This window comes from Thunnus maccoyii, chromosome 2, assembly GCF_910596095.1.
Source record: "Thunnus maccoyii chromosome 2, fThuMac1.1, whole genome shotgun sequence".
NCBI lineage: Eukaryota > Metazoa > Chordata > Actinopteri > Scombriformes > Scombridae > Thunnus > Thunnus maccoyii.
The window spans coordinates 23342761-23444575 of NC_056534.1; the positions used below are offsets into that span (position 1 = coordinate 23342761).

General features: G+C 39.6%; 2 protein-coding genes and 1 pseudogene across 4 annotated transcripts; 1 reads left to right on the forward strand and 2 right to left on the reverse strand.

The window, feature by feature from the left end:
- The first annotated feature begins 21740 nt into the window (after nucleotides 1-21740).
- Nucleotides 21741-70914, forward strand: LOC121908555 (neuronal membrane glycoprotein M6-a-like). 2 transcript variants are annotated; one of them, XM_042428677.1, is made up of 9 exons: nucleotides 21741-21889; nucleotides 23566-23612; nucleotides 26597-26728; nucleotides 56029-56221; nucleotides 57078-57234; nucleotides 58745-58898; nucleotides 61364-61440; nucleotides 61574-61639; nucleotides 64570-70914. In XM_042428677.1, exons 4-9 carry the CDS (start codon nucleotides 56103-56105, stop codon nucleotides 64720-64722), a joined length of 726 nt encoding a protein of 241 aa, XP_042284611.1. In that variant the 5' UTR covers nucleotides 21741-21889; nucleotides 23566-23612; nucleotides 26597-26728; nucleotides 56029-56102; the 3' UTR covers nucleotides 64723-70914. The 2 variants fall into 2 exon arrangements, with proteins under 2 accessions (XP_042284611.1, XP_042284618.1); XM_042428684.1 differs by lacking the exon at nucleotides 21741-21889 and adding an exon at nucleotides 21991-22440.
- Nucleotides 29515-32521, reverse strand: LOC121887290 (annotated as a pseudogene).
- A 2677-nt stretch (nucleotides 70915-73591) lies between the features above and the next one.
- On the reverse strand, nucleotides 73592-87577 carry dok1a (docking protein 1a). Of its 2 annotated transcripts, none has more exons than XM_042388108.1 (7): nucleotides 87423-87577; nucleotides 86336-86414; nucleotides 78529-78668; nucleotides 78325-78435; nucleotides 77935-78004; nucleotides 76503-76675; nucleotides 73592-76330 (listed from the first exon to the last, which is right to left on the reverse strand). In XM_042388108.1, the coding sequence occupies exons 1-7, from the start codon at nucleotides 87477-87479 to the stop codon at nucleotides 75401-75403; spliced, it is 1560 nt and encodes a 519-aa protein (XP_042244042.1). In that variant the 5' UTR covers nucleotides 87480-87577; the 3' UTR covers nucleotides 73592-75400. The 2 variants fall into 2 exon arrangements, with proteins under 2 accessions (XP_042244042.1, XP_042244050.1); XM_042388116.1 differs by lacking the exon at nucleotides 87423-87577 and adding an exon at nucleotides 87299-87330.
- Between the last annotated feature and the right edge of the window lie 14238 nt (nucleotides 87578-101815).

Genomic DNA, 101815 nt, shown 5'->3' on the forward strand with positions numbered 1-101815 from the left:
AGGGCCGGGCGGAGAAACTGTACTGTGCATATTCAGTACAAACTGAACGTGGAAGCAAACCCAGAAGCTAGAAACTTGTCTTGGTGTATGTGCCTGACAAGCAATTCCTATAGGACTGAATGGGCACCATTTTTAATCCAGTAACCAGCTCTTATAATACATCCATGCTTCAGGTGAAATTGAAGCTGTCATGTCACTTAAAAGGCCATATTATACCCCTTTTCCACAAGTTAACACAGTTCCCTGGAGGTTTAAATCAAATGTATCTGACATACTTTGGTCAAAATACCACAAGGATCAAGCGCCACAGCAGCCTTCTCATCCTCTCTAAACAGCTCTGTTAAGAACAGCCAGTTTGAGTGTAAATAAACGTTTAAGATTTTGCTGTGATTTAATCGCAATAAGCAGATTGAAAGGATGCCAAAATAACTACATCATGTCGATTTGTAAAAAGTCTGAATTCACCCTTTGACAGGTGTATACGCAAGACAAGCAAACAACTGCTAAAATGCTTTTTTGTATGGAGCTCAGATTGACATCAGAGCTATGCTAACATTGTAGCTGCTCCATCCACACTCGAAATAATGTCATGTAAAGGCATAAATACTGCAGGAATCTTATTGTTTATACACATCGATATCTACATACTTAGTAACATTAGAATTATATAAACTCACCAGCATTTAAGATGTTTATTATTGATGACAGCAGCTGAGGTGGTGTGCGACTCCAGTATTAGCTCAGGTTAGGTTAAGAAGTGAGATTGAAGATAAATCCACTTAATCCCAAAAGTTGAAAAAACAAACTTCTCCTGCCGGTAAACTGTTCCGGATCGGAGAAGGATTGGGTGTTTATTCCTCTAGAAGATGAGACAGCAACAGCAGCGATGCAGGACTCTTCAGTTCTGCTCCCCAGTTGCCTTTCTCCTGCAGAACAAGAGTAATGATTAGAGCCAGGAACAAAACAAAGCCGTGTCCACCTTCAGTTGGGCACCTGACTATTGTTTTAGGACAGGAGACTTGAAAAAGTGTGAAGCTTTCCTTTAAAAAAAACTGTCAAAACACGGTGCTTTCCCACAGTCAATGATCAGGCCAAGTTGAAAAGTGCCTTGACTGAAATAGTCTTTGCTCTTGTCATTGAATGAGGGTATTTGTGTGATGTGGCTGACATTGTTAAGAGCAGGTGAGGATACGGCAGCTGCACATTAGCTGGATGACATGTTACTTTGAGAGAGCAAAATGTTAAAAACGAGTTTGATGGCAAAGACATGATGAGTTGAGGTAAAAAGCAACTACTCAAGCTGGGGGACCCTCGGTGCCGGAATATGCATCGACAGTACTGGGGTAGAGAGCATATCATGTTCAGTCTCTACTCCTGACACATGTTATGGCTGCCCTCCATTAATACCCACCAGCACTAGCCAACACAATCACCGTAGGACGCAAGGCACCAGCTTGAGCGGCTACTAACAGATCAAAAGGTTCCGGCGCTATTTATATGTGTCCGACCTGATGCCGGGCTCACCCATGGTGCTTCCTCTTGTACTTGGGCTGTTTCCGTGTCAAAAAGTCGCAGCTTCTCCTATACTCCCGTCTAAAAATAGTTTCACATTTAAAATTACTTGAATTTTTTCATTATTGGCTTTTATTTGACAGATAATGCCCCTTGGAACTATGGGTAAGTAAGAATTGACCAATGATTGCGCAGAAGGTGTTTATCAACAAATCTGATGACATATCCATCAAATATGGACTTTTATCACTTCTATGCTGATTCCTCAGGTCAACTATGAGCCAAATAATCCTCCTCATCTTTCCAAAGCTGTCATTGTAGCAGTCTTTTCATGTTTTGTCCGTTTCAAACAAGAGCCGCTAGATAATGTGAAGCACCTGTCATGTCTCACGTCACCCTTGACCAGCAGAATCGAACGTTCAGCATCACCGCGGCAACGGCGCGAGGGAAATGAGCTGCAATACTATTTTTAGCCACAGCGCAAAGTCAATGGGCTGGTGGTGCTGTTTTGAGATTTAGGCTGCCGTCATCGACACAGTGCAGCACCTGTCCAAGGTGTGAGCACATCCACGCGGGCGGATTTCGTTTTCATTGACATCACATAACTCATGAATTACAAAAAGAAAAAAACAAAACAAACAAAACAAAACAAAAAAAAAACAACAACCAAAAGCCTGAGTTCATCAACAGCTTCCATTCAATCATTCAATTATTAAGCACAATCTAGTATCCCACAACACACTTGTAAACAGGCTGCTGAGTAAATGACGTGAGATCTTCAATTGTGGGTTTTTTTTTCCCACGCTGAAGCTTATTTTTCATCTCCTGGAAAGTTATTGGCCGCCTTTTCAACTCTTTACACATTGAGTGAGAAAATCGGCCTCATACAGGAAGACCTCTGCTTTTCTACATTCCAAGAACCACGTTGTTAATTGGGATAATAATGATAATAATGACAATAATAATAATGATGATGATGATGATGATGATGATGATAATGATGATGATGATGATGATGATGATGATGATGATGATGATAATAATAATAATAATAATAATAATAACAATAACAACAACAACAACAACAACAATAATAATAATATAATGATAAAAAATAATATAGAAATGATAATTGATTTTTTCTATTGACCAGCTAGGTTGGCCAAACTACCATAATATGGCATTGTCTGCTGTGTGCTTTAGGAGATGGACCTGCATTTATCTGAGTAGCAGTATCCCACAATCACCTGGCCTTTGGAGTAAGCCTGTCTGCTTGTGTGTTTGCACATGGAAACATCATATCCTGCTTTCACAATTCCTGGAGAAGCTCTTATCCCTGTTTGCAGCATCCAAGCAAGTCTCAACCACTTTTCAGGGCAGACTTATGGAAACTCTTGTTTTTAAACCATCTGAAACCTCACCAGCGGGATGCACTTTTACATGGAAATGTGGCTGTGATCTGATGAAATCTGACAATCAATCAATCAATCCCTCATCAACAGGATTATTTCTCTCTCAATCCTAGAAAAGATGAAAAGTCAAAGCTTTCTTGTCCTGGCTGAGCGTTTTGTCTCATTTGCACTGGCCTCATCCCCACTTCTGTAAAACATTACAAGTGGAGCCACTTGAGCTGACATGAGACACAGGGGAAACTTATTGTGCCCACCTCTGCTCCAGGTCACAGCGCTGGGCTGCCTGCCTGCCGTCCACAGGCCCGCTTACAGCGGCCGTGCCAACCTGGGCTCCTCTCTGTGCATCAGCTGCGGCATCGGGGTCAAAGACGCTGAAGGACGACAGGATATCCGCCTTATGGTCCAGGGACACCCCCGCTCTGGAGGACTCAGGCTCAGGCAGCACAATCTCCTCACCACTGTGTCTCAGGCATTGACTTTCAAGGGCTCAAGTCTCATATTATCTTCAAATCAACTTTCAAAGACTTTTTTCTACACAAGGAGCCTTGTGCATTTTGGCCCCCATCACTTACACTCTAAGTGCCTTATGAAGGGATCTTCTCATGCTCAGTATGAACAGGAGGAATGATTAGAGCCAGGAACAAAACAAAGCCGTGTCCACCTTCAGTCGGGCACCTGACTATTGTTTTAGGACAGGAGACTTGAAAAAGTGTGAAGCTTTCCTTTAAAAAAAAACTGTCAAAACACGGTGCTTTCCCACAGTCAATGATCAGGCCAAGTTGAAAAGTGCCTTGACTGAAATAGTCTTTGCTCTTGTCATTGAATGAGGGTATTTGTGTGATGTGGCGGACATTGTTAAGAGCAGGTGAGGATACGGCAGCTGCACATTAGCTGGATGACATGATACTTTGAGAGAGCAAAATGTTAAAAACGAGTTTAATGGCAAAGACATGATGAGTTGAGGTAAAAAGCAACTACTCAAGCTGGGGGACCCTCGGTGCCGGAATATGCATCGACAGTACTGGGGTAGAGGGCATATCATGTTCAGTCTCTACTCCTGACACATGTTATGGCTGCCCTCCATTAATACCCACCAGCACTAGCCAACACAATCACCGTAGGACGCAAGGCATCAGCTTGAGCGGCTACTAACAGATCAAAAGGTTCCGGCGCTATTTATAGGTGTCCGACCTGATGCCGGGCTCACCCATGGTGCTTCCTCTTGTACTTGGGCTGTTTCCGTGTCAAAAAGTCGCAGCTTCTCCTATACTCCCGTCTAAAAATAGTTTCACATTTAAAATTACTTGAATTTTTTCATTATTGGCTTTTATTTGACAGATAATGCCCCTTGGAACTATGGGTAAGTAAGAATTGACCAATGATTGCGCAGAAGGTGTTTATCAACAAATCTGATGACATATCCATCAAATATGGACTTTTATCACTTCTATGCTGATTGCTCAGGTCAACTATGAGCCAAATAATCCTCCTCATCTTTCCAAAGCTGTCATTGTAGCAGTCTTTTCATGTTTTGTCCGTTTCAAACAAGAGCCGCTAGATAATGTGAAGCACCTGTCATGTCTCACGTCACCCTTGACCAGCAGAATCGAACGTTCAGCATCACCGCGGCAACGGCGCGAGGGAAATGAGCTGCAATACTATTTTTAGCCACAGCGCAAAGTCAATGGGCTGGTGGTGCTGTTTTGAGATTTAGGCTGCCGTCATCGACACAGTGCAGCACCTGTCCAAGGTGTGAGCACATCCACGCGGGCGGATTTCGTTTTCATTGACATCACATAACTCATGAATTACAAAAAGAAAAAAACAAAACAAACAAAACAAAGCAAAAAAAAAAACAACAACCAAAAGCCTGAGTTCATCAACAGCTTCCATTCAATCATTCAATTATTAAGCACAATCTAGTATCCCACAACACACTTGTAAACAGGCTGCTGAGTAAATGACGTGAGATCTTCAATTGTGGGTTTTTTTTTCCCACGCTGAAGCTTATTTTTCATCTCCTGGAAAGTTATTGGCCGCCTTTTCAACTCTTTACACATTGAGTGAGAAAATCGGCCTCATACAGGAAGACCTCTGCTTTTCTACATTCCAAGAACCACGTTGTTAATTGGGATAATAATGATAATAATGACAATAATAATAATAATAATAATAATAATAATGATGATGATGATGATGATGATGATGATATGATGATGATGATGATGATGATGATAATAATAATAATAATAATAATAATAACAATAACAACAACAACAACAACAATAATAATAATAATAATAATAATAATAATAATAATAATAATAATAATAATAATAATAATAATATAATGATAAAAAATAATATAGAAATGATAATTGATTTTTTCTATTGACCAGCTAGGTTGGCCAAACTACCATAATATGGCATTGTCTGCTGTGTGCTTTAGGAGATGGACCTGCATTTATCTGAGTAGCAGTATCCCACAATCACCTGGCCTTTGGAGTAAGCCTGTCTGCTTGTGTGTTTGCACATGGAAACATCATATCCTGCTTTCACAATTCCTGGAGAAGCTCTTATCCCTGTTTGCAGCATCCAAGCAAGTCTCAACCACTTTTCAGGGCAGACTTATGGAAACTCTTGTTTTTAAACCATCTGAAACCTCACCAGCGGGATGCACTTTTACATGGAAATGTGGCTGTGATCTGATGAAATCTGACAATCAATCAATCAATCCCTCATCAACAGGATTATTTCTCTCTCAATCCTAGAAAAGATGAAAAGTCAAAGCTTTCTTGTCCTGGCTGAGCGTTTTGTCTCATTTGCACTGGCCTCATCCCCACTTCTGTAAAACATTACAAGTGGGCTCCACTTGAGCTGACTTGAGACACAGGGGAAACTTATTGTGCCCACCTCTGCTCCAGGTCACAGCGCTGGGCTGCCTGCCTGCCGTCCACAGGCCCGCTTACAGCGGCCGTGCCAACCTGGGCTCCTCTCTGTGCATCAGCTGCGGCATCGGGGTCAAAGACGCTGAGGGACGACAGGATATCCGCCTTATGGTCCAGGGACACCCCCGCTCTGGAGGACTCAGGCTCAGGCAGCACAATCTCCTCACCACTGTGTCTCAGGCATTGACTTTCAAGGGCTCAAGTCTCATATTATCTTCAAATCAACTTTCAAAGACTTTTTTCTACACAAGGAGCCTTGTGCATTTTGGCCCCCATCACTTACACTCTAAGTGCCTTATGAAGGGATCTTCTCATGCTCAGTATGAACAGGAGGAATGATTAGAGCCAGGAACAAAACAAAGCCGTGTCCACCTTCAGTCGGGCACCTGACTATTGTTTTAGGACAGGAGACTTGAAAAAGTGTGAAGCTTTCCTTTAAAAAAAAACTGTCAAAACACGGTGCTTTCCCACAGTCAATGATCAGGCCAAGTTGAAAAGTGCCTTGACTGAAATAGTCTTTGCTCTTGTCATTGAATGAGGGTATTTGTGTGATGTGGCTGACATTGTTAAGAGCAGGTGAGGATACGGCAGCTGCACATTAGCTGGATGACATGATACTTTGAGAGAGCAAAATGTTAAAAACGAGTTTAATGGCAAAGACATGATGAGTTGAGGTAAAAAGCAACTACTCAAGCTGGGGGACCCTCGGTGCCGGAATATGCATCGACAGTACTGGGGTAGAGGGCATATCATGTTCAGTCTCTACTCCTGACACATGTTATGGCTGCCCTCCATTAATACCCACCAGCACTAGCCAACACAATCACCGTAGGACGCAAGGCATCAGCTTGAGCGGCTACTAACAGATCAAAAGGTTCCGGCGCTATTTATAGGTGTCCGACCTGATGCCGGGCTCACCCATGGTGCTTCCTCTTGTACTTGGGCTGTTTCCGTGTCAAAAAGTCGCAGCTTCTCCTATACTCCCGTCTAAAAATAGTTTCACATTTAAAATTACTTGAATTTTTTCATTATTGGCTTTTATTTGACAGATAATGCCCCTTGGAACTATGGGTAAGTAAGAATTGACCAATGATTGCGCAGAAGGTGTTTATCAACAAATCTGATGACATATCCATCAAATATGGACTTTTATCACTTCTATGCTGATTGCTCAGGTCAACTATGAGCCAAATAATCCTCCTCATCTTTCCAAAGCTGTCATTGTAGCAGTCTTTTCATGTTTTGTCCGTTTCAAACAAGAGCCGCTAGATAATGTGAAGCACCTGTCATGTCTCACGTCACCCTTGACCAGCAGAATCGAACGTTCAGCATCACCGCGGCAACGGCGCGAGGGAAATGAGCTGCAATACTATTTTTAGCCACAGCGCAAAGTCAATGGGCTGGTGGTGCTGTTTTGAGATTTAGGCTGCCGTCATCGACACAGTGCAGCACCTGTCCAAGGTGTGAGCACATCCACGCGGGCGGATTTCGTTTTCATTGACATCACATAACTCATGAATTACAAAAAGAAAAAAACAAAACAAACAAAACAAAACAAAAAAAAAACAACAACCAAAAGCCTGAGTTCATCAACAGCTTCCATTCAATCATTCAATTATTAAGCACAATCTAGTATCCCACAACACACTTGTAAACAGGCTGCTGAGTAAATGACGTGAGATCTTCAATTGTGGGTTTTTTTTTCCCACGCTGAAGCTTATTTTTCATCTCCTGGAAAGTTATTGGCCGCCTTTTCAACTCTTTACACATTGAGTGAGAAAATCGGCCTCATACAGGAAGACCTCTGCTTTTCTACATTCCAAGAACCACGTTGTTAATTGGGATAATAATGATAATAATGACAATAATAATAATAATAATAATAATAATAATAATGATGATGATGATGATGATGATGATGATGATGATGATGATGATGATGATGATGATAATAATAATAATAATAATAATAATAACAATAACAACAACAACAACAACAACAATAATAATAATATAATGATAAAAAATAATATAGAAATGATAATTGATTTTTTCTATTGACCAGCTAGGTTGGCCAAACTACCATAATATGGCATTGTCTGCTGTGTGCTTTAGGAGATGGACCTGCATTTATCTGAGTAGCAGTATCCCACAATCACCTGGCCTTTGGAGTAAGCCTGTCTGCTTGTGTGTTTGCACATGGAAACATCATATCCTGCTTTCACAATTCCTGGAGAAGCTCTTATCCCTGTTTGCAGCATCCAAGCAAGTCTCAACCACTTTTCAGGGCAGACTTATGGAAACTCTTGTTTTTAAACCATCTGAAACCTCACCAGCGGGATGCACTTTTACATGGAAATGTGGCTGTGATCTGATGAAATCTGACAATCAATCAATCAATCCCTCATCAACAGGATTATTTCTCTCTCAATCCTAGAAAAGATGAAAAGTCAAAGCTTTCTTGTCCTGGCTGAGCGTTTTGTCTCATTTGCACTGGCCTCATCCCCACTTCTGTAAAACATTACAAGTGGAGCCACTTGAGCTGACATGAGACACAGGGGAAACTTATTGTGCCCACCTCTGCTCCAGGTCACAGCGCTGGGCTGCCTGCCTGCCGTCCACAGGCCCGCTTACAGCGGCCGTGCCAACCTGGGCTCCTCTCTGTGCATCAGCTGCGGCATCGGGGTCAAAGACGCTGAAGGACGACAGGATATCCGCCTTATGGTCCAGGGACACCCCCGCTCTGGAGGACTCAGGCTCAGGCAGCACAATCTCCTCACCACTGTGTCTCAGGCATTGACTTTCAAGGGCTCAAGTCTCATATTATCTTCAAATCAACTTTCAAAGACTTTTTTCTACACAAGGAGCCTTGTGCATTTTGGCCCCCATCACTTACACTCTAAGTGCCTTATGAAGGGATCTTCTCATGCTCAGTATGAACAGGAGGAATGATTAGAGCCAGGAACAAAACAAAGCCGTGTCCACCTTCAGTCGGGCACCTGACTATTGTTTTAGGACAGGAGACTTGAAAAAGTGTGAAGCTTTCCTTTAAAAAAAAACTGTCAAAACACGGTGCTTTCCCACAGTCAATGATCAGGCCAAGTTGAAAAGTGCCTTGACTGAAATAGTCTTTGCTCTTGTCATTGAATGAGGGTATTTGTGTGATGTGGCGGACATTGTTAAGAGCAGGTGAGGATACGGCAGCTGCACATTAGCTGGATGACATGATACTTTGAGAGAGCAAAATGTTAAAAACGAGTTTAATGGCAAAGACATGATGAGTTGAGGTAAAAAGCAACTACTCAAGCTGGGGGACCCTCGGTGCCGGAATATGCATCGACAGTACTGGGGTAGAGGGCATATCATGTTCAGTCTCTACTCCTGACACATGTTATGGCTGCCCTCCATTAATACCCACCAGCACTAGCCAACACAATCACCGTAGGACGCAAGGCATCAGCTTGAGCGGCTACTAACAGATCAAAAGGTTCCGGCGCTATTTATAGGTGTCCGACCTGATGCCGGGCTCACCCATGGTGCTTCCTCTTGTACTTGGGCTGTTTCCGTGTCAAAAAGTCGCAGCTTCTCCTATACTCCCGTCTAAAAATAGTTTCACATTTAAAATTACTTGAATTTTTTCATTATTGGCTTTTATTTGACAGATAATGCCCCTTGGAACTATGGGTAAGTAAGAATTGACCAATGATTGCGCAGAAGGTGTTTATCAACAAATCTGATGACATATCCATCAAATATGGACTTTTATCACTTCTATGCTGATTGCTCAGGTCAACTATGAGCCAAATAATCCTCCTCATCTTTCCAAAGCTGTCATTGTAGCAGTCTTTTCATGTTTTGTCCGTTTCAAACAAGAGCCGCTAGATAATGTGAAGCACCTGTCATGTCTCACGTCACCCTTGACCAGCAGAATCGAATGTTCAGCATCACCGCGGCAACGGCGCGAGGGAAATGAGCTGCAATACTATTTTTAGCCACAGCGCAAAGTCAATGGGCTGGTGGTGCTGTTTTGAGATTTAGGCTGCCGTCATCGACACAGTGCAGCACCTGTCCAAGGTGTGAGCACATCCACGCGGGCGGATTTCGTTTTCATTGACATCACATAACTCATGAATTACAAAAAGAAAAAAACAAAACAAACAAAACAAAGCAAAAAAAAAACAACAACCAAAAGCCTGAGTTCATCAACAGCTTCCATTCAATCATTCAATTATTAAGCACAATCTAGTATCCCACAACACACTTGTAAACAGGCTGCTGAGTAAATGACGTGAGATCTTCAATTGTGGGTTTTTTTTTCCCACGCTGAAGCTTATTTTTCATCTCCTGGAAAGTTATTGGCCGCCTTTTCAACTCTTTACACATTGAGTGAGAAAATCGGCCTCATACAGGAAGACCTCTGCTTTTCTACATTCCAAGAACCACGTTGTTAATTGGGATAATAATGATAATAATGACAATAATAATAATAATAATAATAATAATAATAATGATGATGATGATGATGATGATGATGATGATGATGATGATGATAATAATAATAATGATGATGATGATGATGATGATGATGATGATATGATGATGATGATGATAATAATAATAATAATAATAATAATAATAATAATAATAATAACAACAACAACAACAATAATAATAATAATAATAATAATAATAATAATAATAATAATAATAATATAATGATAAAAAATAATATAGAAATGATAATTGATTTTTTCTATTGACCAGCTAGGTTGGCCAAACTACCATAATATGGCATTGTCTGCTGTGTGCTTTAGGAGATGGACCTGCATTTATCTGAGTAGCAGTATCCCACAATCACCTGGCCTTTGGAGTAAGCCTGTCTGCTTGTGTGTTTGCACATGGAAACATCATATCCTGCTTTCACAATTCCTGGAGAAGCTCTTATCCCTGTTTGCAGCATCCAAGCAAGTCTCAACCACTTTTCAGGGCAGACTTATGGAAACTCTTGTTTTTAAACCATCTGAAACCTCACCAGCGGGATGCACTTTTACATGGAAATGTGGCTGTGATCTGATGAAATCTGACAATCAATCAATCAATCCCTCATCAACAGGATTATTTCTCTCTCAATCCTAGAAAAGATGAAAAGTCAAAGCTTTCTTGTCCTGGCTGAGCGTTTTGTCTCATTTGCACTGGCCTCATCCCCACTTCTGTAAAACATTACAAGTGGAGCCACTTGAGCTGACATGAGACACAGGGGAAACTTATTGTGCCCACCTCTGCTCCAGGTCACAGCGCTGGGCTGCCTGCCTGCCGTCCACAGGCCCGCTTACAGCGGCCGTGCCAACCTGGGCTCCTCTCTGTGCATCAGCTGCGGCATCGGGGTCAAAGACGCTGAGGGACGACAGGATATCCGCCTTATGGTCCAGGGACACCCCCGCTCTGGAGGACTCAGGCTCAGGCAGCACAATCTCCTCACCACTGTGTCTCAGGCATTGACTTTCAAGGGCTCAAGTCTCATATTATCTTCAAATCAACTTTCAAAGACTTTTTTCTACACAAGGAGCCTTGTGCATTTTGGCCCCCATCACTTACACTCTAAGTGCCTTATGAAGGGATCTTCTCATGCTCAGTATGAACAGGAGGAATGATTAGAGCCAGGAACAAAACAAAGCCGTGTCCACCTTCAGTCGGGCACCTGACTATTGTTTTAGGACAGGAGACTTGAAAAAGTGTGAAGCTTTCCTTTAAAAAAAAACTGTCAAAACACGGTGCTTTCCCACAGTCAATGATCAGGCCAAGTTGAAAAGTGCCTTGACTGAAATAGTCTTTGCTCTTGTCATTGAATGAGGGTATTTGTGTGATGTGGCGGACATTGTTAAGAGCAGGTGAGGATACGGCAGCTGCACATTAGCTGGATGACATGATACTTTGAGAGAGCAAAATGTTAAAAACGAGTTTAATGGCAAAGACATGATGAGTTGAGGTAAAAAGCAACTACTCAAGCTGGGGGACCCTCGGTGCCGGAATATGCATCGACAGTACTGGGGTAGAGGGCATATCATGTTCAGTCTCTACTCCTGACACATGTTATGGCTGCCCTCCATTAATACCCACCAGCACTAGCCAACACAATCACCGTAGGACGCAAGGCATCAGCTTGAGCGGCTACTAACAGATCAAAAGGTTCCGGCGCTATTTATAGGTGTCCGACCTGATGCCGGGCTCACCCATGGTGCTTCCTCTTGTACTTGGGCTGTTTCCGTGTCAAAAAGTCGCAGCTTCTCCTATACTCCCGTCTAAAAATAGTTTCACATTTAAAATTACTTGAATTTTTTCATTATTGGCTTTTATTTGACAGATAATGCCCCTTGGAACTATGGGTAAGTAAGAATTGACCAATGATTGCGCAGAAGGTGTTTATCAACAAATCTGATGACATATCCATCAAATATGGACTTTTATCACTTCTATGCTGATTGCTCAGGTCAACTATGAGCCAAATAATCCTCCTCATCTTTCCAAAGCTGTCATTGTAGCAGTCTTTTCATGTTTTGTCCGTTTCAAACAAGAGCCGCTAGATAATGTGAAGCACCTGTCATGTCTCACGTCACCCTTGACCAGCAGAATCGAATGTTCAGCATCACCGCGGCAACGGCGCGAGGGAAATGAGCTGCAATACTATTTTTAGCCACAGCGCAAAGTCAATGGGCTGGTGGTGCTGTTTTGAGATTTAGGCTGCCGTCATCGACACAGTGCAGCACCTGTCCAAGGTGTGAGCACATCCACGCGGGCGGATTTCGTTTTCATTGACATCACATAACTCATGAATTACAAAAAGAAAAAAACAAAACAAACAAAACAAAGCAAAAAAAAAACAACAACCAAAAGCCTGAGTTCATCAACAGCTTCCATTCAATCATTCAATTATTAAGCACAATCTAGTATCCCACAACACACTTGTAAACAGGCTGCTGAGTAAATGACGTGAGATCTTCAATTGTGGGTTTTTTTTTCCCACGCTGAAGCTTATTTTTCATCTCCTGGAAAGTTATTGGCCGCCTTTTCAACTCTTTACACATTGAGTGAGAAAATCGGCCTCATACAGGAAGACCTCTGCTTTTCTACATTCCAAGAACCACGTTGTTAATTGGGATAATAATGATAATAATGACAATAATAATAATAATAATAATAATAATAATAATGATGATGATGATGATGATGATGATGATGATGATGATGATGATGATAATAATAATAATGATGATGATGATGATGATGATGATGATGATATGATGATGATGATGATAATAATAATAATAATAATAATAATAATAATAATAATAATAACAACAACAACAACAATAATAATAATAATAATAATAATAATAATAATAATAATAATAATATAATGATAAAAAATAATATAGAAATGATAATTGATTTTTTCTATTGACCAGCTAGGTTGGCCAAACTACCATAATATGGCATTGTCTGCTGTGTGCTTTAGGAGATGGACCTGCATTTATCTGAGTAGCAGTATCCCACAATCACCTGGCCTTTGGAGTAAGCCTGTCTGCTTGTGTGTTTGCACATGGAAACATCATATCCTGCTTTCACAATTCCTGGAGAAGCTCTTATCCCTGTTTGCAGCATCCAAGCAAGTCTCAACCACTTTTCAGGGCAGACTTATGGAAACTCTTGTTTTTAAACCATCTGAAACCTCACCAGCGGGATGCACTTTTACATGGAAATGTGGCTGTGATCTGATGAAATCTGACAATCAATCAATCAATCCCTCATCAACAGGATTATTTCTCTCTCAATCCTAGAAAAGATGAAAAGTCAAAGCTTTCTTGTCCTGGCTGAGCGTTTTGTCTCATTTGCACTGGCCTCATCCCCACTTCTGTAAAACATTACAAGTGGGCTCCACTTGAGCTGACTTGAGACACAGGGGAAACTTATTGTGCCCACCTCTGCTCCAGGTCACAGCGCTGGGCTGCCTGCCTGCCGTCCACAGGCCCGCTTACAGCGGCCGTGCCAACCTGGGCTCCTCTCTGTGCATCAGCTGCGGCATCGGGGTCAAAGACGCTGAGGGACGACAGGATATCCGCCTTATGGTCCAGGGACACCCCCGCTCTGGAGGACTCAGGCTCAGGCAGCACAATCTCCTCACCACTGTGTCTCAGGCATTGACTTTCAAGGGCTCAAGTCTCATATTATCTTCAAATCAACTTTCAAAGACTTTTTTCTACACAAGGAGCCTTGTGCATTTTGGCCCCCATCACTTACACTCTAAGTGCCTTATGAAGGGATCTTCTCATGCTCAGTATGAACAGGAGGAATGATTAGAGCCAGGAACAAAACAAAGCCGTGTCCACCTTCAGTCGGGCACCTGACTATTGTTTTAGGACAGGAGACTTGAAAAAGTGTGAAGCTTTCCTTTAAAAAAAAACTGTCAAAACACGGTGCTTTCCCACAGTCAATGATCAGGCCAAGTTGAAAAGTGCCTTGACTGAAATAGTCTTTGCTCTTGTCATTGAATGAGGGTATTTGTGTGATGTGGCGGACATTGTTAAGAGCAGGTGAGGATACGGCAGCTGCACATTAGCTGGATGACATGATACTTTGAGAGAGCAAAATGTTAAAAACGAGTTTAATGGCAAAGACATGATGAGTTGAGGTAAAAAGCAACTACTCAAGCTGGGGGACCCTCGGTGCCGGAATATGCATCGACAGTACTGGGGTAGAGGGCATATCATGTTCAGTCTCTACTCCTGACACATGTTATGGCTGCCCTCCATTAATACCCACCAGCACTAGCCAACACAATCACCGTAGGACGCAAGGCATCAGCTTGAGCGGCTACTAACAGATCAAAAGGTTCCGGCGCTATTTATAGGTGTCCGACCTGATGCCGGGCTCACCCATGGTGCTTCCTCTTGTACTTGGGCTGTTTCCGTGTCAAAAAGTCGCAGCTTCTCCTATACTCCCGTCTAAAAATAGTTTCACATTTAAAATTACTTGAATTTTTTCATTATTGGCTTTTATTTGACAGATAATGCCCCTTGGAACTATGGGTAAGTAAGAATTGACCAATGATTGCGCAGAAGGTGTTTATCAACAAATCTGATGACATATCCATCAAATATGGACTTTTATCACTTCTATGCTGATTGCTCAGGTCAACTATGAGCCAAATAATCCTCCTCATCTTTCCAAAGCTGTCATTGTAGCAGTCTTTTCATGTTTTGTCCGTTTCAAACAAGAGCCGCTAGATAATGTGAAGCACCTGTCATGTCTCACGTCACCCTTGACCAGCAGAATCGAATGTTCAGCATCACCGCGGCAACGGCGCGAGGGAAATGAGCTGCAATACTATTTTTAGCCACAGCGCAAAGTCAATGGGCTGGTGGTGCTGTTTTGAGATTTAGGCTGCCGTCATCGACACAGTGCAGCACCTGTCCAAGGTGTGAGCACATCCACGCGGGCGGATTTCGTTTTCATTGACATCACATAACTCATGAATTACAAAAAGAAAAAAACAAAACAAACAAAACAAAGCAAAAAAAAAACAACAACCAAAAGCCTGAGTTCATCAACAGCTTCCATTCAATCATTCAATTATTAAGCACAATCTAGTATCCCACAACACACTTGTAAACAGGCTGCTGAGTAAATGACGTGAGATCTTCAATTGTGGGTTTTTTTTTCCCACGCTGAAGCTTATTTTTCATCTCCTGGAAAGTTATTGGCCGCCTTTTCAACTCTTTACACATTGAGTGAGAAAATCGGCCTCATACAGGAAGACCTCTGCTTTTCTACATTCCAAGAACCACGTTGTTAATTGGGATAATAATGATAATAATGACAATAATAATAATAATAATAATAATAATAATAATGATGATGATGATGATGATGATGATGATGATGATGATGATGATAATAATAATAATGATGATGATGATGATGATGATGATGATGATATGATGATGATGATGATAATAATAATAATAATAATAATAATAATAATAATAATAATAACAACAACAACAACAACAATAATAATAATAATAATAATAATAATAATAATAATAATAATAATATAATGATAAAAAATAATATAGAAATGATAATTGATTTTTTCTATTGACCAGCTAGGTTGGCCAAACTACCATAATATGGCATTGTCTGCTGTGTGCTTTAGGAGATGGACCTGCATTTATCTGAGTAGCAGTATCCCACAATCACCTGGCCTTTGGAGTAAGCCTGTCTGCTTGTGTGTTTGCACATGGAAACATCATATCCTGCTTTCACAATTCCTGGAGAAGCTCTTATCCCTGTTTGCAGCATCCAAGCAAGTCTCAACCACTTTTCAGGGCAGACTTATGGAAACTCTTGTTTTTAAACCATCTGAAACCTCACCAGCGGGATGCACTTTTACATGGAAATGTGGCTGTGATCTGATGAAATCTGACAATCAATCAATCAATCCCTCATCAACAGGATTATTTCTCTCTCAATCCTAGAAAAGATGAAAAGTCAAAGCTTTCTTGTCCTGGCTGAGCGTTTTGTCTCATTTGCACTGGCCTCATCCCCACTTCTGTAAAACATTACAAGTGGGCTCCACTTGAGCTGACTTGAGACACAGGGGAAACTTATTGTGCCCACCTCTGCTCCAGGTCACAGCGCTGGGCTGCCTGCCTGCCGTCCACAGGCCCGCTTACAGCGGCCGTGCCAACCTGGGCTCCTCTCTGTGCATCAGCTGCGGCATCGGGGTCAAAGACGCTGAGGGACGACAGGATATCCGCCTTATGGTCCAGGGACACCCCCGCTCTGGAGGACTCAGGCTCAGGCAGCACAATCTCCTCACCACTGTGTCTCAGGCATTGACTTTCAAGGGCTCAAGTCTCATATTATCTTCAAATCAACTTTCAAAGACTTTTTTCTACACAAGGAGCCTTGTGCATTTTGGCCCCCATCACTTACACTCTAAGTGCCTTATGAAGGGATCTTCTCATGCTCAGTATGAACAGGAGGAATGATTAGAGCCAGGAACAAAACAAAGCCGTGTCCACCTTCAGTCGGGCACCTGACTATTGTTTTAGGACAGGAGACTTGAAAAAGTGTGAAGCTTTCCTTTAAAAAAAAACTGTCAAAACACGGTGCTTTCCCACAGTCAATGATCAGGCCAAGTTGAAAAGTGCCTTGACTGAAATAGTCTTTGCTCTTGTCATTGAATGAGGGTATTTGTGTGATGTGGCGGACATTGTTAAGAGCAGGTGAGGATACGGCAGCTGCACATTAGCTGGATGACATGATACTTTGAGAGAGCAAAATGTTAAAAACGAGTTTAATGGCAAAGACATGATGAGTTGAGGTAAAAAGCAACTACTCAAGCTGGGGGACCCTCGGTGCCGGAATATGCATCGACAGTACTGGGGTAGAGGGCATATCATGTTCAGTCTCTACTCCTGACACATGTTATGGCTGCCCTCCATTAATACCCACCAGCACTAGCCAACACAATCACCGTAGGACGCAAGGCATCAGCTTGAGCGGCTACTAACAGATCAAAAGGTTCCGGCGCTATTTATAGGTGTCCGACCTGATGCCGGGCTCACCCATGGTGCTTCCTCTTGTACTTGGGCTGTTTCCGTGTCAAAAAGTCGCAGCTTCTCCTATACTCCCGTCTAAAAATAGTTTCACATTTAAAATTACTTGAATTTTTTCATTATTGGCTTTTATTTGACAGATAATGCCCCTTGGAACTATGGGTGAGTAAGAATTGACCAATGATTGCGCAGAAGGTGTTTATCAACAAATCTGATGACATATCCATCAAATATGGACTTTTATCACTTCTATGCTGATTGCTCAGGTCAACTATGAGCCAAATAATCCTCCTCATCTTTCCAAAGCTGTCATTGTAGCAGTCTTTTCATGTTTTGTCCGTTTCAAACAAGAGCCGCTAGATAATGTGAAGCACCTGTCATGTCTCACGTCACCCTTGACCAGCAGAATCGAATGTTCAGCATCACCGCGGCAACGGCGCGAGGGAAATGAGCTGCAATACTATTTTTAGCCACAGCGCAAAGTCAATGGGCTGGTGGTGCTGTTTTGAGATTTAGGCTGCCGTCATCGACACAGTGCAGCACCTGTCCAAGGTGTGAGCACATCCACGCGGGCGGATTTCGTTTTCATTGACATCACATAACTCATGAATTACAAAAAGAAAAAAACAAAACAAACAAAACAAAGCAAAAAAAAAACAACAACCAAAAGCCTGAGTTCATCAACAGCTTCCATTCAATCATTCAATTATTAAGCACAATCTAGTATCCCACAACACACTTGTAAACAGGCTGCTGAGTAAATGACGTGAGATCTTCAATTGTGGGTTTTTTTTTCCCACGCTGAAGCTTATTTTTCATCTCCTGGAAAGTTATTGGCCGCCTTTTCAACTCTTTACACATTGAGTGAGAAAATCGGCCTCATACAGGAAGACCTCTGCTTTTCTACATTCCAAGAACCACGTTGTTAATTGGGATAATAATGATAATAATGACAATAATAATAATAATAATAATAATAATAATAATGATGATGATGATGATGATGATGATGATGATGATGATGATGATAATAATAATAATGATGATGATGATGATGATGATAATAATAATAATGATGATGATGATGATGATGATGATGATGATGATGATGATGATAATAATAATAATAATAATAATAATAATAATAATAATAACAACAACAACAACAACAATAATAATAATAATAATAATAATAATAATAATAATATAATGATAAAAAATAATATAGAAATGATAATTGATTTTTTCTATTGACCAGCTAGGTTGGCCAAACTACCATAATATGGCATTGTCTGCTGTGTGCTTTAGGAGATGGACCTGCATTTATCTGAGTAGCAGTATCCCACAATCACCTGGCCTTTGGAGTAAGCCTGTCTGCTTGTGTGTTTGCACATGGAAACATCATATCCTGCTTTCACAATTCCTGGAGAAGCTCTTATCCCTGTTTGCAGCATCCAAGCAAGTCTCAACCATTTTTCAGGGCAGACTTATGGAAACTCTTGTTTTTAAACCATCTGAAACCTCACCAGCGGGATGCACTTTTACATGGAAATGTGGCTGTGATCTGATGAAATCTGACAATCAATCAATCAATCCCTCATCAACAGGATTATTTCTCTCTCAATCCTAGAAAAGATGAAAAGTCAAAGCTTTCTTGTCCTGGCTGAGCGTTTTGTCTCATTTGCACTGGCCTCATCCCCACTTCTGTAAAACATTACAAGTGGAGCCACTTGAGCTGACATGAGACACAGGGGAAACTTATTGTGCCCACCTCTGCTCCAGGTCACAGCGCTGGGCTGCCTGCCTGCCGTCCACAGGCCCGCTTACAGCGGCCGTGCCAACCTGGGCTCCTCTCTGTGCATCAGCTGCGGCATCGGGGTCAAAGACGCTGAAGGACGACAGGATATCCGCCTTATGGTCCAGGGACACCCCCGCTCTGGAGGACTCAGGCTCAGGCAGCACAATCTCCTCACCACTGTGTCTCAGGCATTGACTTTCAAGGGCTCAAGTCTCATATTATCTTCAAATCAACTTTCAAAGACTTTTTTCTACACAAGGAGCCTTGTGCATTTTGGCCCCCATCACTTACACTCTAAGTGCCTTATGAAGGGATCTTCTCATGCTCAGTATGAACAGGAGGAATGATTAGAGCCAGGAACAAAACAAAGCCGTGTCCACCTTCAGTCGGGCACCTGACTATTGTTTTAGGACAGGAGACTTGAAAAAGTGTGAAGCTTTCCTTTAAAAAAAAACTGTCAAAACACGGTGCTTTCCCACAGTCAATGATCAGGCCAAGTTGAAAAGTGCCTTGACTGAAATAGTCTTTGCTCTTGTCATTGAATGAGGGTATTTGTGTGATGTGGCGGACATTGTTAAGAGCAGGTGAGGATACGGCAGCTGCACATTAGCTGGATGACATGATACTTTGAGAGAGCAAAATGTTAAAAACGAGTTTGATGGCAAAGACATGATGAGTTGAGGTAAAAAGCAACTACTCAAGCTGGGGGACCCTTGGTGCCGGAATATGCATCGACAGCACTGGGGGAGAGGGCATGTCATGTTCAGTCTCTACTCCTGACACATGTTATAGCTGCCCTCGATCGAGACCCGCCAGTACTAGCCAACGCAATCACCGTAGGACGCAAGGCATCAGCTTGAGCGGCTACTAACAGATCAAAAGGTTCCGGCGCTATTTATAGGTGTCCGACCTGATGCCGGGCTCACCCATGGTGCTTCCTCTTGTACTTGGGCTGTTTCCGTGTCAAAAAGTCGCAGCTTCTCCTATACTCCCGTCTAAAAATAGTTTCACATTTAAAATTACTTGAATTTTTTCATTATTGGCTTTTATTTGACAGATAATGCCCCTTGGAACTATGGGTGAGTAAGAATTGACCAATGATTGCGCAGAAGGTGTTTATCAACAAATCTGATGACATATCCATCAAATATGGACTTTTATCACTTCTATGCTGATTGCTCAGGTCAACTATGAGCCAAATAATCCTCCTCATCTTTCCAAAGCTGTCATTGTAGCAGTCTTTTCATGTTTTGTCCGTTTCAAACAAGAGCCGCTAGATAATGTGAAGCACCTGTCATGTCTCACGTCACCCTTGACCAGCAGAATCGAACGTTCAGCATCACCGCGGCAACGGCGCGAGGGAAATGAGCTGCAATACTATTTTTAGCCACAGCGCAAAGTCAATGGGCTGGTGGTGCTGTTTTGAGATTTAGGCTGCCGTCATCGACACAGTGCAGCACCTGTCCAAGGTGTGAGCACATCCACGTGGGCGGATTTCGTTTTCATTGACATCACATAACTTATGAATTACAAAAAAAACCAAAACAACAACAACAATAATAAAAAAAACAATATTATTGTTGTTGTTGTTTTTGTTGTGGTTGTTGCCATTGTTTGTGTTATTATTTGTCATCATTATTGTTATCATTATTATCCCAATTAACAACGTGGTTCTTTAAATGTAGAAAAGCAGAGGTCTTCCTGTATGAGGCCGATTTTCTCACTGAATTTGTAAAGAGTTGAAAAGGCGACCAATAACTTTCAGTACAGACTTGAAAAAGTGTGAGGCTTTCCTTTAAAAACAGTTAAAACACTGTGCTTTCCCACAAGTCAGTTATCAGGCCAAGTTGAACAGTGACTTGACTGAAATAATCTTTGGTCTTGTCATTGAATGATGGCATTTGTGTGATGTGGCTGACATTGTTTAGAGGAGGTGTGGATATGGCAGCTGCAGATTAGCTGGATGAGATGATGCTTTGATAGAGCAAAGTGTTAAAAATGAGTTCGCTGGCAAAGACATGATGAGTTGAGATTATGGATGTATAATAGGAGCTGGATAGGGTGCCGCCGCTCTGCTTTGCAGCCAATTTTTCCCAGTGGCCACTCGCAGTATTGCAGTGAAAAATTCCCCTGCGGCCCTAAAAGGATTTTCCCCATTGACCACCATTGTAAACGAGACGCCTGTAAAACTGTTGATAGGACCCCTCGAACTGCAAATAACGTCAATTATGACTCTTTCTATTATGAACTTTTGATCCATGGAGGTTCTATGTTCGTAAAACTTTCCTCGAGCCGAGAAAAGCGATTTAAATATCCGTGACGTCATCACTATCTATTGGCCGAGCGGGAGCTCGTGGGCGAGGCCAGCGGGGGAATTACTAATGCGCATACTCAGTGGGCCGCACAACGCGGAAGCAAACCCGGAAGGTAGAAACTTTTTTTTGGCGTATGCGCCAGGCGAGCAATTCCTGTAGGACTGAATGGGCGCCATTTTTAGTCCGGTATCCAGCTCTTAAAATACATCCGTGGTTGAGATAAAAAAGCAACTACCCAAGCTGGGGGACCCTTGGTACCGGAATATGCATCGACAGCACTGAGGTAGAGGGCATGTCATATATATAGGCTGTCTGTGAAGTCGTGAGTTGATTGGTTTAGCGAAAGAATAACGTCACATGATCTCAATTGTATAGTGTCACTGAGTCAGTCCGGGCGCCAAAGTAACTTAATTCATTGCAGTCGGTTTGGGATTTAAGAGCTTTTTGGATTAATCTTTATTTCTTCATTATTATTATTTTTTTTACCTTAAAGGATTCTCTTTTTAAGAGTGCTCGTGTTCTTGTGTATTTTTGCTCGGTGTAAAGTTGACAGACGGTATCATAGATAAAGTGGACTTTCTGACATCCTACAGCTCGCTAACTTTACCAGCTAATATTTAGCATTAACTGCAGAGTACTTTGAAATTAAGGACGCAACCAACTCGGGATATGCATAGATATGCACTGGAAGATATGGAAGACCACTAAGACGTCTGTTCAACAGATAGTTATTTGCAGTGTGGACAGTACACTTTTTGCAAGGTGGTGAGGAGTAACTTGAACTTTAGCCGTCAGTCAGCAGCAGCAGGGGTCAACAACCTCAGCAGCTGATCAGTAATATGTCTTCAACATTAAAACACTCGCTCCCGACTAACACCAGACATTACACCAAGCTAGTTTTTGTCGTTAAATAATTTACATCGATCTCTGGCTGACCAGTGAGTGTGTTGTGCTAACATTATAATATTAGCTAGTGGTCTGTTAGCTAACAGGAATCCATAGTCAACCTGACCGCATTGTGTTAAACTGAAACAGCTTCATGTTACCAATCTGTCAGCATGCCTTAGTTACAGGTGTTAGCTCTGTATCTTCTGCGTTCATATGGCATGTGAGAGCACTGTAATCTAACTATAACTCAGCACTGTTATACCAATTCAGTGTGAAAACCCTGTTTTTTCCATCTCTGTAACTTAACAATTAATTACTCTAACATTAGGTCCGATAGAGATGGCAAAATGAGGAAAAGAAGAGGGTCTGCTAGTCTACCACCAAACTGTGTGAAATTACTGTTTTCCAAGATGTATATATATATGTATGTTTATATATATATACACTCACTGGCCACTTCATTAGTGTAATGTACTGTGCAGTGTAATACAATACAATCCAACAGCTCTGCCCTAAATCCTACTTTTACAAAGTTTATACATTTTCAGTTTTTGTTGACATGGACATTGTGCATTATATTGAATGGTATTCCTAATATTTTGTCCATTCCATTAACAGACATGAGTACAATGCACTCCAGTACACCACTACAACCTCAGTAATAAACAAAAAGTAGAATTATCACCTTTCTGACAATGTCAACAAAAACTGAAAATGTTGAAGTTTCATAAATGTAGTTATGCTTGTTATACTAGGTGCCTATTTTTAGATATTTTATATTTATATTGTATATTTATTGTGGCATAACCACAAGCACCTCAGCAGTCATATTCTTAGATCTGTTCTCATGTACTAACTCACACAAACAATATTGTCTCTGTTGTGTAATTATCTTAATTTTCACAGAGAAAACAGTACTTAAAGGTAATAGAATTGTTGTCAGTTCAGTGTTTGATCATCAGCAGAACCTGAACATGAGATCCTGTGTATGACCAAATGGATGCTGTTCATAGGAACCTGACCTCACCACCACCTTGGCTGTCCTCCTCACATTTTACTATATGTTCACAGTTGAATATCAAGAGGAAACAAAGACATCGCTGGAGTCTGTTCAGAAGGTATTGCTCATCAACATTTTTACATCACATCCTATTTCCTTTATATTCTTTTTACCTACATTTTCCCTATGATTGTTAAGCTTGCTATTAGGATGTATTTACAAGTATGTTCCAATAGGTAACAGGGATAGACACTAAGGGCCCTATTTTAACGATCTGAAGCGCATGGTGCAAGTGCATTGAGGGTGTGTCTAAATCCACTTTTGCTATTTTAACGGCGGAAAAATGGTCAGTGCGCCAGGTGCATGGTTCAAAGTGGTTGTCCATAGTCTCCTAATTAATCATGGATGTGTTTTCGGCGTAACATGCCATAAACCAATCACATTGTCATCTCCCATTCCCTTCAAGAGCCAGGTGCGCTTGCACCTTGGCGGATTGCTATTATGATGGCACATTTGCCAAGTAGTAAGAAGGAACGCTTCTCTGCAGAGGCAATGGATCTGATCGTGCGCAAAGTGAAAGCGCACAATCCATAACGAGCACACTTGCCTCTGCTGCTCCTGAACCCTCCTGTGGTCAGCCACAGGCCACCAGTTTAAGATCTGGTTTATTAATTTGTTGCAAATTTATCTTCGTTTGGTTTTTGAAAAGGTTGATTTTTTTAATGACAGCTTTGGTTTCTTTAAAATCGTTTTATTCAGTCATGGAGTAACAAATCAGCAGGGTTTTAATTGCTGAAAGTATGGAAACCTGGTCACTGTACTCTCACAAATGTCAAAGAATATTTGTTAAATATTGTTCAGAAATTAAATCATTAATTTTAATCATGTAAAGAATCATCAACACAGTTATCAGGTCTTGATCAGCTCTCCGAGGTTCTGATCCTGTTGCTGGCAGCAGCTAGAAGCTGTGCAGATTTATTTCCTTCTTTAGTTTAATCATTGTTTTAATCTCATTTATTTCCTCATGTGTTCCTCATGTCATCATGTATTGATGCAGCAGGAAAGTTGATCTGTGTCTGATCCGTTGTCGTCCGTCTGCTTAAATACCTATGTGTATCGACACGATTTGGTCAAATAATTAGACAATTTAATCCCACGTTTCCGCAATTAGTTAATTCTGATAAATATTGTGACTAAGCATTATGGCATGTATTTTTTAAAATATATTAATATACACAATAATAGTCTTTCACATGGTAATCCTTTTATTTGTTACCTTTTGCATGTTTGTGTGCTGCTGCGTGTCCTGTGTGTGTAACGAGCAGAGTGTATGTTGTGCACCAGCCTGTGTAGGCGCACATAACCGTTCTGATAATGCGCAATTGACTTTAGACCAGGTTTTTGTTGGTCAATAACGCAATCACTCTCTGCTGCCTCAAGATAGCCATGCGCCAATAATGCGCCTGACAACACCTTACTTTTAGACCAACACACCCATGAGCGCTCTGATGGGCGCAAGTGCCATTGCTATTTCAACAATGTGGGCGCTAGACGGGAAAATGACAACTGCGTCAGTTTTAAAATAGCAAAGACACTTGCGCTACGCTTAGCGCCACTCTGCGCCAGGCGTAAGATGGGGCCCTAATATTTTTAAGCACTGGCCCCACGGGCAACCAAGCCCCTAAATTTGGTGCCTCAAATGGAAACTTATTTAAAAACAACAGAGAACAGTCAATTTAACTCAACATGACACAGCCTTCCTTAACTGTGACTTTTCAATAAATTAACATAATTGAATATGCCATATAGATAAAAGTTGACACAGAAAAAGTTTAGAAGAAACCATATTTATACATTTATATTTATATTTTAAAGCCATATTTATAACAGGTGAACCCTGGCTGCAAGTTGAGTTACTTGAACGAGCCTCTGATGAGTAGATCAAAATCCACTTGAGTATCATCTGAATGCTTCAATGGAAGGGATACAACTCAAGAAAATCTGACTTTTTGTACAAATGAGCTAAGTTGGTCAATGCCACAGATTTGCTGGCCTAGAAATATTTTCCTCTTCATTTTACATGTCATTACTTCCTGTTTTTAAATGTTTCTGATGCCTCAAACTTTCTGATTATTTCCAGATTTACGTGAAAATGTGGTCTCAGACTTTTGGACCCCACTGTATATTATTGGTTTTCTAAGGATTTAATGTAAAAGGATAATTGATCATTAATGCACATGAGCTCCTGCTGATAATGTTTTACTTTTTAGACTGAGATTTGCAGCTCTTGTATGATGAAATCCCTGATGCAGTGCTCTAATTCAGTGCTATAGTGCCACCAGTAGGGCGAGGGAGGCATCATCTTTTCATGCTCTATCTGCCTACAAGCCCTTACGGAGGGCACACATTATCTTTCAGACACTCTTCCCCATGTATTAAAGCAAGATGGCAGCTGTTGTTGAGAGGGTTGTCAAATGTGAAGCATAATCTCCACAGACAGCTGTTTAAATCACAAAAATATTCCACTGCATATGTGTTTTGAACATAACGGTATCTACATTGATTGATCAAGGCTCCCAGTCTGTCTGTGAGCTCATCTGTTTCACTACAGGCACATTCGCTCACTACGGTGGCCGGGGAAATAAAATCGATAAATACAGACACGGTTGATTTCTTCCTGTGGAGCGACATGGAAACTATTTTGGTTCAGTAAATTTCTGCTTTCAGTCAGCCTGGTGAAGGACGGTTAGCTGGCTGCTGGTCAGCAGCTGCTTCTGTGGACAGACGCTGAACACAGGTCAGAGTCAGTGTGGACTGAACAGTTACCACGCTTGCTCTCACTTCCTATGTGGATTCCTAGTTGTGTTGGTGAAGGCTCGCAGTATGGGGATGAAACTTGGTGGCCACAGGGGGCCACTTACATGGAATATTTGTTGGCCAAAGGGTACTTTTTATGGCCACCGGCCATCAGGCCATGGTTAATGTCGAACCCTGGGTAATTAAAATCTTGTTAGGTGTAGCCTATTCTACAGTTTTGATCACAGCTTGGCTATTACACTGACAGTAATGGTAAAACATTTTTGTTTTTTTTGTCATCTACAGTAGCTGTCATTCAATTTGCTGAACAACACCAAGCAGCAGTGGAGGATCACAGTGAAATCACCTGGTGGCTCCTGACCTGCAAGGATCCAAAGTCTTTTGGCCCAGTGGACTTGTGCTACAAAGTGGACTGAGGTGGGCTGTTGGACTCTTTGTAGACAAGTACACATGCACAAACACAATTTTACTGTGGCTGCCAGTGTTGTAGTCGAGTCATAAGTCTCAAGTCCGAGTTGAGTCTCAAGTCCCCAGTGTACGAGTCCAAGTCCGAATCACCAAAGAAGAGTCAGAGTAGAGTCCCATTACCTGAGTCTGAATCCGAGTCATCAAGGTTGAGTCTGAGTTGAGTTCCAAGATGGGCTCCAGTGCTCCATTCTGGCACGGTCAAAGAGCTGACATACAAATAAAAAAGGTCTTCATCAAACAAAAATGACTTAGCTGTCATATTAAAGCCTCTTGAAACGTGGCTTGAAATCATAAAAATGCGTATATGATATCAAAGTTGCGTGTCTCATTAAACATCCACGAAAATCTGAATGAAAATAAACATTCATAACTATTAGAAAATCTAGCTCAAAAACAGCTCATTTGGCTGCTCAAACCATTTCTCAGGACTGTGTGGGCATGTCCAGATCACATTTGATTGACAGCTCACTTTCAGCTCAAGTACCATTTTATGTTATATTCATTCACTAAAACGTTTTGCTGATATGGAATAAACTACCAAATCTATCAAATGGAGCCTACTTGGTTAGAAAGCTTGACTAGCAAAACAAGTTAAACCACCCAAATCTTTGTTTTTATTTAACTATACCTCCCAGAGTATGACGCTAATCGTTTTAGCATCTTCCATTCACATACATGAAACGGTTAGCATAGGTTAAATGTTATGCTATTAACTACCAAATCTATCAAATGGACCCTACTTGGTTGAAAGCTTGAATAATCCACTAACTAACAAACTAGGTTAGACCACCTGAAACTGTGTTTTTATTTAACTATACCTCCCGGAGTATGGTGCTAATCGTTTTAGCATCTTCCATTCACTAACATGAAACGGTTAGCATTAGCATTGCTATGCTACACTTTTGAGCTACTTGTCCACTCTGTGATTAATACAGATTTGGATGGTGTGACCAAGTCTGCTAGTAAACTTAACACAGTAACTTTCAAACCATGTCAGGCTAATTTGAATTCTCAATCCAGCTAAAAGCTAAGAAAAGTGCAGTGCATTGTTCTCATGCGGGAGTGTTGTGAAGTCAGCTTGGCCGGATAGCCACGTCAGTCATCTTTCTCCTAAATATGATTGGGCAGATATTTATTATGTAATAAATTCCCTTGCTTAGCCCCGCCTAACTGCAACCCAGTAACAAGGGAAGGGAGAGAAACTTTCTAACAAATTACATAGGCTATGTCAAAGGCTATGTTCTCATTCTTTTTAGGTGTTTACTATATGCACATTAGATCCCAAATTACATAAATAATAGCCAATCATGGATTTGCCTTTCCAGAGGCTTTAATATTAATGATGCACTGATTACAATTTCCTTAGCCGATTCTAATTTCCAATTTTTTAAAAGTCTGACTGACAGATTCTTTTTTTTGGACTCAAAGGTAATACAAATTGCGAGCTTTGTGTCTTCTTCACTCATGCTAAACAACTTCCATACCAACAACATATGTGAGTGTGTGTGGCTGTGGCTTCCTGTGCGCTGTTTGTGCAACGTGCATGTTGTGTGTGTGTGGCTACACTGTCTGTGCCGCAGCTGCTGCTGTGTGCGTGACGTGAACCATAGTGTGGCTATGTGCGGAAAATTTGACAACAAAAAATTAGATATATATTACTTCTTTATCAATTAATAAGTTTGAGTCCTCATCTTCAACTTCTGAGTCTGAATGCAGTCAATGCTCAAGTCCGAGTCATCAGTGCTCAAGTCTGAGTCGAGTCACGAGTCCCAAAAATCAGGACTCGAATCGAGTCCTCTGTCAAGTCCTCTGCTTCCATCGTCTTGTGCTGATTCATTTTGAAAGAGCAACGGCCAATAGGGAAACTCCAACACTTGGCCGGCCAACCAATGGTGAAACTTTATCACTCATTCAGTCACTCAATCACGGATGACCGTGGTTATAGGGCTGGTCCATGGCCAGTCCAGCCAAAAACTGGTAAAAAGTATATTTGACTCAATGACTTCTGACTATACAACTGTTTTCCCGTTCACTCACATGTTTATTCAGACTCAAAGGAAAAACAACCATCTTTTTGTAATAATATAAAGCTATTGTGGTAGCAGCAAACACACTGATGCAGGCTTATGATGCAGCTTAGCCAGACTTCCTATCAGAGATTCTCTGTGGCTGTGAACATTTCTTCTGTTATTCTGAGGACTATTTGCAACATAAATAATCTTCAACACTGTTCTCTGCAGTCGGTGCAACATGTGTGTATTACACTTCTTATTTATGGTTCTACTATCAATTAAACACACAAACAAATAAATGATAGCGCAGTAACATGGAGGTCTCCGGTCAGTCTGTTATAATGTAACAAATAATAGTTACATTGTTGCACCATGAACGCATCATTGGTGAATTGTAACATCATTTGATGAGCGCCTTGCCGCAGTATTTCAGTTGCAGTTTTTTGTATTCTGCTGGTGTTGACTTTCAGTAAAATTCAGATTAATGTCCTCAAAATCTGAGAACAATAGTGTTTTACAGAGACTCCACCGAACTGAGATGGACTATATGGCACCATTTAATACACATAATATATGTATGTTTGTATATATATAACAGTTAAGTAGGGCACACATTTATTTTAAGAAAAAAAGAAATGTTGACATAAAATAGATTTAAGTATTTCTAGAAACACATTTTCCTTTTGTTCCATGATGTTCACTATGTGAAAAGAAAAAGTTTTTCTTTCAACCAGTTATGAGTCATTTTATTTTTTGGTTATTTAGTTTACAATAACAAAACTAAATTAAGTCCTTTCAGCAATTTTGTCCCACAATCTGTCTTTCATTTTACAGCCAGTTTAAAGCCAGTTAGGTTCTGTAATGTATGTCTTACTCATTTTATATATATATTTATACTTCATCTCTCAATGAAAATATATCATTATAGTTTGTGCCTTTTGTAGGAAATTTACAAAATTAACTCACTCCCAACATTTATTTTCCTTCTCATCCAAAGAAACACTTTCTGGAAGTTCCCATCAATTAAGGTGCCCGTTAATTCTCATTGACCATTGTCAACATATCATGCGCATGTTTACATAATGTTCTACATCTACATAGAAATATGAAACGCACCATTGGCATTAAGTATAAAGCGAGCATATCATTTTTGTTACAGGTCAGCTATACTGTAAGGACAGCTTGCTCTTCAGAGGGAGTGGGTGGCTCTGAGAAGAGCCACTGGGTTGAAGCTTGTCCAGCAGCAGAGCTGCTTTGAACTGGTGTACTTGGTCTGGTGTACTGGTGTACTTGGTCATGGTCTTGGTGCCCTCAGACACAGCGTGCTTGGCCAGTGAATGCATGGCAGTCTGGATCTCCCTGGAAGTGATAGTGGAGCGCTTGTTGTTGTGAACCAGACGAGAGGCCTCACCAGAGATGCGCTCAAAGATGTCACTCACAAAGGAGTTCATGATACCCATGGCCTTGGATGAGATGCCAGTGTCTGGGTGGACAGTGGGTTCAGTACTTTGTACATGTAGATGGCGTAGCTCTCCCTCCTGCTCTTTCTCCTCTTCTTGCCTCACTTGCCGGCGGTCTTTGTGGCGGCTTTCTTGGAGCCCTTCTTGGGTGCTGACTTTGCTGGTTCAGGTTTGTCGCAAACACAATACTCGACAACAACGAAGATAGTGTTGAATGGAGGAACAACTGTACTTATACAGGCTCCATGCAAACACGGCTGTGTGGTCCCCCTCCTGTGACTGACTGAGCTGCTCACTGGGTTGGAGGCTCATGTTTCCATTGAAACCCGGTTTGTTCAACCTCACCAGAGAAATTGTGCTTTGAAGAAGGAAAATAAGAAAGACCAACAAATAGTAATTCAAAGGGGAAATTTCAGATTTGATTAAAGTGGCTCTAACTTCGGTCCTCGGTAGTGTGCACTCACACAAAGTGTGGAAGTGTGAACCGCACAGGGCTCCACTCTGCTCCCTATCATCCATTCATTACTATGAACAATACTGAACATTTAAAGTATAATAAATAAAACAAATAAAAAGTTAACGTTTATTTTAAATTAATACAGACATTACAAATCTGAATCACTGATGCTCACTTGTCTATAATGTTGAAATCTAGAATCAGATAAGAGGACTTAAATCCATTCAGTGAACTCAGCTGTGAAAGCTTTTACACCGAGCTGTGAGGCACTTTAAACTGGATGTCAATCATTTCCAGTTATAAGAGACATTTTAAGAATAGAGAAGATACATTTTGTGCTAATAATAGTACTGTAGTAGCTATAGTGTTGAAATGCTCCTTTAAATAGGCTACTGGTTCATAGCCAGTTGCTCTCAGTTGGAGCTAATCAGTCTAAGGAACAAGACCATTTTTTTGAGCAGAAAAAGAATTGATCTTGTAACTTTTCATTTGTTCTTAGTAAACCCTTGAAATGAAGTTACTGCCACAGTGTCAAGCTACCTGCCTTCACACAGACTGTGACTTAGTAGTGGTCGTTTGGATGACAGAGAAGATTGCAGCTACACCAGTGATTATTACATCACCTTTGATACCAAGTATCAGTTTCACATAAAAAAGTACGTCAGCTCTTTACATTAATGTGGCTGGAGGCTGCACAGTGTTATGTATAGAAACACAGGATTTTGTATTAGATTAGTGCAGCCTCAGGAAACCAACTTGTTGACTCTAAATGCCCAAAATTTGCAGATTACTTCAGTGAGAGGACTACCACCATCAGATCTAGTATCTGTCATCTACACAAACTGGTAACAGTTATAGAAACACCCAGTCTGCAGTATGAGGTCACTGTGGAGAGTTTTTACCTGGTTGATGCTGAAATTCTCAAGAAAGTAGTAATAACACTACAGTTTTCCACTTGTGCCTCTTGAACCAATTCCTACCTCCTTTTTAAAAAATGTTAATTCAGTGTCTGAGGAGGTCCAAACAGTTATTAATCAATATCTCCAACTGGGTATTTCGCCCACAGAATTTAAGACTGCGCTTGTTAAGCCTCTTTTAAAAAGAAGCAGCCTTGATTCATCAACACCCAGCAACTACAGACAATCTCCAATCTTCCATTTTTAGCAAAATTTTAGAGAATCTTGTGTACATGATTTTACTGATTTTAAATGATTTTATTAACTCAAACAATGACTTAGAAATGTTTCAGTCTGGTTTTTAGGCTAATCACAGTACAGAGACAGACCTAGTAAAAGAAGTTGATGATATCAGGATAAATCCAGATGCCAATAAATTATTAGTATTGGTACTACTTGATCTGACTGCAGCTTTTAACTTGGATCAAAAAATGATTTAAATAGACTGAAGGATCATATTGGTCTCTCCTTTATTATGATGGATGAGGAAGGTTTGAGTGAGTTTTAATGAAAGGACATAAAATCAACTCATCCTCTGACAATGCTTCTAGCTTATTTGCTTTTAGCAAAAACTAAGCTAACTATGATTAGCGTTCAGATAAAAATATCATCACTGAAGATTATAACTTCAATCTACAATAATTTTGTCATAGACCTGTCTTTAAAATGTAGAAATGTTGACAAAATTGAATTATATTATAATTATTGTTATTTTGCTTTGTTTAAGGCTTAAACCCTTTAAAGCTAAACATTAAAATTACCTTGTTGAGATAATATGCATCATGTTGATTACAAAATCTCTAGCTACCTAAAATCTAAAATACTCCTGGGGGCATCTTACCCCAGGTAGTGGGCATCTTGCATCAATACTCCACCAACACATTACAACACAAACTGACATTTATGGATAATGATACTGTACACACAGAAATCATATTCAGCCAATCGGTAGACAGACAAAGTTATTAAGGTGGGCGTCTTCCCCCATCAATCATATATTGAAAAAACTATAACTTTCCTGTTTAATACTTGTGTAAATTAACAGAAGGCCGAATTTATAATTAAACTGAGTTTACATATATTTTAATATTAATTTTCATGTAAGTCAGCATATAGTTATTGAAAAATAACCTATACAACATTTCAGTCAAACAGTAATTCACAGATGGTCCCTAACTTAATGTTATCATGAGGAGGGGAGGTGAGTTGTTGTTGAGGTAATCCAAGTTAAATTAAAAAGTGCCCTTTTGACAACTGTGATGAAAACAAAACTATTGAACAATTACTTTTAAAATGCTAGAGCTCTAAAGATGTGTGGGGGGGAAATGACAGGTGTTGGTTTTAATATTACGCTTTAGTTTTGTTAACACTATTATTTAATGATGTATTGTTGATGAGGTATTATCTTGATTGATGATGAGACGTGTTGACTGTATTTATATACAGTCAATGTTGCCTATGTGTAGCTAGTCGATTGTTTGTGTTTATATATAAAAAATATAACTGATTTCTTTAAACTTTCAAATATCAATATGTGTATCAGCGTCACAAATTCAGTATTGATCTGACTATAAAATCAAAGAAAAATGTTTCTAAAGGCTGATCTGACATAAGAATCTTCTCAACAACAGTCTTGCATGGTTTTTTTTATCTTATCACACTATTCTTAAAGCGGCTATAACCAATATTTTTTATAATTCCAGTGTATCATATGACAGTGTGTAATGCTCCCCTAAGCTTTACAGAGTTTTATAGCCAGTTTCAGCTCATTGTTAAGCTGTCCAGCTGTAACTTTACTGTTTTGGTTCACTCTCAGCGCTCTCACAGTGTTGTATTGGGCTTCAGCAGGCAGCTGTTTTAGGATAAAAATATATTTTTTCCTCAGGACTTGGTAGAGAGCAAAAACAGAGCTAGAAGAGAGTGAATATTGGACTTATATTCACCAGGTGGACAGAAACATGACACCAAATGAATGATAATGTAGCTCCGTAGCTGCTGGATGTGGAAATAAGCAACTGTTTGCTAACAAGTTTAACAGTTTAACTTAAAAGATGATAATATGCCAGTATTTTGTTCACGCTGCCCCCAAGTAGCCAAAAAATCAGTTAATGCAGATTTAAATAAAGTAAACAAGATGTGTATTTATTTTCACTGTGTATTTCACATGTGCTGTTGTGGTCTTTACATTAATGTGACAGCATTCGGTTCAGACCTTGTATCCATTCAGACAAGTGTTTCACAAAGTAAGACTTTATGTTAAAGTTACTCAGGCACTTATTCAGACAAAACCAACTTGTAAATTTGCCATCACAATCACATAACAAGCTGCGTGTCTGGAAGGATATCTCAACCTCAGGTGCTTCAATTTTGACCATCCTTTTTTAAAATCTGTACTAAATTACTTGAGTATTCTTTTAAATTGACATACCTAAAATAATGATAGGATATTATCAAAGTTTAAATGGGAGATTGTGAATACTGAAATAGACACAACTCAATCAGCTAGATTGTTTCACATATTCGTACTGACTCTGTTTAATAGGCTGAGCTCAAAAATGGTGGTGCTGTCAGCCACCAGCTGGGGGAGCTCTGATACAAACAATAACTGATTCAGTTGATGACACCAAAGATTAATGATGCTCAGTTCAGTGTGAGCATTTGATGTTCAAGATTTACTTGTTAATGTACTGAACATCTCTGCTGGTCTCCCTCCCTGGTCCCTGGTCACTGGTCACTGGCAGTCTTCACTCCCTCCTGTGCAGATCCTCATATACTCGCTTCATTAATTACACTGTTTTTGTAATAGTTTGCAGTTTCCACAGTGTGAAATGTAATTAAGAAATGGCCATTTAGGGGAACTGTGGAGGTCAAGATGAGATCTGGAAGACCAAGAAAACTCTTGGAGAGAACTGCTTGATGCTGGTCAGAAAGGCAAATCAAAACCCCCATTTGACTGCAAAAAACCTGCAGGAAGATTTAGCAGACTCCGGAGCGATGGTGCACTGTTCACTGTGCAGCGATGCTCGCACAAACAAGACCTTCATGGAAGAGTCATTAGAAGAAAACCTTACCTGTGTCCTCATCATAAAATCCAACGCCAGAAGTTAGCAACAGAACATCTACAGATGCCTGATGCATTTTGGAAACAAGTGCTGTGGACTGATGAAGTTGAAATAGAACTCTTTGGCCACAATCAACTAAGGTATGTTAGGAGAAAAAAGGAGCAGCATTTCATGAAAAGAACACATTGCCAGCTGTTAGTTTTTTTTTTCTGATTGCTTAGGCACTATCTTTGAAACTATAGGCTATTTTTGCAAAACTCTACACACTAACCGCAAAAACCTTCCACCAAAGCAAAAGCAAGCAATTCTTGCAAAACTCCTCAAACTCTTAAAAAAATGTTTTTGCATCAATACAGTACACACAAACCATCATTTGAATAAGCACATGGAGCACCAACTACACACTGACAGTATAAATGAAAAACACTCATGGCTTTTGCTTTTTCTGTGTGCAGGGCATAGCAGTTTGCAAGTTTTGTCATACATGTAGTCAACACACACAGGAATCCAAATGTGTAATGTATGGATGTGTATTCTGAACATAACACACTATCAATACAAATATGGTGAAAAAGTTATTTATTTATTTTTCTCAAAATGTTCAAACACTCCTCAAACAACAAAAGTGCAACAGAACAAAAACATTTGTGTGTTGTGTAGGCTTAATCTCGTCTTCTTTGTGGGTTTGGCCATAAGACTTCATCATAAAAATGTTTACACGTGTCAATGTGGACAGGCATCTGGCAAAATAGTGTAGCAATGTAGAGAGCAATGTTTACAGTTTTGCTATAAGTGTGTTATAAAATTACGAACTGAGTGTAAAGCAGATAACATGCATTCAGTTCAGCACACTTGGTAAAAGCATTGGCTACAAGTGTTAATGGTTTCAGAGATAGTGCTTAAAGAATCACTGTTAGTGTTTTTGCATTCAGAAAAAATCATAAGTATGGGGGTGGATCCATCATGCTTTGGGGTTGTGTTGCAGTCAGTGGCACAGGAAATGTCGCATGGGTGGAGGGAAGAATGGATTCCACTAAATATCAGCAAAATCTGGAAGCAAACATCACAACATCTGAAAAAAAAAAGCTGAAGCTGAGGAGGATGGCCTCTACAACAGGGTAATGATCCTAAACATACCTCAAAATCCACTATGGACTACCTATAGAGACGCCAGCTGAAAGTTTTGGAATGACCTCACAGTCCCCTGACTTAAACACAATTAAAAATCTGTGGGTAGAGATTAAAAGAGCTGTGCATGCAAGACAGCCCTCCTTTCCATATCCAAGAGAGGCTGTGTTTACATTTCTTCGATTAAAAAAATCACCAAAATGTATTTTTTCAAGGGTTGCCCAAACTTTTGCATACAACTGTATCCTAATGAGCAATAAAGGCATACACACATGACTCCATGTAAATTTTTCTTTTTTCACTTTTGATGCTTTGTGTAGGCAGACATCGTAATTATGGAAGGATATTAACCAACGTTTTTGGATAAGCAATATTAGACATGAACACATTATATTGTAATAATTACAAAATTATCAAATTGACACTAAGATAAATGGACTGAGAGCAACACAGACAGTTGGGGGTTTCTAGGTCTTCTACCCAACAGAATAACTTATGTTATCAGAATAATTTACGAGATTCTCTTAATTAATTCATATTATACACATAGTGGCTTAAGATATGGATGTTTTTCCACCAATACCTGGCAATTGTATACATATATACTTATTCCCTAGGAGATCAGCACTGAACATTGTTGGCATGTTTCAGGCACTAGATCTAAACCTTGCCCTCCCTCTGCATATTTGGCCTTTCATATAGTGAGATCTCTTGTATGGCCAATAGATTCATTAAATTATGAATTTATCAGTAACCAGTAAAAAAGCAGGATTGAATTCATTTACTGTACTGAGATATCAATCCAAAATATTCCCAAACAGAAAATCTTCTCTTTCTTCCAGGTTCCACTTTTTGGCAAAACAACTTTTTAGCAACAAAAGTTCAAAAACTCCAGCTCCTCAGTCAATATTTAAATGGAGCAAACGGTTAAACTCCGCCAACCAACTGACAACAACCCATTAAGGGGTTGACTTTGCACAACTTTAAATGCAAAATTAAGTGATAACAGTCACTCATTGCATTTCAAGCCTTTTTGGACTCCAATCAAGAGGCAGTGAGGACCCTCAGGACTGCCTAGATGTTCAGCTAGCCTTTGAGTAATAGCTCACTGGACCCAGTATATTAGAAAAACACTGGCACATAGCAGCATGTGATCCCTCTCTGGAACAGACCTTTGGTTAATGCGATTTACGCCATCCCCCGGTTACATAGACTTCTCTGTGTGGAGGAGGAAACTCCTCACCACACTTTATGGATATGGAGCACAACCTCTCTAAGTGTTATTATTTCAGAGTTGAAAAGGTCAGCTGTCGACACCACACTTGTTAATAAGTTCTGCCTAGTCAGGGAAACTTACTGTACATAATACATTCCCTTGACACATTCTCACTGAGGTGTTGAAATCTATAGACAGATTATACTGAGGGCTTTTAGCAATCACTCAACTGACGCTGTAATTAAATGTTTTTCTCTGTATATTAATTCAACTTTGTCATCCACATACCTTTGTTTTAGTAGGCCTCTGGCAGGGAGGCACAGCCTGTTACATGGTATTCTTAGAGAAAAGAATCTGTAGGTTATGTTTAATTGAGTGATGTTTTGTCTTCTCTACTGCACATACTCAGCTACATGTAACAAATTGTATATTTTATGTAGCTGGGCTATTATACTTCTTTAGCTTAAATTTATTACTCCGTCAGTGTGTTTTTCAAGCATTTATTGCTGTTTACTTATATGGTTGGGTTGAGTTAAACAGTTTATTCAGTCTAAGAACTAAGTTTATTTCTTAGCTTTTTCCTTTTCTATTTGTCCTTTTTCTTTTCTTGTTTTCTATTTTCATATTTTCCTTGTAATTATTCTTCCTTCCTTGGATGGACTGAGGCCTGAGGGTTTTTTTTGTCTTCCTCTACCTGTAATCACGCTCCTCTCCTGATTGACAGAGGTTGGTCTTCGTGTGTATATTGCTGTCCAAAATCACTCCCTTGGTCACACATCCACTACTCCCTAACAGGAGCTCAACAGTTCACTCTGCAGTGAACAGTAAATCGAGATTTCAGACACTCATAAATCATTGCCATTGCCATTTGCGTCATCACTCATAGGTGTAGAGTCGCACAATATTAAATTCTAGCATCTATAAAATGTAACTAATTGCATTATAGGTTTGTTAGCAGAAAGTGTATATACCATGGACGCTACTTTTTTTTTTGCTCCATTGTAGAATTTTTGAGGGCTCTATAGTTAGCTCTATATATAGTGATTGAATTTCACACTCTGAATAAAGACACTCAAATAAAATGACAGAGATTAAATATAGTGCACTACATAATAAATAGGAAGTGGTTTCAAACATAGCCTAGGTGGAAGTCTTGCCAAATGAACCTGAGTTCTTTTCACCTGGTGCCATATGAGTGCATATCAGTTGCTAGTTTGTTGTTTGCCATTTGGTTAGATCCATGGCTTTAATATTGTTTTACCTAATAAACTGCTTTTTTCTTTTATTTTCATCTGATTTTACAAGAATTAGTAGCCTTTTGTAGGCACTAAAGGGTCAAATAGCATTTGTCCTACTTACTATGGGCCAACACCATGGTTTCACCTGAATAGAATCAGGGTGGGTCAAATGGCGTGTATGAGGTAATGTATTTCAGGGTTCTTAACGCCACAAAATGTGGTAAGAAAGAATAAAAATGGATAAAGATAGTCAATGATACTATGGATGGATTACTATGACTTTTTGTAGAGAAGTTCACATTACCTAGAGGAAGAATTCTACTCACTTTGTGATCACCTGACAATTCATCTAGTGCCACTTGGAGGTTTACATCTTTGGGTTTTGAGAAATGACTTGAAAACTATCAGATGGACTGCCATGACAATTGTTACAGATATGCATGGTGCCCAGAGGAAGTGTCCTAATGACTTTGGTGGTCCCCTGACCTTTCATCTAATGCCACCAGCAGGTCAAAGTTTTCACTTATTCTATGAAATAGCTCAATATCTACTTGATGGATTATATATTCATGTTGATAATGACTTTGCCGCTCCCCTGACTTTTCATATAGCTCTTGCATGTGATTAACATTGGTTTTCAGCAAATTCAGTGTTTCAATAACTATTCGACAGATTGTCATGAATTTTGATACAGACACTCATATCCCACACAGGATCAGATCAATTGAACTCTATTTATGGATCAGTTAATGGTTGCTCAGAACTGATTCATACAATGTGTTATTTGACCACGTCAATGTTATATTCGTCTAACATATTTCTTTCTAAAAGCCTTTTCCCTTCGAATGTTAAAAGTGAAAAATAGTGTCTGTCCTACTGCTTTACATACAGTATGTTGGCTGTGATGTGCAGTTTGTTGTTTGCCGACTGAAAAGTGGGCAAGAAGAGTTTTAGCTGTTTTATGTTGTTCAGGTGTTTCAGTGTGAGCAGAGGTCTTTACTAAAATAACCTGGAAATGCTTGTGTGGATGCAAGTTGGTGTTTTTTCTCATAGTTTTTTTTATCTTTGTCTTTCTGGTTATTTTGTAGTCGTTTTTTGGTTTTGTAGTTTTTCCTCTTTTGTGTTTTTGCTACTTTTTCTCCATCCATTTTTCATAGCAGGCTATTCAGCATTCTGGCCCACTGGCATAGCTTCAATGGACACTTAACTTGAATGAATCCTTCATTAATGTTATTAATCATATTTTTGTGTGTTTTGCCCCATGTTGACAGAAAGTTGTGTTTCTGGCTTCCTGATGATTGTAAGTCCAATATTCACGCTCCTTTCAGCTCTCTTTTGGTCATCACCACTTTCTGAGAAAATGTCTGGCTCTTTAGCTGATAATTGCCATTTTGTTCACCATGGTCACCGTGTTTGTCTACTGTTTGGTGCTGGCAGGTGACATTAGTGTACAGTGGGTGTACAGCTGCCACTGGAAATGGGGTTGATGATTGTGATGAGACTGGACAAAAAAGACTAATGTTGCAGGTGTAAACCCAGAAAATTGAGCTGAAAGATTCTAAAAAGCTGTGTAGAGTTGAGAGGTTTGATTCTGTGCAGGTTCATCACAAACTGACATATACAGTAAGGTAGTCATTTGATCCATTGTTCTTAGAAAAATATTGATCAGTGCATAGTTCCAGTCCAGTTCTGTAACTCCCTAACTTTTTTTGTAATTGGTGAGCCTTTTTAAGTGCCGGCAGGTGTGTTTTTGTGCTTTGGACTGAGCTAGGCAAACTGTCTCCCCCTGCTTCCAGTAGACTGACTGACTGACTCTGTAGATTATCCACAGTAACTGGGACAATTGTCTCTGAAAAGACAGGGTTGCTGTTGAATTTTGTAAGTGGAATTTTACAACGCTGTGAGCGCCACCAATGAAATTCCATCCATATCCATTGTATTGGGATAATGGCACAAATCTCAGAGAGGGATATCTGAAACCCTTTTTTTGATATTACAGCTTTAATTTAAAATACAAAATAAATTTAGCCTGGTCAGAGTTTGATGTCACAGAGGTTTCTATGTCACACGAAGTGTTGCTGGGTAAAGTTGAGGCAATGTCTACTTACTGTATGTTGACCTGTGTTTTCATGTGCCTTACCATTGTGGTGCGCATGTCATTTTTAATTTTTGTCATTTCAGTGTGTAGAACTGCCTTGTGTGATGACTCCCCCTTTTTTTTGTTTTTCAGTATATTTTTGCTCAGACGAGTCCCGTGACTTCAGGAGATTCTCATAGTGTTCTGTTTAATCTATGTGTGCTTTCTAGTGTCAGTATTTGTAACAGTAAGCTGTATTGCAATTCTTAGATCTCATCACTTACTCACTATGAGTGAATGTAGACTGAGATAAACCTGTTTGTGTTTTTATATATGAAATGAAAGGTTTCATCTGTCTCTGCTCATTAGCATTCTTCGTGTATTAGACAGTTGCATTTATTTGCTCTAAATAAAAAAAATGAACTGAGGGTAAAAAAGGGGGTATGATATTAAGGAAATGTTACTAAATGTCACTGTTTACACTCAGTTTACTATTTAAATAAATACATAATTTAAAAAAAACATCTGTAGAGAAAGCGATAGCTGTAGATGGATATGGAGATAGGATGCTGGAGAAGCCCAGATTGCAGAGTGAATAGAGAGAGTGTAGAAACAGGGACTTCCCTGAGCCTCCATCATCTGCAGGGAGGGAAAAAAAACACTCTCACACACACAGCCTCCCACATACACACACACGCACACTGTGCTGAGAGCTAGTAAGGGGCTTTAAACAGATTCACACGAAATAGAGACAAAGGGACTTTAACCTGCCACAATGGAGGAAAACATGGATGAATCGCAAAGCCAGAAAGGTAGGATAGAAGGGCAATTTGTTCATTTTTTTATCTTTTATCAGCTGTGCTATTCTGCCATTGTTCTGTTCATCCATCCCTCTCGGTATCATGGGATTCCTTTGTGTGTGTGTTGTGGGCAGAGAGAAAGAAGACAGCATACATGTCCTGCAGAAAAAACAAAGCATCAGATTTTAGTCTGATAGATATGTTATTTGCACATTTTCTTAACTCAATTGACAGAGAGCGTTTTCCTTGTCGTTCCTCTCAGCAGAGGTGGGAATATGGGCTGTGAATTTTAATCGTGCCATCTATATGTCTGCTCTTTATAATACCGTGGATTATACGGCCCAGTTCTGATGTATGTTTCAATGAATGGACGGATAAATAAGCAGATTGTTTGGGTTGAGGATGAGAGGAGATGGCAGACACTGGAGGGTCGGTGTTGTTTTGGAGGCTGGACGGACAGATGGATGGACAGATGGATGGATGGATGGATGGAGGAGGTGGGAGTGGCAGGGGGGAAGGAAAGGGGGAGAAGAGGGTAATAGAAGGAGGGAGTGTGGGGCAAAACCTTGAAATAAAGACAAAATCAGAGGGAGGAGGGATAAGTGGAGCAGTGATTGATGCCTCCATTGGGATTTTCTTTGTTAGCCTCCATTGTTGATGCTTCACGCTTGTCTGAACGCCTTTTCCTCTCCTCTCTCTCCTCGCGCTCTGCGTGTCTCCTTTTTTTTTCTGCTGTCTGTGGTGCTCTCTCTACCCTTTCCCTCCATTTTCTTCATATCTCTCTATCACTAGTCCTATCTCTTTATGCACTTTTCTCTTCAGCCTTTCTGACTGTACTTAATTTGAAAGTGGATTTTCTGTGTCTGTCCCTCTGCCTCTGCAGGTCTGTCTCTTGTTTCCACTGTCTGTCTTTTTCTGTCTCTCTCTCTCCCCAACCCTCTATTTTGACTCATCTCTTGCTCACCTCCATCTCGCTCTGTAGGTTCCCTCCCTCTCTCCCTCCCTCGTTCCCTGCCTTTTTACCATTTTTCTTCCTCCATCCATTTTGTTTTCTTTTTTTCTGTTTTTTTTGCAATTTTTGGTACACATCCCATATAAAACACATATTCTCCCTTTGTATGTCTGTATTTTGCATATGGCGTAATGGCAGCTGTCTATATTATTTTTGTTGTTGTTGGCGGTAACAATGGGCGTGTCCATTTTCTTCATCGCACCTTCAGTATGAAATCAGACATAACCGATGCTGCTTACACAGATTCAGAAGCTATTTATTACTATTTTTGAGCGGTAATAATCAAATGTTTGCATTTATCCCCATATTAACGTTTATTAAGACTGTATCTATGGTAAAACCATTATGGAATTGTCTTCTGTTGTGTGATAGGTGGATCTGTGTGTTTTTTCTGTAAGGGACCTGTTTTAGCCAATCAGAAAGCGGAATAGGGAGATAAGATGTTTCAAGCAAACATGATTTTTCATTCCAACCACTTTTTCTTTTTTTTTTAGCCATCACCTCCACTCCTTCTGTTCAACTAGTTCCCATCCCACACTGGTGTCATTCCTTCCATCTTCATTGCTTTCTTTTTACATCTTCCTTCAGTTCTGCTGTCACTGCCCCCCCCCCCCCCCCCCCCCCCCCCCTCCCCCTAGTTGTAATAAATTCAGATGCACACAGCTGACAAAATACAGGTGTATGTGTGATCAAATGTGTTAGGACAGGCGAGAAGGAGAGAGATGCAGGAAAATGTGAATCTATGAGACAGGACAGAGAAAGCTAGCGATGCTTGAGACTTGGCAGGAAATAGATCGAAGTCGGAGACATGAAGAAAGAAACAGCTCAGTACGCTTCATTTTGAACTGATAAATGACCTTAAATGATTGATCTTAAATGCTAGGATGCACACTTTTATTTTTGCAAAATTCATTTATATTTTTTTTCATTTCACAGTGTTTGAATCTCGAATCTACCTAAATCAAGGTTTAACTGTTAAGCCTGTTGCACAGAGTGTGAGGAATTCTCTGCTCCTCTGATAACACATTTTATAATAACTGGCTGCTTTGCACTTGGTGGCTGACTAACATAATGGATAATGAACAATTAAGCTGTGCAAAATGCAACATTAGAATTCAAAATTCTCATTAAATAGTTAATAATTAAATGTTTTTTTTTCATTCTGAAACTCTCAGTGTGTAATACATCCCATTTACTATTTATCAGACTTGTAAAAGATCACATGACCAAGTATTAACTCCCAGGTGTTGCCTTTAGGTTGTCATTGGTTACTGGTAAATGTATTACATAAATTGGACCAATGAAAAAGAGAGGATGTGGCAGCCAGGGGAAGATTTTACTGTAAGTCCCACTATTTAGAATTTATAAGCAGTATATAAACATTTAATAAATAGCACACTATAATATAAGTGTGCATTAATGTATGTGTACTGTAACTCCTCTGTGGGAACCCATAAGTGGAGGCTGCTGTTTAAACAGATCATGAATGACAATATAGTAAAACACAGCTGTAATAAAATAAAATGTCTTTAACATTTAACACAAATGTTAATAAAGTGCTTGTGAAAGCTGAATAGAAGGACTTAAACTAAAGTGTTACCAAAGCCAGATATAACCTCCACTATTAGTTCTCATTAGCTGCCTGGATACTGTATGTTTTTCATACCTATGTTAGCTGTTAAGACTGCTTTACATGAGGCTATATTTCTCTTCGGGTTAAATAAATACTGATTGGATCCGATGTTCAATGGCAATTTGGTGTCTACAACTCCTCATCATCTGTATCATCTTATGTAAGAATTTCTGAAGTATGTTGTTTGCTGTTTCCTGTTAACACTGCAGGAACAATCACCCAAATTCTCCACAGGGTTCATCAAAGTTTCATGTTGCCTAATCTTATCTGAAAGTGTGAAAGATTTGAAAGAGAAAGCGTGGCAGAGACACATGTAGAGGTTTTGATCTGTTTCTGCCTGTAGCTTGCTGGTCATCCTGCTGAGGACTTAACACCACTTTCAGATTTATGGGGAAAGCTGGAAATCTCAGGTTGTGTATCCACATCTTGAGCCATTTATTTGGTCATGTGAGTGCAAGTCTGTAGCAAGGCAAGTTAGTTTACAGTTGCTAATGATGTTGTTATGATGACAGATAATTGTATGATTGTGAATTATTAGTTTGGAACAAGGGACAGTTAATTCCAACAGTCTTCGGGCATCTTACGTGGTGTTTGCCCTTCACAGAAATGTACTAATATTTTATGTAAACCATTTATGAATGTATGCTGTAGAGGTTAAGATTTTTAAATGTATTTGTCCTACCTTCCAGACAGGCGTTGGTTTCCATATCGTGTGTACAATATCCAAAGCAGTTACTCCTGAAACTTGCTTGAGTTTTACAGTCCATCACAGTGATATCTGTGTGCTAAAGCAGTCCTCAAAAGTCCTCACTGCATTACATCTTGATAATAATGTAACTTTAACAAAGAAAAAATAAACGTAGATTCAAAGTTTGCTGAGATTAAATTAGACATCTGAAGAAAGTTTGCTAATTTATTTTTTATACTGTACAGAAATGAGAAAGCCAACGGCTGCCTGGAAGGTAGGAAAAAATGAAGATCATTTAAAACACATTAAAATGATGCATTATTTTTTTTCTCCCAAACACATTTAGATTTAATATAATGCTTTACTTGACACATATTTCTAGATGGTTTGCATTCCATAATTGTTGTACATCTAACCCTGTGGACCTTTCTCTGTCAAACCCTGATTTATCTACAAAAATAATCACTGCAAAGTGTATTTTCATTTTAAAGAGTAACATTTAAAAGTCTCCATCATCTAATAGCAAAAACAGATCACACAGCCAGAGAGAAAATGCCATTATATGCAAATAAATCCACACTTTAAACTTTTTGTTTTTATAATTCAAACAAATGGGGAATGTGAGGAGACAGGATCACAGGTTGTGGAAATAAAATAAAATGTATGACAGCTAATTTATTAAAACAAATTTTAATGGCTAAAAGATGAACACAGTTCAGTGATATTTTGTGTTGTTTTATATATTGAACAGTCAGATAATTGTTCTCAACAAGAGTGATGACAAGTCAGAAGCTCACTTACTTTGTGCTGACTGTAATCGTCCACAAAGAATTATTTTCCACCTCCAAATGAAATCGGTGCCTAAGCTTTTATACTGTGAGTTCTTCAGGAAAATAAACAGCATGCGAGAAAAAAGATTTTTCACAGGGGTAGTCACCAGTTACTCACCATGACAATGTTGAGCAATTAGGCCTTTCAGCACTGAGCCAAGATGTCTTCTGTTAGCACTATTTCAGACCTGATCACTGATCACCTTTAAAGAACATAATGGATCAGTAATTGTGCCAAAAGTCTGGCTGTGTGAGATTACCTCCGTCTAAACAGTAACCCTAAACCTTATACATGCTATACCCAAGGAGGTTTATCAGTTGGGCTTGATTTGAGATTCCAGTGTAACTCTCACAGAAAACTGATGATATGTCATCTCTAATCAAGTTTTAATTGAGTTTTTAACTGAGACAGTGTGATATGGGGAGAAGGAGGACAGAAAGTGTGTGATTACTGTGCACAGTGTATTAAATCCCCATATGACAATAATACCAAAACAAAAATACACCTAGAACCAGACAAACAAACATCAACAGAAACCTGCTGGGGTTTGTGTACTGAATTTGTTTGATCTATTCTTATTTGATCTGCTTTTCCTTGAATTTTCTGTTTGTCAGGTTTGAGTTTGTGGCACTCACTTCTTTGGAGAGATACTTTTCTTTTGTCCACACAAGGTGCACATCACAACTCATGCTAATTATCCAGTTATTGTTAGATTTAGTTCAGTCTAACAGGAGACGTAAAACACATCCCCTCATGTATGCACAAGGACTTTTCCCAGGAAAGACCTGCTTGATGCTGATGTTCCACATAGCACATGTAAAAGTTTTATTTCACTGGCTGGAGATTGGCTCATTATATCTAATTATAAATAACTGTTTATTAGCATGAAGATACATTATTTATGAAGCCTTCCCCTAAAATGTATTGACAAAATGCCTCTTAAAGTAGGAGTTTATGGTGCATGATTGAGTCAGAAAAGACATTCAAGTGTGGAATTGGTGGTCTGTTTGGCCAGTTCCTAAACCTGCAGAAAAAGAAGTCAGCATTAGCCTGTTCAATTTGTGAAATTAGTCTGTAGCTTTATAGATCAAGTCAATGGGAAAACTGACAAGAGTCATACAGCTGAAAGTGGACCATGTGTATTTGCCTCATATCCATTTCATTATTATGACCACTAATAGAAAGGAACTTAATGGAGAGAAGAATAAGTCAATACAAATTGACTTAGCAGGCCCACAGCGGGTGAGAGAGGAAAAGGTGGGGGAGGAGAGGAGAGACAGAGAAACAGATGCTGGAGAGGGATAAAAAGCAGATGAGAAAGCCACACAAACATGGGGTTCTCCCATCATGTTTTTTTACTCTGAAGGGAATTTCATTACCTTCCAACTAAGTTAGCACAAGCTCCATTCTGCTGCCTGTGAGAGTACCACACGTACACACTGTGAGCAGCTGGATAAATGTGCTCTATTCTGACCAATAATGTGTAGAGGAGGTTAACCTAGCCCTGATTGCTCTGCTAGTGCTCGCTCTGTCTGACCAACTCTTTGGGCACACAGTTTGTGGGCAGACTGCCGTGAAATGTCTTGTAAATAAGAAATATTCAAATCTAATGGACCGATCGCTGTGAAATTTACAGAGCACATCCACGCTTCTCAGAGGATGAAACTTTTCCATCCTGGTCAAGCCATGAGGGTTCGTTAAGCACCACCCTCAGGCCAAAAGGGCAAGGTATTTCATAATCTAATGAGCAGATGGCCATGAATTTTGCTGAGCATGTACCTTTTTGATTGTACTGATCGCTTGGCCATCCTCTAGTGCCACCAGCTACTCAACATTGTTCTCTGTAAACAGGGAAAAGGTGGAGGATCTGTGGCTAACCCTGTTGCTGGGTATGATGTGCTTTCTTAGATGTTATCTTTTTTTTTAGATGTTGACTTCTTATTTCATTATTCATTAATGCTCAGAAGTACCTACACTCCATAATCACACAAACGTCAAGTGCAGTTTTATAAGAAAATAGCTGTGACAAATGTGTGGATGCTATTCATTCACCGCTGATACAAATGGAAACAACCGTCTCACAAAGCCAGAAATCAAACCATCAAGACTCGATTAAGTAATTAGGTAACGTTTTGACACTTTGTCACTGAACAGGTGATGGACTCAATGAGCTGGTAAAATTTGTATTTGACATATTTCACACTGAGTTGTATTTGAACGTGAGGCTTCCAGCTGTGAATCAGAATATCTTCCCATATTCCTGTGAAGTCACCATGGTGGTTGTCATAGAGTCCTGGCAGTGTTTCCAGTTTTGACCGTCTGTGGAGTGGCTCCAACATTTAGTCTGTGGATGACATCATCACTACAGTCTGTCTCTCTGCTCTTCATCTTCAAGACGGAGTGGTTCAAAATCTCCATTTACACCTTTACAGTAGAGAAATAACACCACTTTAGGGGTGAATTTTCCTTTCAATTGTAATACTTTGCAAATGACTTGTCAGTTTAATGATTATTGTTGAAAGAGCTGCTAAATGAATGGTATTAGACTGAGTTTCAGTGGAAAGTTTTATTGTCCTGTGATGGTCTAAAAATGGTGTTTCAGAGGCTTTTTCCTTGGCAACAGTACTGTTCTCAATATGTCTTTTATAAGCATGAAACTGGAAGAACATCATTACAGAACAGCAGCTTTAAGGCGAAAATATAGAACTACAGTGTGTATTTTTGGTCCATTTGTGTTTGTATTTTTAGGCTTACATGTGCACAGTCTGAGGTTGTTTTTTGTTCATTGCAAAAGGATTGTAGAGGAATCGTATGCAGTGAACTACATTGATATAAAATTTTGCACACATTTGCACACATTTCTGTTCTCCATTTTGGAGGCAATAGAGATGTTTTCTTCCTCTAACCTTCCAGTACACAGAGTGCAGAATGATTTTTTTCTTTTGTGAGACACTTTTTAAAAGTTAACCTTCCTGTCGAGGACCCACCGATTGCTTGTTATCAGTCACAAAACATAAATTTAATGTCGGAAATAGAAAATGACTTAGGGCGCGTTCCTCTGGCAGAAAAGCACTGGCAGGGCACTAGAGAGCGCTGGGCTAACTTAACACTACGTTAACAGAGAGTTGACTACACCGCTAACAACAAGCTTACAACCTTCATGCAACATTCAGTGTCCGGCTGATGTTCTGTCTGTCATATCATAAAGCTCAGGATAGACAGACACGGCCAGAACAAGCCTCTCCTCCATTTTTGTTACCAAGGTGACGAGTCCCGCCCCCCATCTCATATATGAGCAACAGTGACAACACCCAACACCTTTCTGAAAAGTTTAGAGATTTTCAACTAGAAGCACTAGGAGCACTCTGAAAAGAGACACTGGATGCAGCACTTTCTGTCTAGGCGGCCACATGCTGCTGCACAGGCTCTCTCCGCTATATGGACACAAGCCCTTAGAGAGTATTTCGAATATGGATATACAGCACATACAGAACTCAGATGGTTTTATACCATTAAATGTACAGTAGATCAAGTTAGCAGCATGCTCCAACAACAGAGAACAAAGACAATGTTTTTTGGGTGATTATTGGTTTAACTTTTCTGAAAAGGGAAATGCAAAGTCCCTCTAGAACATTCAGGTTTGTTTTCACAATTAGAGTCCAAAATGAATGAGTATGTGATGTAGTGGTTGACCTTTTTGTGTAATAGTATAAGAGAACCCCTGCCAGGCCAAAAAATAATTTTTTACATGTCAAAAATAACACCAAATAACCATTCATTCGCAAATCAATAGCGCTCGGGAGCCGCTGAGCAGCGCTGTCTCGAAACGTGAGTTAATGTCTGTGTCGTTGCCTGGGAAACTGCAGGTAGCGTAACTCCTTTTAAGGAATAGGCTTGGATGTATTATAATCTACGGGAAACACTGATTCCAATAGTAACCCTAACCCTTTCACAATATCCTCTGATCAATACTGTTTGCCTGTCTGCCTTTCTAAAAGGCATCCATCACTGAAATTTGATCCTCCTTTCCCTTTCATTACCGCTCTCTATGCTTTTTCCTAATTAACTCTTGATTTGTTTGCACAAATTTCTAATACTGTAACAGACAGCCTTCCTGAAAATAGCTCAGTTGCTCCATATTTACTGCACATTCACAGACAAGACAAAAATTACCAAGTTATGCTTGATTTTTGCTCAGGCACTGTGGGGGCTGTAGGCTGGGAATTGCGGCCAGATGACAGCTTATCTCTTCTTTGACAGGCTGGTGAAAATAGAGGATGCGTGTGATGTGTGGGTTTCCAGGATTCTTACATCACAAAGGTCTGTTCATTGACACAAAGTCGGGCTATGAAAGTGCAGCAGCACAAAACAAAGCCTTTTGTAATCAGCACTTTTTCATGGGAATCACTGCTGAATGAGTAGCGTTTGTATACTTAAATATCGATCGCTGGGTTATTGGCCTGCCCCTCCCTAATTGTGATTTCACTAGCAGTCGAACAATTTCTCAGTGATTAACCATTTATTTATCCAGTCAGCACTTCTGCACTGATCTCCAGCTGCTGCAGGTGTTCTCTGCTGTCAGGTGAACACTGAAGAGCATCCAGTATAGCAAGTGACAGCCAGATAAGCATTAATGGCCCCATTAGAAGCTGTCGGTGTGGTGTCCAAATTATGATGAGGGTCTGTTGTGGTGTTTTAATACATTTACATCAGACAATCTTGAAATGGCAACCCCACAATATTGTTTTTCTCATTTGACTCTGGTTAAGATAGCAAACAAGTGGATCTCCAGAAATTATAGACTGCTCCCTTGTTTCTGTGCTGTGGAATTTCCCATCTCTAACACACCGCTTAGCCGATCTGTGAGTGAGCGATTGACAGAGGGATAGAGAGGAAAGGAGGGATTTATGTATGAACAGGCGATTTGATTGGCAGCTAGGAGAATCATTTCAGGAGGCCATGCCAGCAGCAGAGGCTACTACCATTAACTGTGTGTGAGTGTGTGAGTGACTGCAAAGCTACTTCTGGCTTAAACAAAACAACATAGACATCTTGTTTGAAATAATTACAGGCTGAAGAGGAAATTCAACTGCAGATGACATCAGTTGTTGATTGCAGTGTACATATATATTTATCTGGGTTATACTCCACTGTGCTGAACTGCATCTCACTCTAAATGGTGCAGTGGGACTGAACCTGTCATTTCCCATTAGAACAGGGTTTTGACTCTTGAGTGCATCTTCAGGCCACTGTGTGTGTTTCTCTTTCTCTCTGTGTGTGTGTGTGTGTGTATGTGTGTGTGTGTGAGAGAGAGAGAGAGAGAGAGAGAGCCCAGTAATCCTCTCTCAGAGCCAAGACACAGATATCCAGACACACACATACAGCAGCTATGTTGTCTGTTAGACAATCAGGCTAGACAGTGCTGTCCAAATTGTTTCCTAATGAGCACCAAGGCTCAATGTATTATATAATAATGATAATAATAATAATAATAATAATAATAATAATGATAATAATAACAACAACAATAATAATAATAATATGTTTGAGTTAAAAAAGCTAGAAGAGAATTCTTCTGGTGTGTGTGTGTGTGTGTGTGTGTGTGTGTGTGTGTGTGTGTGTGTGTGTGTGTGTGTGTGTGTGTGTGTGTGTGTGTGTGTGTGTAAACCACAACCAGATAACAGATTACAAAAAACATCTTATTTCTAATGATTTTGTGAAAGTTAGTGCTAAAGAACAGATCATAGTTTGATTCAAATATAAATGATTATGGTTTTCATCATATTCTTGCACATTAGAGTTGGATGTTCCTGTGAATACCTGAAAATGTTGTAGTGGTTGTAATCATTGACTGTATATAAAGATTGGATTAGATTAGATTATTTATATACAGTCAATAGTTGTAATCTTTAAGATTTCAGCCCTGGTTGATTTGGCGACACCTGTGGTTACCATGACAAGAGCTAATGCAGTCTGAATCCAGCCCAGGAATGCTGGACTTCCACCACTACCAATAAAAACGACAACATATAGAAAGATGATTACTGATTGTAAATACATTGAATTGCTATTGCTATTGCACTTCATGTCTGAAAGGTAAGATATAATAGAAAAAATAGAAACATCAATCATATGAACAATCAATAAATGTGTTTTAGGCAGCAGACAATATTAAAAAGTACAACAGATGTCAATACACAATAGAAGTCACTTCTATTTGGGAATATTATCTACAAGCTATTGTACTTACAGTATATACATGTAACTGCTGTCTTTTAAAACAACACCAAACATGTTAAAGTTACAAATCTAACTGAGGATTGCAATGGTGATGATCAGGAATCTTATTAATCCTGTAGATATATTACGGTCATTTTATGTGATGGTACAGTCAACTGGTACTTGCTGTCATATCACATGTGAAAACATTTATCTCCTCCTAAACAAAGAAAACACCGTCTCACATATAGATGCAGTACACAGCCGTTTGTGCTCAGCCTGTCCCAGTTTTAGCAGGTCACTGGGTCTTTCCTGCGTTTAAAGCCCGAATATGGAAATATGACAAGGATTATAACGTGGCTGAAATTCAGGACACACACACACACACACACACACACACACACACACACACACACACACACAATGTCAGAAACACAACTGCACAGTCATACAGATGCAGATATTTGCAAATGTGAAAATATTTAGACACACAAGACAAAAACACGCTTCATACAACCCCCCTCACAGAAACACCTTCACACATACTCATAACACATTTATATCACAGCATCACACTCCTCCTCTCTCTGCCCATCCATCTGCCTCACAACTGTCTCACTAATGTGCCCTACATTTTATTCTTTATATGTAAAAGTGTCAACCACACGGGCATGAATTGATTCAAAGGTGTGTATAAAGAACCAAAATTAGCATGTAGCTCATGTGCGATGAACATTTTATTAAATGGAGTCAGTCAGCGCAAAATGGTACCTTCCTACTGGGCACAGCAGCCATTTTTATTCCTCTGTGACTGGCTCATATTTTGTGGAGAAACACATTGAAATTGTTCATCGATCATTTCCAAAACTAAGACAATAAGCTAAACGAGAACACACTTTGTGTCTATGCAAATGGAGGCTGTGTGAGTCTGTGTCTGTGTCTGTGTGTGTGTGTGTGTGTGTGTGTGTGTGAAGATGTGCATTAGTGTGACTGTAGTGCTTGCAGAGCCGCGCTGTTACCATGACAACGCTACAGGCAAAGTGGGTCAGCGGGCTCCTGCCACACCCCTGTTGGCATGGCAACAAGGCTGGTCAATTAAACCTGAGCAGCAGGATGACTCACAAAGACACACACAAACACACACAAACACACAAACAAACTATATAACAGGGAGGTAAAGGATGAAGCACTTAGTGTGTGTGTGTGTGTGTGTGTGTGTGTGTGTGTGTGTGTGTGTGTGTGTGTGTGTGTGTGTGTGTGATTTGGCTGATATGGATTTTTTTAAAGGGTGATTTCTCAGTTGAAAGCAGCTGATATCCAATAATAGTGGATAGTCAATAGCTGGGTGGGTGGAGCTGAGGTGGGATGAGCAACAGCAGATGTCACAGCTGCTTGACATAGGCTGAGACACCTGTCAATCAAGCAAGATTTCTCAAAATACAAACAAAAACATCATAATGGAAAAAAAGAATCTCAAAATCACCACTGAGACACTAATCACCTTAGAAGACACTAGATTTAACACAGAGAGCATAACATTTCTTAACTGTGGGGTTTTAATAGAGTACAACACAGTGGGGGACTTTTTGGGGTTGGCATCTCACAGCACATAGAGCACTTGCAGCTTTAAACAAACAAACAGTGATTTTACCAGTCGCTTGTGGTGGTTGCCCCTTGATTAAACCCAGTGACCTCGGCCCAGCCCTCAGCATGTACTCTAATTCTCTCCTGCATATGAATGTTATACACAGACACATATTAAGCTAGAGGACAGAACACGGTGCACAACAATCCACAGTAAATCTAATTATCCGCTACTTATGTTACAACACATTCGTTTGCTTTCTTCCTATTGTACTAGAAACAGCAAGACTGTTTGTTGATGTTAAACTGTGGAACAAATCTACGTCTTGCCAACAGTTTGTCAGCCGGAAAACAACTGATTCTTCCTGTGTCAAAACCTGTTAAGATGATATAGTGTTATCTGCTATCCTGGCATTACAGTTATCTCTGTCATGTTTTCATGGGGAATACACTGAAATATACCAATACATCGGTTGTTGAAATATTTCTGATTTGAAAACTTTTTCCCCTCAGATTAATTTTTATTTTTTGGTTGCAACTCCAGCAAATTACAGTTATAAAGGCTTGGATTGCTGGTGCATCATTGGCAGCCAGTGTACAATTATGTAATGTGGTCTCTCTCAGGAGAATGGCATTGAAAGACAAAGAGTGATCATGTTTAGTTAAGTTTATTACATTTATTTGTAAAAGACCTCACACACACAGGACCTATTAGCTCATCGCCATCTGCAGTCCCTGTGCAGGTAGATACAAACATTTTGCATCTTTATTAGCAATAAATAATCTGATCCATCAAGATTTATTTCCAAGAAGGCAACAGGTTCATATGATTCACTTCGGCCCTGTCACAATCCAATCCAAACTGTGTGGTACAGTGTGATGTGATTCACTGCATCATGATGCAGTAGAGCAAACATTTCTATTGTAATGCCACTACTGTTACTGTTTTCTACTCACTCCCATAACAGAGAGCAAGTGTGAGATGGCTTTAAGGTCATGTTTGGAATATCATTGTTGGTAGAAACTGAGACTGAAGTCTCTATGTGTAGAAGTTAGGGATGTGCAGGGGGCCCAGTATTTGTATTTGTATCTGTATTTGTTGAGGCAGCAAAATTATTTGTATTTGTATTTGAATAAAAGTGGAAAGAGGCTTAAAAATCCTGTTTTTGTTTTTATTACGCTTATAATTTTAGAAAATTAAAGATGAAAATTAAAGTGATGTCTAAATTAAGAAAATATGTGTCATGTAGCAGGTGGATGTGACCTGCTGATAGATGTAACAGCGGAGCAGAGGAGAGAGACTGAGATAGCGACCATAACTGACTTGCTCGCTGGCATTTGACATGTTTTGTTTTTTTTCTTCCCAAAAACAAATAATCTAAAAAATATTTGTATGAAACAAATATTCGTAAAAAAAAAAAAAAAACCCACTATTTGTGCTTTGCCGAATAACGTATTTATATTCAGGCACACCCCTAGTAGAAGTCTTTATGTTGACACAGAGTGCGCTCTACAAGTTAAAGGATGAGTTCCCCTAAATGAGACATATTTTCTCATGTACCTCTAGTGGTATCCAGCCATGCTGATAGGTTTTGGTTTTATGTGGCCAGCTTTTTGATACACATCCATCTCTGAGATTTCTGCCTCCACCCTACTGCAGTAGAAGTGAATGGAATTTTGTTTGTAGCGCTCAAATGAAGTTAAGTGCCCAACCAGTGTAATTTAAACAGCTTTGGGAGTTATAGAAATTGATTTCACTTGTAACAGAGCCAGGTTATCAGTTTCTCTCATGAGCTTTAAAGATGTAATCAATATTCTTATAACAATATATCAAATGACAGTGTGTAATGTCAGAGGTGTCATTTGTAGTGATGAGCTATACAGAGAATTATGAGCTACTCTCAGCTTTACAGAGTTTTTTCAGCTCATTGTTTAACTGTCTGGCTGCAGCTTTACTGTTTGGGTTCACTCCCAGTGCTCTCATAGTGTTGTTTTCATAGAAAAAAAACCTAAAACCCCACTGTAAACTACCTGCTTAGCACTAAACAGCAAACAGACACAGTTAGCGACTAACTGGTGAACATAGTGGAGCTATTAGCAGCTAAAGAGCCAGATGTTTGCCTCAGGAGTTGGTAGAGAGCAAAAACAGCTAAAAAAAAGAGTGAATATTGGACTTACACTGACCAGGTGAACAGAAACACGACTCCAGATGATAATGATAATGTTGCTCTGTAGCTGTGAAGTGTTCCTTTAATGTGAGACAGTTCCCTTCTCTGCGCCTACATACTTTCAAAATAATCCCCTCAGAAGCAAACGAATGTAAATGAGAACATTATTCTGGGTTTTCAGCCAGTTTAGTCCAACTGTATGTAAAATGATGTATGTACTCTATCACTGTATTAGCAGTGCTTCTGTGTTTGTACTGTATGTAATTAGATTTAAGTTGTTAATGTTCTGCAGAAGAGATAAAAGCAGCTAATCAACTTGAGAGCCAAAGACTCTTCATAATAAACTCACAATTAATGAATACACTCCGGGATGCGGTAAGGAAACGCTGAACACACTTTTCATTTCACCACTCTCAATGGAGCTATGATTATTTCAAAGTATAAGTCACTGACTGGGCGCTGGTGCTTGCATCACTTATTTGCATTACTTCCTCTGGGGTGTTTATACTTTGCTAGAAACTGCTTTTCATTCATATTTTGTTTGTTTGGGAATGTATAGTCATGGCAGGTCGTAGTTGCGTAGTTGTTTTATTGAATTCAGAATCATTATAGTGTACAAAACTTATATATGTTACTGATGCCATTCTCTGCATGATGTCGTAAAAGAGACTGTTAGCATTACAGTTCTGTCTTTTCATCTATGTTCAGGTTGTAAGGAGTGCTGTGAGCGATGTGTGGGCAGCCTGCCCTGGGCCTCGCTCATCGCTACCATCCTCCTGTACATGGGCGTGGCTTTGTTCTGTGGGTGTGGCCACGAAGCTTTGAGTGGCACCGTCACCATTCTCCAGAACTACTTTGAAGTCATCAGAGCCCCGGGAGAGACACTGGATGTTTTCATCATGTGAGTTACGTTTTTTACTCTGATTTCATGTTCTAGCACAATTGTTGCACAATACATTGCACCCACTGAGGAATATTATATCTATAAAATGATCTAATTTTGTAAAGATATAATAATAATTTAATATTCTATATGCCACAAGTGTCCAAGTTGAGTTCAGAAACCAGACTTTATTCATTCAAACATTACATCGCCACCATTTACAGTAGCTACCTGAATTTATTACAAGTATCATTTCAAATATTTTATTGTCTTCTTTGAATTTACCTCTTTGATAGTTCAGACCCAAAATACTGTTTCACTGTGTAGGCTTACTTCTGGGAAATCACCCTCAAAAAATAAGGCCACGTTGAACATGAAAGTATAATTAGTATGATTCATTTCATTTACAGCACCATGAAACTGACCCAATTCAGATTTTTTTTTTTTTATCATTGCTTCCACTTTAAAAAAATCCACCACTATAATTATTTCATGATTATGAGGAACTATGTCCTAATTTTGAAGAAAAAGCCCTTAATAATGAAAAAATAACTTAGGTTTTTTTTTTTCTTGCAGTGGTGAAAATAGTCTTTTTCTGTGTTGGTTCACACCTGTGGATATAAATCAGATAGGAATCAATAAATGTGAATGAAAATGTTCCACTTATGTATGAGGGTGGAGACCCCTCCCACTGCCCCAACAGACCCTCACACTCAAGCTTCACTTATTACCTCTGATTTATATTTGGCACGTACACATGGTGGTTTAGCTGATGATAAACATTGAGTCTACAAACAGCACTTCAAGCTGCATGAAAATAAATAAATAGTCATTAACCATTGACACTGTGAGTGTGTGTGTGTTCTCTCCACAGTATTGACATCCTGAAGTACATCATCTATGGTCTTGCAGCTGGATTCTTTGTGTTTGGAGTGCTGTTGCTGGTGGAGGGCTTTTTCACCACCGGAGCTATCAGGGATCTCTATGGAGAGTTCAAGATCACCGCCTGCGGACGCTGCCTGACTGCATTTGTAAGAAATCTTTAGAGCCATTAGATTGAATGTGATACACTGACATTTTAAATTGTGTTCTTTCAGATACACAGGATACTGGCAGTAAAAGGACTAGTTGGCAGTAACTGATCATGTAGTTACTGTTATGTAATGTTAAAACCTCCATCCTTAGATAAAGAAAACATCAATAAAGTGAAACTGAAACAGATGAACATCTTCAGATTGATGATGATTTAGAGAATCCAAACAAATGAGTTATTTGTGAGAAAAAACACTTTCCAGTGTTTTAAGCTGTTTTCACATTCAGCCATTTAATATATTTGTAACATTTTCAATTTTTTAATTTTACATTTTTCCAATGTGAGCAAAATGTTGCCCTTGCTAGTAAAGTATATGTTGCATAATCAGACCAACTCTGCTCCATCGGGGTGCTTACACGTGACTGAGCTGTCCTTTTATATGTATCTGATGACTAACAGATATCCATGTGACATATACCAACATGCATAGAAAACTATTTCACCTCAAGGTCTATTTAGTAGCTGTTTTCAATCATATTACATGAGCTTCATCAGCAGATGGATTTTTCCTAGTTGTCATGGAAATGAAAATACTCAAATTTCCATTTTTACAGAGCACTTCTCAGCTCTCTCACCCATGTTGGTTCAACAGATATTTAAGGAACATTAAACATTTAAGGAACATGTGATCCCTACACTCATATAAAAGTAGCTAAATAATATTATTTCGAGTTTATATCCTGTATATTATGTACTGAAGTGATGACATTAAACAGAATCGGCACTGCTACCTGGACCACAACAAACATTTTCTTATTGCTAACTCTGCAGAGTGTTTCTGAAAATAGATACTGTTTTGAAACACACCAAATCCTGGCCTAACTCAGTATATCACCCTGACAGATCTCTGTGCAGTTATTCCCTGAATCTGAATCTGATCTCTCTGTTAGTCACATCTGATTCATGCGGACGAGGGAGACAAAGAGACAGATTAGGCATTGTCCACTTCTGCGCAAGAAATTCCTCACATCTGTATTTCTCTGCGCAGTGGAGAGGGTATAGGCTTTCTAGTGCAGGCCTCTGGAGACAACACACACAAATACACAGGGCTATGGTCTGTGAGAGAAAGCTAAAAGGCAAGACAAAGAGATTGGAGAGAGAGCAGTCAGTTGCATAAAAGGTGTTTTCATGCCTCAGTGTGAAATGATGGAGAACTGACACAATTACACTCACACCTGTGCAATCTAGTGTTTATGAATGTAATTCACAATTAAAAGCATAATGAAAAATTCAGCTTTCAAAGAAATATACTTTCTGCATTTAGTGTATGGTGTAAAGTAAATATCACATTGTCACCTGTGAGTAAGCAACATTAAAAATTAAAATGACCTGCATGCTCATTCTTTTTCATGAAATGATGGTGAATTTAAATTCTAATAAAGCTTGAGAAGTGGGTTTAGTGTATGGCCGACTCTGTCACTGGTAATCTCTCGCCTCTGTGTTTGCAGCTGATGTTCCTCGCCTACCTGTTCTTCCTGGTGTGGCTGGGAGTGACAGCATTCACCAGCCTGCCGGTCTTCATGTACTTTAACGTCTGGACAATGTGTCAGAACACAAGCTTGGTCGAGGGAGCTAACCTCTGCCTGGACCTGCGCCAGTTTGGTATGTGCCATGATAACATGATCTGTCGCTGGTGGATGGATGGAAGAAGATACCTACATTATGTTGTGTGTTTCTTCGAAATGTGTATGGATATGTTAAGCAAGAAAGAATCTCTGATTAGAAAGACATACAAACACTATATGCTTATGTGTCTTGTTTAGACATGACTTGATACAGTCATGTTACACTTTAGTATTCCACTCACTTCATTTCAAACACATAGAGTGGACAGAGAAAAGCATCTTTAGGCTTTCAGAGCTGAAGCTTGGTGAACTTTGACCTGCTTTTGAGCAAATGAATTTACCCACCGCACTGCTCTGACCTGAAAAAATCCCTTTTTCCGCCTTTTGGTGTTTACTTAAGTGGAAATGGTTTTTTTATCGTGTCATCTTTTGAATACAGTCTGTCCATGTATCTTGTGATTTTGAAATAGTGTCAGTGGAAAAAAAGTCCCAATAATCCTGATAACCACCTGATAGCTGACAGAACACACACTGTGTGTATCCTCCTGCTCGCGTGCAGGCAAGTAAATGGCAAATCACCAAAATACCAAACTGGCATAGGCTATGGAAAAGCCTGCGTGTGTGTGATAAAATTGCCAAATTGCCAGTAGAAAGCCCACAGTGTGCCATGTGCTGGAATGACAATAGAGCCCAGATTGTCTACTGAAAATCTACTGAAAAGGTGATCTGGACTAATTAAGCTGAAATAAACTTTATTAGTAGTGTACAGGGCTGCCAAGTCTCACACGTTCACCATGACACTTACGCAATTGACACTTTTCACACGCTCTCTTGCCACATGTCCATTTTTTCAAACAGTGAAAAACAAATTCATAACTGATAACGTCGTGGGGTGAAAAGAGGACATTGACAACGCACGGACAGACAAGACAGAGCAGCACCGTGCAACAACGAGTTATTGAGACCATCAGTGGGAAAGCCAGAAATATACACAAATCTATTATATTGTTTTATTCCCATACATACTGCTCAGAGTAATCTCAGTCAGCAGCAGCAGCACAGCATCTCTCCCTCTCCTCTCGCACCATTTGCACACAGGCAGGGGTGAGAGTGAGTTACTATGGTTACAGGGACGCTCTGTGTCTTTGTCTTTGAAGATGCCTTGTGAGGACTGAGAATAGCAACCCTCAGGTTTAACAATGTTTAACCAGGTTTAATTATCCAAATCATATTATGATGTGTTGTAAGACTGTTCCTTCTACCCACTACCATTTTATGAAATCGTCTAATAATCATTTCCTCTCATGTTCCACCCAATTATTTACTGTTCTTGATGCATTCTTGGTTTTCATAGCACCCTCAATCTAACTTATCTAGACTAGTGTAGTTGGCTGTTTCTTGACTCAATCCAAGAGGTTAGGTGGTGTAGAAATGCAGGAAATTTGTTTTAAAATGCTTTTACCCCCAGACCCCCCCAGCAATTATGTATCTTTCCAAGTTTGCTCCTAAATTTTAATACATAACCACGCACCCATGGTGAAGAGCATAGATCTTTGTTATCCTGTGTTCAAATATCTGGTGTGTAATAACCACATCATCTACAAATCCTGACCCAGTCAAAACTACAAATATTAGGAAAAAGAAGTGAAAAGGGCACATAAAAGAGAGAGCCATTCAAGCCATTCTCACAGAGGACAGACTGCAGGGTAAAAGGACCTGTTGATGGGGAGGTAAGAAGATTCTGAAAAAAGAAAAGAAAATGGTGACAATTACTAGAAAACCAAATAACAACAGGGAGTTTTGTAAAGCTTAGAGTGATCAAATTGAGAGAACACAGTGGTCTATTGTTCAATTCAAGTTTATATTCTATATTCTGTTTTTTTCTGTTAAAATCTATGACATCTGACATCATATTAAACCATCCAACTATTGTAAAAGATTGATTGATTCTAGTTATAGACATGTGTACATGCATACAATGCATACTGTATTTCAATCAGATACTGTAACAGTTATTATTATCTTACATGATGCAATCACCGCACCACCCACCATGTTGCTCTACAGGATGCCCACATAAAACTAAAAGACACACCAAGATGCACTTGGTGAGTCTCTTCACTGCCATCTAGTGTCCATGTTTTTAAACTGCAAAAGGACCTCCGGTGAGCAATCTAATGCCTGCATCTAATGAACATTTCTCATGGGGAACAATTACAATATTTCACCTAAAAGAAAATCACTGGGTCATTAAAGTTTTCATTCAACACCGTGGTAATTTTGAGGTGAGTGTGAGTGTTGTGTTGGCACTCCCTCATATTGTGTATCCATTTTTAGAGCCACCAGCAGTACATTGTGATCTTACTGGACAGTTCACAGTGGGACCAGTGAAGCATGGTTGTGCTGGAGACAAGAGAATACATTTTAAACAACTTTGATTAAATAAATACAATACAAAACACAAAAAGACAGAAAATAATTGATGATGTTTCTATTCATCAGGAGCAGTGACCATCTCTGAGGAGAGGAAGGTGTGTACAGGATCTGAGAAGTTCTTCAAGATGTGTGAATCCAACGAGGTAAGACTTGTTACAGTATTTAAAGAGATTCAGATGAAAATATGATGATTTGCTATTTGTGTCACAACTGATCATCATCTAAGACAAAGAGCAGAAAAAACTGAATTTCCAAGTTTTATTGTGTGTGTTACAGCTGGACTTGACCTTCCATCTGTTTGTGTGCGCACTGGCAGGAGCTGGAGCTGCTGTCATTGCCATGGTGAGCACCATTATTCTCATATCTGACTGGTTATTAAAGGATCCTGGAGTATTAATTAGTACTGAATGGTATGACCTCCAACCCCAGGTGAACTTGACAGGAAAAAATACACACGGAAATGAATTGTCCTACAAAGGCAAGATGCAGTAACTATGTATTGTGTTAAGACCAGAATCTGCATTCTGGACATGTTTTACTATAGAGACAATGATTATGCCATGGAAATGTATTGTTTCTGTGTAAACAGCATTTTAAATTTGCACAGTAACATCACTCTGTGCAGGGCTCCTGTGGCAGTTCCTGCAAAACAAGTGTCTGTCTCTCAGTGAAACTTCCCTGAATACATAAAGGTTAAGAATAAAAATATTTTATTGATTTTAATATAAATATAATAGCAGAAGGGCAGAGAGACACATATTAAAGTTTATTTTCTTAAATAAAGTAGTACAAATGGAGCACAAACCTGAAAGAACACATTTTCTTGGTAAACACTGCATACTGTATTCACCTTGCATCCTATGAATATTATCCAAAGGCGGAGTGCAGTATCTGCATTTTTAGGTATCATGTAGTTCTATGGCATTCTATGTTATATAAAAAGACATAAAATGAGGGTGTTACAAGTTTTCTGTTTGTTACACAGTTTTTCAGCTGCCCCGAAAAATTTAAACCATTTTTTCTCAACTTCATTGCTTCCATAGTTACTGTTCTCTGCCAGGAGATTCAGGAAGTAATGTGACTACATGGTTTAAAACATGACTATATGACACATACTGACCTCACCGTTCAAAATACAATTTAGACCATACCATATTTATGGATATTAACATTACCTGTTTGCAGTTGTATTTACAAGAAGTGCAGATGGTAGAGAGGGCCTCGTTTTTAGCCCAGTGTGTGTGTGTGTGTGTGTGTGTGTTAGAGAGAGAGAGGAGTGAATCTATTCTTGTGTGTCTGCAGTAATACAGTCGGTGAGTCACCAGGCTGTTCAGATATCTGAGGTGTGGAGAGGATTTGTTCTGTCAGATATCCTCCTCTACACTGTATGCATTCAGCAGTTATCTACTAACCTGGGCCTTCACTGTTACTTAATGTTATCTCTGTCTCTTGTCCTGCGAGCAGTGTAAAAAGCCAAATATTAATGCACAACCATCCATTTTCTGCACCTGTTTATTCCTGCTCAGAGTCACAGGGGGTTGGAGTCTATCCCAGAAACACACTCCACCTCCCCCACAGTTTTCTTTCACAGAAACAAAATTGTGAAGCCTTTAAACCCTAAAGCATCTCAGCTCTGTGTGGGACGTCCAAGACAATATTTACTGAATGTGATGAATCAAATGTATTTCTTTATTGTGGCAACTGGTACAGTAGTTTTTTCTTCTAGACAAAAATTTCTTATCAACACAATTTGATGCTGTAGAATGTTAACAGTATATGCATATCTGTTTTTGTGACTTGATTATGTCTCCACAGTGAGAAGTAGTAGAGTGTGGTGAGCATTTAAAAGGGTGTCTTCACAATGGATTTGTTGAAGACGTCTAATTACCTGAACTGTAATTCATTAAAGGACCAGTGAATAGAATTTAGTGGCATCTAGCAGATCAGACTTGGCAGACATGGAATATAATATTCTTAAATATGTTTTAATTAGTGTATAATCACCTGAAAATAAGAATCGTGTTTTTGTGAGCTTAGAATGAGCCATTTATATCTACATAGGGAGTGGGTCCTCTTCCATGGAGCCCGCCATGTTGCACCGCCATGTTTCTACAGTAGCCCAGAACATACAAACCAAACACTGACTCTAGAGAGGGCCTTTCCTGTTTTTCGTGAGTTTCACCAAGTAGGTCTATCTGCAGACTCACAGTATCTACACAACACACTCACTTTACTACATGACACAGGCGTGAGGAGGGGGTTGGTTAGGGTTAGGGTGGGGGTCGGAGGTGTGTGTTGTGTAGCAGGCCGTTACGGTGACAACATCAGGAGGAGTGTGTCGCGTAGTAAAGTGGGCGCGTCATGTGGTGAAGTGGATGCGTCGTGTAAGTCTGCAAGACTGCAGATAGATCCTTCTCAGTTTCACGGCCACCTTTGGTTCTCCTACACGCTTGGAAGGGGAGGTGGAGGGGGAGGGTTGTTCAGTTGGTTGCAATCTGCAACCTCACAGCTAGATGCCACTAAATCCTCCACACTGGTCCTTAAAGTCTGAAGTACCTCAGAGTGAATTAAAATGCTGTCCTTTATTTGGTCACAAGGGGGCACTAGAGTTGAAAATGTTAGAGGAGAGAGTCTCCATCTCCACACAGCTGCAATAAGCCTATTGCACCATTGTTTTCTACCCACAAATCAATAATCCTTGTTTTCTAAAGCTGTGCCCCTACTGCATACTACATACTAGTTGTATGCTGGTTTTCAATATGTAGTACTTTCATATTAGTGAAAAAACTGATTCGTTGTATTAATATTTAATTCTACGGACCCTCCAAGACTCCAAAAGATTTTTTAAATTTTTTATCTAGTGCGCACAAGATATGGTTCATGTTCGCACAAGATGCTAACTAAAAAAGATATGAGCCTAAAGGATTTTTTTATCTAGTGCACACAGGATAAAGATTTGTGTGAACAAGATGGATCCAATATCTTATTATTAATATTATCTTTTGGGACTTTGGGGGCTCCGTAGTACACAGAGTACTATATAACAAATACTATATAACATGCACCTGATGGAATGATCATACTCTCATCACACCTTGTATATATTACTTCAGTACACTTTGTCCAAGATCTGTCTGTCTCTTATTCAGGTAGCATGTGGACTAATTTTGTAATGTAGAAACCTTGCATGTTAGGAGTTTTTTCTATTTTGATTTGGTCTGGTTTGCTACATACAAACACTTATGAACCCTCACCCTTCTCTCCTCCCTCAGGTCCACTTCCTGATGGCTCTAGCTGCCAACTGGGGCTACCTGAAGGATGCCAGCCGGATGCAGAAGTATGAAGACATCAAGTCGAAGGAGGAGCAGGAGCTGCATGACATCCACTCTACACGCTCCAAAGAACGCCTCAATGCCTACACATAAACACACACCTACAAGAAACGACACACACACACTTACCTGTCAGACACACACAAGATGATACATGCTCACACACACTCACACACAAACATGGCCTGACACAAGCCTAAGGATAGCAGAAACATACAGTACATGCATGAGTGAAAAAAAAACATACACAATCGTACACTACAACACACAACTAAAGACATGAGTAGGCAGAAGTTACTAACAAAAAAATGATGAAAACACAGACACCAACATCATCCTGGTGTTCCCAGTGGATCATTTGCTCAGGTTGTACGCTAACGCTTAAGCATCCATTATGTTGAGTGAGAGTATGCTTTTAGCTTTACCTCCAACATGAAAAATTCTTTATGGCTACATTTCGCTGTTGTATGTAGAAAAATAAAATTTAGAAGAAATTCGATCCAAAAGTCATGAGCAGCTATCACTTCTCTTGACAGGGGAAGTGAGTCTGCTGGGTGAGATAAATACATGATTGATTTTTTAAAATGCTACAAAAACATAAATCAGATTTATGCCGTTTGTGATATTTTACTTTGAATATTTCTGAATATAAAGACATAAATTTACCAGGGCTGGCCTCAGGCTTTTTGAAGGCCCTAAGAATCCCTTTCTCCTCCCCCACCCCTACACTCACAGTGCTAACCTGTAACACTTCTAAGTTATCCAAGGCATTTAAGGTTTGCCTTTTAGCTAGGTAGCATTATATATCATTTTCCTCCAAAAACTATTGGTTAGCTGTTTGAAAAGTGCTTTGCTATGTGTGTATGTGCAGAACAATCAACTACAACTAGCCTATAATCACAGAAAAAAACAACAAAAACCTTACAAACACTTAGCAAAACAAACCAGTACAGTGTATGTATAAAACAGCACAAGAAAATATTACTTGAAGAAATACCAAAAAAAAACCCAAAGAACCCAAAGAAATGTCACATTTTTGCTTGTGGCCCCCCAGTAGTTTGCCTGCGTTCGGGCCAGCCATGCTTTTCCTTTTAAGATTGCAGACACTTAACTAAACGTTGCCATCTTTACTTGTGTCAGTGTTACCGGCTTACTGTCACTCAACAATATGGATACCAACATCACAGGAACTGTTAGCATAGCACACAGATGAATTTGGTGTCTATGAGCTCATCATTTAACGGGGGAGCCGTCCAGCAGGACAATGTCACTGTCTCCCCCACAAGAGCCTCAATACCTGCAGTACACACATCACACATAACTCATTCACACACACACACACACACACACACACACACACACATATAGATGTGGCTGAATGGTCGGTGTTGTGCAGGCAGTGTTGTATGGTGGTGTCATGCTGTGTCGTGTCGTTTCGCCACATTATGATGACTGGTATTGCAGAGAAATATGGTCCCTGAGGAAATTTGTACCTCCTGGGTACAAATGGGTAGCTTTGCTAACTTTCCTCCCTTCCCTTCTCTTTTTCTCCCTCCTTTTCTCCTCTGACCTCACCTTTCCTTCTCTATTCTGCGACCTCCTCATCTTGAGCCCAGTTTCATTAGTTGTTCCACATATTCTTCTTGGACATACTGACCAGTATGTCCATCAGATGGCCATGTGCAGGGCAGGGGGTTGGGTTTTTGAGACAGAATGCACTTAAGAAGGCTTAATAGTTAATTGTAACAATAACAAAGAAACCATATATTGATTGATAAAATATGCAGATGAATTGATGTCATAAGTAAGTCAAAATTCTCTTAATAGTATTTTATTTTTACTGTATATTACATGTCAGTTGAACTATCAGAGTATAAGTACTTCAGATGGCAGCGGGGATTTCAAAGAGGCCATTTAAAACAACTAGTGAAACGGTGCTTTGTGTCCTTTTCCCCCTCGTCCCCAGTTTGTATAAACTTGTGATTTGTCCTCAGAAACAGCACATCTTAGCAGCACAAAGTCTTTTTAACGTGTCTCATCAGTCTGTTAAATGATGTTTTTTCTCACTTTTTGGAATTTTGCCACATTTTTATCAGTATCATTTATGTGTAATTTTAGCATTGGGGGTATTTAAAGAGGGCAGGTGTGTGTTTTGGGGGGGTGTTATATCACATTCACATTTTCATGTAATGATTCTGTATTTCAGTGATTCTGCACACACACAAACACACATACATATGCGTATACACCAATCATCCTTAAGAGTTTCAATTCTTTTGTTGTCATGTTTTGTTTTTCATATCTTTTTTTCATCAGGCCCTAATGTGACCAAAATTACTGTTCAGTCATAAGTTACATTTCAAAAATCACTGATACTTCTGTAACAGTCGGCTTGTCATTGGTGACATGAACAGATAATTACTGTGAATTGTGGATGGTGTCTTGGTTGTTCAGGAGTGGCTTCTTTTTAAAGGCTGAGCTTGTTATTTTCTGTCTGAGCCGGATGTTTTTAAAGATGGAGGATTCTAGTAAAGCAGAACAGAAGCATTTCGTGGCGTTTTTAAAATCTTATGAAGCCATTGGTGGATTTTGTGAGGCGTCTGAAGTGGATAGGCGTGATGCATACCCTTGAAGAAGGAAACAGTTAGTTTTCAAAATTTAAACAAGCTCTGGACGTGCTTAAGGAAGAGGAGATAAAACTCAACACTGGTGGCTGCAGGGACTGATTGAACTGCAGTAGTGTTATTGGGAATGAATCATGGTCTGGGAATGATTTGCTTTTCTGGATTGGTTTCATATGGATCCAAAGCTGTTCCCAGTTCATATATTTGGTGCCTCAATTATCTCCTCGGGTGTTTTTATTGTGAATGCTGAATATTGTATTAGTCTCAGATCAAAAGCTACACTTGCCAGGATGCAGTTTTTAGTAATCTGCCTGGATTGGATTTTAAAATTAGGAACCTTTTTATTTTTTGAAATGACCAATAACACTCGTTTTAGCCTATAGTTATGGTGAGAAAAATCAGGATTACCTTACTTGTTCTTATGCAGTGTAAACACCACTTCAGCTTCAGAAGAAGAAGATCTGAAAATTAAGCTAATGAAACTTAGTGTGTCACCAGTGTACAGGCCTGTTCTGTTTGTATTATGTGTTAAACCAGCCGTTAGAATAGAAGGATTGTATGTTATGTCCTGTAATAAGCTGTGAAGGAAAGTGATGATTCTCTATCTGCCAGTAGAGATGACTGAGAGGGAATTCAGTGCGTGTTCAGAATGATGAAGATGGTGGTGCTGATGGTGATAGTGGTGATGACGTTGGTCATTGAAGGGTTCGATTTGATGAGACTACCAGCACAGACACACACACACACACACACACACACACACACACACAGACACACACAGACTCCACCACCGCCATCACTCTGAGCCATAATTCTTTGCTCTTTTACTTTTCACCAATAACATTTCACTATTTTATTATCAACTTGTAATCTTTGAAACTTTTTAAATGTGAACTCATTTAATTGGAAAAAAATTAATGTGTTTTTTCTTTTCCTTTTTGTGGGCAGTATTAAGCACTGTACCTACATTAACTCTGTATAAAGATATACATATATGTGAAACAGTTGAGGTGCGCAGCCGGGAGAATGATTTCCTATCGGTTACAGAGTCTGGAGGAGGTTGTTCAGTCCCAATGTCCTGAGCTTCTACTCCCTATAAAAGCTGCATTTACACACACACACACACATAAGATATGGGGTTTTTAAGTATTTGAAACACAGTGAGGAGAGAAAATACCAACAAAACAGATGGATGCTACAGATCAGCAAGTCTCAGCAAGATGATTTTCACAATATTCTAAAAGGTAGAGAAAACATTCAGATATTGAAAAAGGGTTGGTAATAATATAAAGTATACATCACGTCAGTTGTAGTAAATGAGGTAAGACGTGCAAAAACACCAGTATAGACCTTTAAGTATCAGACATGGTCACAAGATGGCACCCCAGCCTCTTATAAAATGTTAATGACCATGAGAAGATCAGAGCAGCGTAGTAGTATTTTCTCACAAACTAATTGGAATCTAATTTCTTCCACGATCACACTGGTAAAAGAGTTGAAATCAGATTCTTTGTGTTGTGTATATGCAGCTGAAAGTTACAAAATGAAAAAAAAAAAAAAACACCATGTTCACAGAGGGGGGACTCCACCAGACTCGTGTCTTGTTCAGGTGTGTCTCGGCTGCATACAGTCAGTATTTTTAAGGGTCTAGTTTTACAGTAACAGTATTCTATCATTTCATTGCCTGACAATGGATGTCTTGTCAGTGTTTTTAACCTCAGATAAAAAAAAATAGTTTTTTGTGCACTTATTGACCATTGTGAGCTCTCTCTCTCTAATTCTTGGTGTGTAAGTGCATTGAGATCCCCATCGTGGGACCTGTGTATAGTCTTGCAGCATTGGTTATAACCTGAAGAAATAACAATGATGAAAATGAATGAATTCATAATAATGAAGAAAATCTTATACTAGGTAAAAAAAAAAAAAAAAAAAAATTAAAAAAGACAGTGAATCTAGTTGTTGTTTGTGGCATGGTTATGCATTCAATGGTCATAATTTAAATGATTAAAACAATACAAAAAAATCATTCTTTACCACTGGCACTGTTCTGCTGTTTTTGTTTTGTTTTCCACTTTTCAGTGTGCAGTATTGCGGTTCCTGTTGCTAATGGTGTTGCTAAGCTAGCTTGCTTGCTCAGTTGTTTACCACCAGAGCAATATATTGTAGCAGTTTGATGAAATCAAAAAGGAAACAAGAAATCCATAGCCGTAAATTTCTGGCATACAAGTGCATGAATCTATGATTGCAAGTCTTAAGTGATATGATCATGGTGTTCTTTAGTGTTTATAAAGCGGATTTGCAGATGTGTAATGTATTGCTCTGGCCACCCATTATCCTGCACCCACCTGTGCTCACATCCTCTTCCTCTCTCTGTATGGGGGTTTAGGCTACATTCACACCACAGCTCTTGATGTCCAATTCTGATTTCTTTTTTTTCTTTTTTTTTTGCAATATTTGAATTCAAAAGTGACTCATATTTGATTTCTTGTGTTTACGTGCTTGAAACAACCTGCATGTGTACACAAGAGTCAGTGATGCATAAGTAAAGCACCACGTAACCTAGCAACAAGCACAGTCTGCACAGCTCACACAGCCAGATCACTAACAAGGCTAAATAATGATTCAAACCACTACCCAAGCAGATTTAGATCACGTTTGAAGGTGAAAAAGAATGAGGCCTGGTTATAGTCCACAATGACTGCTGCTACCTGGGTTCAGAGGGATGCAAGGAACTAACAGGCATTAGATTCCTTTTGAATTGGATCACTGCATATGAATGTGGCCAAAATTAGATATGAAAAAATGTAGTTTTTCATCTGAGCAAAAATTCAAATTGGGTCATCTTTGGCAGTCGGTGTAAATGCAGCTTAAATTAATCCAAAGCACCTAAAAGTTTGGTATTTAAGCCACAAGAAGATCCAGCTGCTGTTAGAATCAGGAAGAGGATGTGAGCTGCTTGCTCTCCATTTGTTCAAGTCTCCTCATTTAACCCATGTCTCTTTGTGAAGATGAATATGTGTATTGACATGTACTAATCCTGCGTCCTTCTTGTCTACCCACTGACCACTGCTGAACATGGTCTTACTTTACCATTCCACAATCCTGACTGCCCACATTTGTGACAGGATTCAGAAATCTGACCATGTCAGCATAAATCATGAATTTCAACAACATGAAATCTGATTTATAACCTTCCGTGAGAAAGATTTGATCTGTTTTTGACTGTGTAACTGGGATATTCTTCCCTGTTTTTGCAGCTATAAAACCTCAGTTCTGCATCACAGGATGAAAAATCTGATCCTCTGTGCCTGAATAAATTCAGCTCTTGTCCACCATGAACTGAACCACAGATCCAAAAGCTGATGTCAGTCTGCGACCATAAACTGATCATCACGTGTTTCAGATCCATGCATTATGTCAGGTTGGACATTTTGGACGTTGGGAGTAGTCTTTTTTTTCTGTCTCCATAGTATTTTAGACTTTTTGTACTTCACTCTGGTTGCTTAGTAGCAGGCTTTATCTGATTCACTCCTCCATTTTTGTACATATCTGTGCCAACAGCTTGGGCAGACAGTGGCTTTTTTTATTTGTAAAGACATAAACTTGCTTGCATATATAAATAAAATGAAATAATACACTTGTGTACTTGTTAATAAGGGAACATTTTGAGTTTGTGTCTTCATTTCCTGCTGTCATGGTTGATTCTAAGTTTTTATAGATTACCCATTTATATACTTCTCTCAGTTAACATTTATTAATTGTGACAAATTCATAGTCAATAAGGTAAATTCCATCATGAGCAGTGATAGAAATCCATGTAATGGAAGAGGCAATACTACAAGAATAGAGTTTCAACTTCTAGATTACATTAGACCAAATCCAATGCAATGTGAGAGCATAGAATTGAATAAAGACAATATAATTAACATAGAGGAATTTAACATTTCTGTCTTCTGGCTCTTTTGACAAAAAGCAGTAGCTCTACAGATTTCACTTTGTGAATATATGATCAAAACCATTTATATGTACCCCAAAGGATGTAGGCTCTGTGTGTGTAATGATTGATAAAAAAAAGATGCATTATCTAGAACACATTAACATTCAACGCAGGTGGAACAGTGGAGTGAAATGGTGATCTGAGTTTATACACTGAAGGAAATTAAGTGACAGCTCTTCAGTTGGCCAGGAACTTGAACACAGGTACAGTATTTAGATATTTTCCTCTTGGTGAATTGAATATTCTATCACTGCTAATACCCTGCTATAGAAATAACTTGATAAGGTTAAAGAGTCCCATCTAGTGGTCAGTTTAAATCAATACATTTTACATCAGTCCTGGTTGATTTGGCGACACCTGTGGTCACTGGTGGTAGCTGAAAGTGTGGTTTAAAGGTCCTATATGTAAGAATTATGAAGCAATTGACATGTAATAATATTTTTTATTGCCAATCAGTGAACAGGTTTTAACTTAACAAATGAAAAAAAACAGTCTGTGGACTGATTTCTATGTGAAGCACCAGAGCCAGATTTTCTGTGAAAATACAAAGGATGTGACATTTTTGTGTGCTCCCAAGTCTCAAGTCTCAAACAACAGGCATAATAACACAACAACACAACAAAAACGACGCTATCTGAGTAGAAACACCCTGCAGATATTAGCTCTCCAGCTAATGAGATGACTAGCTGTCCCCATTGACCACAAGACATTCACAACAAAACACTCCTGCAGTGACAAGTCACCCACTCCCGAGCACACACAGCTAAAACATTATTTCCTCAACAAAGGAGCAGAAAACAAGCTCCACAGCGATAGCAGAACATAGCTTACCCCTTTTTGTTTGTCCTGTTGGTAGTCCAAAGGTCATAATAAGCACACGTCACAACAAAACAACAGCGTGTTGCTCACCAAGCACAGCTCGCTGAGCCTGCCGCTGTTTAGTAAACACAGTTGGTAAAAACAAAAGTTGGCGGTTTGCAGGTCGGATCAGGTTCGGGTGGTTGATTAACGCATATTTTTGCAGGTTGGGTGGTACAGATTGGCTCTCACCAGCCAGAGGCCACAGCGCAGCAGGAGTCTCTGTGTGTTTACTGTGTGTGTGTGTTTGTGTGTGAGTGAGTGTGCACATGTGCATACTAGGGGTGTGCCTGAATCCAAATACATTCAGCAAAGCACAAATAGTGTTGTTTTTTTTACGAACACTTACTTCGTACAAACATTTTAAAAATTACTTGTTTTCAGGAAGAAAAAAAAAAAGTCAAATACCAGCATGCAGGTCAGTTACATCACTATCTCTCTCCTCTGCTGTAACATCTATCAGCAGGTCTCAACTAGGAAAGTCACATTCACCTGCTACATGACGCACATTTACTAATTTGGACATCACTCCCAGAGTTGGGGGTGTTCACCGCAGATAAAGCTGAGCTACTGACACACAAAAAGTGCTCCCAAGGGACTCTACATAACCTGTTGTTCTCCTACTTGTAAAAAATAGGCAATAAATGAAAAGTGCAAAGCAAAAATCGCCTTTGAAGTTCTTCTCTACACATAACACGGTGTTACGGGTGTATAAATAAGTAGAGGTCTGTCTGCGCATTTGCAATGCATTTAGTTTTAGTTCAGTAGTCAGTCCAGTCGTCTATGATCTGGATCTCTAGACTCCAGTTCGAGACCCATTGTGGGGACCTCTGTCATAAGATAGTTTATTCATGAACACTTATTTTAACACTTTAATATCCTAAAATTAAAAGCGTAATAAAAACAAAAACTGGATTTTTACGTCTATTTCCAATTTTATTCAAATACAAATACAAGTATAAATAATTTTGCTGCCTCTACAAATATAGATACAAATACTGGGCTCTCTTCACATCCCTAGTACATACAGCAGGGGCTGACTGACTAGGAGTTAGAGATACTTTGCTGAAACCAATTGCAAAACACATCAGACATCTTTTATGTCATTATGAGAAGTGTAATCGAAGAAAAAGACATCACCTGCAATAGTCGATATTATATACATCATGCTCACACTTGCGTGTGTGAGCAACATGATGTTGACTGCAGCTCATTTAATAGCCACCGGTGTCACTAATAAGAGGGAATTTCTGACTCTTACAAATAGAACTTTTAATGCTATAGCAAACATTCTTTAGGCAGACAGAATAGCAACTGATCTATCTGTTTATAGTGCAACCAAACGCATAATGTAGCTGGGAATGGTGGACTCCACCACTAACGATGAAATATGCTACACTGAAAGGTAGTTACAAATCTAAATAATTGAATGGCCATTGCTGAAAAAAAATGCCAACCATAACTACTGTCAAAAACAAGGTTTTATTCAATAACAATGTTAATACTGCAACAATAACTTTAAAGATCATCTCATCATGACAAAACATCCAAGTGATCGTGTCAGAATATGATACATGAACATACATGTAACACAATCTATCAGTACAAAATTAATCCAAATAGTACATTATTCTGGGGAGGGCATATTAAAACACTAGAGGAGTCTACAGAACAGAAGCAGGAACACCAGGGTATCAATAAGAATGCCAAGCAGACTCCCCAATAAAATTAACAAGGAGACTCTGGAAATTAGTGCCAGGGTTCAGGAGACTTTCTAGGTTTACTCTTTTTCTTGGGCAGAAAAATAATAATAGTAGCAGAAGTTGAGTAGAGTCATAAAGTCAGTGAGCTGGCTTACTGTAGTTTTTGTTTTTATACAGTAACATCTGTCTGACGTTTGCTTACATTAGCTAATATTAGACATCATAAGCTGCTGGTCATACCAGACCAGGTAAAGTTGTAGGGACAGACCCTTGAGTGTATAGAGTTGATCAATGGTGCATTTTAATGCTAATGAAGTGAACTTTGATTTATAAAAGGAGGAGTGTGTTTTTCTTTCAAAAGTTACATTGGCATGCTTTAAATACCAAAGAGAAATTAGTTGATTTGTATAAAATGAATGTGGCCAACACATACAACATTTTGTACAACATTCATTTGTGGTTAAAAAAAAAGTAAATATATTTACATATAAAAATATGATCTATATTGGTTATGTGTTCATGGAACAGCCTAGTTTGTTCAGATAGAAAGAGGTGTGGGCAATACATAACTTTTACTAATACTTTCAGAAATGCTCTATAAAAGCAACAAATACTTATTTCGTCTGCTATTTATACAGCATTATAACAAAAAATCAGACACACATGAAAAGCAATGATATGACATTCTTTGTAAACATGCTTATTTGAGTTACTCAACAAAACAATATCATAAGAAAACTAATCAACATGGATTTAATAATTTAATATATTGTCAACCTTATGGCATTAGAAAAATATATCATGTATCCCTGTGCAGTGCATACAAATTGTCTGAAATTTGCAAATTCAGTCCATTGATTAGATTTTTTTTTAGTTATTCTCGGAATATTTACAAAACATTTTTACATTGAGACTGTCTTGATTTAATTGAACAGTTTTATCATCTTGATACGGTTTGAATTTGTGCTTGTGCTCACATTGTCCAGGCTGTGGAAGAACACCCTATATGCCCCAGAATGTGAATATGTCAATCTAGCAATAGTGTTAATAGAGGAGGTTCTCTAATGCAGTTTTGAACAGAAGGTCTCAGTGATATTTGTCCCTACATGGATACTGTTGGGTCCCTGTTAAAATATAGATTCACATTTTTTCAAAATACTGTGCATTAAGAGAATTCTTCCAAATGAGCTTCCAGTGTAAAAGATATGGGAAAAAATCCACAGCTCTCATTCGTGCAAAATAAATTCCAAAGTTTACTTGAGGTTAATATGAGGCTTCAGCAGTTAGTCAAAGGGAGTATCTTCCAAAGTTGGGCTTTTTAGGGTGGAATTCCCTCTTTAAGCATTTTCAGCTGTAGAACTCAGAAATTTGTCCCTCTCTAAGAAAGGTTAGTTTAGTAAGCCAAACCATTACACATACAGTAAATTTTAATTTGTTCACAACTAGTTGATTTTTGAATAGACAGTAACACATGAATGGACACAAGCAAATTGTTTGAATACATACACACAACAGCAAGTGCAGTTAGGCTTTACATACTGCAGAAGTAGGTAAAGCATTTTGGTACTCAGTTGATTTAAATGGCTGAATTAAATAATGCCCAGGTTTTCATAGATGACATCATCAAGAGATTGGTCCGAGGCTTTTGCTGTGGTCATACTGGTGGTAACAGGGGAAGAGGACGCAGAGAAGGACGGGGTGGTGTTAGAAGATGAAGAGGGACTAGAAGTTGGAGTTGTTTTGCAAACTTGAGCATAAAGGTGGGCAAATGGGTCTGGTTTGGTTTCATTTTTATGAGACTCCTTCTTGCTCAGGGGCTCAGTATAAATGGGTTCATCATCTGCAAAACCCTTCATCTTTCCTTTGCTCTTAACGACATTCGGTTTGCTCTGGACTGGGCTGACTTTGTCATACACCTCTGAGTAGATTGAATCTTGGTGACTGATGATGAAGCAGGGAGTGGAGGAATCAGAAGGCAGAGTGACGGGTTCTCTTGAACTGGGGGGTTGAAGTGGAAGAACGCTTGCAGGGTCTACATACAGAGCTGTGGTCACTTGGGGTTTTGGCGTAGATTGGAGGCAATCAGCTGGGTCAGCATATACAGCTTCTGATTGGCCACCATGACAAACTCCAGAGGGGCTGTCATGTGTGGGGACCAATGGGAGAGGCATGAGGGTGATAGGAGCTGGCTGTGCTGACCCACATTCTGATGAACCAACTGGATCTTCTTGAACATGCACACTCTCTTCTGATGTCTTCTCCTGTGTCCGCAGTTTGTTTTCCAGAATGGAAGCCATACTGGTCATATCAGGTATTTTTGGGAGAGGGGAATGAGCCTGTATGTTGGTTACAATAACTCTCTCACCCTCTTGGTTATGGTTGCCTGAAGTACCAGATGAAGACTTCTGTTTGATGGTACTTTGAATCAGGGAGAATATTTTCTCAGGCTGCTGTGTCTCAAAGGTGAAGGTTCCAGGACCAGAGTCGCAGCGTCTGCCTGCTTCAATTGTTAAGGCCAGCTGATAAGTAAACACAAAGAGCCATATAAGGTATCTTCATGTAATGAAAATTCTAAGAATGAAAAACAATGCAATGCAACACCTTTGCAATCCAATCCATGTGAAACTTTTATTATTTAGTTTTAAAATTCAGGAAAGCTGGGTCGATTGCTTAGGATATTGCAAACCTTACCTTATCTTTTCCATATCGCCTCAGCAGTTCGTATGGCCATTCTCTAATAACATTCATCTTCTGTGTTTCTCTCAGAAGTAGCGATTCTTGCCCCACCTGCAGCCAGTATGACCCCTGGAGGCCGCAACGTAATGCTGCATCTGTCCTCTGCACCACCACCCAGAACTCTGAGGCTGGAGAGAAGAGAGAGAATCCTCTCAGTCACTATTGTGAAAATAAAATAGCTTGCAGTTTGATAAAGCAGAACATTGTTCAATCCTCAATACTTAGGGCCAAATCCACAAAGAATGGATTGAACCCGCTAATAGCACTGTGAATCACGTAGTATTTGCGCCTGCAATCTGCCCTGCTTTAAGGTCCTATTCACAAAAGACTTTTTTTATAATATGCCGGCGAAAACATGCCCATAAAGTTCTGCAGCTGAGTGCAATTTGCTCATTTGCTCATTTTTAGCGGCCGCAGAAGCCTTTGTGGATTTGGCCCTTAGAGTTTGAGATGCCCTGTGGAGTTTTCTTGTAAACAAACAAGTTATATTTACATTGAGTGTTCCTCACCAAAAGACCACCAAAAATTTGTTGAATGAATTTACTCATAAAACATTTGCAAAGCCGATTTTGAAAGTATTTTAAATCCTACATTCAAGTTTACTAGCTTGCAGTCTTCTTCTTCCCTGCCTTTGTTGGCACATTGCTGTGTTTCTCGGTGGATTACCGTCACCTGTAGATCACTGTAATAGTGTGAAACCATTGGCAAGACTGTGTATTGCGCCACCCACATGCACGTGTGTCCTTGTGTCCATGCACAAATGAGACAAACAACACATGTACCCACTCAATAGCACTACTAGAGGTCAGAAACTCTTAAGAGTACCTTTAACATACTCTACCGAAAACCTACTGTATGTTTTGATCAAATGTGGGCATGAAAAGTTAGCTCTAAGAAAGTTGTAGCCTGCCCCTTCCTGGAGGACGGCAGCTATAGTTAACAGTAGTTACAATAGATTCACAACAAACAGTTTTACTGCCGTTCATTATTTGCTCAATATGTTCTAAATACTCATATTTTTGCCAAAATATACCAAAACAACCTATCTATTTAGGTTTGTTTCATGCAGACACATTTGCTTACATTGGCTGCAAATTACAAACAAGTTACCTCCCCCATGTGTGTGCTAAGTGCAGCCAATCACCACTTTAATAAGTACACTTTTGAACTCGCTCGACTCAATCATTTTCTTGTTAAGTTTCTTTTACATACCATCAACAACAAATCTCCTCTAAACAGGACAGGTAAGAGATAAGTGTCACATTAAGAGAAGTGATGACAGTAGGATTATGGTGGGTTGCGGAAGTAATGAAACACAGAGAGGAGAAAAAATGGCAAAATAGAGGAGAAGATGAAAGAGTAGGAGCAGAGTACAGGGGAGATTTACCTTCCTTTACTGTGGCATATATCTGGTTTTCTTCCATATGAAACTGATTAGGGCTCGAGCCACCACCTCTCTGAGAGACAAAGACACAGAGAGAGTGAGGGGAAGAAAAGAGTTGTTACACTAAATCAAATTACAAAAGAATGCCTTTGGAACAGGTGTTGTATGCAAACTTGACTAATTACTCTGAACTCTGCTGAGCCATAAAAACTACCTTTTATCCCAATTAGTCGATAATTACAGTATAGCACACCTAAATACTGTTGATGATGAGCTCTCAGAACTTCTCTTGGCTTTTTTACAGGACACTGATGTAACCTGTTTTGCCTGAAGTAATAATTATCAAGGTACTAACCATTAATACAATTTAGGTAATTTCTGCCCCCCTCTCACCTGAAAGGTGCTTTGACACAGTTTTTCCACCCAGTCCACGCAGTCGTCTTTGAGTGCAGCAAACACCATTGTTCTGTCCTGTGTCTCCACACAAAATGCTGACATGTTCTCCTGCAAACAGCACAGAGAGCAGCTTGTAGTATTTTCATCTGTTTTAACTATTACTGATAAATGCAAACATTATAAACACCCAGAAAAACTGACCATGGGACAGGCCTCAGCATTTGGGGGGAGTCTGAGGACACTAATCAGCTCGGACAGTCGGACCACTTTCAGCTTCCTGTCCCCATGAGGCTGGTGATGTCTCCTGACCACAGCGCTGTGATCACCTCCTGCCCCGCCCCCTGCAGGATACATGATGGACAAACAGACACAGGCCTGTTAGGTTCAAATATATGCCCATCAGCAAAGAGTTACAACTCATATCTGAAGATTATTTTATTCAAAATATCTTTCCACCTTAAACACCTTTCCCAGAGCAGGCCTGTATTTTGTGAAAAAGAATTATATGATGTGTAATGTATTAATTAATCTCTTGAACAACATGATTAATGTGTGTGAATGCATCAGTATTGGTTCTAATATATCATACTCTCAGAAATAAGGGACAAACCACCTCATCAAGCTTATTTGCCAAACACATACAGCAATCACATACACTTTGTATTGTTGTAAACCCGTTTCAGCAGAGAGAGTATTCTAGACTGCATAACACACACTTTCTCAGGATGGAGAAACTGCACAAGGCAACTTTCCTGAATGCCAAATTGCCACAGGTGATATCTTTAAGCAGGAGGTGTGAGTAGCCTTTTGGCTGACAGATGTAGCAATTTTCCCTTAAAAGAAACCTGTAGGTTTAAATCTATTTACTTTACACCAGCGTTTCCCAAACTTAGGCTCGCAACCCAAAATGGGTAACAGTTCTATGATATGTGAATTCATTTTGAAAATTAAAATAGAAGATGAGTGTTCTTTTTTGCTACGCTGGTCTGTTCAGCTCAGATGCTATGTGTGCCCCCCCCCCTCACGATCCTGGACCTGAAAACATGTTCATGCTCTCTGGCATAGGCGGGGCTGAGGTAACGTTGAGTGTGACTTCTGTGATTCCCTTGCTCTCACTCTCATGCATGATGTCGAAATGAAAATACGAGAGTTCATAAACTTTGGTTTCACCAAAGCCATTCTAAATGCAGAGCAGAGGCCTCAATGTATTTTATGTGGGGAGATGCTCAGTAATAAGAACTTTAAAATGAACAAAGTCAAAAGAATGTTTCCTCTGCAAAGAAGAGATGTTCAGGAGACAATGTGTTGAATTTAGTGGCATCTAGCAGAACAGACTTAGCAGAAATGGAGTATAATATTCATAAGTATGTTTTAATTAGTGTATAATCACCTGAAATTAAAAAGCTTGTGTTTTCGTTACCTTAGAATGAGCACTTTATATCTATATAGGGAGTGGGTCTTCTTCCATGGAACCCACTATGTTGCACCGCCATGTTTTTACAGTAGCCCAGAATGGACAAACCAAACACTGACTCCAGAGAGGGCCTTTCACATTTTTCACAGCCACCATAGATTCTCCTACAAGCTTGGAAGAGGGGGTCAGTTTGTTGCAATCTGCGACCTCACTGCTAGATGCCACTAAATCCTACACACTGGTCCTTTAAGGTGACAGTGTTTTGACGGTGGAAAAGTAAGTCGTGTTTGTGTAACATTTGAATTGTTTTGTGTGTCTGTTACTTTCACTGGTTAGATGGTGACTAGTATGTATGTTGCTAGCTAGCTAACATTACTTGTCAGTGTTAGCCATGATGGCTGACGTTATCTTGCTAGCTGCAACTGACATTAGCCTGCGAATTGGAGATGAAATAAAGTTAGCTAGCTAGCCATAAAGTTTATTTTTTCACTTTTCACAAGGTTCTCCTGTATTTGCTCATTTACCAAACTGGTTCCGTGTCGCAGCAACAGCCAACACCACACAACAGTCATGCACGACATTCCGCCCCTAACTCGCAGACTTGTCCCTAATGCGGATTAGACAACAAAGTGCATTTATTCAACATTGTTTTGACAGTGGAAGAGTCAGTTATGTGTTTTTTATGTTTGTATTAGTTAAGTGTGTATGTGTGTTAGTTTCCATGCCAGTCAAATGTCAGAAATTCTGTATGTATTCTGTATTCAGTATGTGTGTGTGTGACTAATGTGATGGTGACCAGTGAGAGTGGTGATTTTTAACGATAATATCCTCTCTTTCATCTACTAGGCATTCAAAGGGAACAGAGCAGCACTGAAGGCATCATACCAAGTCAGCCTCCACATTGCCAAGGCAAAGAATCCCCATTCCATTGGGGAGCAGCTGATAAAACCATGTTAAAAGATGTGTGTGTGTATGTGTGTCTCTCTCTTTTGGGTGAGAAAGCAGCAAACAAAGTTGAGTCTGTCAAGGACATGGCAGAAGATATTCAAAAGTCGGTTACAGAGGGAATATATTGAACACAAAACATTTTCACTGCAGCTAGATTAGTCATATGTTAGCATAACATAGCATAACATTGCACATGGCTAAGCACAAGAATATTTAATGTTGTTGGTGTACATGTTTTGATTTGATTTAATGGTGTTCATTGAGCTTAATTGTACAATGTCTGTTCATAATTTAGATTTTGGATAGTGACGCCGCTGAGGTGATGTTAGTTTATACTTCACACATGTATTCATAGGACTGGAGTTACTAACACATTTTGCATTCACACTAACTAACATATTTTTTAACTTGGCACCGTGTCCTACAGGAATTGGCTTTAAACACAGACAGAGAGGAAACTCAAAGTTCCCGCTTTATAAACTCCTTTGTTTCTGACCTGGGAGGCAGGACAAAGACACACACACACACGACCTGAGACGTCATTTTGGACATGAGTCCATCACTTTGTCAAACATTTTGAATCTTTTGAGTTTTGCTTGCAATTCACACAGACACACACACACACATATTGTGATTTTGGTTGTAGTTATTAAGTTAATTGTTAATCAGAGTTCCCTATTGATGGTTAGTATATTTAATTAGACTGAAATAATTAATTGGTTATCAATTTTCCCTGTCTTTTACAGTAATGCCCTGAAGAGGACTTAATGTAAATTAAGTCATATTACTTAATAGAATTATGAATTATTTCTGATAATTATTATTTATTTCTGATAGCCAAATTTAATCTAAATGCCCTACATAAAATGGTGCATGATCCCTACAACACAAAAACAACAGGAGAGGATATTTTCAGAGTGGTGGACTCAAATTTGAAAGACTTCAAATTGGAAAGGATTAACTGTATTGCATTGCAAGCATTACAGCATGACCTAGGAGGTTTTTGATGTAGTTGTGAGAGTAGTGAATCTAATCAAAAAGCAACCACTACAATCAAGGCTCTTCGCAGAGATATGCAGGGAAATGGGGGCAGAGCATGAGCACCGGCTCGTTCTGCAGAGAGTGTGGACGCAGAAGGAAGAGGTCATGGCCTACCTCAAGAATGAAGACCCTAACCTTGCCAAGCATTTTCAGGAATGGCAAGATTTGCCTATATCTTGAAGTCATTTTTAATAAGCTCGACACACTGAACACAAAGGAAAGGAGAACAACATTTTGGAGCTGGAAGATGGAATTCAAGGATTCACTGCACGCCTGAATCTGTGGCAGTCCCAGCTGGGTGCAGGAGAACTGGCAATGTTTCCTGTCCTCTCTGCCTACTAAGAGACCACAGGTGTTCCCCTGAGTGGCTCTGTGAAGCAGGACATAGTTGAGCACATGTCTGGTCTACAGGACTCACAAGGATCTCAAAACCTTTAGTGGGTGAAGTATCCCTTACAAGCTATGTCATCACTATAGCTGGTTTAAGTCAGACAGAGTTAGAGGCACTGGTCACACTGCAGCTCAACTATGGCAGTAATGCCTTTTGAGACAATCACCCTCTCACAGTTTTGGATTGCTCATTTCCAGGTAGAGTTCTCCTGCTTAACTAGGAAAGCTGTAGATGTGTTGATTCAGTTTGGCACCGAGATACTGAATCTAGGTTTTCCAATCTAGCATACCTGAAAAACAAATACAGAAATAGACTAAATGCACAGCATGACCTCAGACTTTCAAAAACCAAGCCCAGAATAGATGTGCTGGTTGAAAACTTCAACCAACCACACACCTCTCATTAGATTTCATTGTGCCATTGAGGAAATATTACAGCCCTTCTAGCATCAGAATGTTGCTCAGTGTTGGGGTTTAAGGTTGAGGGACGGAGGGAGGGGAAATGGAGAAATGGAGAGTTGAGAAAGGAGTGAGAAATAGAAAGGTGAGTAGAACATGTTTGTTCATTTAAAAGTGTTACAAAATTGTATGTACATGTTTTGAGGTGGTGAGAAACTTAACATTACACTCAGCAAATTTGATTATTGTTGTCATGCACTTTTATGATGAAATAAATACATTTCATATACATTTTAAATTCATGGTTTGTTGTGTTCTTTATCAGTAGTTTAAATGTAGATGTTATGGCAATTCATGATGTATTTTTTTTTCTTTTTTTCTCTTTTGGGTCTCAAGCTGAAAACGTTTGGGAACTCCTCCTTTACACCAGTGATATGCAGTAAATGGAAATACAGTATCTGTTGAAGACAATCCAGTCAACAGCATTGAGCTGTCACTGGATAATAATTAATATTCATTTAATGTTATTAATGTTTACAAATAGTTCTGCCTTGTTTTACTAAATGGGGCTCAGAGACCAAGAGCTTCTATTCTGTTTATGTTGAAGCATCTCAGGTGTTCAGATGTTTGCCATAGTTACTTTAAAATATTGTTTTGAAGTTGGCTGTCATATCTTGGTCATTTGCCCAAAGGTTCATCTGGTGTTACTGGATTTACACACAAATCTTTGAATGTACTTTAATTCTTCATTTGTTCTTTTTATGTCCAGATGTCAGTTTTGGAATGTTGATGTTGATTTTTTAAAGCAACTTTAATAGAATGATGAAGAAAAACAAAATACCTATACACAATATGAGTGTGATTGTCAGAATAGCACATGTATGTGCTGAATATCATGTCACATGGAAGGGATATGGCGCCATCTTGTGAAAGCAGACTGTGATTTCAGTGCTGCTTCACATGCAAAAGAAATGATGTTGATGGGATGACAAGTAATTTCAACATGTTTTAAATGAATTCATCTTCACATTCTCAAAACATATGCTCTGACATCACTGATTGTAATAATAGAAGAAGTGCGACATGCTTGTTTCAGCTTATACACATTATCCATGTATAACTGCACCTGAAGTGAGATTGAATTCCAGAACCTTTGGTAAATACACTGTCTCTCTTGTTTTGTGTGAATCTATTTCCATTTTTTTTCTCTTTTCTTTAGAAGGAACAACCACAGAGCAACGTGAAACATTACCAGCTGGTTTCCTGCTGCCCCACAGTGAGGACAAAGAAGAATAAAACAGCATAAAAACAAGACAAACAGAGACACAATAAAAAATTGACAAGTTAGACAAAATCATTCTTCATATATAGGGGCTAAACAACAGACCCATTTTTAAGAGTGAATATTGAATAACAGAATACAGCATTTGTCAGGAAATAGCAAGAAAAAGTAAATGTATACAGACAGGTCACACAGAATTCAAAGGGAAGAATTTTGATTCTGTATAAATCTGAAGTTTATTCTCCCTTATTTCTTTATGCCAAAATAATTATTGTTAATGCTATGAATGTAAAATGTATTTTGTAGATCAGATAAAACTTGTGTTTTCCCAATAGAACTAAAAGTCTCATACACCTACTTGACAAGCAAAGCAAAACACTGCACGCTGTTACACTTTGGACTTTGGACACTAACACACTAACAACACCTTTAGGTGGAGGACTTTGACAGACCTAAGTTGACTCATTAGTTAATCTCTGGTGTATTTGTGACTCTCGCCAGCATTCAGGAGTCCTATTTTGACAAAATAGTTTTTTAAAATGACTTCCTGTCTCATTTTGCTTTTTCTAACCACTTTTCACTGATACTGATGGAAAACATCATGAGTTGAAGGAAAGATAAAGAGATAATTCATAGAAATAAACAATGGCAAAGTACATGTAAAAAAAAACTATACACATTTAAAAAAGTTATACTAATAAATTGTACTCAAGTAAATAAGAACTAAATACCAAATCAAATTATATACACAAAAACACTAGATACTAGAGGTCAAAATCTTCATATTCATGTCTTCAGCATAGCCTTTTAAGAACATAAAGGTCAGGCTGAAATTTGTCAAAATTTCTTTGAGAAGCCCTGTGTATGGCAGATTGGAGTGATGAGGTTCATGGCTCTGAAATCTATAACATGTATTTACTGGACAAAATCAGAAACACCTGCATTGTGAGCTGGAATTAATTCTTTCCTTTTACACAACAGGAGACTCCTGTTTCAGGCTCTAGAAGCACTGCAGCTCCTTCCTCGTCCTCTCTGACTAATTCAACCAGCTTTTATCATGGCAGCCACTTAGGCACTTTCAGGTCAACTCACTCTGTTTGGAAGCCTCCAAATTGACTGTCCTCACAAACACCCTGCCTCAGTGTGCATCATCACATCCTTTTGGGACCCACCTTAGCTGGAACATGGTCATCACACACAGCAGCATTCATAACAGTACACAGAGTCTAACATCCACTTAGTTACACCACACTTCACTTTCCTCACTGCAGCTGAAGTACTTTCAACTACTTTGCCCGTCTGCACCCCACAGTTAACTTTCTCCACCACTTACGGCTGATTATGTGTTCCCTTTTTTGAAGTCATGTTACTCATGTTATCATTCTAAAACACCTCTTCATGTTACTTTTTGTTCTTTGGATTATTCAATATGTACAGCATGTGTAATATGTGCACAAGTGAAGCCTGCATGCAAGTTCACACGGATTACTCAAGAGGCAATGCGTCATGCAAATGCATCCGCTGAGCTTACATAAGACCATCTCCAATTCTGGGGTCTATTTAAGCTGTCAAACTCACTGCTCATGTTCTGCTGCTGCCGCTCGCCCTGCTGCTGCATACACGTCACACACATCCACCACCACCACACAGCATCCACCTGTGGGCTGTTTCTCCATGATTCCCCATGACAGGCGCTGCACTCATCTCTCCCTGCTTGTGCTTTCTCTGGCTTTATGTTTAGCTTCTCAGGGATTCTTGTTTTCAGCCGTTGTTCTACCCAACCTCTGATATATTTTGGGCATACAGTTTGGTGAAGAGCATTTCAGATGCACCATTCTGTGTAAGACGGGGTCTATTGTAACTAATTTAACTAATTTAATCCAAACTGTAACTGGAGGATAAGTGTATATGAAATATATCAAATATGAAGTTTAGTGTTACAAGATGAATTAAAGGATAATCCCTTTTTTTTAGCACTGGGCCTTATTTTGTTCATCATTCCTATTGTATCCATCAACCTGATGAGGCAAGAACCAGTCAGACAGGCAGACGTAAACAAAGCCCCAGTTTAGACAATGCTTTTTTTGGAAGAGAAAATGATAAAGGACTACCGACCTGTCCATCCATCATCCATTACAGTTTACAGACAAACTTCCTGGTTTAACTTTGACCTTCTACACAGCCACACAGCTGTGTAATGATCGATTATTGCTGACATTTTGGATGGGCTTTAGTATTGAATTTCCACCAGGTTGGCAGGCTTGCAAGAGACACATTACAAAAATAAGCAGATGTAGCAGATATTCTGACTTTTAGTCCCTAGTATGGATCTAACTCCAAAAAGATTTTCCCATAATGCATCTTAATAGCTTCTTCCATTAGACTTCCCTGCCTAGTGAAAGCAATTGAACTTGTGTTCCCAGATCTAGCTTGGTGAGTGCAATGTTATTAAAACCAAAAGAAATTATAGCAAAAACTACAAGGCAATTGTAATGATGAACTGGAAGTGCTGAAACAAGATAACATTAGCGTACCTCCCATATTCTGGATCTCCAGTCGACCCACTCCATTGCTGCTGTGGGGAAACAGAGACAAGCACACTGGCTTCCATTTCTGAGAGGAGAGAGACAGAGGAAGAAGATGCTGGTTATGACAGAATAATACTAACTACAATATAGCGTGAATGTGTCACCGACTAGTTACATAGTTGAAGCTTATGATGGATTAAATACTTTTCTCCTCTTCCTGAGCTATCTAAACACACACCCTCAACCTAAACATTTCGTCATGGAAGTGATAGTTTTGATCCTCCCACGTGTTACACAGAAAGTAAATATTAGTCACATCCTACTGTATCTGTGTAATCTCTGACACAGTCCTCCTATCAACATAAAATAAGAAATGCATGCCTATTCTTATAAGTTTTGTAGTGCTGTTAAGTAACAAATATCATGTTAACTTTTAAACTTATATTATAGCACTAGAAGTCACTGACATATCCTTTATTTTATCTGATGCATTTAAATATATTTACAGTGATTTGTAATTGATTATGTGAAATGAATCCTTAGCCTTTGCATCTCTAAAATTACTTTAGGTGTGATGGTTGAGACTACAATCAGTCAGTGCACTGATAGCACATTTTGTGAATGCGTGCTTTGTGTCAGTGCAGCGCAGGAATGTGTTACATGGATACTGAGTTGTGTTCCAACTTGTCTACTTGCTCTGGTTTCTCGTTAGAGCAACACACAGAAAGGCTCAGAGCTTTTCAACCATAAGCTTCGGCTCGTGTTTCATTCTTTCGGCTAACTGTGGAATCTGAACGAAACTATGACAAAAGCATTGAGCAATGTAGTAATTTACTGTGGGCCAGTAAAACGGTATATCATCTTTCTGAGTCACTTATTAACTATTTATGTAGCGTCAAGTCAGTTTTCTGAGTTTTCCTATCAGGTTGATATGATAATGTTCCCATTACTGTACCCTTAATACTTAACAATTATTAAGCGCTGTTAGCAAACAAGGTTCAACGTCATGTCATCTGCTTGACTCTGGAATGAGCACTAAAAGCAACTCACTGAAAAAGAACAGCAGACTAGATTATAATATCTCTGTACTCACTTTGCCAGCTTTGAGTGGTTGGAGGTAAACCTTCCCTGTTTTGGTCTGAGAGTCCATCTATGACGCTTGAGTACTTCACTGCTGGCCTTTGGATTCAGAATCACATATGAGGTTTTCTTTTTTTTCCTTTTGGTGAATAGCAGGGTCGGGGTGTGTCCATAGTCAAACATTCTTGAAATATGATCCTCATAGGTGTGCACACATACGCACGTATAGGTGTAACCATGATTGCAACAGTGAGGGAGACAGATCTAGTTTAGGATAGATAGATAAACGTATTCACAATTTACATGTAAATCATTTTATTTATTTAAATTAACACATTTAAACATAAACCAAAATGAGTTAAATATAAACTTAATGTAGTCCCACTTAAGGTCTAATCATCATAATAATCACAAACTTCGATCTTTCTCACATTTAAATATACTGATTAATTTAATATAAATATATAGGGTTGCTCTTGTCTTACACTCGTTAGTACAGAAAAGAGAAACAGTTTAACAATATAATACAATGCAATACAACAGAAAGGTTTTCTTATTTTGTCCACATTTTTACTTTACTTTCAATAATTTCAATTCTTTCAATGCTTTTGAGCATGAATTATACAAAATGACACCAGGTTATGAAATGTGCTGCAGAGAAAAGGTCACTGCTAAATATAATGAGGATCTAAGTTCACATACAAAGGAACAAAAATCGACTGCTATATATATTCATGCTTCCAACAAAAACACTTCCTCTTTTCTGTGCAGATTTTCACAGCAGCAGGAAGATAAATGTCAACACTTTTTAATTATTGTTAACACAGTGTAGATTTTACTTTAAAAAATACCCTTTTCCCTTTTGAAAGATTGTAAAGTATAAAATCAGAGTTTTTCATTTTTTTAATTTAATCGACTTTTGGTATTTAATAGCTGATGAAGAGTTGGGTCTTGGGTTTGCTTCTTATTTGCCCACAGATCTGGGAAAAACATGGTCACATCTGACTGGTTGCAGTCAGATGTGAAGGACTCTGAGATGACACACAATTCTTGCACTGTCAAACCTTTTCTCCTGGGAAATTTACTGTGGGCTTGAGTATTGATTCTCTGCGTGTCCACCTCATTCCTGACCATCGACCATCTGATGAAATGATCAATTGAACTGCATGAATACTATTCCAGTCCTTTCCAACTGCCTGTTTTTATTTACACATCTACTTGTGTGACTGAAAGCTACACATCATTTTCCACAAGGACACATGTCCAGGCTGGTTCTTTTACAGCTTCCTTATTCAGGGATGGTGTTTGAGAACCCTGAAGGTCATAAATCTAACAAGCTGAACTCCAGTTGGGTGAAGCATTTACATTCTTTTCTGCAGATGCAAGACGCTACTCTTGATTTCAAGACTGGTCATGCTGCAGTAAACTGTGATTACTGCAGTGCAATCTGAGAGGATTTGGGGACACTTGTGTCATCATACACAGCTACAGCAATGTTTTTAAGGACCTGGTAATTCGTTTAGATATTCTGGTTGTTTCTTTAGAATATATTAGGTTTCAGTATTTTTGTATAGGTTATTATTGAAATAACTTCACCTTTGAAGAATTGTCCTGTTTTTTTGTTATTTGTAGTTCAGTTGGTAGTGTGTTGTTTGTGTATTACCCCTTTTTGTGTCAAAATGGTCTGATCAGCCATTACATATGTTTCCCTTTGTGTTCAGTTTGTTAAGTGGCATAGCCTGAGTTTAGTTCTGTTTAGTTCTTTTATGGGCCCAGAACCTTTGTTACATATTTCTTGTAATTTTTTTGAAAACTACCTGTGACTCCTCATGCCTGCCAGCTCCGTCCCTTGCACTTCTTGTAAATCTTAGCTTTTTTTTCATCAGTTAATCATTTTATTATATAATGTTGCTCAGATGAATGGTGAGGAAAAAAAGATGTACACACCATAAAGCAGATATATATATATATATATATATATATATATATATATATATATATATATATATATTTGTTGCCTCTTTGGGGGGCAGTAAAAACAAGCTGTTAACAGCATTGTCACTATCACCTTTATAAAGTTGTTGTGGTGAACAAACAGTCGTGTCTCTGGCCCCCTGGCAAATGTAAATCCATGCACTCTCCTTCTTCTATGGTCTCCATCAACTCCTGAGGGAAATATCTGCAGCTCTTTAGCTGCTAAATGCTCCTCTATGTTCACCAGCTAGTTGATTACTGTTTCTGTCAGCTGTTTGGTGCGGGGGCGGGTGACATATAGTGGTTTTGTCAGAGCTTTGTCGCTGAAAACAGCTGTCCGCTGTGGCTGAAAACGAGGTTGATGAGAGCAGTGAGTGTGAGCCGGTTTGATCCATTGTTCATATAAAAATGTTGATTAGTGTTGCTTTAAAGAGGACAGGGTGATAGGAAGATAAGAAAGATGATGATGGTTATACCTCCATTATCAGGGAAGAATAAAGATAGCACTTTACATTGAGTCCCTCTAGCTAACATGTATAATCAGTGTACAAACATTTAAGAAATGGTTATAATATACCATAATGTAGTTATAAGCAGATATAAAGACATTATAAGTATTTATTAATGTACAGCAGTTACATAACTTCACCTATGAAGACGTATTTTATATTATTACAACTGTTTTACTATATTGTCATTCATTATCTGTTTAGCATCCACTTATGGATTCCCACATAGGAGTCATAGTACAAATACATTAATAAACACTTTTATCTGCTTATAACTACATTATACTGTGTTATAAACCATTTATTAAATGTTTACATACTGCTAATAAATGTTAAAGTGTTACTGAATAAAGCAAACACAGACAACATACACCTATTTCAGAGTTCTGGGTAACAAACTGTCTGTGTCATGTGGTCTGTGCCCCAGAACGATTCTCTTCTCATTAGTGGTTAAAGTGGCTGCTCTTGCTGGCAGATTGACTTTTTCTAAGCCATGGAATCTTAATGTACAGATGTGTTGATTTGCATCATTAAAATGTACTGCGCCACGATAATTTGGGTCATTTTACCTTATGGCATCCTTTGTTAATGTTACCTCGAGGTGACCTATTCATGTGTCAGGATTAATTACAGAGACATCTTATCATGTATAATTCCTTAGGAAGCACATCTGTGAAAGATCCTTTCTAACCAGTATGTGGACAGTTAACTTCCTGCCACTGGGGAGGCAGCTGATCAGGCTGGGCGGTAATTCTATGGGACAAGTCAGCATGGACTAAGCAGTCTCTTAAATCACAGTCCCACTTAGACACACCAAAAAAAAAAAAGAGGCTAATTCAGTGTCTGACTGCAGAATGTGCCACTTTTGCTTAAAAGCAGATTTGATAGCATGAGAGTGAGCAGAAAATGTGGTAATATGAGAAATTCTTCCCTTTTGACTTTAGATCAGTGCAGGATTTTTTTTAGTGCCTCCTCACAGGCCTCATTGATTCAAAAGGATAGAGAAGAGGAGGGATATCTGCAGGTTGAAGAAACCACTCTTTCATACTGGCACTGACATCCTCAGTAGATGAAATTAGAGGAAGAGATGTAACTGCTGTTATATGAATTCAGAAAAATACATGTTGACATGCTGACATTAACCCCCCCCCCCCCCCCCCCCCCCCCCCAAGGACCCCAGATCTCCTGCACTGCCAAACTCCACCCAGAAACAGACGACCTTCTCTTTGATGTATATCAGCTTTGAGGCTGGTGCAGCTTTAGATGGAATTAATAACAATAAAAGGAGGCTGTGACTGGAAGGCATGGGCAGACTGAACAAGCTACCTGCTTTTAGATAGCAGAGTCTGTACAGTGTGCATTATATAGTAGGTTAGTTCCCTACTTTGGAACACATCAGTGATGTGATGTAACTGCTAATGATGAGTGTTTGTTTATGAACAAAGAATGTTAATAAAGTGTTGGCAGCATGTTCAACTCCTGCAGCTGTGGAGGGGGCAAGGAGAATAAAGGAGAGAGAGAGAAACCACAGAAGAAGAGTGTGTGTGTTGCTGATAGAGAAAGAGAGAGAGAGAGGCATAACCTAGGATTCGTTCAACATTTCACTGTCAGCTGGAGAATGGCCTAAATGAGGGTCATCCTTCCCTTAGAGGAAGGTCACCTCTATAGATTCACACACACACACACACTATGTGTATGAAGTGCCTGCTATTTGGTGTATGCGTGTCTAACATATCATGACTGTTTTTCTCTCCTGGCTCGTCTTTCACAGAGACACAAAGAGGATAATGGTTATGTGATACAGATGAAATAATGTTTCTTAGTGGTGACTGTGATCATTCTGGCAGAGTAGTGCAGAAACCTGATAGAATCTGAGTACACTTGCCACAGCAGTTATTAATGTAGCTGCCTGCTGCTGTGAACCATAAAAATGAGCCGAAAGACGTTAAAATACTCTGCACAGCTGAGGAGAACTGCAGAGCCCGGTGATAATTATTTGTGGATTTTAACGCTGAGTGACATCTTTCACATTATATATATTATTTGATCCACCGTTAATACAAGAAGACTAAGAGCCTACAGCCATGCTAGAGGCTCTGTAAGGCTGCACCTAGGCACAGCAGTGCTTTGAGCTAAATGCTAATGTCGGCATGCTAACATGCAAAAAGAGTTTGTTTTCACGTGAGCCCCATATGTTCACAACAAATGACTAATCTACAGAGAGTTCAGCCTAGAGAGAGCTTCCAAGGCTGAGTGACACTAGATGGTCATGTAAGGCATGATGCTGTAATCTGATGGACAGTTTCGCTGCTGTGCTGTGTATCCTCCTAGCGACGTTCTAAAAAGTTCTGTCTGTCTGACAAGTTGCAGTCACCCTGTGAGAGCTGATAGGGAGAGAGGAAGAGAGAGAGTGGGATCTGTGGTGACATGACTTCCACTGCTGGTGAGTGAGGGATGATAGCGCAGGTGCACTGTAGGAGCATCATCTGTCAGATTTTGACTACTGACTAATTACTGTTGATTTAAAGAAGTGCTTTCCTAATCCTGTGACACATTGACAGGGGTTTAGGCACTCCATCTCAAAAGCAGTATCTTTTAGAAAGAGCCACCTTGTTTTCCATTCTCAGTCATAATCGGGCTGATTTGAGCAATGAGCTGTATAAAATCAAAAGGCTTGTAGAAAGATATTGATATGGAGTCTCCGTTTCTGTAAGTGCACTCAGCCGTGAGTTTTTGTTGCTTGAAAGAATTTCCTTCAAACATCCATGATAGTTTGGATTAGTGTTGTATAAAAGCATGTATGATAAGATGATTACTTTGAATAACTAACAACATATTAGCCTTACATTGTAATCATATTGTATACTGTAGGTACGTACTGCATATGGGTTTATTAAACTGGGGCATATGCTCTAGACAGAAGAAGCAGTGTGTTTGTAGAACAGCATGCATTGATGCATTGTGAGCCCACACTCATTGCTGTACCTTTGGTTTTGTGTTCATTTTGAGTTGATGTGTTGAATTGTTGTGGGACACTCTTTGACTAGTTCTTGGTCCCCTCTGGGCTCCCATTAAAAAAATCCTAGGATCACCCAGATGAGACTCAAGTCACCCTGGAATCAGATGGCATCAGTATCACCGTTGACAGAGTGTACAACAACTTTAAAGGGGCAATATGTAAGAACTGTGAGGCAATTTACATATACTAATGGGTTTTTATTGCAAATGAGTGAACGGATTGTAATGTAACTTAAAAAAATGAGACCTTCACTTTCTCACTTTCTTCATTTCTATGTGAAAGACTCGGGCTGTTTTTTCCATGACAATCAAAAGAATATGATGTTTTTGCGCACTCCTGAGTGCCTCGCCTCTCTCCCGCTGTCAACAAACGACCAACAGCTCTCCTGCTAGGTTGGCTGGTGGCTAGCTGCCTAACCATGCCAGCAATCACTGTTTCTGGCTATAGTACCTTTGTTTTTTGGGGGGTTGAGACGGCTAGCTGCTTCCGCCAACCACCACACATTTAATAAGAAAACCGCAGCACGTTGCTCCCCGGCGACAGCTCGCTGAGCCTACAAGTGTTTAGTGAACACACTAAACAAAGTTGGAGGTTTTCGGGTTGGGCTCAGGTGGTTGATTAACATATATTTTTGCAGGTTGGGCAGTGCCAAATGATCTCATAATGGGGCAGGTGTATGCGGGTATTAAAAAACTCTGACCCACACATCACTACCAGCCAGTGGCCACAGCGCAGCAGGGGCCTCTGTGTGTTTGCTCTGCGTGTGTGTGTGAGCGAGTGTGTGCACGTACAGTGGGGGGGAGAGGCTGTCTGACTGGGAGTGAGAGATGCTTTGCTGAAGCCCAGTGCAACACATTAGGGATCTTTTATTTTATTATGAGAAGTGTAAGCAAGGAAAAAGACATCACCTGTAATATTTTCGCGCCGCTGCTCACTCGTGCTGACAGAGTGCAAGCATGCGCGCTAATTTGAGCAACAGGACGCTGACTGCAGCTCACCTAATGGCCACTAATGAGAAGGACTTTCTGAAACTTGCATATAGAACCTTTAAAGTTGATCAGAAGAGAAAACCAATAACATAGGCTTCAGTATTCATAACAATAGATTTGTATTGCTTTATGTGTAGCTGGCTGCATAATTGAAACTGCCCAATTGAGTACAGAGAGTGTTTCCAAATAGGGTAAATGTGCTGTTCTTTCTGTATCACTACTTCATCACACAGATGGATGCAGAACATAAAAAATATATTGATTTAAATACTTAACATACCAGTTTTACCTGAAATTGTGTTAAGTTGATGAATTATTACCAGTTTCAGTGTTGATTCAACATTAATTATATATTGGTTCCATGTCTTCTAACTAGACATGGAATACATTACATTACTGGCTTCATCTATCTGTTGATGTTATGGCTTTTTGTCATTCAGACATAGCTCTCTGTTACGTATCTGTTTGCTATGACTTTATTCATACATGACAGGACTGATAAGGAAAGAACCACAAGGCTTGCACAATATTTGGCACCATGTACACGTGGTGGAGACTGATAATGACTGACTTTATATACGTATATTTGTGCATTTAAATGATACATTAATTGCAGTGCACTCAAGAGAGCAGAACATGTGCATTTAATCTCTGTGCATATTTAACCTTGTGCTTTTCTCTGTATGCACTGAACCACCATTGTCTCTGACCAAATCAGTAGTGTTTAGCAGCGGAGCTCCACTTATTGGTGACTGAGAACACTGTTGTCAGTCATGAAACATTGATGATGTTATAGCTCTGTGGCATATAGTTGTTTGATGAGCTAATAACGTTGTAAACAGTGTTTGTAGAGGCCTAGTTTTGTACTACTGAACTGAAGACAGAATCATATGGATGGTGACTCGTTCACTAACTGATGTATGGACTGAGGTCCATTTGAACAGAGATGTGATCACTTAGTGTGGGAAATAATGAACGAACTACACAGGATAGGTTGTCCAAGCTAGGTCCATACAAATATAGCGCAAATTAGCCAACTTTCCAGATAATCTGAAAAAGAAAATTTGAACAAATGCATGTTTCCATCCACTGCAGTTATGTGAATATTAGGAGTTGGGTCGTTGAGCTGGTGGTGCAAATTTTTCAGTCAGGGGCCATTAAAAGAGCACTAGTCCAATATTCACTTGAGGAGCGTTAGTCTTTTTATTAATCTACACAGATCTGATGTTTTCATCTTCTGCTTCTTTTTTTTTTTCTCTTCGGTGGAAGCTTGAGCGGATGTTTAAGTCACATGCCTTTTTGCCATATTTTTTTGTGATTTTCTGAATTTCCATTCAGGTTCTTTATGAGTAAATTGAAAATGCAAATAAAAATGGGTGGATGGAAATGCACCTATAATTAGAAAATACAAATCTTTGACCTGAACTGAACAAAACAATTCAAGTGAGCAAACATTTGTAACGTACCCCTCTAGGTCAGACTTGTGTTGTATTGGAAGAGTTAAGGAAATGTAACTAGGTCTGATTGAAAGGTAATCATAGCTTTTACTTGGGCATTTATTCGGACATGAGATCAGCATGTAAAATTGCCATCACATTTATTATCATAAAGAAATGCATGTCTGTAAGGGGCTTACAGTAGGATGGGTTTATGCAGGTACAATGAGGCACGACTGGTTGCACTGTCACAACAAATATTCATTTGAATCGTATGAGTTTTGAGAATGGATGAGGAAGTTATTTTCCAAATAAATATCTCTCAAGTCATGGGACAACAAAATATTAGTTTCAGGAGAATAGCCTTACAAATGGAGATTTGACTTTAAAAAACAATTCCAAATTCATCTACATTTCTGCCACAAAAACAAATCTCTTGTTTAGGTGATATTCCTAAATTGGGATAGCATTGAGAAAATGGCCTCAGTGGAACACGATTATTTATGGGTTAAATGCTGAAGGTGAAGATGTAGGATTTGGGTGGATGGGTCACAACAGGACAGGACTGTGGAAGTACAGGGAGTGGATAGAGCAGGAGGTAATAATTGCTTGATTGCACGAACAGTTGACAGGAAATGTTAAAAGTTTCACCATATTTCGCTGTAATACCCGGAACCTAATGTCTAATTCATATCTTGCACATTAGTGAGAGGAGGATGAGGGATGAGTGACAGCGGTGCAGAGTGCAGCCATCCCCAGTGTTCCTCGTCGCCTTTAACATATTGGGACACCAGCGCCTATGCCCTTACACTCCTCTCCTTCCTCTCTCTATGTGTGTGGTTTTTCTTATTTTTCTGGTCCACTTGTACCACACCTGTCTACATCCTTGAGTTTCATGCTTCTGGTCATCACTTAACATTTTGGCTGTTTGGTACAAATGATTTTGTTTTTATTATTTATTATAACACTTTATTTAACTAGGTGAATCCCATTGAGATCACGAGATCTCTTTTTCAAGGGAGCCCTGGCCAAGATAGCAACAACACAGTGTTTCAAACATCATAAGAGAAAACAATTAAAAACACATAAAATAAAACATACAGTAGCAACTCACAGAATCATATGCCTAAAAAGACCAATAAGAGGAAATGGATCTAGCTAAGGAAGCAATTACAGATTCCAATTGAATTTGCCTCTAAACCCTTCACTACATTTTTAAATGCCCTAATCGGGATCAGCTCATCTAGCTGCAAATCTGTCTGCAAGTGGCTCCAGGCTGCAGGGGCAGAGAACATAGAGGGGTGTTTCCCAAATTCATTGTAAGCCTTAGGAACAGACAGTAAGTGTCATTTCAGCGCAAACTATAATTACTAGTTTTGAGTGAGATATACCCACAAAAGTAAGAAGGGAGCAGACCAAAGATGGACTTAAACTAAATATGTATCAGTGAGTAAGTCTGCTTAAGGCCAGTGAAGGCGACTGAACTCTGGCATATAGGGTGCAATGGTGAGTGAGAGCTATGCAGCCTGTGACAAACATCAGAGCGCTGTGGTACACAGTGTTTCCAGTTGCCGACCACGTTTACTTACAGCATTTTTGCTGCTCTCAACTCAGTTAATTTTGCTATATTCTTCATTACTGTGGAAAATTACCCACTTTACATTTAAACTTGCACTAGTTCTGCTCAAGCACTCTTAGCTCTCTCCTTTTAGTGACTTTTCTCGCCCCACAGTTTTTATTTTAGCTTAGCAGTTAGCTTAGCAGCTAACTTAGCTAAGCAGTTAGCGATGGCTTCTCTCTCTATCCCTCTCACTCTCCTGCTCTCTCTTGCTCGGTGTGTTATATATTTAGCTATTCCTCTGCCTCCTCTAGTGATAATAGTATGTGTAATAAATGTAGTTTATTTGCAGTGTTGGAGGCAAGGCTCAGTGAACTGGAAGCGCAAGTCTGCACCATGGAAAACCCATCATTAGCTAATGTAGTTAGTCAGCCCCCAGTAGCCAATGCGGGCTGACCTAGCATAGCTCCTACTCCCCCGGTAGTTCCTGAGCAGCCAGGAAGCCTGGGTGGCTGGGTGACTGTCTGAAGGAATCATAGCCCTAAGCAGAAGCCCACAGGTCACCACGGTGTGTACATATGCAAAGACAATGACGGACTTTGTTAGTTTTCTCTGGGCCCCTGCCAAATCTGACCAGTGATGACATGTATAGCCACATGTTATTATTCAACCGCTGGCTGTTGAGGTGGTGTCCAGCAAATGACGTGGGCTTCATAGACAATTGGCAGACTTTCTGGGGAAAACCTGGTCTGATTTGGAGAGACGGCATACATCCCACTTTGGATGGAGCTGCTCTCATATCTAGAAATATGGCTGAGTTTATTAGTAGACCAAAACCATGACAACCCAGAGTTGAGACCAGGAGGCAGAGCTGTAGTCCTACACGCTTCTCTGTGCTTCCATTAGTACAGTTACCCACCCAAAACCACATAGAGACTGTGTGTGTCCCCCGACCACTTAAATCAATTTAATCTTAAGTAAACAGAAGAGGATTCATTCATAAAAATCTAATAAAAATTAACACCACTACTGCAATAGTACAACAAAATAGGATAATTAAATGTGGACTCACATTAGATCACTATCATCTAAAGCCTTATTAATAAATGATCTAATCTCAGATTATCATATTGATTTATTCTGTTTTACTGAAACCTGGCTGTGTCATGAAGAATATGTCAGCCTAAACGAATCCACTCCCCCCAGTCATATTAATACTCACATTCCTCCAGACACAGGTTGAGGAGGTGGAGTTGCAGCCATTCTCAACACAAGCCTAATTATCAACCCTAGACCTAAATTTAATTATAACTCATTCAAAAGCAAGGCTTTTGAGTTCTTAGTCTCTCTCACCCAACCTGGAAAGCTTCACAGCCAATTCTATTTGTTATAGTGTACTGTCCTCCTGGCCCATACATATATTTTTATCTGAATTCTCAAGTTTTTATCAAACTTAGTCCTTAGTCCAGAAGAGGGATGAGGGATGAAGAGATGAGGGTCGAGGATGAGGGATGAACGAATGAGGGTTGAGGGATGAAGGGATGAGAGATGAGGGTCGAGGGATGAAGAGATGAGGGTCGAAGGGTTGAGGGATGAAGGGATGAGGGTCGAGGGATGAAGGGATGAGGGTTGAGGGGATGAAGATGAAGGGATGTGTGTGAAGTGGGAAGATGTACGGCTCATAGATGCAGGGATGACACAAAAACACGAGGCAATTAAGATGTAGGGAGCAGGCACGTGGGGAAATACAACCTGGCCCTAGCTAGGGCTGAAGCAGCCGCGCCGTGGTGGCAGCAGGATGGAATCATTGGTGTGCCAGTGCGGGGGTGCTGGGTAGGGAACTCGCAAGTGAGTGGTTGGCTGGAGCGGTGGTGGAACTAGAGGCTGTGCAGAACTGGAAAGCCTGGCTTTGTAGGCTGTGGAGGGGCGGAGTGGCGGAGGCCAGAGTGAAAGTGCTCATGGGCAGAGGGTTAATGACGGCTGGAGTGAGGGGATCAGCAATGGGGGGTGCTGAAGACACAGAAAAAAACTTTTGGGTGTTGGGGAAGGGAGGGGAACAGGGATAGAACAGTAGGAAATTGAGTGGGTCCATCAGAGGGAGCACTGTGGCTCGGTGCAACAGTTGCTGTGGTAACGGCAGGACCGGAGGTGGCTGAGGGAAGAAACATAAAAGAAGGAGCTGCTGGAGCCGAAAGTGTAGAGGTAGCTGCAGCTGAAGGAAGGAAGAGGAAGAGGAAAGGATGAGGGGATGTATGTGCAGGGGTTGATTGTGCAGTCTGCGGACACGAGGATGAGAGAAAAGACGAAAAACACGAGACAGATCAGACAGGGAGGGAGCAGGCACAAGGGAAGATACGACCTGGCCCTGTGAGAGGGCTGAAGCAGTTGGCTGCATTGTGACGTCATTGATGTGCGGCGCACGGGTAGCGCTGGGCGGGGAACCCGGAAGTGAGCGGCCGTCAAGAGCGGTGGTGGAGGTGGAGGCAGAGAGGAGCAGGAAGAACCTGGCTTTGTTGTCGGTTCCGCGAAACGGGATTTGTATCTGGAGATCAGCCTTGCCTTCAGTCTGGGCTTTGTTGTTGTAGGTGGCGTTGTGACGTCATTGGTGTGCGTCGGCCCGGCGGCGGACAATGAACCCAGAAGAGCGGGAGGATTTGAGCTGTCGGCGAGAGGGTTGATGGAAGTAGAGTCTGCATAGAGTTGGGAAGTTTGTCTTTATCATCGTTTCGTTGGAGTGGGACGACCGTCTCCCGAGTGGGCCATTGCGTGGATGAGTGTGGAGCTTCTGGATCCCAGCTGATCAGAAGCACGGTGTCTGGAGGAGAAGGGTTCCATGTGGATGTGGTAGTGAAGGAGATATCACGTTGGTACTGCTGTATCTAGTCGTGGGCAGTATGTTGCCGAGGAATGTGGATCATGAGGCATGGGCGGGAGATAAGCGTTTGCGATGCAAGCGTGTCGTAGGTCGCGTGAGAACTGAGACCAACGGGAGAGAAAGGGGTTAGACACACTTATATAGGTATGCATGGATGACTGAATTAGTGAGGCACAGGTGATTGAATTTAGTGAGAGAGAGGGGCGTGGTCTTGTTCCTGAACGATGGTTATAATAATAACTCCATTTAAAGGGGAGTTTGTCCTTGCCCCTGTTGCTAAGTGCTGCTCATGGGGGAATTGTTGGGTCTCTGTAAATTTAAGAGTACAGTCTAGATCTGCTCTATGTGAAAAGTGCCCTGAGATAACTTTTGTTATGATTTGGCGCTACATAAATAAAATTTAATTGAATTGAAAAGTATTCAACCAATGCAAGCATTGGGCAGAGGCATGCATGTACAGTTGATCACCATAGTCAAGTAAGGGAAGGAATGTAGCCTCAACCAGTTTTTTCCTGACACCATAGGAGATGCAGGATTTGTTTCTAAAATAAAAACCTAGTTTGAGCTTCAGTTTCTTTACTAAAGTTTCAATATGAAATTTAAAGGTTAAATGATCATCAATTAAAAAACCTAGATACATGTACTGTGACACTAAGTCAGTCTGACTGTTCTGTAAGGTTACAATTTTAGGAAGAGAAGCTAAAGTCTTCCTGGTATTAGAAAACAACATCAATTTGGTTTTTGTAGCATTTAACACAAGTTTCAGATCAAACAACTTGTGTTAAATGCTAAATGATACAGGGTTGTCATCAAATTGACCCTGTCTTAGGTTAGTGACCTGGTAAAGGGGTCTGCCATTCTTTGGTGCACAGGAAGTCCAGCTCCTTGCCAAATTCCCCAAATGATCTACCAGAAGTGGGGAGTATCTTTGTTCACTGTGCTCACTTACTGATATCACTACACTTCAACAGATAACCATAGATGCTTTTTACATGTTAAAGCAAGGTAAACACAGCTGCAGGTAATAACATTAATTATGTCAATGCTCACTCATTAGCTTATCTGAACAAACTGTAATTTAGTTTATGAGCTGCAGCTGTGTTTCAATGCTATGACACCTCTGTGAAAAAACTCCTCTGAGAAGCAATTGTAAATATTGTTACGGTGACACATGTTAACTCACAGTTTATTTATTTTTAATGACTTTTCAGACCAAATTCTGAGCTCTACAATGTGAGGTATGTGTGTAAGAGGGATATTGTATGGTCCGATCATTGTCACTTCCAGTGTCATGTGTCAAAAATTACTGCTGTTCAAACGAGTGGAAGTAATAAGAAATATTATTAGTTACTTTAATAATCTTATTAAATGCTGCAAGAAAAAGTGTCAAATATAAATATAAAACACAAATGAGAATGATCTGAAAATTTCATTTCGTACAACTGACAATTACAGCATGCTAAGTGGATTATATGGATGGGATGTAAGCCTATTTGAAAATGAGGGTTTGCAGAACTAAATTGCTGAGAAAAGATGCATGCACAAAAAATATTCCAAAACACTCATCTATGTGTGCATAAAGCATGTATGTAAGTGTTTGGACGGTTTTGTGTTGGCTCTCTACTCCAGCTCATTGTATCTGTATGCCTCTCCATTTTAACTTGAGGGTGTTTATATCCACATCTGATAAACCGTGTAGAAATTTTAACTCTTTTTATTCTCATCCCCAAAGTGTAAAAGGCCCAATTAGTCCCACACTGTTCACACAAATATGGATGTAAACACCCCCAAACACCCTTAAAGCTGGAAGTCACCACTGTCATTGTTTCACTGGAAAGCCAGTGTGCCGGTTTAGAGCCAAAACAATGACAAACACATCTCTCCCCAAGTATACTGTATTTAAGGACTGCACTGTACTTGCCTCAGGGTGCTGTTGATTTAAATCTGAACTTTAATCAGCATCACTCCTCTTCCCACGCCTACCTTGGCCACATATGGCAAACTGACATCAACATAGGCTACTTTACAGTCGGGAATCACAACCAC

Bases quoted from the DNA above. Each gene is read 5' to 3' on its own strand.
- LOC121908555 (XM_042428677.1), top strand. From the start codon at position 56,103: ATGGGCGTGGCTTTGTTCTGTGGGTGTGGCCACGAAGCTTTGAGTGGC. The intron at 58,899-61,363 runs GTATGTGCCATG...TCTATTCATCAG, and splicing joins CCTGGACCTGCGCCAGTTTG to GAGCAGTGACCATCTCTGAG. The intron at 61,640-64,569 runs GTGAGCACCATT...CTCCTCCCTCAG, and splicing joins GAGCTGCTGTCATTGCCATG to GTCCACTTCCTGATGGCTCT.
- dok1a (XM_042388108.1), bottom strand. From the start codon at position 87,479: ATGGACTCTCAGACCAAAACAGGGAAGGTTTACCTCCAACCACTCAAA. The intron at 78,669-86,335 runs GTACGCTAATGT...TGTATCCTGCAG, and splicing joins GGAGATCCAGAATATGGGAG to GGGGCGGGGCAGGAGGTGAT. The intron at 78,005-78,324 runs GTGAGAGGGGGG...TTTGTCTCTCAG, and splicing joins TGTGTCAAAGCACCTTTCAG to AGAGGTGGTGGCTCGAGCCC.